The sequence below is a fragment of the Chelmon rostratus genome, chromosome 16 (assembly GCF_017976325.1).
Source record: "Chelmon rostratus isolate fCheRos1 chromosome 16, fCheRos1.pri, whole genome shotgun sequence".
NCBI lineage: Eukaryota > Metazoa > Chordata > Actinopteri > Chaetodontiformes > Chaetodontidae > Chelmon > Chelmon rostratus.
In genome coordinates this window covers 13,866,060-13,967,711 of record NC_055673.1, presented here as the reverse complement: position 1 = coordinate 13,967,711, position 101,652 = coordinate 13,866,060, and the positions used below count along the sequence as shown (strand labels likewise).

At 42.7% G+C, this 101,652-nt stretch overlaps 10 protein-coding genes across 11 annotated transcripts in view; 3 read left to right on the top strand and 7 right to left on the bottom strand.

Annotated features, from left to right (window-relative positions):
* Window positions 1–24,253: 24,253 nt before the first annotated feature.
* On the bottom strand, window positions 24,254–26,173 carry lrrc69 (leucine rich repeat containing 69). The gene is made up of 8 exons (XM_041956073.1): window positions 26,000–26,173; window positions 25,747–25,873; window positions 25,569–25,641; window positions 25,230–25,425; window positions 24,980–25,051; window positions 24,782–24,883; window positions 24,499–24,678; window positions 24,254–24,379 (listed from the first exon to the last, which is right to left on the bottom strand). The coding sequence occupies exons 1-8, from the start codon at window positions 26,171–26,173 to the stop codon at window positions 24,272–24,274; spliced, it is 1,032 nt and encodes a 343-aa protein (XP_041812007.1). The 3' UTR covers window positions 24,254–24,271.
* An 828-nt stretch (window positions 26,174–27,001) lies between these two features.
* On the bottom strand, window positions 27,002–31,072 carry otud6b (OTU deubiquitinase 6B). Its single transcript, XM_041955637.1, has 8 exons — window positions 30,994–31,072; window positions 30,131–30,279; window positions 29,716–29,823; window positions 29,223–29,423; window positions 28,934–29,054; window positions 28,440–28,501; window positions 28,247–28,353; window positions 27,002–27,711 (listed from the first exon to the last, which is right to left on the bottom strand). Exons 1-8 carry the CDS (start codon window positions 31,067–31,069, stop codon window positions 27,627–27,629), a joined length of 909 nt encoding a protein of 302 aa, XP_041811571.1. The 5' UTR covers window positions 31,070–31,072; the 3' UTR covers window positions 27,002–27,626.
* A 955-nt stretch (window positions 31,073–32,027) lies between these two features.
* On the top strand, window positions 32,028–39,942 carry rab5aa (RAB5A, member RAS oncogene family, a). 2 transcript variants are annotated; one of them, XM_041955611.1, is made up of 6 exons: window positions 32,028–32,179; window positions 35,392–35,610; window positions 36,132–36,283; window positions 36,533–36,655; window positions 36,893–36,986; window positions 37,210–39,942. In XM_041955611.1, the coding sequence occupies exons 2-6, from the start codon at window positions 35,445–35,447 to the stop codon at window positions 37,323–37,325; spliced, it is 651 nt and encodes a 216-aa protein (XP_041811545.1). In that variant the 5' UTR covers window positions 32,028–32,179; window positions 35,392–35,444; the 3' UTR covers window positions 37,326–39,942. The 2 variants fall into 2 exon arrangements, with proteins under 2 accessions (XP_041811545.1, XP_041811544.1); XM_041955610.1 differs by having other exon boundaries at window positions 35,389–35,610.
* Window positions 39,943–40,478: 536 nt separating this feature from the next.
* kat2b (K(lysine) acetyltransferase 2B) lies at window positions 40,479–48,307 on the top strand. Its single transcript, XM_041955167.1, has 18 exons — window positions 40,479–40,781; window positions 41,726–41,852; window positions 42,025–42,170; window positions 42,268–42,354; window positions 42,436–42,617; window positions 42,705–42,896; window positions 43,141–43,244; window positions 43,403–43,528; window positions 44,031–44,164; window positions 44,404–44,612; window positions 44,693–44,819; window positions 44,918–45,028; window positions 45,410–45,553; window positions 45,647–45,761; window positions 45,871–45,901; window positions 46,209–46,272; window positions 46,363–46,447; window positions 46,865–48,307. The coding sequence occupies exons 1-18, from the start codon at window positions 40,581–40,583 to the stop codon at window positions 47,056–47,058; spliced, it is 2,379 nt and encodes a 792-aa protein (XP_041811101.1). The 5' UTR covers window positions 40,479–40,580; the 3' UTR covers window positions 47,059–48,307.
* Window positions 48,308–48,700: 393 nt separating this feature from the next.
* On the bottom strand, window positions 48,701–52,941 carry sgo1 (shugoshin 1). The gene is made up of 10 exons (XM_041955694.1): window positions 52,801–52,941; window positions 52,443–52,606; window positions 52,065–52,258; window positions 51,884–51,936; window positions 51,722–51,786; window positions 50,482–51,351; window positions 50,241–50,369; window positions 49,670–49,792; window positions 49,281–49,470; window positions 48,701–49,188 (listed from the first exon to the last, which is right to left on the bottom strand). Exons 2-10 carry the CDS (start codon window positions 52,585–52,587, stop codon window positions 49,029–49,031), a joined length of 1,929 nt encoding a protein of 642 aa, XP_041811628.1. The 5' UTR covers window positions 52,588–52,606; window positions 52,801–52,941; the 3' UTR covers window positions 48,701–49,028.
* Window positions 52,942–58,333: 5,392 nt separating this feature from the next.
* LOC121619646 (zinc finger protein 385D-like) lies at window positions 58,334–75,781 on the bottom strand. The gene is made up of 8 exons (XM_041955486.1): window positions 75,645–75,781; window positions 71,442–71,557; window positions 66,629–66,736; window positions 65,929–66,097; window positions 64,611–64,865; window positions 64,341–64,522; window positions 63,100–63,201; window positions 58,334–60,374 (listed from the first exon to the last, which is right to left on the bottom strand). The coding sequence occupies exons 1-8, from the start codon at window positions 75,652–75,654 to the stop codon at window positions 60,132–60,134; spliced, it is 1,185 nt and encodes a 394-aa protein (XP_041811420.1). The 5' UTR covers window positions 75,655–75,781; the 3' UTR covers window positions 58,334–60,131.
* Window positions 75,782–80,839: 5,058 nt separating this feature from the next.
* LOC121619295 (ras-related protein Rab-25-like) lies at window positions 80,840–83,522 on the bottom strand. Its single transcript, XM_041954889.1, has 5 exons — window positions 83,261–83,522; window positions 82,514–82,709; window positions 82,114–82,307; window positions 81,854–81,934; window positions 80,840–81,771 (listed from the first exon to the last, which is right to left on the bottom strand). The coding sequence occupies exons 1-5, from the start codon at window positions 83,295–83,297 to the stop codon at window positions 81,644–81,646; spliced, it is 636 nt and encodes a 211-aa protein (XP_041810823.1). The 5' UTR covers window positions 83,298–83,522; the 3' UTR covers window positions 80,840–81,643.
* An 898-nt stretch (window positions 83,523–84,420) lies between these two features.
* LOC121619532 (ubiquilin-4-like) lies at window positions 84,421–91,620 on the bottom strand. Its single transcript, XM_041955311.1, has 11 exons — window positions 91,455–91,620; window positions 89,445–89,596; window positions 89,086–89,234; window positions 88,717–88,979; window positions 88,387–88,545; window positions 88,037–88,259; window positions 87,783–87,922; window positions 87,187–87,270; window positions 86,311–86,426; window positions 85,989–86,205; window positions 84,421–85,901 (listed from the first exon to the last, which is right to left on the bottom strand). The coding sequence occupies exons 1-11, from the start codon at window positions 91,596–91,598 to the stop codon at window positions 85,749–85,751; spliced, it is 1,800 nt and encodes a 599-aa protein (XP_041811245.1). The 5' UTR covers window positions 91,599–91,620; the 3' UTR covers window positions 84,421–85,748.
* Window positions 91,621–95,316: 3,696 nt separating this feature from the next.
* LOC121619931 (lens fiber membrane intrinsic protein-like) lies at window positions 95,317–96,796 on the top strand. The gene is made up of 4 exons (XM_041955877.1): window positions 95,317–95,491; window positions 96,036–96,185; window positions 96,275–96,409; window positions 96,735–96,796. The coding sequence occupies exons 1-4, from the start codon at window positions 95,317–95,319 to the stop codon at window positions 96,794–96,796; spliced, it is 522 nt and encodes a 173-aa protein (XP_041811811.1).
* A 3,358-nt stretch (window positions 96,797–100,154) lies between these two features.
* Window positions 100,155–101,652, bottom strand: part of tinagl1 (tubulointerstitial nephritis antigen-like 1) — a 22,210-nt gene continuing 20,712 nt past the window's right edge. Inside the window, exon 12 of the mRNA XM_041955276.1 lies at window positions 100,155–101,652. This exon is cut by the window's right edge and continues 1,716 nt beyond it. The gene's annotated coding sequence lies outside the window, so the exon portion shown is untranslated.

The window sequence follows — 101,652 nt, the reverse complement described above, 5'->3', positions numbered from 1 at the left end:
GTGAGACTGTCAAACCGCCACGACAGCAGCCGCCGGGCCGCTCAGAGCTGAAAACGTACAGAACTCAGTAGGAAGCTCACTCTGCGCCCCAGACGCTCCCCTCCCGTCCCAACCCTGAAAAACATTTTCACCCTTCTTCACGTTCTTATTCTTTTTCTGTAGATGTCATGGTGTTTAAGACTTCTGTCCTGTGGTGTCACCAATGGTTATTTATTGTATGTGTTGGACAATTGTGACAATGCATAGTACTTTAACCAGTCACAACTCAAAGTCCTTCATAAATCTCTCTCTCTCTCTCTCTCTCTCTCTCTCTCTCTCTCTCTCTAGCTGGTGCAAAAAGAGATAAAAAAAAAAAGAAGTGTTATCTTTTTTTTCCAAGCTGCTTTTCTATTCAGTGTGTAAGTGGTAGATCCCTGGTAGTCCTCTAAGTTTTACTTCCCTTCGTCCTCAAGAAAAGACACAAGCTATATCTCAGAGCTGCTACTTGAGTCCGACCCAGATCTTTTCTGAGAACTAGCATGTTGCGCGGAATGCTAACCTAAATGTTTTGTACAAGGGACATACATAAATGTATTTGCACTGTCACAGAGGTTATTTCGGCATGCTTCTTTTCAGCATACTTGTGTTGTCGGTATAGAGCCATAATTCATCAAGCATTTTGTGTGTAGTGATAGTGTTATCCGTTTTCGCATTCTTTGGGATGGGGGCAGTTGGAAAAATGTAAAATCACCAAACCAACCTTTTATTTTTTTGCTCTTCTTTTTCTTCTCGACATGCTAACAAAAGCGGCCATAACATTTTTTCCAATAGTTACAGACAGTGCATGCACATTACTGAACGTTTGTTAAATATTCGTTATTTTTTAGAAAAACCGAAAAACAACAAAAAAAAGTAAAAAACGCATAAAAAAATATTCTAACAAACTAACTTTCCAAATGCAGAGGTGTAGACTCCGATTGACAGCTTTAACACTGCAAAGCACCAGGTAACACACAGTATTAACACAAGAGATAAACAAAAAAAAACACCAAAAACAGCCAAAGACTGACACCAAGGACCAAAATCCTTATTTAAACAATTTTCAAAAGAGGTTTGTTCACGCCAGTATTTGGTTATTTATTTCTGGAGGTTTTGTTCACATGTTCATGGAACCAAAACCAACTTCAGTGTCATGAGAGTCATTTATTTTAATCTTTTCCGGAAACCGACGGCACTCATCTTGCGTTGTGAAATGAGAAGGTGTGAACGGAGCATAATGGACACTTCGCAGCAATGTCACATTTTAACTGGAGCAATAATAACTAATGTGACATGAACACTGACGGCGTCTGTAACCATTTTTGAAGAAGACTTTGGAGACGTTTTCTTTGACCTCGTTTGTGCATTTTCTCATTACACAAACGTCAGATGAAGTAGCCAATTCAGCTTTAAGCAGTTAAGTTCTTTGTTCTTAAAGAGGTGAATGTGAGACTGGGCTTTCACACCAATGCCATTTGCAGTTGTTTTCTATTTATTTAAATCAAAGTATGTCTTTTTTTTTTCTTTTTTTTTTTGCTGTTGGGACAGATAATCAGTCGCAGCTTTGTTGTTGTAAACCTTCAATGTAAATCAAACAAACCTCTCATTCGCAGTAAGAAAGCACTTACCCTGACGCACACAAAGGCTCTTCACCCCAAACACCTTGGTGCTACACAGAAGCGCGTTACAAATTCTGACCTCAAGGAACAAGTGGAGGCCCTCAAAGGTTCTGGGCTGTTTGCTCCCTCTGTACTCCCTCATTTCTCCCTCCTCGTCTAAATAAAATACACACCTGCATCCTTGACTCTAAAGGGTTAAACAATCCAAAAAGGTGTCTGACACCCTACTAGCGACTCCTCAGAAGCTGTGAAGAAACAGCCAAGCTGTTCTAACACTAGTGTATTTGAAAGTATACAACAAATAACGTGTGTTTGTCATTATCAGGGCAAAACCTGGGTTTAAAAAAAAAAAAGCAAGGGAAAAAAAACGAAGACAAACATTATCGCTTGATGATTCTTTAAGAAGCTCTATTTTTTTCTTTCTTCCCTCCTCTATGTGTGTTTTGCTACAAATTCCTCGGTGGCAAACAAGTCTCACTCTACCTCTTACAGCACGATAAGAGCATCAGTCGCGGCGCTGATACTGGTCTAGTCTAAACCAAATGGGCACAAGAGAACAGGAAAAATAAAAAAAACCCAAAGTCGAAGCTCATACAGCTGCAAAACCATATCACTACTTGGTAACAATGCAGACCTCATAAATAAATGAAACATAAATGAATAGAAATGAGAAAAAAAAAACTTTTGTTATGTTCCTTTATGCCTGTGGCGTTTCTAGAGTACATCAAGAGTTTGAATTGTTTGAACAGATTTTAAAAATTGTGCTAATTTTAAAGAAAAGTGTTGTCGATTCCTATTTCGACGATGCGAGCTAAGGTCACAGATAGAAAATGTTGTTTCTCTCTCGCTCTTTTTTCTCTCCTGTTTCCCCTCCACCTTTTTCTCCTCTTCTCTGTTGTGAAGACATGCTAAAGTGCTTGTCGACTTGTCAGCGGGGGTAAATTTAAAAAGGGGGAATACACAAAAGGCAACGCTTGTAAAATCTAAAAAAAAAAAAAAAAAATGAAGGCTATGAATTTAGGCATGCCTGTTTTTCACAATAGGGGGAAATGCTGTTTGAATTTCCTACTTATAAAGAAGCATTGGGGAAATGTGTGGGGCCAGCAGTGAACAGCGAAGCCCGTAGCATTAATCTGGGGGAGTGAGTTGAACTTCAGGGGTGGGAGGGTGTTTTTTTTGTTTGTTTGTTTGTTTTTTTTCTTGCGTTCTCTTGAGAAATTTATTGTGGAAAAAAAAGAGCTCAAATGATTTGAAGTTGTTGTGCAATACTTAATTGAGACATGAAAACCACAGGTTAGTGGTAGGCTGACGCTGGGCGGTCTTTCCATCGCCTAGGGTCAGTGTCCTCTAGAGAGCTTTCCAGTCTACTATGTCAGAACTGTGGTTTCTTGTTGATTTTTTTTCTTTTTGTTTCTTTTTTTAAAAAAAAAACTTTTTTGGGCTGTAAACTATGGTCTGTCAGTCTGTGAAACTTTGCAGTATAATTCTGGTATTGTTGTTCTCTTAACGGTGTAATAAATATGTTAATACCTGCCTCTGAGACTTGTGTTCTTTCATTACAGCAGTATCTGAGACGAGCGCTATCCACATGTGGAAAATTAAAGGGACAATCCACTGATTTTACAGTTGAAGTTCAGTTAATGTGTCACAGGGGGCACTAATGAGCCTGAGAAAGCAGGTTTGTGTCTTCTGAAGGCTTTTGTTTGAAAAAATAACCCTGATGATTTTTACAGAAAGCCTGTTTTACAAACTGGAAGCATTTCAGAGGGCTCTTGTCTAATGAAAGATGCTACTGAGTTGCATTATGGGAAATGTAGGAACATCCAGCATTAGAGCTGTCAGGAAGGTTAGGACTTAAGGGGAAACTAAGGTGAGCTATGGGTAGAACCCAGACCCAGACACAAGGGCGTAGATGTAAATTAACGAATTTATTGAACTTAAGGAAACTAAACCAAAACTCAGGGAACTAAGGAAAAACAATCACACAGGTAAATGGGGTTAACACAGAAAACGATAACAACATAGGGAAACACAGGGCAAAAGCTTACAAAGAATGTGACACGGCTGATTGAGAAAGACAACACAAGAAGACACAAGGAACGAGACTAAAGGGTCTGGGGAAAAACTTAACAAATATTCAAAAACACCTGAAACACACTAGGGACGGTGGAGAAACAAACAAACAGAGACATGGCATGGGATGGGCACAAAGACAACACAAAAAAAAATGGTGAACAAACATTTACATGACACGTGGCATGGTGAAAGACAAAGACAAAACCAGAAAACAAACTTACATGGACTGTGGCATGGCTTGAGACGAGGACAAACCTAGAAAACAAATTTACATGGACTGTGGCATGGCTTGAGACAACGACAATACAAGGAAACACTCACAGGAAACATGGCACGGACATGAACAGAGACAACACAAGGAAAAACACTTACTAAGGGGGCTATAGCTATGACTGTGACTGTGGCTAAGGTTGTGGCTGTGGCTGAGGCGGTGGCAGACGGCAAGGGGACAAGACAACAAGCTAGCGCAGACAACAACCCAACAAAGACAGGGGGGAAAACACGGACTTAAATAAACAAGGTGGAACCAATCAGACCATCACACGGGAGGGAAAACACAGGAAGTAAAGTAAACCAAAGACACATAACATGAACCTTCAAAATAAAACAGGATGTAACAAAAAACAGGCAAAGACAACACACAATGGGAAACTTAACAAAAAAACGGTGTGCATGGCAGAGGTACGGGTCATGACAAGAGCAAAAAGTGAGGATATCTCAGCTTCTGTTGCCTCAATTTTTACCAATGTTTTTTTTTTTTTTTTTATCTGTCTCTGGGAGTCTCCCAACTTCATGGAAGAATACTAAAATCGTGGGAGCACCCCTTTAACATCCTGAATTTCCTTGTGGAATAAGCTTGATATATACTTTAAAATCACAAGGTCAGATGAGACATCCACCACAGTGAAAACACCAGGCTGTACAGGTTGTAATAAAAAAGCTGAAGCCATTGCTTCATAAAGACAAAGACATCAGCACAGACTGCAAATAAAATCGTTTCAGAAAAGCTAGCATATGACCAGATCCAAGTGTGACATAACAGAGTCCTGTATCAGACTCATGCCAACATACAGTAAGTTTAATGAGAATATGTATTATATAATAAGTCAGTCTAGTTTAAATGTATTCAGATGTTAGTGCTGCAGAACAGACATCCAGACAGTAAGAAGCGGAAAATCCCATTGATGGTCGTGAAGGCTGTATAGCTGAAACCCAAAGTATGACTGTTAAGTACATACACAGCCTTCTTTTTTTCCACACTGCTGGCTATTTCTCCTGTTTCCAGACCTTGGACCTCGCTGTCTTTATTAAGGGGCACTTCTTCAGTGAGACGCACACCTGATCTTTCACTGCGATAGGCTGGAATTACGATTTTATGCCACACAAACCCAAAGCAGGTTTCAAATATTGGAACAAATAGATAGGAAATACTGTATATGACTTGCAATGAGAGGGATGTGATGGCGATTTCAAGCTCAAAACGTGACAGTGCTACAGCTTTCACACACACAGGTCATTCTGAAGGCATCCAGACATTACTGAAGAGCTTTTGCAGTAATCACTGACACTGTGGCAGAATAATCCAGGACTTGAAATGTACTTCTCTCTTTCCCATGACTCCTTAATTTCCTGAATCTGACTGCCTGTTACTCTCATCCTTTTGCACTGCCCGCTGTCTGTGTTGCAACAGATACAGTTTGAACCAAACCCACTAAGTCATTATAGCATAATGTATCCATAAGATAAGATCTAGTTTGGAAAATGTCAGTAATCCTGACAAACATATGTAAACATACCGAGTGAAAAGAGAGAAAGACTTGAAATTATTATATTTTTCTCTAATTTTTTTTTAGTACAACTGATTGCAGGGTTGGTCGTGTGAGGAGAAAACATGCTGCAGCACCGCATCCATGAAATTTTGTTTTTTTTAGCTCAAGCGATGAACTTTGACTGAACTGAGCCGCCATTTGCATTTTCAGCAAATATTTCAACGTTTCCGTGTTGCTAAGTTGCATTTACTGGAGCTGTCAGAAAAATCCACTCCCAGGTCCAAAACTGCAAATCCACTCCCAGGTCCAAAACTGCATGTGCAGTAACACAGTTACACATCAGGTGTCTTCAAATTCATGACACCGTCTGAGTGGCTGTAAACCATTTCACTGGCCATTTTAAGTCGGATTAGTCTTAAAACATCAGCTCCAGGAAAACTAAATGATTGAGTTTGAGGGTGCATGGCTGCCCCGGCTGGCCCTCCTGGAGCTTAACAACCGGCTCGAGCCTGTGTGTGACCTTTTAAGCGGTTATCTTTCATTATATGTGTTCTGGGGATGTATGACTAATTGCTTACTAATATAAATCCAAATCAAGGTGCATCTCAGACACTTGAGAGGCTGATAACAGAAGACAACAACCTTAGCCTATACCTCAAAATGTTGCACAGTTTGGCGACAGGGCTTAAGGAAATGTTAGAATTAAGGAGGGTGGTGTACATTAAGATACGAACCTTTGATGGAGCTGTTTATATGCTGCTCTGTCACCAGTACAATTAACCTCCTAACTAACCTCAGGTTTTTGCCTGACTAGATTGTGTTGGACCTCAAAGAGCTGGGATCAGCTGCTCCCTTTCAAAACCAATGACAGTAAAGTCATAAAGCGGCTCGTCAAAGCCCCCCCAATCTTTATCTCTGTGTTGAACCACTTTGGAGTTTATAAAGCAGGGATGAGTTGGACTGCTGTGATATTCCTGCCACATTCTTCTACGTAAAGTTCATTGTGGCCAGGGCTCTTGTCCCCCCCCCTCCCCCGTCTCCCTCTCTCCCTTCCCCTGTCTTCTCTCACTCTCTCTTATCGAGCCAGGCAGAAGCAGACAGCGACTTGAATTAAGCGCTGGTCGGGGGGGAGCTGCTTGGAGCCGATAACAATACAAAATGGATTTTCTCAAACAGAGAAAAACAGCTGTCTCCATTATTTGAATGCTTCACCTTTCCCCGCTCCATTAATTGGCTCTTTGATCACAGGCAGAGGTGCACGGTGACTGATAAGGAATAGGTTATTAGTAAAGTAGCCTGGAGGACCGAGAGGCGGCCGGCCGTGCCGCGCTGCAGGAGATGAGATAAAGGCGTGGTAATGCCGGTGTGAGGGAGTGCCGGTGAGTGATAGGGCCGCGCCGTCTGGCCCTCTGGCTCACGGGCGACGCGGAAAAAGAGCAGCAGCAGGACGAGGTGTGATATTGCAGCTAATGCGGGATTGTGATTCAGCTTGTGGGGGATAGAGCGTGGGATTTGATTCCACAACGGCTTGCTCCTTTAAGTGGTAGATCTCCCTCTCCCCCTTCCAGTCGGGCCCTGCCTCTCTCACCCACTCTTACAGAAATCAAACTGTGTGACAGGAAATTTCCTCTGCGCCTTTCATATTGGCCTGATACGTGGTAAATGTTAGGCCTATGATAGCCCGCGAGGAGAAAAACTAGAGGGAGGGGGAAATGACATTACCCCATCTAGGGCTTGTTAAAAGATGGGCGGCTCCTTTGATGTTGTGCTGAGCTAAATTCACTGCATTAAATCTGATGGAATTTTCACTATAAGCCTGTTTATGTATTTTCTCACATCCATGGACAAGGGGCGATTTGCCACACTTCTCAGTGGAGGAAAGGAATCTTCAAGAAGTCACTATCTTGTAATCCTCTCTCTCTCTCTCTCTCTCTCTCTCTCTCTCTCTCTCTCTCTCTCTCTCACTCTCTCTCTCTCTCTCTCTCTCTCTCGCTCTCTCTTCAAGAAATAGGACCGGAGGGGACAAGCAGGGTATTTGTGTGTTGTAAAGCGTGGTAAGAAAAGAGGGGAAGTGTTGATATTAAATTACCGAACACAAGGTTATCTAGTTCCTGCACATGGCTAGGCTGCCCTGGGCCAAGGGTAATCTGCTAATAGCGTTCACACCGAATGACATTATTAAGGAACTGGGCCCATGTGTCAGCCCTCTTTCTGTCTCTCTCTCTGTGGCCGTCTCTCTCTCTCTCAGACACAAACTGGGAACAGCTGAGAGGAAAAGAAAAACAGCAAAAAGAGACAGGGGGCACAGATGGATGAGGAGAACTAGAGGAAGAGATAAGAGCACAGGAACCAGACTGAGAGAGAATGGGGGGATGAGTGGGGAAGTCAGGGGTAAAGGATATGAGGCTGAAGTGCCTCCTCTTTTATTAGTAGCATTTTTGTTAAAATTGCCCTGCAAAAATCAAAGTTCAAAATGATTTATGATCGAGTTAAAGCATGTGACAAAACACTTGTAAGTAGGGAATTCTGACCCACTAAACCACTTTGATTCTCTCTTGTTCTGAGGGAGGTCGTCCATCAGTTGCATTAGGGGTAGTTAGTTAGAATGAGATGATGGGATACCATGGCATAACAGGCAAAACTCAAATGTTAACTTGCAATTACGCCACAAACGCTCTGCAGTTCACTGTGCGGGGAACGCCCTATAACCTTACATCTCCTCAGCAGGACAGTGCGCTGCATTCAGCTGTGGCGTATACAGGCCAAGGACAAAAGCCCATGCAGCTATCAATGTCAAGTAATGGCCTCCATACACTGCCCAGCAGGTGAGTGGAGAGAAAAATACACTGCGCTTCCTTTTGCCCCTGGGGGATGGTGAAAACTCACCGAGAGGATTCAAAGGGAAAAAAAAAAATCTTTCTCCTTTTCTTTACACTCGTTCCCACCCACCTCCTCCAATCTCAGCCTCAGCCACGGCGGCACATCCCGTAATCCACCGTGCAGTTGTTCTCGTTGAAACAGCCACAGTTGTTTCACACAAATGGAAAGCTCACGTTCGAAGCGGTGCCACCTGTATGTGTAAACTCAAAGCTCAACATTCTAGATGGGAAACGTTCAGTGATACGGTATCAGAGGATCTAACAGACAAAGCAAACAATAAATCCTGCACTCGTAAGAAGGAGCAAGGCGATACGCAGATTTCATCATTAAAAAAAGCTGTGAAATCATTTTTAAACAGAAAATTCTGCCCTTCTGCAGTGCTGATAGCAGTGACTGAAGACTTCCTCTGACATTTTCAAATTCGCATCAAACCGTGCAGGATAAACAAGCTATTTAACTTTGAGAGCTGGTAAAAAAGAAGCACTGCATTCTCACAGCGACCAAACTATCAGTAAGCAAGCATTCCTCTCAACCTCCATATTTGACATTGACTTCACGGGGCGAGCAAGTATATGTTTTTGCAAGTGAGTGTGCGCGTGTCTCTGTGTGTGTGTGGGTGTTTAAGTGCCAAAGTGAACATCTTGCTAGGACGTGAAGTCAGGAGGTCTCTTCCCATGCAGGCAGCCAGTAGAGAGGAGGTGATTGATGGCTAATGAGGGCTGAATGAGGAGACAAGGCCAAACACACTGTATGCTGCCTACTGTGGCTTTACTGCATGATGGATGGCAGGAGATACACTACCCACACGTGCGCAAACTGGTCAAAGCGTGTGTGGATGCGCTTCTGTGTGTGGTCGGTATTAAAGCGTGGATGCAACACCTACCTATTGATAAGGCTTATTTGCAGTCCTGTGATTGCTTTGCATGTGTGTAACAGCGAGTGTCCTTCATTTACCAGGTAATACACTTTACTCCAACTGTGCAAACCACTGACATTAGCTGATTTCCATTTTATCACCACTCTCCACCACATGGTAACTTTGCAGCAGTCACCTCATGTTGTATTTTCTCTCACAAGCCACTCTGTTCCACTCTAAACTCACCGAGCGAAATCACATCCAAAAACAGTTTACCATGACACTCAGTGGGGCATCACACTCCATCAGTCATCTTGAACCCCACTGTTTCCTGCTCAGTGGATCCATCCCATACCATTCAAATACCACGCAGGCTCATCCTATAGACGCTGCGTGAAGCCTCGTATAAACCCTGCGACATATGGATAGCTGGGAAATCGTACTTTATCTTCCAGGTTAGTTTGATCACTGATATATTGGTCCGTACATTGGCGTCTAACCTCAGCTGTGATGTTGGTGCATGCAAGAAAACATGCATTACTTAAAAGATACAAGTGATTAGGGCTGCAACTTTTCATCCTTTTTTTAAGTTTTTTTTATTAATCAGGTAATAGTTTAATCTATCAAAGTTCAGAAAATAAAGAACAATGTCTGTTACACTTGCAACTTGAAATAATCAATCGTTTAGCAAATCTATTTGACAAATCTCACCTCTAAGTGTAACAAACTGTCATTAACATATATGTTTGTGTAGTTAATGTCGAGATTATGAGACAGTATAATGACAGAATTAAATTAGAAGAAATAAAAAGTAATATAAATTGTACATTATGCCTGTCGAATATTTTTTTTTCTCAAGGGGTTGCAAAAAATGGAGAACATTTATTAAATTGTTAATGCCTTAAATATAAACGGATAACATCAGCAGTGTCTGGAAAACTATCAATAAATGTCTATAAAAAAGAAGAAACTTGTTTTCTCTGCCTGTGACCTCAAGCTGTATTTATATAACTCCTTCAGGAGGCACGTACATTTAGACATTAGTTGCATACTTCGGGCTAAATCATGCACTTGAGCAATGCATCAAAACGTGAAAGTGACAGACTGTTGGCCACGGTGAACACTTGGAGAACACAGGACTACGGAGTGCATGTGATGCATCATTCACAATCCTAAATGAAGCACCAAAGCGGGGTCGTAACAGCAGGAACGTCTTTCTTCGCTCAACGCTCTTCTCTCAATCTCTACCTTTTTATTCTTTGTCCTGTTTACTGCTGCCACACTGCTAGATCCACTCCTGCTTGTCAATGGACAGGAGAGAACGCGGACTAGAGCTTATGCTAAAAAAAAAACCAAACTCACGGTGACCAAGTGTGCCTGATGAAACTGGGCTCGCCGCCGCAGCAACACCATAGTATAAAACTGCTGGACAGACAAGGAGACGCCAGAAGCACCCAGAGCGTTCCTGAGGAAATTTATAGCTTACTCCTGAGCATCCTTTACACCCCCTGGCCCCACTTCCATCCACCCATCCCTGGTCGTCTGTCTCTCCCATCCCTCCTTACCCAGCACCCTCCCCCTGGCTTCCCCAGCTGTTGTGCACCTGGATGCTGGCCTAGGAAAGGGATGGGAATACATGCCATCCATCTCTCTGAGGGGGTATCTGAGGTATGTGTATCCGAACCTGTGTGCATGTGTGCAGTTGGAGGTTGCTGGAGCGTTCGGGAAGCAAGGGGAAGTGGGGGGAGTTGGGTTGTGGATACAACTAAATGATATAGCTTTTAATGGTGGTTGTAACCCTACAGAAGTGGCAATGACTATCAAGTGTGAGCTAAGATACAGAACTATGCATAAAGAGGTCAGTGTGGAAGAGATGTGATTGCTGATGTAGAACATATCGATTCAGCACTTTATAAGAACATTTGTATCAGGATTGAACAGATTTAGTCCAAAAATCTGTCCAATCCTTGTGGTCATGTGTCCTGTTGCTCATAGCTGTACAAATATAAGCTCTGTTCAAAACCACAGAACTTTATTTTAAATGGCAGTCAATGCCGCGGTTAACATGTCAGGAAATGTGTGGCCTATAAAATCAAAGATATGCTGCGTGTATCAAAACACCAGGGCAGTCAAAGATCACAAGACCACCTGAACACAACACCAAGACACTTCACCCCTTACACATCTCTGACTCGCTGCACACATTTTCCAATTTTTTCAACCAATCAAAACACTGCATTGAAATGGCAGTTCAGTATAATTACCAGGCTACATCTCTCCAGAACTGGGCAGATCAGAGATGAAGCAGTTGTGGCCTTTTGAGGTTTCAAGTTTTGCCCGGTGTAGTTTTCTACTGGAGGGACATGTTTTCACCATTCACAGGTGTGTTTGTGCACACTGGTCACAAGCCGTTTTCATGCAGTATCAAGAAGACGACACTGTGGAGGTTAACTTGTCTTGTTTGAACCTGTGATTTCTTCTGCCTGCTGTCCTGAAGAGAGATGCATCAACAGTATCTACAGTTCTGACTTCTTAATATTTCTCCAGTGTGCCATTTTACTTCTCATGTTTGGCCTGGTTGTCAGGAAAAAAAAGTTTTTATATTAATGAGCTGATGAAAGTTAAAGAAAGCATGACAGTGCTGATGGAATATTTATAGTGGAGCACTTCATGAGGTCGTCCCTGTGGACAACATAACATGAATTTATTCCAGTGCTATGTATTAATAAAAACGGTAAAATGTGATAGAGGCACTGCAGGCGCATCAAGCCATCATCTTGATTAAATGCTATTTATTGGTGAATGGTTTGTTTGTGAAATCAATTTTTCATTCTAAATGTCACATTTACAGTTTTGCAATGCAGATTGGCTGGGATATTTTGTTGAAATATACATGGGACTTTGGTTGCTTTCCCATGACACACAAATTTGATTGGTGTGAGAAGGAAGGAAGATGGATGAAGATTGTCTAGGGTTGGTTGTCAGGAGACCAGGGGAGGCTGGAACGTTGTTCCATATCTGCGTGAAATGTCTCAGATCGGAAATGGCAGCTCCCATATGGATTCAAATCCAGACACAATCCGCATACTAATACACACACTGCACACGGACAGAGACACGCATAGAAGACATGCATACAGCAGCAACAGACCTTTACAATAACAGAAACCAACTGGTGGCAAACTTTAAGTTGGCCTAATTTTAGATAAAACAATAACCTCTAACCCTTCAGTAAATCTGTATCATGCAGCAATATGGGCTTTTGCAGCCAAAACCAACATGCTACAAGTATATAACTATAATCGTACATTAATAAGAACCTTTTTTGTTATCCTGAAATGTTATAGAGCAATTCTAATGTGTCATTAAGCAATATCTCTAATATACTGCGCACTCTGAATCAAACGACGACTGAGAGTCAGCAGTCAACCACTGCAGCTTTTAGCCACTTGCTGCATTCTTTTGGTTTGTCCGTCTGGTTGAGTTGCTCATAAAAAAATTTCAAAAATTGCCATGTTAGTCTTGTGCAACTTCATGCAGTTAGTGCGTACAGTAAGTGTTAGCTAGTGCTGAAGCTTCACGAGGAATCAGATCGTGGCAAGCTACAGTTTATGCATTAGATGATTTCTGTAGGGAATATGTACAAATGTGTCTGCAGAGACGATAAATTAATGGATGAGTTAATGTCTTCATACATCAAGGCTTGTTGCTGGGTTTGTTTTGGAGCCTACTTTTTGCAATTGGTCTATCTGGTGTCTCTCTGCAGAGTTTTCAGCGACCGCATCGTTAGCATTAGCAGGTCAAACCAACCTACACAGGGAGCTCAATATGAAATAATGATAAGGAAATGAGTGTTATATTTAATCTTTTGTAAGGGAACATCTCTCTTGTTAGCAGTAAACACACAGACATTAGAAAAGGGTTAATATATGAGCCTAATCGTAATAATGAGCCACTCAGCCAGCTCAGAACTGCTAAACTTTGTTAGCCTGCACTTCAAGTTCCTTTTAATCAGACTCACAACGGATCTCTGCCAAGTTAAACTTTTTGAACTTTTGCTCTTCTGTCTCCCACACACACCCACGCAATATACTGCTCTCACGGTTTAATCATCATTTAAGCTCAAATCAGTATACAATTTTAACTTTCCTCCAAATGGTAAGAGCCAGAGAATGAGATAGATTAGACCCCAGCGAGTCCTGGTTCCAGCTCATCTGCCTTCATCAGTGCCGGGCTCTATTGGGTCAAACAGCTGCTGACAGACCATCATCAAACTTCTTCCTCTGTCAGACCTTCCCACTCTGCCTCTCTCTTTCTTTTCTCTGACATCTTGGATTCATCACTCTTCGCTGCTAATCTTTCTTGCCCGTTCTTCTCTCTGCTGCAACATCTCATATTAAACATTTCATCTGCCGATTTCTTCGCTGCTATCGCTCTTTGTCAAATGACATCTTGCATTTATGAGTCCATCCTTTACTATTCTAACATGTTGGACTCATCTGTCCTGTCTCTCTCTCACTCTCAGATCTACAACAAATGTTTGACCAAGCTGTTCCACACTGTATTATTCAGCGCTGTGTGTGAGCCGGCGTCATCAGACATGTATGCCTGACATGATGCATTGGCTCTGTTTAATTATAGAGATGCTGAATAAATATTTACAGATGGCCGATCCGTCTTCTCCCGGTCAGGCCCACAAGTGTGATTTATGAACCGTCAGTTAACGCGGAAGAAACGGCTGTCATTGTTTCTGTATGGAGGCTGGATATTACACCCTACATGTGTGTATTACGGCCTGCTGAAGTCTTAGAGCTGCGTTAATACATGCAAGGGGCTGCTGCTATGAGCCTGGATGAAATTTAAACAGGTTCTTGAGACTGTATTAACCTGTAAAGATATTTCCACGGTTATTAGCTTCAAAAGCTGCCCAGTCTTGCAGATATGGTGGATACCGGCAAGGTTACAAGAGTAAATGAATATATTAAAATTTTAAAACTCCCTCCTGAAATATTCCTGGTGTGGATTCTGTTTTTCCCAACCTGAACTACTATAAGATCCAAAGAGTCACTTTAATCCTCGCTTGCTTTTTAAATTGTTCTAAAATGACCTTGTTATTGAAGAGCCATTTGTTAAATGGAGATTCTGGGCCGGTCCTCAATGGGCCGATAACAGGCAAGAGTTGGGTATTATAAACAAACTTTAACATCAAAACTGACAGCATCAGATGAAGAATGCTGTTACATTCATTCGAGATACACTTCTATGAATTTCAAATTAATACACACAGTTAAATTGGGCTCCAATTTAGGGGGAAATGATGAATAAAATTAAACCTGACCTAATTCCAGCCAGAGGGAATTAGATCCTGAATCAAGCCAAACCCAAAGAGTCAGGCTAATCGCGTTTGGGCTGGGTTTCAAAGCTCTAGATTAACAACCCCTGGATCCAAAGCAGTCTATTACCGGCGTGGGCGGCTGTGTGGAAACAGAGGAGCTGTGAGGCTAGTTGTGATGAACTACTGGTATGCAAATACTATGCCTTTATATTTTAAATGCTCGGAGAACTTTGTATGATGAAAAAACAAGTTTGGGGCTAATGGCTGGCTAAACTCCTGGTTGCTCTTTAGCCACTTTCACTCACTGCTCATGCTCAGCCGCAGCCTGCAGAGACTCAGTTTGCACAGATATCTTTAGGTACAGCAAACAAAACTGAAGAAAACCTCAATCCACATTAGATCACGATTCACACAGTATAGCATCGCTATAAACTAACAGCTTGACTGTTAACAGACCAATATTTTAAGAAAAGCGTAATTTCTTTGTTTGGGTTATCTCTTAAAACTGTAGGAAAAAAGTTTCCATTAGTAGCTTAACTCACCTGCCAAAGTATGTTTTTAAGCACCAAAACTGGAGTCCCACAAACTCTCAAAAATTCATCCTGATCTAGTCCAGCTTCAGACTTTATGAGTGACATTTATGTGAGCTGGGAGGTAGAGAGAGTTGTATATCGCTGTGTTGTGCATGAGTTAGAACTCGTGCCACTGGGAGAGAAGTACAGTAAAAACACATTAAGCATTTCACTTCCAAACTCACCGGAGGGCTGCAATGTTTCCTAATGCTCTTTTTATGGCAAACAGCAGAGTGTCTGCGCAAGCGCACGTGCGTCTAAAGTGCGTGCGTGAAAGTCCACTCGCATGAGTAACTGTGTGTGTTCTCGTGTGTGTGCGCTGGTGTACTTGCCTGCCTGCTGGTGCTCCACAGCCATCTGGTATCTGGTCAGTCTAGCGAGCCTCTGGAGGGCACCTGGCCAGCAGCTTGCTCACCTGGCTCTGCTAGCCCCTGCCAACCACCACACCTGGCCTGGCCAGCGTACAGGGAAAGGGAACAGATTGCAGAGTGCAGCCAAGAGCAGTCCTACATTGCAGCACGAAATAATGCACCGATACTGGATATATTTGCTGCTTGCTGTGTTGCTACAAAGAACGTGATGAGCATGTTAATGTGATATTTTGAAGACACTACATTAGAGGTGACATAACGCCACAAAATGTTTTCAAATACTAGTCACCAGGCAGATCTCTGTGCTTTTGGAAACAATGCTCAACTCCTGATTTGAGACTCAACATACTCATATAAGATTCCATAATGAGCTGTGTTGACTTCTGCTGCATCTGTCCCAACAGTTTGCACCGATCTGTGCCAACTCATCCATTTAGCATACGATGGCACTTCCTTCCTGCAGGTTGTCCTCTGCTATCAATTAAACTCTCCTCTCCCTGCAAGAAAGATGCTCTTTGTCCCCTGTTGCACACACACACACATACACATAAACCACACACACCGTGGACGCAGAGGGACAGACACCTGCAGAGTGTTTGTCACCTCTTCTGTTGGCATCTGCGACCGCGCGGCATTGTGGGAGAGACGGCCATCTGTTGTCGGCGAGGCTGGATTGGAAGGGGGCAAGCCGGCGCGATGCATCATGCTGCTCTTTTCTGTTGGTCTGAGCTGTGTGAAGTGTTGTGTTGTTCAGGTGTTTTGGTTGTCCTCAGTCCTGTTGGTGTTACTCAGCTAAAACAATATAGCTACAAGAAACAGTTAAACCTAGTTTTGCATTTAATAAGCTACAAATGCAACTGTGAAGTTATTGCTACGATGTTAAAAGTAATTGTAGCGTCTCTTGAGGGCACTAACGCTTTTTTTTTTCATTCAACATGTGCTAATTATGCAAAAGCAATGTCCCATACAGAATGTTTTGGATTCATTAAAACCACATGCAAACGGTTGCCTTTTGTCAAATTGAACTCTCTCCTAATTATCTTGGAAATGTTTACCCCTCTTCACAGGGAGACAGCACATGAATGCTTGATTGACATGACAGTGGCTGCAAAGTTTCTTCAATTATCCTGGCAAGGTTACGATTGCTGCCTCTTGATTCACAGCAGGTCCTTGTCATTCTGAACACAGAAATACTAAACTCCTTTCTCTGCCTACGCTGCTGTAACCTATGAATTTTAAGTCTGCTGAGATTGTAAATAAAAGATGGACAGGGAGTTAGAACCATTAAAAATGACTGTGGTATTTAAAACATGTGGAGTGAGCTGAGGATAGCCTTCACTCGGATTTTGTGATCTGTTGGTGGGGACTGCCCACTGTTCCGACGGCCTATTAAAATGTCTGAAGAGACCGCCCAATGTCCCTTTGACTGGCATGTGTTCGTTGGTGGGTTAGGCTTGGGGTTGGATGGGTAGCGTTGGAAAAAAAAAAGTCAGTGACTTGACTTTAGTGATCTCCTGACCTTTCCTACAGCGCCAACATTAGGTTGGTATTTCTGTTATTTAATGAAATATGTCCACATCTGCTGGATATGTTGTCATGAAATTTGGTTAACACATTCATGCCCCCTCAGGATGAATACCGATGAATTTGGCGATCCCTTAACTTTTCATCATGCGCCATCATCAGGTCAACATTTTTATTAGTCCAGTACTTTGCTTTGCAACCAAATACCGGCAAAACCAATGATATTCCCATCGGCCCAAGCTGTACTCTGTGTTATGTGATAATTGGGAAACGTTAAAATGCTAACACGTGAAACTATTGAACAGGGTAAACACAACACCTGCTATCATCAGCATGTTGTCATTGTGAGGATGTTGTTTGCTTGCTGATGTGCTCGCATTTAGCTCAAAGCACTGCGCCTTTGGACAGCCTCAAAAAGCCGCTAGCGTGGCTGTACACTCTTGTTCAATTTTGCATGTAGTACAAAGAAAAGTTAGCCTATACATTCTCAAATATGTATGCATGCAGAGCGTCTGTGTCCACATTAATTCTGCTGAGAAAATTCCTTTTTGTCATGTCTCTGTTTATAAAACCAAGTGTCTTCACATAGCAAATACTTGGCTAGAGGGTTAGAAAATACAGCTGAGCAACAAAAGAACCTTTCTTTTTTTCAGCATTGTGTAAAATGATTGAATGTTACATCTTGAGTGTAACAACAAAGACAAATATATTGTTGAAATATGCCCGACAGATCGTAGTTTCAGTGTTGTCACTGGAGGCAACAGCTACTTTGTGAAGTGTGTGATGCTAGAAGAAAACATTTGCTCCATAAGAAATGAAGCATTAATACACATTGAACTTCAGAGATTGTATGTTTATCGTGAGGAACGGCTGCAGACTGAAGAACAAATAATGGGGGAAAAAAGATATCACAGACAAGAATGAGTCCGATTGAGATATTAAGCCACATATTCCTGAAGGACATTCTCTCGTGCAGGACGTTCATTTGGCTGGTTGGTTGGGTTGTGGGTCTGCTCATCCAGCCGGCCTGCACATCGCAGACAGATGTTCGGCCAGCCAAGCCTGCAGCGCCACAGGCAGCGTGTGTTCTAGAAAAACCCGGAGACCAGATGCTGCTACCTGGTGTCCCACCCGCCTGCCACTCCGCTATACTGGCCGTGCTCTAGTGGCCATCACATGACCTCAAACTGCGATTTGAGATTGTGTGCCATCAATCAAATTGATGATAGAGTAGAGTGGAGCTGGAACTGAAAGCCTACGTAGGGTCTACTCAGCAGGTTCACCACTGTGTGTCTGACAGGCTGAATTCATATGCCAGATTGTTTTGAATAATGAATCGAATAAGGTAGCTATAAGAAAGTCTGAAATACACATGCACGAGAGTTAGAGGATATGCATATTCTTGCTGAGAAGTCAACTGTAGTGTAAGGAGTCATATCAAAGCCTTAGCATAATCGAAATGAATATCACAGGAAAAAGAATAATTTGGGGAAAATGAAAGCATCAAAACACACATCATAAAATACCATATGGTATCCTACTGAGTGAAATGTCTGAAGTAACATCAAAAGATATAATGCGCATCTATATCTCTTTCAGCCTGATTCAAACCCCCCACCCCCCCACCCCCACCAAGTTTTGTTCCCCAAATAAATAAACAGTCACTGTCTCCCGAACAAACAGAAGCACAGATTCTTCATCCCTCTCCACAGTCCCTGTCATTACCAAACCCGAGGAAACTTTTGAAGAGATTCAAAGACACTCAAGATTAAAGATTTATTTGTTCTTTTGAAGATCCAGCAGTGTTTTTGTCTTATTTCTTCGACAAATGCAGCGTGGTAATGGTGTTTTGTGCAGCGTGGTTGAGGCTGACCCAGAACTGCCAGAGAGAGGTTGCTGGCCTGATGGCCAGGCTCTGGTCACAAAACTCCCTTAATGAGGAATGGCTCAGAAATGGCATCGCTTCCTTGTAACCTCAAAGGAAAGACAGTTTACTTGCTTGCATTCAAACTGTTATTTATATATTATATTGTGATGTGAAAAAGAAGAGAAAAGACTAGGAGGAAGCTTGTTAGACTGGCACATCTGGGTGGCTTTGTTTTGAAGCATGTTTTTGTAGTCTAGTTCAATTCATTTATTTTTTTTCCACCTTCTAATCTATATCAGACATAGTCTTTTGTTGAACTGTGTTGATTTTGATGAAGAGATTGCACAGTTATTGTCTTGAACATCTGGCATTTTTGCCATCTCTTTTTCTATTGATACGCATCGATGTGTGGAAGCAAACTTTAGCACTTTCTAGATTTAATAGTCACACATGAGTTACAATGCTCTGATCTGATGCTTAGATTTCAATTAAGCTTTGAATTCCAATAAAAGCTCATTGTTCCTGTTTTTATTAGCTGCTCTCTCTTAGATTCATCAGGCATATCTCAGTGTGTTGTGCATCAGTGCATCTCTCTCCTCATCGGCTAGAGAGCCAGCGGAGAATCATACTGCCCCCTAGTGCCCACTGTCATTAGTAACACAAGAAAATTGATTGTGCAGCCGTCAACCAGACAATACCCTGGTACTTTGCCAGTGGCTCGATACCAAGCTCTGTCATGGGCAGCGATGCACAACAATAGATTCTACTGATTGGAGTGGTGCACACTCCCGGCTATGACACTGGCATATCGCTCGCTATTGAATGGCTGTTTTTTCCTCTCTCTCCAGTCACAAGGCACTTAATTCAGCAATCAATGCTAGTCATTTTAATAGCACCTCTGCTGTTGCCCCGAGGAGAGAAGAGGAGAAATCAGGGTGAACCGGTGTCAAATCATTCTTCTGAGGTGAAGACCACAATCATGGTTTTGATGGATCTCTGAAAATGACTAAACATGCTACATACAGTGTTGCAGTGGGGATGTCATGCTGGACAGTGTTTGTTACTGGAAACTGTTGCACATACTTGTTTAAGTGTAGAGCTATCAAACTTTAAAGTGTGGATTCATATACAACCAAAGACAAGCATGCAAATGAAATATTAAGCCCTAACATGTAATACTGAGCCTTGATGATGAAATCATAGAAACCACAGTCAAACAAAATATAGAAACAAGGCTGCGTTTGACCTTCAGCAGCAAACGCACACATTTTCATCATATCCATTACAATAAAAGCTTGCATCCAGTGTCCTTTATTCTGTTTTTAGCTAACATATCACTTGCCTTTCCAGCCCCAAGATGCAATGTGAGCTCAAGCAGCCATAGGCTCCTCTAAAGACATCCTAAGTAAGTGCTCCAAATGACAAGACAGACTAAATACCCCCTAACAAACGATACGAGACTGCAGAAAGCGCTTTAACAAAGGAGGTATGTAATGAACCCCAGGTGCCTTCTCCCCAATACATCATCCTGAGTGAATTTGCCAACATCACTCTCTTTACCTCCAAGCATGGTAAATGAGAATTTATGCACCCGCTACTTTATCATTCTTTACTTTTTTCACCCCCACGAGGTAGCCATGCCATGCGAGACAGATATTTCCACCAAAGGCAATATCCCCTCGTAGTAATTATATCAGAGCGAGAGAATGGCTCATTAACATATGCTAGGCATGTCAGGAATTTACAAGCGCCTTTTGTAGATGCCTCTCGTCAGTGTGCTGCTCCCATCCGTATGGTGTCTCCTTTGAGGATGCAACCTCCTCATTTCCATACACGTCAATCAAGCTGTGCGTGGTTTTTAGAATTATTCTGTACAAAAGCACAGGGCTCTCTGAATATGGCAATCATAAGGGACAGCTCAGTGATATGGAAAAGTGTGTCTGCGCACATGTTGGGGGGGTGGGGGGGGGGTGTTCCAACTATGTGTTTTGTGACATGATGAAAACAAAGCAATGGAGGCAAAATTATCTTGATGATGTGTCATCAATGCAGAGTGGGTGGAGTGATTGTATTTGCTTTTCTGAAGTGTGTTAAAAAGGCATCTGTGTATGTGTGAATACATGCAGAAAGCTTGACACCAGACACCAGACCAACTAACAGACAAGTCCCGAGGCCACTGAGCTAGTGGCGCTGCTGCTGCTGCTGCTCCACCGCTTCAGGACCCAACATCTGCTGCCTCAAAGAAGGCGCGTACTATTGCCCTTTCACCCATTAGTATGGGGCCAGCAGAATGCAATGACCTAATTATTACCCATGTTCATATACATCTCTTAAAAAAAACACTTTGAATTTCCACTGTGAGCTCATTATGTGTATATAATTTATGACAAAATTCACTACAGAACAAAATGTGGCTGTGCAATATGAGTAATGGTAATTAAGCCTTTAAGAAGTTTGAATGTAAATGTGTGAACATACAGTTCTCTTCCAATGCCAGAGGCAGGGCAGCAAAGTCAGCAGCGATGTAAGTACGCAAAATTTCCCTGTGAAATTCTATTCATTTATAATAAACCAGAGCCGGACTTTATGGGCAATTATTATAACTTTTGGGTGTAAAAATCCTGCGGAATGCAATTAAAGGAATTCTTTAACACTGTGGAAAATACACTTATCCGTTTTCTTGGCAAGCGGTAGGTAAGAAGATCAATACCACCATCATGTCTGTGTGCTAAATATGAAAATATTACCTTCTATTTCCAGTTGTTGTGCTAAGCTAAGATAGCTGGCTGCTCCCTCAGGCATAGGCCTATACAGGAGTGGTATCCATCTTCTAGTGCAATTCTCAACAAGAAATTGAATGAGGGTACTTTCCCTTGAAGTATCTTCAGATGCGAGTTATGATCCCGTATACCTACAGTGTATGTTGGAGACAATGTTTTTTACAGGACATGATTTCTGGTTTTGGGTGGAGCATTCATGTGTGTTGCTAATACATATTATAGTATAGTCATAATTCAATGAATAAAATAAAATACACTCCATACTAAGTAAGACAAATGCACAACCTCAGGTGGTGCTGTGCCCTAGTGGCCCTGACTGCATCTCTTTGTCTGCCTGACCCCCAGGCTCCGTCCACTCCACACCAACGAGGCCAAGACAGACTGGTGTGGTGTTTAGTTCCACCACACTGGCTGACTTGGCCCAGTGCCCTTACGCTCTAACTGACAGTAAACTAACTGAGCTGACTGGAAAAAGAATTAATTTGCCGAAAACACAAACACATCCACTTAAACAGATGGCAGCCTCGCTTTCGTTTTTTCTGTGCTGTAAATGCACAGCAGCTTTGTAATTGACTTTTTAAAAACCAATAAGGCAAGTGAAAATGAACAAAAGAAATGATTTTAAAAGGAAATGGATCCATCGGCTGGGAGCGAAAACGTGACCCCACAGCAGCATAACATGAGTTTGACAGAAAACCTCCAAAGTGAGATGGAGATAGACAGAAAAGTCATTTTGTGTTTGAATGAGTCGAGGCTTTTGCCCCGGCAAATGTCACCGCAATGACTGAAGACCCGATGTCCATTTCCATCACCAACCGCTCTCTCTATCTCTCTTTCTTTCTCATTCTTTGTCATTGCCTTTTCCCTTTAAGTGCACTTTCGCCCACACCACTTGGAAATTGATTGAAACAAAATGTCACAATTATGCCCTGTAGCTCGCCGCTTCAATTATTCATCAATTAGGGGCTAGGCTCCTTTTTTTCTCTCCTCTGAGCTGATTTTTCATTCAGTTTGCGCGAGATGTATGGCTCCCCTGCTGTTAACCAGTCCAAAGTCATTAGTTTCTGGGTTTGCAATTAAACCTGATGCCTTATGCATGAGGCTCCGACTCAGTAGACACACGCAGCAGCGGCCGCAGCAGCTAGTGAACGAGCTAGCAAGCTCTGGAGGCGTGGATGGGAAATTAATTTGCTAGAAATGAAGTTCTCTCTCTCTCTCGCTCGCCCTCCCCCTCTCTCTATCTCTCTCTTGTCTGGCAGGTTGGAACAGATGCCACTGGCTGGAGATGGAGATGGAGATGGGGCAGCTATGAAGTCGCAGTACAGCTTCAACAGCACTAACAGAGGAAGAGGATCTCATCAGATTTGCACAGCAAAAATATGTGTAGGACATATACTTTGGTACATTTTTCACTCAGGTATAACTAGAATTTTGTCAGCAATGTGTGCCCATACACAAGTTTATCAGCTAACCCAGCGATAACTAATACAGTCTAACACAACAATTCCACAACAAATCCTGCTGTTATGCAGTTTATGTTGAAACTGTTTTATTGAGGTGCTGATTAAACTTTCTGATCACTTTTGAGGATGTAGTTTGTGGTGCTGTTAAGTTGTATCTTAATGCAGAGAGGTGATCCTGTTATTCAGCCTACTCTCCTTAACACAAACGAAGTGGACAAAATAATACAAACACCCATCAATGTAATGCAATGCAAAATATAATATTTTAAACTGTAATGGATGAGCCTCTGTGTAGGCCTGAAGTTGAAAACACATGGTGAAAGTATCTATAGGGTTGTCAATTATTGAACGTACCTGCACTGATCAATGTGAAAAAAACAGTCAGTCAAGGTATTTACATGTAAAGGGTTTTTGTAAGCTGACATTATTGGGAATTTCTTGAAAGCTATGGTTGGCACACAGCATAAATATACTCTACAAGCTATCGATTGAAGCCTGTGTTCAGCATTGAAACATTTTTTCTTGTTCATGTGATGCCACCTAGTGACCAAACAGTCAAATGGCATCTGTGAGAGATTTGAAGAACAAAATCCTCATGTACTGGAAATAATAGCACCATATCAGAGGTGAAAGAGGCATTCAGATCCTTTACATAAGTAAAAGTACCATTAGAGCAGTGTGAAAATACTCCATCACAAGTAAAAGCCCTTATTCAACACACTACTCAAGTAACAGTACAGAAGTACTACTAGCAAATTGTACTAAAAGTATCAAAGTAAACATGCTTGTTTTTACTGTGACTGATGTATTATTATATAGGACATTCATAGATTGTGATACTGATGTATCAATGGGTAACAAGCATTTTACTGTCAAGAAGTAGCTATATCTGTCAAAGAAAAGTAAAAACAGTAGTAAATCAAAATGGTATTCAGTACAGTGCTTGAGTAAATGTACTTAGTTATTTTCCACCACTGAACCTAACATACTTAGGTAACTACTGCCAGAAACACATAGTCCTGGTCAGGTCCACTGTTAAATTTCTGTATTAGCACATCTGTGTCCACAGATTTAGTTTTACAAAAAAGGGGATGGGATAGTGAATGACATAATGGATAGTACCTTTTTAATGAACTGGTATTCATCTTGTAGCAACACCATAGTAGGAGTGTCCATCTGTATTAAAGCACTTGTATGAACAAAGGAGAGCGCGCACTGGAATAGTCAAAGCATTCCTCATTTTCATGTTCTGCAAGACACATAAACATGACAAAGCGCTTACTAATGCAGTCATATATGATTTACCGGGTGCCACAGAATCATTCTGTTTCAATCACAAGCTTCAAAAAATAAAAAATCATTGCTCACCTTCTTCAGACTGATAAAATGCACACACTCCAGCCAGGTAGTAAGGAAGGGGCCCAGGCAGAGCGCACAACAGCTGCCATCAGCCAACAGCGCAGTCAGTAATGGGTAGTGGGGAAGCATCCTGTGGACCAGAGAGGACTTCTTCCTGTCCTCTTGCAACACAAATCTGGCAATGAGTTCCTAAGACACAAAAATGAAACAGATATAATGAGGTGCTACCTTACACAATGGATGATAAATATAGTGAGTGTTTTCTGTCTGCTGCACTTCAGTGACTCTTTACCTTTAATGAAAACACCTCTGCATCCTGCACTGACGACATTGGCTCGCGGTGCACAAACCTGTTGCCTTCACAGTAGAGCTCCTTCAGGGGCAGCAGATGAAACTACACAGAGCAATGTCCTGTGTCAGACAGTGAAGTTGTGACTCCACAGTTTTTAGATTTTAGCATTGTGCTGCTGAATTATACCGTATAATGTACCTCAACAGGGAACATGGACAACTTGTTCCCAGCCACATCCAGAACTTGGAGTTTTGCCAGTGCCCCAATTCCCTGTGTGAAATGTAATGTTCGGTCGCGTTACGTTAAGTCACTCAATATCCTGAAAGCTCAGTTAAACATGAACTCAAATTCTTTGTGTTAAATGTGAAAAACCTGTCAAACATGTTGAGAGTTTTCTTTTGCATCAGCTGAGGACATTTATAAATCACATGAGTGACCGAACACCCACCTCTGGTAGGCTGGTCAGCTTGTTTCTGGCCACATACAGCTTGGTTAGAGCTTTACAGCGGTAGAGCTGCTGAGGTAGCCAAGACAAACGATTGGAAGTCAAGTTTATCTCAGACAACATCGTGAGATGACCCAACTCCATGGGGATCTCCTCCAGCTTATTGTCCAGCACACTAAGGTGTTGAAGCCTCCTCAAACTGGTGGGTTTTTAACATAGAAAGACATTATTCTTAATGAGAGAGATGCAAAACAAGTCAACCAGTCAGCCAAGTTAATTTAGCCTACAGAACCTACAACTGCAGGTATGGAGCTCTTGGATACCACAATGGCGTAAATGTACCTTTTAATCTCTGGTGGAAGCCTTTGAATCTGGTTGTGGTTCAAATTGAGCACAACAAGGTTTTGTAAGCCACCTGTAAAACATAAATTACAATAAAGGGGTTCATTTGAGCTTTGAGTGTGTGGTTTTTTTGACAAATCTTCCAAGGTGCTAATCATGCAGAACAGTGAGAACCTACCCATCACCTCAGGTGGCACTACTGTAATTTGGTTCCTGAACAGATACAGTTTCTTCAAGGACTCCAGATGGCCCAGAACAGCGGGAATCTCCTTCAAGGCATTATTTCCCAGATTCAGCTCAGCCAGCTTGCAGGCACCACATAAGGAAAAATATTTAATCACAAATCTGCGTGCTGTGCAACACATTTAAAGAGTTACCTTGGAAATTTTCCAGCAAACAGATGAGCTCGGAGCAAGCTAACGCAGACTGACGTGTTGTAGGCGGAGCAGCTCGTCCGGCAGGGCGGCGATGGCGTTGTTGTTCAGCAGGAGAACTGAGAGGTTTGTTAACCTGGAAACACACTCAGGAACCTCTTTTATACTCTTCGAGGTCAAGTTTAAAGAAGTTCCTTTACCGTACCAAGCTCTAACCACAGACTCGGCCATTTGCAAAACCAACGTCAAGCGCTCGCGTTCATGTTTCCATGGCGACAAGACGCTTGTTGGCTTGTTGATGAGGATTTGCGTTGGATTAGTAGCGGCCTCTAGAGGTGGCAGCTGAGTATGGCAGGATGTTTCCGCGATGTTTCTGCGTAACAATACCTCAAAAAGTCAATGACAAACAAAAGCACAGAGCCTATTATCAGCAGTAAGGACAGTGGGGGTGGCCCAGTGGGCGCAGCCAACCCTAACCCTGAGCCTGTAGTAAAAATGGTTTCTTATTGGTCTGTGGGTGAATGTACAGCAGTACAGATGCTGCTGAATGACCATATAAACATCATACGAACACTTACTTTCATGTCTTTTGTAAGACACTATTAGCATGCTTAATTAAAGTGTACTTTAATTTAACTTAATTTTAAGTACATTTAAGTATATTTCCAACACATTGGAAATCATGAATCATGATTTTCATTGGTGCACTTCAGTACACTCATAAAAGGTTGCAACTACTTACACTTCAAGAACGCTCAAGTATTACTCAAGTGGTACTCAAGGATGAGTTGAGTAGACTTCAGTATACTTGAGGGCGACAAAAAAGGCAAGTGTGCTTAGTGCATTCTTCAACAAGTATAATTTAGGTACAATATTTTTTACACTCAGGTAGCTATTTTCGACTACTGGTATTTGCCAACATTATCTAATGACAAAATGCATGGCAGCGCTTGATTATATGATATATGTGGACAGTCTTCCACTGGCACACATGACGTATATTGTACGTGGTATTTCTCCGTCTTTCTCAACATATCATTGTTGCTAAACACCTGCAAAGAATGAATGGATGCCTCCTAACGATCACCTTAAGTTGAAGAAATAAAATGGCCATCTTTCACAGTCTCATATTGAGAAGAGTGTTTATTTAAAACCAATTAATGCTATTTTCCTCATTGGGCATATTAAAAATCAAGCAGTCGCATACGTCATTAGTATTTTATGTGTTTATGTAACACTGATATGATTTACAAGTTCAACAATTCAGTTCTTTCCAAGAACACTGCACGAGTCCAACAACCCCTCAGTGTTGACATTTGGTTGAGTGATCAACAGCTCTTACATCCACTCCTGCCAAGTGGATTTGGATAAAGATGCTGAAGGGAACCCCGTCAGTTATTGGGATAGACTAAGAGAGTCCAGAGTAAAATGATTAATAAGTTGCTTTCCTTTCTATGCTATTTTTCATAAGCACAAAGATACTGTTCTCAGAAGGGATGAATTAAATTTCGCTCCCCCCACTGATATCTTTTGACTTCTAAACCGAGAAGCTCAGCTTAACAATGCCTTCAGTATGGGGTCTCCCTCCAAATACATTTGTATCTAGGGGCCCTTGGTGTGAGTGGTTTCAACACTCTCTGTATTACACACACTGGTTTATGTCACACCAAGACTGGGCTGCCTCTCAGCTGTCCTCTGCGTTGGCTGGGTCCTTTAGCCGCTCCACAGAATTGTAGTGCTCTCCTAGTCCAAAGGCATGACGCATATAGCTGCAAACAATGACAAAACACATTCAGAACCTGACATTTAACATAGCTTATGAACATATCTGAGTTATGCAAGGTTGTCTGTCGACAGCTGCTTTAGTGAGCAGTGTGATAGCCACGATGTTATCAATTTCTTACCATTTGCATGCTGTTACAAGAGGATCCAGACTTGTCATATTATTGTCCCACGTGAACAAGTACAGCACATGTTTGGAATATCATTTACTCAGACAGACACTGATCTTAACTGGTGAGAGCAGCAGCATGCGGGATGAGAGAAGACATTTGTTCAGCTTCTCATAAGTGCCTTTTTTACATAATTGCAGTTCATATATAACTGGCAGAAGGCACCAACTGTAATAAATGCCTTGGCTTGTTTGCTACAGCATGTTTCAACCGTTGTAAACCCAAACCTAATGACTAATCTAATAATAATGTTTTCAGCTTCATATATCTGCACTTTTTTCTACAAATGCAACTGTAAATATTTTAACAATTCTGCTAACACAACAGACATAACAACATATAGACAACATACACGAGGGTGATGGGCTCACTATCAAATTCCTCCCCGATCTTTATAGCTGAGGAGTTGGCCTGGATCACTTCTATTGGCAAGTGAAGAACTTGGGTCAAAGCTCTCAACTGTTGGAGATGAAAAATAAAACGATTATTCAGAAGTACTCGCAGCAACAGCGCAGTGTGTCTGTGACAAAGCTGTACCAACTCACTTCCAGCTGTCCACCCCAAGCTGCTGTGTGCTCCACCTCACTGCAGTATTTCTCAAACTCATCTGGAAACCAACACACACACACAGAAAACACTTGCAGGAATACTGTGCACACACTGAATTGTTTTCTCTAAATGTCACATGGAATATGACCTACAAAAAGATTGCTTCTGACAGCCAAAACAAAGATGACAGTGTTACCCAGACCTGTCAACTCTCCCGTTATTCCCAGGATTCTCCTGTATTTCACCCTTCTCTCCTGCTCTTCTCCCACTTAAATTTTTTCCCATAAATCTCCCATATGTTTAACCTTTTTGGAAAAAAGAAGGTGACAACAGGCATAATCTCCAGTACAGCATGTGGAAGTATGTGTGTGATGAGAAATCATTCACTCAAATGGCTGTTAAGATTTTAGTGTCACAGAGAGGGAGAGACGAGGCTGACCAGGAAATTTCCCTTCTTTTCAAATTCCAGTGTTGACAGCTATGGTGTTACCTGTTGTGTACATGTCACCAGTGTTGGGGTTGGTGAGGAAAGGCAGGAAGTCATCAGCATGGCTTCTCATGTGCTCAGCAGTGCGGGACCGCAGTTCTTTCACACTCATGATTAATCCAGGCTAGAATAAACAGAATACAATGTGTACTCTCTGTGTATGAACGTTAGCAATAATACACGTATTCACGTTTGTCACAGCAGCGTTGTGCCATTCTGCAGACGGTACACTTTTGCTTATTACATTTCTAATTAGCTATACAGCTACTAATATTCCCTTAACAACATGTACCTTTGATCGTTGTGCCAGCTGATCTTCAACGGCACGGTACATGCAGTGGCCGTCAGAGGAGATCTCCTTGATCTGAAGCTGTTGCTGGGCGAGTTTCTGAGCCAGCATCAAACCCTCCTGGTGCCTCACGCCCTGCAGGTTTTGCACCTCAGCTTCTGCTATCCTGTTCTCCCTCTCCTTCTCCTGGGCAGCCTTCTTGTCCTGGAGAGGTTCATTTAAATAAAACTTATTTAATTAGTACTTGGAAGCATGACTGAGCCTAATATAAAAAAGGAAAGCAAACACAGATGATTGATTAAACCACCCATTACAAATGAAATGTTAAGGAAAAAAACACTAATCAAAGTGATGCAGATTATAGGATGATAGATTATGAGCCTGAAATCTGCGTCTTCCACTGTACACTGATTATGTCAATAAATTACAACTGCCTAATTGTGGAAAATAACAAATTGCACTCAAGATTGTTTGGTTTAAAGAATTAATATCTCACCCTTCTCCTCTGGGCCTTGGTTACACGAGGCTGTTTGGCCTCTTCTTGCTCTCCATCCACCATCTTTATGGTCTGCACTCCATTTAACACCTCCGCCACCTCGTGAGACTGAGTGATGAGAGTTTTGGTTGTGTTGCAAAATGACATTTAAGTAATAAACAGACATCTTGTGTTCATGAATAATGAAATACAAATGTAAAATAAAGTATTATGCATACTTCAGTACGTATTTGCTTCTTTCATAACGTTCCTCTAATTAATTAAATAAAATTAGGTGTGTTTTCAATGTTGATGATTTGCTTCAATTGTTCTGCCCTAAAAAAAATCATACATGGATTGCATTGAAAATGGTACATTTTAAGGCTATTTCATAATTTAAAATCCTAATGCATAGCCATGAGATTTTGGCTTCTACCTTTATGTCAGCTGTAGACTGGAGTTGACTGAATTCCTCCTCATGTTTTTGGTTGAGGTCAGCCTCTAGCTTGGCGATCTCCTCTGTCAACTGTTTCCTCTTTTTCTTGTCATTTTTGGGGACTGCATTTTTCATGCTCTGGATTTTAGCTGAAAAGGAAGCAAAGGAGTAGACTGACTGACCAAAACAATAGTTCAGTAAAGCCTACAAACACTATATACAGAATACAGCTCTCAGATGGTGCTGGATGATGAAGTTCAAAATAAATCAGATGGCCAAGATGACCAATATGAAGGAGAATATATTCACAGATGGTAAAAATGCACCTTAATGTTAGTTATTGTTTAGAATTATCTAAAAAAAAATCTTTCTTTAAAAAATACATCAAATGTGACAGAAAACTGCTGTTGCACTGCTGAATTAACATGACACAACCTACATAACATGGCATAAAGAGTGTATGAGTAAAACTTCTAACCCCACTCCGTGATATCACAGCTTGTATTTTAATTACAAAGACCTTGAACAGTTCAAACACACAGAAAAATGTACAGCAGCATGTTTCTACCCTCTATGATTCTGAATTTTACCTTTAAAACTACAATCCTCGTGAGCTACTAGATGAGAAACACACCGGACAAACAGACAGGCAAAATTTCTGCATGATAACATAATTGTTATAGTTATGGGACCTACATTATGCTCAGAATTGTCTCCTGTGATATATTTTCTCCTTCTTGGCTTGCTAACGGCTAGATTGTGCTCAATTCCAGGTAATTAAACAGCACAATATGTAAATAAACTGATAGCAAGGGTTACATTTTAACTACAAACAACGAGCGAAAACAGAAAATGTTAGCTACCTTGTAAATCTTTCTTTTCCTTGCGGTGCTGCTTAGCCAGCTGCTCCTCTGGTGTCTCCACTATCTCCTCCTCCATGACTGGATGTCTTTGCGAGCTCTATGAAACTGACGACTGTTGGATAAACAAAGTGTTCTGGTGGCCCAGTTATAAAGTGTGGCACATCACTTAAGAAATATAAAAATATATACTCCACAATGAATAAAATGTGCCGATATGGCCTTATCCGGAAGAGACGAAGGAGCAGGGCGGAGCTCTGTTCTTCTTCGCCGCGTTAAACTCCGAGATTGATGTTGTTATACCGCCACCTCTTGGCTTGTTATTATACTGCAGTTCTGTCCTGTCAGTACATTACAATCACCCTTTTCATTTGCTTACATATTTATTAAACCTCTGATACATTTCAAGTAAGATCGTATCATAGACTAGTGAGAGGACACACACACACACACACACACACACACACACAGACATATATTTAATGGACCACCATTAGCTACCTGGTATCTTCTTATGAAATATTGAGATACTTTCACTTCCACAGGCCTCTAAAAGAATTGTCAGATGAAACAGTCTGAAAAAGAGATGGAGAACTACTGCTTTAAAAGTCAGTTGCATGGTTATTATTCATAACAGCAACAGAACTTGCCTTATCTAGATACAGATATTGATCTCTACATATATGGTCACATCTCACATGGTTCTCTTGCCTCCCATCTGCTTAATTTCTGTTCCTTTTTATACAAATGACATAAAGGCACGTACACTGTTCTTTCTAAATACGTAATGCAATATTATCAAACATGTATAACTGGGCAATATATATATCAAAACATAAATGCAAATATTAGACGAATGTACATACAAATATTTTTACGAGTAAATATTGTTACCTAAAATCTACTACCAGTAAATCTTCTTTGGTGTTATTGGTACTGTGGCTACTTGGCTGAGAAACTCGTTTGTGGAGGGCAGACGTGCTGTGTGACGTGGCACGAGGGGCGGAAGAGCTTGTTTGTGTTTTGGTTCTAAGGGGAAGTTGCGAGAAGAAAGAAAGGAGGAGACGTGACGGGATTGTTGAAATTATTTTCTTGGTTCCCCCACACCACCTCACCACAGTGTCCCGGGTTCCGTGTGTAAATACTGCAGCGGTGGTATTTAAAGTTCAAAACATCGTCTGGCACTCAGGTAGAGTACTTGACATGAATCGACAACTTGTGGTTTCCAGCTGGCTGACTGGCTAGCGCTAACGTTTGCTCAGTTGTCATCGGGACTAACGTTAGCTAGCGCTGTCGCTAGCCGACTCCAGCTAATGTCGGTGATGTTTGGTAGCTAAGGGAATGCAGAAATACAGGCCTTTGTCACGTCTTACCGAGTCCAGCTGTTCCTCTTCTGTGGTGTTGTGGTTCCATTAGCAAGCGTTTGATGTAGCAAGCTGACAGGCTTAGCCTACAGTTGACTTTGTGGTAGCGGCTAGCTACCAGCTAAATGGGTGGAATCAGGTCAGTGGGTGGAATGCTAACAGTGCTAGTAAGCTAACGTTAGTGTTTGTTAATTGGGGGTTTGGATGCGTCCCATTAAATAACATTATCCATTCAGCAAAACATTTCAGTTTAATAACGTTATCTGACAATACAGCGATTAACTACAGTCATTTGTTTTATGCAACGTTTGCTGAACCTGTCGCGTTTTGTGCTTTTCTCTAAAGTGGCTGGGAGGCTGTCGTTACTGGTTAGTTAAAAAGCTAAGGTTTGCTAACAGCGAGTAAGCTAACTAGCTGGACAACAAAAACAAGTTGGAAAATGGCGTCCTGTTCTAAAATCAAAACAGATACACGACTCCAACTAACGTGAGAACGTGTTCACCGTCAACTAACGACAGTCAAATCCATAAATTCTGTGAGCATTGCAATGCGCAGCGTTTGTTGACAGTCCCTGTCATAAGTCTGAGTAAACGCACTTACTGTTGCTCTTTCTTATACATCCGTTTTCTTCTTGCTTGTCTGTGTTTAAAAAATACATGTTGGTAAATAAAACGTTAAAGGTAACGTCCCCACTGATCACTTTCATGGGCTTTGTCCATTGAAACAGCTCTGCAGGTGATTGGACCTGTCTTTGCTTTTATATGTCCCCTCTGTACTATACAAAACGTACTGCATCTGTACATTCCAATAAGACAACAGTCTTAGACAATATAATTTAGTACAACGTCATCATAAACTGTGGCCTCAAACTCAAACCATAGAGGCCATCAACACCAGGATCAGCAAAAGTGTGACTAATATGCTTTACAAAAGTAGCCTTTTTGCTGAGCCATGGTACTTTATTACATCAGCAAGCATATGTGAGAGGTATCTCAAAAACACAGATAAGGTATCTGTGTTTTGTCAGCAGGCATAATATTTGTATCTCGTATTAAAGAGATGCTGGGGGGTGCATGGTGAAAGTGATGATAGTGATTTTTGTGATAAGAGATATGATTCCACAAATCATGCTTAGGACAAATTCTGCAGAGTTGGACATAGACTGTGATTTTCTCCTGACAATAGCCACCTGTTGTATACAAATAGTCAGCAGTTCAAACCTAAATAAGTTACTAAGAAATTCATGAATGCATGGCATGTGTCCATACCAAGGGCTTGCCTTACGTTGTAACATGCTCGAGTAATGTGGGTGGGTGAAGCCTCTTGAAACTGTTGTGGTTGTTGACAAGGCTTCGTTTGCTTTCTGGTACTGTATGTGGCTGTGGTGGGCTGTCTTTGCCTCTTTCATGGTGTCATTCATATAGTCACTTTTCCACAACTGGAAAAATGGTGTCAACATTTGCACAATTATATTTAATGTTATGTTTTATGTTAGATTTTATGTTTTGTATGTTTGAAGTGCTGTCAACATGAAGTTAATATGCTGTATTTAAATGACTTGAAAATTGGTTTGCAGATAAATATACAAATTAATGTACTTTTTCATAAATTAAAGACCAAAACAAAGTGAAATTATTTGATACATTGTACATTTAATTAAATTTAATTAAGAATGTAGTTTATTCAATGCATCATTTAAAAGTAAACTCATCGATTGCTTTTACAGGTAAAATTCATAACTTTACACACACATTTTCTTTTTTTGCAGTGGCTAGAGCAACACTGCATAAAGAATATGCAGCGTCGCTGTGGAAGTTCTGTAGAAGCCTGCTGTTTGTCTGCAAAACTTGTCATGTGCACAATGTATAAAGTTGTGACACTACTGGGCTAAAGCTTGAGTGTGACATGTGAAAGTATGGGTGTGAAATGCATCACTTTCAATGCACCGGTTCTGTTTTGAGTGGACTTGATCGACATTGTCAGTCAGGACAGGTGGAACCCAGCAACACCATCAAAATGTATTCACAAGAGACAATAGAGAGCACCTCTAGAGACAGGGAAGGTGCAGGCTAATGTTTCTTATGATGCTTCACTACGTGAATGTAATGGAAATATATTAATTAAAGACGAGATCAGTTATCACTGAGCTGATCTAATAATGTGCATGTAGTAGAGCTTCCATATTAATTATTACTGCATTAATTCAAATCAATCAGTCTTGCTTTGGTTTGTAACATTAGAGTGACTTTTTAAAACTTTTTTATTGATTGATTCATTCTTTTACATAGTTGCTCTTGGCTTTGGAGAGTCTTCTCATTTTGTTTCATGATCTTAAATAAATACTAAATAGGTCAAAAAATCTCCCAATATTCTAAGAATTCTAGAAATGCCCAGTGTCACATGTTCAGTAAGACAAGCCAGTAGAAAGGTTGTGACGTAGACACAGTATGCACAGTTAGGGTAACATAGTTTGCACCCTGTTCACTTAATTGGAAGGAGATTAGGCTGCTCTGTTTTTTCTTTTTTGCAGTGTTAAAAGTTTATTTTTATGCATTTCATACACATCACCTTTTGACTGATCAAGTCCTATAGCTCTGTAATTCCCTGTAAATATTTCCCATTACTGAAAACCACTACAAAAATGACCAAACAAAGTAATTATTGTCACTCAATTTTATTTTTCCATGTTTTGCACATAGTAATACTGTCATTCTTTCAAAAGTGTCGTATCAGAGACCAAATATTATTTTCTATTTTGAGCCCGTAGAGTCCCTCATTGTATCAACACTGAGGAAAAAAAAGCAGCTTATTTTAGTAACTGTTTACAGCTCTAAAATGAAATGTCACCCAGTGTTAGTATTTTGTCACCACACTTGGAATTTTGTGCTTGAGAAACTTGTACTGATTACACAAAATGTTGGAACACTATTCACTCTAAGCAGATAAGGTTTTTTATGTGTATTTTGGGAAAGGTTTACACACATTCATTAACCGTTGATAGTCAGTCAACCTAGTCTTCTTTTACTTCTTGCAGCAGAAGTCCTGATAGTGAGGTTTGGCACACAGGACACTGGGGGATCTGACTAGGTCATGGCCAATCGGGGAGGTGCTACGAGACCCAATGGACCCAATGCAGGGAACAAGATCTGTCAGTTTAAGCTGGTGCTGTTGGGGGAGTCAGCCGTTGGGAAGTCCAGCTTAGTGCTCCGCTTCGTCAAGGGTCAGTTCCATGAATTCCAGGAGAGCACAATAGGAGGTAAGCAGGCTCTTTACAAACCAGGCTATTTCTCATGAGCTGCCAGGTGGTTGTAGATCAAACGGGTGTATTTGTGTCTGCGTTTACTGGATTTTTCCTTTATTCAAGTAGTCACTTAATCATGTGATATTCCCGATAAGTTGCACCTCCTTACAGCAAGGTGGGTGCTTTGTTATGGACACAGCTGCACCTTAGAATCAAATTTTTAAAACTGCAAAATTAAAATGATTTGTAGAAGGTAGCTGTATGTAGGGGGAATCATTGGCACATTTGTCAAGTGGAACGTCAATGAGTTACAAAAACATAAACTTTATAAACATCTGTCTCTCCTCCACTTCAGCTGAAATGTATTTCTACAGTGCTGGGTAAAGTTTGAATCACATAATGGAAAAGTTGCTAATGCTTTGTGTTGATATATTCAAGACCTGTTTTGTTTACATAGCATCATAAAAAGTATTGTGTTGATGTAGATATTGATTATCTAATGCTGACTCACCACTCACCTTATCCTTTCTTTTCAGCTGCCTTTCTCACCCAGACAGTGTGTTTAGATGACACAACAGTGAAGTTTGAAATCTGGGACACTGCAGGTCAGGAGCGTTACCACAGTTTGGCACCCATGTATTACAGAGGAGCACAAGCCGCCATTGTGGTCTACGACATCACAAACGAGGCACGTTCCTTCACCCCTGACTAAGTTGTTCATACATTTTTTTTTTTTATATTTGTTTTACATTACTCTCACTTTAAGTTGCACAGATGATACCTGCCATGTCCTCAAGTCAGATTAATTCAGCAGTGTACAACAAGTTGTAGCTCAAACACAGCTGGTGGCTTATACAAAACTGTCTGACTTTAGTTAGTTACAGTTACCAATCACATGACTGTAATGACAGAAAGAACTGTTTTCTTCTATTTGCAGGAATCCTTTGCACGGGCAAAGAACTGGGTGAAGGAGCTACAAAGACAAGCTAGCCCTAACATAGTCATCGCTCTGTCAGGAAACAAGGCTGACCTAGCCAACAAGAGAGCTGTCGACTTCCAGGTCAGAGCAAACTGTGTCTTGATAGTGTTGTTTTTTTTGTTTTTTTTTGCATTTCTTGCACTTCTTGTGTTTCATGTGATTACATTCAGAACCTAAATTACAAGTGATTATTCCACTAGCCTTTACTGCCAAGACTTGTATTTCTCAGTAACACATCCGATTGTCTTTGCTTGTCCCTGAATGCATGCATGTGTGAGGACATATTGAAAACTCATGGTCATCGCGTTGTGTTGACAGGATGCCCAGTCCTACGCAGATGACAACAGCTTACTTTTCATGGAGACGTCGGCCAAGACATCTATGAATGTGAATGAGATATTTATGGCTATTGGTGGGTAATTCTTGACACTTTATTCATAGATTTTGCCTGTGCATTTGTAAAGTGCTCATATATGCCAAATTGCTTAATCCTACTGCTGTTTGTATGAGTAATTGTAAGTATTTGTTATACTTGGCTCAGAGTTTCTTCATTTGTAATTTCTGCCCCCTGTATTAAAAGCTGCAGCTTCTTTTATTGTTATTTAGTTTGGTTTGGGTTTTTTTTCCCCCTTCAGCAAAGAGATTGCCGAAGAGCGAGCCTCAGGCTGCAGGAACCAGTAGCGGGCGGAACCGGGGAGTGGACCTGACAGAAGCTGCCCAGCCAGCCAAGGCTCCGTGCTGCAGTAACTAACGTGAAGAACGCCCCACTCCCAACCAACCTGTATAGCAGTAACTAATGCGGCTGATTCCCCCGATGCCACTGCAGTTACTAATGCAATGTGTTGTACTCTTGTTTCCAATTCTGTCATTTTGCAAAACGAAACCACCCCCGCCCCCCTTCTTTTTCAGTAACAAAGTCAATGCCATTACACTGATTTCTGCATCTTTTCCTCCATCACAGTTCTGCTGCTACTTGGTTAAGCCCCTGAACCATTCTTTCCTACTTTCTGCCATCCAGCTTGTTGCATCTGTCAATTCTTATTGATAGATTAGTGATAGCAGATATTAGAGATATTATTGCACCCTGCCTTCCATCATCTTCCTTCCAATGTGCAGATATGAGTTTCATGTAGAGGAAGTGGTCTCTTCCCTTTTTCTGGGATAGCTTAAAACTTTACTACTGCATTTCTAATACCAGTCTTGTTTTTGTTCTTTTTTTTTTGATAACTTTGTTAATTGTTGTTTGCTCTAATTTTGTCTAAATTCTGGGTGCACATACTTGTATACTTACATGGCCTAAAATAGAAAAAACAAAAACTGTTTTACCTTTTGTCTGCAGTTGCACAGAAAAATTGTTTGTTAGAGAAGAGGGGTGTATTCTTGTGAATCTGAGAAAGACGGAAGGTGGAGAGAGACGGAGAAAAGGAGAGGAACCCTTAGCTCCACACCTCTCTCCTGTCACTGGGACCCTTTTATCTTAAAGCATTCATGAACTGTAGTCCTTTTAGATTCTCTCTCTCTCTGTTTCCCTCTGTCTTCCTGCCCACCCATGCTGTCCATGTCCTTTCCCCCACTAAACCCAAAGTAGCATTAGTGTACATTCTCTTCTACCAACCTAAGGCTCCATTCTGGGGCCATGCCTGCTTCTAGCTGTCCCTAGTGGCATTGTGCAATGTTTCACAGTATTTACTCTGTGACTTGAGTGTCTGCAAGGACCAGTGCAGTACAGCAAGGCCCCCTGTTCCACCCAGTTTTCTCCACAACAAGGCACAGGGGCCTCAGAGATACACATAAGGGTCACACCTCCCCATCTCCTGATGCAGTGTCCTTTCATAAATCATTTGTAGACCATCCCTTTGTGGTCATACTGTGGTCTCTCGGTTTCTGTCTTTGAATGATTTCGTTGATGCAGATTGCCATTTCCATTGTGTTAATGTCTCTGGACCGCTGCTGGGTTTGCACCTGGTAAAAACGAAGGCGATGGTATTGAGTTGGAAGTTGCAATATGTAAGGCTGCTTCATAATCACCTTCAAATCACAATTATTTGTCATCTTCTTTTGATTAGGAAGTGCTTTAGACACAGTCTTGTGTCAGCGTGTACAAAGCGGGCCTGGGCTGGCTGGCTGGCGACAGATTTCATAAAGACTCACTCACGTGTGTGTGTGTGTGTGTGTGTGTGTGTGTGTGTGTGTGTGTGTGTGTGTGTGTGTGTGTGTGTGTGTGTGTGTGTGTGTGTGTGTGTGTGTGTGTGTGTGTGTGTGTGTGTGTGTGTGTGTGTGTGTGTGAGTGTGTGAGTGAGTGAGTGAGTGAGAGAGACTTCGTTCTTCTGAGCCCTATCAGACGTAAACATTATTCTACATGAGCACACACACACGGTCTGTTACACCTCTCCCTCACCTATGGTGAGCACACCCTTCTCCCCCTGTTCCCAGCCCCCCCTCCCATACACACCCGCACACACACACACACACACATACATACATACATCATATGGTCAATAACTCTTTACAAGTCTGTCTTACTCATGCCTTGCACTAATGATGCTCATGAATATATCCTGTCATAATTACAGCCAGTGTGATATAAATATATATATATAAATATAAATATATAAATAATATACTGTAAATAGGGTGTTGCAGTGTAGTCTACTTTTTTTTTTTTTTTTTGGATTTACCAGTGACAGGACTAATGCTTGCTAGGGAGTTGTCTAGATAATCATAAAAAGAACTGTACAGTTAGCAGAAAAAAACAGCTACAATCTGGTTTGAAGTTTTGTTGCTGTTCCTTTTTTCCACACAAATGGTTAAATTATAATCAGTGGTGGTCTTTATAAATGTATGTAGTGTTATTAACAACGAAAAAATGAAATTGCATTTATTTAGTCGTCTGTCTTGTACCTTTTTTTTTTTTCAAAAGAAAAAAATAACCCAAACATTTTGGTTTGTATTTTTTAACATTAGCTCTTTGTTGCATTTCACTACTTCTTTTTGTAGTGGCACCAGGCTCCCATGCCTTGTCCAGTGCTCCACCCTGTAAGTAGACCTGAACTTCCAGAGACACTGGTGGTGACAGCACCAGAGGAGTCAAACACAACACAGAGCAGTTTTTGATTAACCAACAGTCTGCCCCTCCATAACATCTCAGTAACCCTGTGAAGATATTGTAGGAACAGTGTAACAACTATCAGCTGGCACAATGGTGATTCATGAATAAATGAATTAACACATAAGGATGTAAAATGTATGTTTCTTTTTGCCGTGAACACTTAATTGCAGCTGAAAACATTTAAATGCAAGCATTTTACAGTACTGTTATGTAATGACCAAATAAATACTGAAATAAATTTGATCATTTATTATTTTAATCAGGCTGTGAGTGTGTGTGTATGTATGTATGTGTGTGTGTGTGTGTGGACTTGGTGGTAACACACAGATGGAGATTGTGACAGTTCTTTGGGTTTTTATAGGTTATAATTTAAAAGGTTATCTTCCTTTGCTCATCTCTGACCGTAACCTGGTTATTTTTCTCTAATGTCTACATTTGATTAGGTGCAGTATTTTCTTTAGAATCTTTAGAAATTGTTCTATGTAAAAAAAAAACTATATTTTTAATATTATAAGGTGACATTATTTTTTAATTCAGTCTATAATATATCATTGGTTATTGATATTAACTCCACAATTTCCCTTAAGGTGCATGAAATTGCCATGATTCACCAGACACAGTGGGCTCAGACATGGCTCCGCATAGCAAGCCACATATTCTATTACATATGACCTTGAAATTTTGCTACAAATGGTTGCATTTTGTGACCTCTCCTCTCTGAATTGTAGTGGAATTGGCCTATCCCATTTGAGTCCCCTAGCGGAGGAAAATGGGCCTACAGTGAGAAATTGAAAATAAGGATGAGCGCCATGTCTGATCCCCCGCTTGTGAAATAGAGCGAACGGCAGAGCGAATATTTCCCGGGCCGGGGGTCCCGTCGGGGGTTCGGTGTGAATCATGGCCGACAGCGCTGGGATTCAGCAAGGTTCGCCGGCCATCGGGGCAGCGGGCTTGGTTCCGGCCGCTCCTGGAGCCGGGGGGACGGAGGGCTCCGGCGCCGCTGGAGGATCCGCACGTATCGCCGTGAAGAAGGCGCAACTCCGCTCCTCACCTCGGCCAAAGAAACTGGAAAAACTGGGAGTGTATTCATCCTGCAAAGTACGCTATATTTGCACATAGCTTACTTTTTAAACAGCCGCTTTCAGGGCTTATTCTTTAGAAATTGTATTTCCTGGGCTTGGTTGCAATAGTTTACAAAATGCAAGCGCAGCAAAGGAAGCCATTGCCGCACTTCATTTTTTTTTTTTCATTTTGCATGCACGAGCCAGTTATTGAAAAAGCGATATTAACAGCGTTAATTAAAGCGTTATTATCACTGCAGCACTGTAAGCACTGGCTCTCCAGTTGCAAGCTGTTTGTTCAGTGTTACTGTTTCTGGCTAGATGGGGGGTTGGTGAACGTAAACATTGGCTTGGCGCTGGTACTTGGGAGTAGTTGGCTGTGTGCACCAGGGCTGCATCCCGGTGTGTGTGTGTGCGCGCGCGGTCTGACGCTTTCCACAGGAAATCTAACGATGTCCCCGTGCCGTCTGTCGGCGCACGGCGTTTCATGGAGAGGGTTTTATTGGGTTTATGCAGCGTATGATCCGCAGAGAGGGACGGGGTCTTTGTTTTGACAGGGTGACAGCTGCTGGGGGGGGCGGAGTTTGTTGTTGTTTCAGGGCGCATGCTCAGTGTGGCACCTCCAGCTGACGGTGACAGGCCTCCTCACGTCTCCGCACTGTCCGTCAGTCAACAACAACTCTCCATTAAACTGAGCGGTGTTGTCACGTTTAATATGTATGCATGTTTGCTGCAATGGCCCTTTTTCTGTATGATAAAATAGGACATTGTTAATCAAATGGTTAGTACCAATTGTTTGCTGTGTTTAGGTACTGCTGCGGTTAAAAAGTAGGTAAACTATGCAAGTGACTAATAAATCATGCATCAGTAAACTGCTGCTCACTATGACAAGTATGAATCGACGTTGCCCAGATTAAAACAGAGGACGTGGTCGATTTGATACGAGGTGGCTTTACTCTCTCGTCTTTATTCCCACTTTAGGCTGAGGGAGCCTGCAAGTGCAATGGCTGGAAAAGCCAGAACCCCCCTCCCACACCCCCACGAACTGACCAGCAGTCCGGCACAGTCAACCTGCAGGAGCCGTGCCGGAGCTGCTCTCACACCTTGGGTACGTCAGCACGTTTAGGAAAGCAGCTACGGCTGATAACGACGCTAAACAGTGCGGAGTATGCTGTGTATGTGGTGCCACTGGTGAATGATGAACTTCTGCTTTTAGCATAATGGTTGGAGATTTAACTCCTGTGTTACAGCCATTTTAAGGTCTCTTCTTTTCTTCGCAGGCGATCATGTGACCCATCTAGAAAACGTCTCAGAGGAGGAAATGAACAGGCTTCTGGGTATCGTCCTGGATGTGGAGTACCTCTACACGTGTGTGCACAAAGAGGAGGATGCTGACACGAAACAGGTTTACTTTTCCCTCTTCAAAGTAAGCCTCTGCTCTTACAGCCAAAATATGCAAACACAGGATTTTGCAACCCACGTTGTGTACACGTGAACGCACCTCTCCTCTGTTCGTTTTTCAGCTGTTGAGGAAATCCATCCTGCAGATGGGTAAACCGATGTTAGAAGCACAGGAGAGTCCTCCGTTTGAAAAACCCAGCATCGAGCAGGTGATCGCACGTGCATCAGCTGCAATAAGAAAAGCAGTGTTTTAGTGTGTCTCCTTTATTTACTTCCTCTTTCCCAAATAGGGGGTGAACAATTTTGTCCAGTACAAATTCAGCCACCTGCCATCAAAGGAACGTCAAACCATTATGGAGCTGGCCAAGATGTTTCTCAACCAGATCAACTACTGGCAGCTGGAGACGCCCTCCCAGAGACGCCAGAGGGTTCCCAACGATGATGCAGCTGGCTACAAAGCCAACTACACCAGGTAGCGGCGCTGCCAGATGTCCTGTTAACATGCATCACACCTGTTCACAGGCGCAGGTGTTTAAACCGAGTGATTTCTGTGCTATAGATGGCTTTGCTACTGCAACGTGCCTCAGTTCTGCGATAGCCTGCCCCGGTACGAGACCACTCAGATCTTCGGCCGGACGCTGCTGCGTTCGGTGTTCACTGTGATGAGGAAGCAACTGCTGGAGCAGGCCAGACAGGAAAAGGACAAGCTGCCGCCTGAGAAACGCACACTCATCCTCACACACTTTCCCAAGTAAGAGAAGCAGATTGCACGCTGAAAACTGTACCCCAACATTAAGTGCATGCTCAGACTGACATATAATTAGCTGCACGGCAGGGGTGCCCACTCCTACGCTGCAACATGCACGCACACTTTCAGTATCAAACTGCACAGTGGCCACATAGTACTATGCATGGACGCAAGTTTGACATAGTTTTTAAAACAGAGTTAAGTTGCGTTGTTTTTTTGTAAGTTGTTTTTTTTTTCTGCGGTTCAGGTTCTTGTCTATGCTGGAGGAGGAGGTATACAGCCACAGTTCTCCGATCTGGAGCCAAGACTTCTTGGCAGGAGTATCAGGAGGGCAGATCCCTATCCACACAGGTAGCACACACCCTCACAGGATTAACAGAAGCACACACGCCCTCACAGACACACCCTACCCGAGCCCATATTCAGATCATATGAGAAATATCACTTTTGAGCCAAATAGGATAAAAACACGTTTTTCCAGTATAACTGTCCTCTCTGTTGCTATGTAGTTATCAGCGCGCCCCCTGTGGCCAGGCCGCTGTACTACAGCACCAGTCCACTGTCAGTGGACCCGTCCACCTGTGGGAGCGTCAGTCCTGCCAGGAAAACAGCTTCTGCGCTGGAGCCAAACCCAGGTATTAAAGTCAAACCCGCAATTACTCAAACAGTTACAATGATTCCACATTATTGCATAACCTCTCACATCTAACAGTAAACAGTGAGCACCAGGGTAAAGTTAGCAACGTCTTACAACATTTAAACCATGCTTATGTGTTATTGTGGCACTTACATCTGATCCACAGTAGCTAACGTAGGTTCATATCCTCCATCCGACCACTGAAAGTCTACCCGGTGCCTCAAAGAGATCCTGTTTTGAAACTGAGTGTCCAAACACTATAACTAATCCATTTCCTCAAATACGCATTTGAATTTTGGCCTCGAAACATATGTGAAATACACTTCAGGACTGCTCCTAACACACTGAAAGTAAGTCAGTTCTGCCATCATGCATGGCCACCAACTGGAGATGAGCTCCAGAGGAAGCTGACCTTAAATGCAGAGTAACCTCCTGTCTGCTCAGCTGGTGAGAAGGTGTAAAAGAGGATGAGTACCGTCCTCTGTGTCCCTGCATCCTAGTTGGAGAAAAGCGCAAACCGTCAGAGCCTCTCCCCCACGAGGAGAACAAGAGACCCAGGGTGATGGGTGACATCCCCATGGACCTCATCAATGAAGTCATGGCAACCATCGCCGACCCTGCCGCCATTCCAGAGGTAACCAGTGTTTCTTTGTAGGGATCCCCATTAGCTTGAAGGGAAATAGCTGTAAATACGAAAAGGCAGACAGCAGAAACAACATAAGCTTTGTCCCGCTGATTTACAGTTAAGAGTCAGGTATAGAAAACATTATATTTATTGACATCAGACAGATGAAACGTGCATTTGAATATCTGACTCCTGCTGATGCTTCATACTGTTAATGAGCTACTTCTAATGAGCTCCTTCCTGTGCAGACCAGCCTGCTGTCCGCTCACTCTGCACGCGACGAAGCCGCCCGCCTGGAGGAGCGCAGGGGGGTGATTGAATTCCACGTGATCGGTAACTCCCTGAACCAGAAGCCCAACAAGAGGATCTTGATGTGGCTCGTCGGCCTCCAGAATGTGTTCTCTCACCAGCTGCCCCGCATGCCCAAGGAGTACATCACACGGCTGGTCTTCGACCCGTGAGTGTTAACCATGCTTCATCGTCACGTTCAGAGGTGGAGCGGACGCACACCCTGACCACAAGGCTTTTGTTTGGCAGGAAGCACAAGACGCTGTCACTGATCAAGGATGGCCGTGTGATCGGGGGAATCTGCTTCCGGATGTTTCCATCGCAGGGCTTTACAGAGATCGTCTTTTGCGCTGTCACTTCAAACGAACAGGTCAAGGTGAGAGCACTTCTGTTTCTCAGCCTGGAGTGGAGTTCATGCTGTCTGATTGGTCAGTTTTGACATGTGCCTTTTCTTTTTGGGCTGCGTGGTTGTAGGGTTATGGGACCCATTTAATGAACCACCTGAAGGAATATCACATAAAGCATGAAATCCTCAACTTCCTCACTTACGCTGATGAGTACGCCATTGGCTACTTCAAGAAGCAGGTAACGTGTTAAAGTGCAAGCTAAATCCTCGTAACATTATAGTTGCATTGGTCACTTGATGCGATATTCTTCCTCTTTACCGTGTAATGAAGATGATTTCACTTGTTTCAAGTGTAAATCAAGTTGTTTTCAGAATTGTATTGCACTTCAGCATACCTTGTTTTACACATTTCTTCAAAAGAAGCAGAATTTCTGTTACTTTGCAGCATTTGTCCTATTTTGTTTTTTACTTACTGTACATCTTTACATGCTCTTGAAAGTCTCATAATGAGAATGAATAGGATAATGACACGGTGGTGTGTTTGTGTAAATGGGCTCATTCATGTAGCGATGGCCTTGTATATACAGCTGCAAGAAAAGAGGACTCTCTTCCCTCTTCAGGGTTTTTCAAAGGACATCAAGGTTCCCAAGGCCAAATATGTGGGCTACATCAAGGACTACGAGGGAGCAACGCTCATGGGCTGTGAGCTCAATCCCAGCATTCCCTACACAGAGTTCTCTGTCATTATCAAGAAGCAGAAGGAGGTGTGCGCTTTTGCATTCAAATCAAATGTTTAACGTCTGTTCTTGTCCTCGCTCCTCGCTAACCTTTAATCCACTCTCATTTGCCGGCCGCAGATTATCAAGAAGCTGATAGAGAGGAAGCAGGCTCAGATCAGAAAAGTCTATCCAGGGCTTTCCTGTTTTAAGGAAGGAGTTCGGCAGATTCCCATCGAGAACATTCCTGGCATACGTACGTTACTCATTGCCTATTGACTTTACAGTGCGCAGTATATCTTTCTCTTACAATATCTGGGTGTCTTCAGTCCAGCTGAATGATTTTATTTTCTTTATATCAATAGGTGAAACTGGCTGGAAGCCTGTGGGCAAAGGGTAAGTGTGACTCTACTGTAAGAGACAGGATTTTTAACCTAAGTTAGGGTCAGCAGTGATACAAACTTCATACAACCCTGATTCTAAAAGAAGTTGGGACGCTGTGTGAAACATGAATAAAACAAAATGTGTTGAATCGAGGTGTAGAAGACTGAGAGCCTTGACATTGACAAATATGATGACGATTAGCAGTAACAGGATGGGAAATCATGTCAAACTAGCTGACAGCACCCCACCGTCACTGCTGCCATCTTATCTGTAACACACGTGTTGGTCTCACCCTGTTATGTTGCTTGTCACACTTTAGGAAGGAACTGAAGGACCCAGATCAACTGTACAGCACTCTGAAGACCATCCTCCAACATGTGAAGGTGAGGCACAGACACACACACACATGCACTGTAAATGTCACACACACACACACCTGCTTCATTTTTACCAGACGGGTCTTTATGTCTTAGAGTCACCCGAATGCCTGGCCTTTCATGGAGCCAGTGAAGAAAACAGAGGCGCCTGGGTACTACCAAGTCATTCGCTTCCCCATGGGTACGTACACATTGATCGGCAGACCAAATTATTTACAACATGGGTAGTTAAAAAATTTCACTGAAGAGGGAGGAAGTGAGGTGTAAGACATTGCAGGTGAGGTTCAAGGACACATGCATGCTGTCAGATGGCTGGAGGATGGGCTTCATAAGAGGAAGTGCTACATCTCTCTGCGCTCACAATGTTGAGTGAGGTCTCTTGCACTTGTATTTTGAGTGTTTAGATTTAGCAGTGACAGTGCAGATGTTTTGGAATAAGCACTCTCTTCCGAACGTTTAGCACACTCCAGTGGTTTTTAATTCATAAATGCAAGTGGTGTCATATCAACAATGAAGTGTGTCCTTTGTGCATCAAGAGTCTGAAGGTTCAAAAGCAGAATAAATGATGGAGCTCTTTTTATTTCCTTCTCTCTCAAAGATCTGAAGACAATGAGCGAGCGACTGAAGAGCAGGTACTACACCACGCGCAAGTTGTTCATGGCCGACATGCAGCGCATCTTCACCAACTGTCGCGAATACAACCCTCCAGAGAGCGAGTACTACAAGTGTGCCAACCTACTGGAGAAATTCTTCTACACCAAGATCAAAGAAGCAGGCCTCATCGAGAAGTAGCTGAGAGGAAGAGGAAGTGTCTCGCCCCCGTAACGAAGGACGTCCTCAGACTAGAAATGGTGAAGGTTAGGTCACGGGCGATATGCGTGGAGACATTAGGAGTAGGACTACTGATTCTGGAGCGGATAGGTCTCAGAAACACATATCTTAATGTAGAAGGAGCGAAGGGATGTCAGATGAGCACTCTTTTAATGTTTGATGCATGTTGGCCCAGATCCTGAATCAGTAGCTTAGACTGATATTTACACTGAAAGACGGGCGGCAAGGGGAAGGCCTCATGGCAGGCCTGTGGGAATGATGCTGACAGGAAGCAAAAGAAGCGTTGTGTCTTCATATTTCATCACATATCCCAGAGGTTTGGTGTTCGACGCCAAGCAGCAACACAGAATGACAGCTGATTGGAGATTCACCACACACCTTACTTTGTCTCTCCTCTCCTTGCCTCTCATGCCCCCCCCCCCCCACCTTTTCGAGTGTCTGCCTCATCCTCTTAGTTGACTCAGGTAGAGTTTTCATGAGCAGTAACCATAGTCATTACAGTCATTACACGAGTGTTACCTGTGAGGAGCGGGACTAAGAGTTCAGGTTTTTCCCCGTCTGTTTGTGTGTCCATATGAGCGTGCACGGCGTTAATGAGGTCAGAGTCTGTCTGCGATGAGTTCATCCTGCCAAAAGAGGAAAACATACTTTAAATTTGTACAGATTTGAATTATTTTAAAGCACTTATACCCATTGTATATTTTAAATGTGTATATAACATATATTTTCTGTTTCAGAACTAAAAAAATTATCCTTTTTTTCCAGTGAGCCACATAGGGCTGTTTGACTATCGAAATGCACTTTTATTTTTCCACATATTAGTTAACATGAATAAGAGCGTCTTCTTTTGTTTTACATATAAATTACCGCTGTTGACTAAGGACTAATTCAATCACCTAGAGTTTATTCTTATTTATGTGCTGTAATTTAAAAGAATTATGCTAAAGACAAGGTCTTAATTTATTCTTTCTTATTTTTGTCCTGCAGATGGGAGATTGATAACTTTATACTTTGGAGATAAATGAAAAGATTGTGCAATACTATGTAGTTTTGCTGTTTTGTAAAAAGGTGTTTGTACTTTTCAAACTTTAGGGGAAAAAAATACATTTTGTAATGTCTGAAAAAATTATTTCATGATCTTTGTACAATTGGTTTTAATGACATAGTATTAGCCTATTTTATAGACTGAATAAAACAGAAGTGAGGTTGATTTAGTGTCTGTATTTTCTCATCTCAGTGAGTTTCACATTTTTTTCAGTTGCAAACATGACAGGACACAACTTTTAATGTGCCTTTTAAGCAGTGTTTCAGTTCTGATGAGGGAAACTGTTAGACCACAAGATTATAACCATGGTATATTATTGCACGTCTCTTTGTTAGCATTATCTTAGCTTTATTTTAATTGATTATTCACGACTGATAATAACATCCTGACACAAGCCGAGTTCATCCCCACTCTGATGTGCTCAGATATTATCCTGTCGGGATAAACAGACTCCTCCACTAAAGCTCATCATAATATAAATAAGAATATAAATGTATATGACACAATAGGGCAAATGAAGAAATCATGTTGGTCACATCAAACAGTAGATGATATGATTAAAAGATACAACTTGAGTTTATTAGATGACAATAATATGCACTCATATTCACTATCTCATAATAAAAACACACAGAATTTAAGAGAAATAATGACATAACTACTTTTACCGAGAGATAAGCAGGACAAATGGAGGAGAAAGACTAGACCTCTGCAAAATAAGCAGCAAAGTCACAAAAAAGATTTCAAAACTGATCACAGTTTATCACACAAAGAAAACAATACTGAGTGAAAAACAAAATGATAACTTGTCAGATCTCTAAGAAATCACATTACAACTGACAATGTCAGCAGTCAGGGTTCAGAGAGACAAACAAGGTAGCTGTTTTCAGCGACATCCAACAAATGACTCATTGTATTTTACAAACGGTTGCTGGCTGCTCATGGAATTCCTTGATTTCTTCAAAGACTTCCTGCCAGACTTCTGCTTGAAAATAGGAGAGCGGAGGAACTGCAAGTCTGTGAACTTGTCTCCACGCCGAAGTTTCCTGTCAAGAGGAGAATGTGACTGTTCAGCATTCACACTGCAAAAAAGCTGAACTTATGTCATTTGTCATTTTGCGTCAATATGTGAACTTACGCATTCAGCGTGGGTTCCTTGTAGTCCACCGCCATGGTGCAGCGCCGCTTGCGAGCAGGAACGGGGGTAGAGCATCGTGCATCAGAGGGGCGTGAGCCACCACAGGAGAACTTGCGACAGGCTGCAGGGGACAGATTGGTCACATCACACAGACTCAAGCCCCGCCCTGTTGTCCTTACACCAAGCCCACCTGTAGAAACGTGAAGAAAGATGTGATCTAAAAGCAAACAGGAGTCGTGTGCATACACCGGTGAGCAGCAAAAACACAGTGCAATGAAGTGAAGTGACGATACAATGCAAATACGGCCTGGCCAAGCCTCCCACGTGCTCACTGATGTTGTGATGAAGCTCTTGTCTTTCAGCAGTCCTACTGCGACAAATAAACTCACGTTTCTTGCACGTCCTGACCCTCTGGACATTAGACAAGACGTTGTCTATTCTCATCATCTCAGCTTCAACCAGAGGGCTGACAGGGGGCAAACAATCCTTCTCAATAACCTCTCCGTGAGGCTCTGAAAGACCAGGACAAAAACACCATCTTTAATTCACAAATCATGAGCAGCACAAACAGGCACTCAAGCCCCAAAACAACAGTTTTCTAAACAAACGTCTTTGTTCATTGTGGGTGAAGAAAACACAAGGTCAGCTTTCTAGGTGGCACTGAAGATCAACAGTGTTTGAAGAGGTTTTTGAAGGTGTTTGAAGATTCCTTGATTCAGCAGGATTATGACAGACAAACTAAAACCTTGTCTGACATGTCTAATGAACAGATGGATGTCTATGAAGTATTACAGTGACTGACGGCAAGCACTTCATTCTATCACCTCTTATATGTCCTACTATTTTTACCATAATGGTTAGTGATTAATATTTTCATCGTGCAGCTTTGAGAAACCTAGCACTATAAATAAAAATGTTATAAAAGACACAAAGTGGACATGTTCTCGAACATTTACTCACCTTGGTGATTTACCTGTCCCAACCGGGCTGGGTCAGGGCTATTTGAGAAGCTAGGATCAGGGGAGTGATCAAGACCAGCTTCTTCCTTTTCACGCTCTACACCCTTAGGACTTGACTCCTCTCTAAAGACTACAAAACCATGAAAAAAACATTTAACTACAACAATCTCCACTCTCATTAAGACAATAACCACAAATTAAACATTAGGCTGAAGTTAGGAGTGATGAACCTAAAAGCTCACCAGAGATCTCCGGCTTTGGAGGGACGTTTTCTTTCCGTCTGACGACTTTAGAGGGCCGGCCTCTGCGTGTGTTGATCACTTTGGTTTTATCAGGGGAAGCCTGTCTCCACCTGGTCTTCTGAGGGACATAAAGGCTGTCCTCTGATTCAGAAGATGGCGATGACGAGCTGGATTCATTCTGTTTGGAAAACGGGGGTGTGGCTTCAGTTTGGGCCTGTCCTCCTTGTGGAGTCTCTTCGCTGATGGGCGTAGCCGGCTGATTGTCCTCTGCCTTGGCCTTGAACGGTGTGACGTGAACCGTCCCCTCACAGTCAAAGTCAAACGTGTCATTAAATCCCAGTGATGTGTTGAGCTTATTCACCTGTGAGTTAGGTGCTGTTTTGGCCCGTGTGACTGAGCGGTCCCGACTTTTGGAGCGGGCTCTGGGTTTGGGATTCTCCCAAGGTTTCTTTAATGGGGCACGCTCTGGCTTGCGGCCTCTCTCTGGTTTCCGTGCAGCCGGTTCTGGTTTGGTGTGGGGCTGCTGCTGGGCTTGTTTCCTGCTGGGTCGCTGCTGGTTGGTTTTTTTGGGTGGGACGGGTTCAGGTGTAGAATGCTGAAACTCCTCAGTGTCACCAGGACCTGCAAAATCTGGTTCTATCCCTTGCTGCGGCTGATTCGGATTTCTATCGCCACTGCTAATAGGACTTGCTATCAAAGCACCCAAGCCTGCGCTGGGGTCCCCCTCGCTCAACAACCTCTTTTCTTGCACTCGCTCAGACACCCTTCTGCTTTTTCTGTCTGCATGGCGACGCCTCACACCCACTGTAGAAGGCAAAGCAACCTGCTTGTTACATTCAGATGGTGCATTCTTTTCAGAGGGCTGAGGATCTGTGACAAACAAAACAACATTATAATTACAACAACTGCATTTTTAGGATAAATGCAAGTTTAAAAAAATGTGAAACTAGTATGCAACAGCTGCCATAAAGTAATGTGCAAGAGTCATTGTTTTCCTGCTTCTTTAAAATTTGAAGAACAACCCATACTCAATTTTGTCCTGTGAGTCCTGTGAGAAAAGCTTCCTTGGCAGAATGATTATCTATTACTAAAATTAATTGACAAAATGACATGAGAATACTTATCTGAAAATAGGTTAAGGTTTTAATAAAATATTATTATTATTTATAATTTAAATATTATGGCTGATGGTAAAATTGACCTGAAAAATCAAAGAAAGAGAGTGAGTGTGCATGTATACCTGCACAAATTGGTGAGGATGTGCACACCCTAGGCTCATCGAGGTTCTGGCTGGTCCGCTTCCTCCTGTCAATTGAGAGGTAACAGATCCTTAATAATGTTAAAAGTAAAGGATTAAAAACCGTCATAAAATGTTACCTTATGCTGTTTTGAAAAATGTTACCTTGCTGGATCCACGCGATGATGGGGTTCAACAAGGATGTTTGGAAGTTTAGTCTAAAACAACACACAAAGAAATCAAATATGTTTCCTATGAAATGGCACGCATTACTTCACAATCATTTACACGTCAGCCAGGAAAATTCAAGCATCAAGCATCCTATGTGTAAATCCAAAGCACTCACTGCCAGGGCTTCCTGCTCTTTGAGCTTCTTCTTGAGCAGGAGCAGGTGAAGGAACAGGGCCTGTTGCTCCCTCTTCAGCTGCAGGATCACTGCATTGGCTTGCCTTACTTTTTCCTTTTCGGCTTGCAAGGCTACAGCCAGCGTCTTGTTGTTCAGCTGCACACCCTTCAGGATGGTGTGGGTGGAGTTAGCAGCTGGGAAAAACATGGCTGGGATGTTCATTGTTTGTTTATGGCTGAACTTCATCTTCATATCAACATCTCTATAAGTCTACATTATATTATACTTTGAGTAAAGTAGCGATGGTTGTGAGGAAAGTCTTAAACAGAAGTGAAAGTTGTGACTGGTGTCGTGCAAGATAAATTGTCACTTCCATACCGTTGCTTTTGTTTATCATCCTGGACCGTCCTCTGCTGGGAGCTGAGGCACTGGCCAGCCGTTTGTTCCTCTTCTCCTTCATTTTCTCCTTGATGTCCTCCAGACTCTGCTGAAAGGACTTCTTCTGGACCCGTTCTTTCCCCATGGCTCAGGATCTTTGATTACTACAAATCATGTTTTTACGTTATCCAACTTATAAACAGCGTACCCTGATGAACCACGACAAAATAAACTAGTAAGCTAACATGCTAGCTAGGTTAGCACGCTGTTTAACGTTAGTTTGAGTCAGTCCGACACGCTATCCTCAGTAACGGCAGTCTGGCGTGTTATTTAAAAGGAAAAGTAAAACTCAACTTACCAGCATGTGTATATCGCCAAGCTATTCAGAATGTGAATTATCGCTTCAACAAATTACGTAAGTGACTTAAGTTAGGCATCAAAATAATCAATTTTATCGCAGCTTCCACATCTCTCTTCCCAAGTTGGCGTTCGAATTTTGAGCCGCGACTGTTGATTGGCAGGATTTTGACACGACGTCACTTCCTTCAAGTGAAACGACTGTTCGCTAGATGGCGCTAATGTATAGGAGTGAAAAGTACATTTCCCTGCCGAGGAGAGGTAATTGATTTGGTATTCATTATCCGTTTGCATACTCTGATCGTTTGAGACTAGACAGTGGACCAGCACACAGCACACCAAATATCTAATTATCATTTTTGGCGTTTCAATCAGCCTCTTTTCACCGTTTTCCTGTCTGTCTGCTTGTCTGTAGGAAACAAACAAAGCGAAGTGGAGCAGTGCACCACTGAGGAATGGAGCGATAGTAAATTTCTTTCAAAATGGAAATTAGATGAATGCTCATCAAGGGTCAGGCACATTCAGCTCCTCCAAAATGACTAACTGTTTTACTGAGTTTTTATGACTGACTGCTGAAGATAAGAGCTTGCTTTGCTGCATGTGAAGAGAGCTGATAATTGTGTTAATCTTACATTTCTTGAGGTTTTTCAGAAACTCTTGTGGCTCTTTCAAAATGAGATAACACAGTAGCTCAAAAAGCAAGTCAGTCATTAGATTAATTCAGATTTTAATTTGGGCTAAAACGTTTTAAATGACACTATACTATACACTATAACATATCTTGTTTTTTGTTGTTACTGTTTAGTTTTGTTTTTTTTTTTGCACAGGGCCTAAACACACAACTTTCTCAAAGCAAACCAGCAGCTTCTATGTCATAAGTACCCATTTCTACCTTTTTTAGGTTGTGCTTAATGAATGTTCTGTTCATATTGAATTACACTGAATCACTGAGTCATGATCTCATTTACTTTCCCAACTGAAAGTCAAATAGGCATGTCTTACTTGGCAGGGTGCAGGGAAGAAACTTGCACCTTTCCTGCATGGTGCTGCAGCTAATGTAACGTCCATTTGGACCTACTGTCAGCCAGGATCCAACAAAGTGTCCACAACAGCCTACTGAATGGCATATTGAGGCTACAGAGGCCGCTTGGTAAATCTTGGGTGTTGTCAGTGTCACCCACTGAAAACAGATGACTTCAGCAGGGCGCCTCAGCTGTGAAACAGCCTGGTACTTTCGGGCGAGACCCCTTGAGTAAAGCATACAGACAGTTCTTGATTTGGCTGAATTTTCTCACAGTTATTTGGCACTTTGTATGCTGTCTGTGGGATTATTTCTGCAATGTGTATGCAAGGATATGTAGCTATTGCTTTATTACAAGCAAAATTAACAACATTTTGTTACAGTTTTTATTACAGAGAATCCCACCTTAACTGCAGCTAACATCACTATATTTTTAACTGTGCACTTTTAGTATGGATAGGGGTCTGAGTATGTGTCTTAGGTATGAGTGCTGTTACTAAGTGAGCCATACAGACCTGTAGTGACTCACTGTTTTAATAATAAGATCACTTTTGTTTACCTAAAAGGTGTATTATTCTTGCTAAAAGCAAGTAAATGTTACAGCTGTTGCCTCACAGCAGGGAAATAGTGAGTGGTGCGCTTTGCCTGTAAGAGTGTTTTTGTGAGGCTGTGTGTATTAAAAAGAAAGGGAGAGAGAGAGACAGAGGGAGGGAGGGAGAGAAACAGATAGACAGCCAGAGGGACTCCACAGGTTTTAGCTCAGCTTGCCTTAATGGACAAATCCATCACAGCGTCATTTTATGCCACCCCTGAATATCCACGTGTCAGATGCAGAGAGAGAAAAACTTAGTACCACAGGTGCAGGGAAAGGGCAGAATAGGAGGGACAGATTAAAGTAAAAAATGGGGCGTTGTTGCAGCCAGAGACATTAGAGCACACGTAGATCCAAGGAGCAGATGATTCGGACAGCGACACAGATGCCTCCGTCGCCTTTTTTGGTGCAACAGTAGCCAGTGCATGTCTATTTATCTACTGATCTGATGGACTGATATCATTATTAAGAGATCACAAACTCATCTGTGTCCAGTCAGATCTCCAGCTCACCCGTCGCTGTCCAGACGGTCTGACTGGCCAATGAAAAGATCATCTGCTTCTCTACCAGATGAAAAGTATTACCTCTAATCTGTGCACTCGCCTCAGCTGGGGCCAAGAATACACAGCCCTACTTTTTAATATGGAAAATGTGCGTACGGTGCCATACTCGGAATTTATGGTAATGAAATCATAACACAGGTTGTGTAATCAACCCCAAAGGCAGCCTTTAAGGGGGAAAGAGCTGAGGAAATCAGATTATGACTTGTTTTATGGATGTTGCATTGATGGGAAACTGTAGGACAGATAACTACCACCAACATCCTTATCATGTTTCTTTACTTTTGTTTATTTGACATCACAAGACAGAGGACATCAAATCATACATATTGATGAAAAATGGCATGGATAACAGTTCAGTCCAACTTGGACTTGTTTCCCAGCATTATGCTGCATTGAAATTGCATTAAATAGATGCCATTATATAAAGATAAATATATAAGATTGTATTTAAAAATGCAATTTATTCTTCCAAATGTCCTGTGCGAAGTAATTAAAACTGTTTTGTAAACTTGCAGTGGTTGATTATGATTCCAATGTGCAAAGGTAGCTTATTACGAACTAAAAGAACAGGTACCCATGTTTGTTTTAAACCTCAGCAAACACAACACAATCTGCTGCCTGGCTCAGTCTTCAATCAGTGTTAGATTTAAGAGTCTGCCGTCCAAAAAAAGCCTCAAACGCCCCCTAAAACACACATTATACCAAAAATAATTATCTAATTAAGAAGTTGACAATATTTAAAGGGGATAACTGGTCCATTGGTGCAATGATTACTATAATTGTAGAGCTATTACTATAACCCACAATGTATTTCATTCTTGCAGAGGAGTGCTAACATGGAAATTTTTCCCCGTATGGGTGTGAGAAAGAGCAACATGACATGTGACCGCATTGCTAACAAATCAAACTGGAGGAGCACTCCTTTTCCATCACTTCCCTTTGAAACCAGACAACAGCAGCACTGAACCCCAGCAACACAATCAGCTCTCTGTGGGAAGCAACTTGGTCATTATGCCTTACAGCCTGCTCTTGAACACCCCGCTGAGCCATTTATTTCACAGCCAGCAGCCCCTCCGTTTACTGATCTGTTGCTCCGTGCCATACTGCTGCACTGCCTCCACAGCAGGACCGGAAAGCTTCACAGGAGCTAAACAAATTTTGTCTGGAGCTGCAAGGGCAACAGTTGCTACTTAGGAGAAAACTGGAATTGGCGGCTGTGTCTGAACTTGCAACTTTTGCTCCCCGAACAACTGTGGAAGCGTGTTGACCCAGACAGATGGTGTCTGTGCCACAGCTCCTCTCTGCCCATCACCTTTTGTCTACCCACTAGAGCCTGAGAAACACAGCTCTTAAGGGCAGCTTTTACAGGTCTTGCGGTGTAGTAGTGCCAACCTTTAGATACATAATACTTGTTATAGATTTTCACAGCGAAGGACTGCTGATGGCTCAGTCATAATGAGGAAAATACTAGCCAACTATGTTTTTAGTGGATTATTCAGTGCATTATTTGTCATCACTTTTCATCCCATTCCTGTAAATGAATGCAATATTAATGCAGACTGTGCCACACAAACACATTTTTAGCTTGGCCTTTAAAAGAATAGTTTGACCTTTTGGGAAATCCATTCATTCACCTTCTTGCTGAGGGTTAGATGAGAAGAGCAATACCACGTCACAGCTGTACAGTATTGTTAAATGCCAATGCCAGCTGCTGGTTAGCTTAGCTTAGCCTCCCCTCTGGAAAACATACATTTTTCTAGAAAACTTATAATGTGTTGTGACCATCTTTGTTTTATGATTTGAATTTAAAGTGCAACTTGCAGAAGTCAAAATGCTGCATCCTCACGCCAAGAGTTTATTACAGTCTGTTTCTATGTGAACAGCAAGCACTCATACGGCAGGCACGGCTCTGCCTCGTACCTTTTGTACTCTCTCCAGGTAGCAGAGAATGAAAAACTCCCCAGATGCCAAGTAAGGCTTTTGTTTTTCTGACATATGTTTGTGTGTGCGTGTGCGCATGCCCGCCATGAGTTTGATAGAACAGTGAGAGACAGAGAAGCAGTGGAGAGGGAGCAGCCGTGAACGTGTTGTGAGATAACGAAAGAAAGATGACAAAAAGTGAAGAAGAAAAGGCAGTGAAGGCTGGCGGGCGAATGAGCCAGGGAGTTAAGGGGCCAGAGGAGGTCTGGATTCCGACTGCCTGTGGAGAACTGAGCATCCCACACACAGATGTTCACAATCATCACCCCAGACAATTAATAATAATAATCATGACTGCTGTGACAACTGGGAGAATCAGGAGACAGTGACTGATTGGAGGATAATTCTCTGAATTTGCCTGTGGAATTATTTACTTTGGAGCGGCCGCGGGAGGCAGAAGCAAAAAATTTTAAACTAATTAATCCAGTTTGGTGTCAGATGTCTGATGAAAGACCAAAAGAAGAAGATAGCTTGAGAGGTCGCAGAGAGTTGAATAATCAGCACTCACACAGCCTGATGATCTGATGGAGTGACTCAATGCTTCAATCTCTGAGAAAGGTTAAAACAACAATCATACACATAACATCAATGTGCAATCCCATCAGATTTAGTCACAATTCAAGTTGTTTCATTTTCAAATATGTCAAAAAACAAGAGAAAAAAAACAACCCATAGACAAATTTTGAAAGTCATCTTGAGGTCAGTCAACCATAAACCTACCACAGATCCTCATTTCAGTGCACATACCAAAGCGGCAGCTCACACTCTCCCTATACCTTTAGAATAAAAATTAACTTCTGTTAAAACATAATCTGACCAAAATGAGCTGTACCCCGCTTGAGGCTGCAGTGCAGTAAACCTCATCAGCAAGACAGACAATAAAGTCAGACAGAACATTCCTGCTTTGATTTATCTCAGCGAGTGAAGCTGGAGGGGAAGCAGGCAAAGGTTTATCTGTACTCTTAAGTAATAAATAGTTGGAAAACGGTCTTCTGAAGGTATGGATGTGTCTTTTTCACTTTGTTTTTTAGGGAAAAAGCCAACTTGAAAGGTTGTTTTTGCGTACTGCTAAGTAGCAAAGGAGGATGAAAAGGGCTAGGGTCGGTGACTGAATGCAGAGAGTTATGGGTTTTGGGAGGAGGTGATGGCTGTCTGCATCTCAGCACATCTCCATTTCTGGCAGCGTCTGGGTGCACGCGCACACAAGCAGCTGAAAAGACTTTTGTTGCACCTAAACCCCCTATTTGTTGAAACAAAGACGTATCTGATAAACATCATATTACGCTGGAAGGATGTTCCACTAATTTATTGAATTAGTGTCAAGTCCTTTTCACTAATGACCCTGTGAAGATATATTCATACAGAAAGGAGTCAGAAATGAGTATCCACAGCTATTGTTTATTGGAAAATAATAAACACCTTCAGTCAAACATGCTCTGATTCATACTTAACAGACACAGTTATAGTCATCATGGAAGGTGCCTCTCCTTTATACCTGTACTGAATTAAAGAGGCCATTTTTAACTGGGACTTCCTTGATTGTCATATAGATTATCAGCATCTATAAAACTTGTTTCTTGCTGGAGGAATGAAGTAGTAGTGCAGCCAACACATAAATAGTTACTAAATAGTACTTCTGGGATGGCTATATCTGTGCATGCACTCACACATTCACACACGCTCATATCAGAAAACACACTGCTTTGTACTTCCTCCATCGCAACCTTGCTCATGAGCCGCGTTTCCACCGCAAGACCTTTCCCCAGGGACAAGGAACCTTTGGAGGGTGCAGCGCGTTTCCACTGCAGGGACCAGGATCTAAATCAGGGGCAGGGAACTTCTGGTTTCCGCGCTGTATGCAGCCTGTGAAACGGTTTGATCTGGTCTGAGAGGCAATTCACGAGTACAAAAAAGCAACTCACAAATACAAAAAAAAAAAAAATCCTCTAGACAGCAATGACTTTTTTTCTAAGACATAAAAGAAAATTACATAAAATAATCGACTAACACGTCCTTCCCTGAACGCAACACACAGGTAGCAGTTGTGCTGATGTAACATTGGTGAATTGTGGCGACTGGCAAGAAAACAAAAGATGCAAAGAGTCAGTGCTTTCCAAGAAAAATGGACAGACCATTACTTTTTGTTGAAGTAAAAGGAAAGCCAGTGTGCCTTAGTTAGTTTGTGGGGACGCGCTTGCAGTGATGAGAGCGGCAAACCTTGTGCGTCCTCACAGCAACAAACGTGCTAAACTGGATGACTTGCAAGGACAAATGCTCGTGAGCAGGGTTTGGGTGCCCAACAAGCAGCTTTCACAAGACCACATCCTGACATAGACGGTGTTATGCAGGCGAGTCAGCTAATGGGTCAAAAGCTGAAAGGAGAGCCATGTTGTTACTGCGGAGCTGCTAGCACCAGACCAAGTAAAATTGCTCCAGAGTGTCAGTTGCCAAGCCTCTCGGTAAGACGCGGTTCTGCTCAAGACTGACTGACCTAAACCTGGAAAACCATCTGACATCAGGCGCATCACCAAAGAGAAGCAGTTCCATCCATCGCATTAGAGATTAATACGATATTTAATATGGTCTGAATGGATGTTTGAAAAAGTTGAGTTGAATCGTTTCCCACACCTGGTCTAAATTAAGCTCAAGGGACATTATTTTACCCCCCATGTCCCTGTACAGGATCTTTGGCGATGGGCTTGCACCAAATATTTCTGATTGGTCGAGTTCGTGCAGCATTTTAAAAAATCTGCAGGCACAAGCTACTTTGTTTTTTGTGCCTCAACACATCAACATGGAAATAAAGAAGAAAGCATATGAAAGATGGACTGACGACAAAGCTCATGCCTTATTGAGTCACACTCAAAAATGTTGTGTAAAGACAGTTGTCATACATCAGCGGACTAATTTGGCTAATCTTCACAGGTCTTCGGGCTGCGATGGAAACGCAGCGATCTGAGGGAGCATTTTAGTTCTTTTAAAAGTTGTTCCTAGGACTAAAAGTTCTGGGTACGTTGGGTGGAAACGTGACTGCGATTAGTTTTCAGTCCTGGTCCATGAAACCCAGAGCATCTGTTGTTACGTGGAGTACAGTAAGTGCTGGCTTACATCACATCTTGTTCAGATCTCAAGTCTGCTTTCAGCTGCAGTTCAGAGCTGACTGAGACGTCAATGGGTCAGTAGGGGGAAAACAGAACCGGCGTATGTGTTGAACAGATGGGTCCAGGGGCCGGATGCAGCAGCGCCTGGGGGAGGGTCTGACTCTGAAACAGGCTGGGGCTCGAGTTTGAGGCAGGGCGGAGAGGGAAGGATGGCAGCGTTGCCATAGCAGCGGCAGCGGCAACGGAGAGTTGACGCTGTAGGAGACACGAGGCCAGAGGTTTGGTCATGTCCTGGTTCTTCCGTAGAGCCAGATGAATCTGAGGAGGAAAACACAGACAAGCTGCAATTAGGGCTGAAGCCCAGCTACTCTTCCACTATATTGAGGAACAGAGGTGTGAAAATGCGCCACAGAGGTCACTGTTACATAATCCATTACTCCCAAGACACAGACCCCGCTGCAAATGATGCCAGGTTTGGACAAGACCTGGTCGGATTTAGACTGTCACAACCCGATTCTAAATCCTGCCTGATGTAGAGTGCTGCTTGTGTGCGTAGGTCAGGTCCTAACACCGACCCCAATTGTTAGGAATTCATATTTTATCTAAAAATCAGACATTTTTCTATCCCGGGATCAGAAGCAAACAATTTCAGGACTGCCGTGAACTGTGTTTGTCTTTAAGGTGAAACTTCAGCTACAGTCAGAACGCATTGGTCATATTTCAAGCAACACTAGATGCAACAAGGAGAGAAAATAGACCAATGCAATTTATCTTGATCAGCATTAATGAACTAAATATAAGCTTGCATGCAGCTTGAACTTCGCTTTAGCTGTGAGGAATATGAAAGTTCATTCCCTGTGATCTGTCTGCTGAGAACAGCCTCACAGAAGAGATATTGACTAGTCTTTATTGAAACAACAACAAAGCAGTCATTCTATGAAGCTGAGGTGGACTTCATGAAGAGTTTCAGTTTGAAAAAAATGGAGCTGGTCCACATGTCCTGGAAGATTTCAGTGTCCCAGACAAGAATCATCTGTGTTTATGGGCCCTATTTTCCAATGTTTTTGTGTCTAAGTGACTAATGGGGACAACAATTTTTAAAATTGGTCCAGTATTGAGTAAGAGCGCTGCAGAAGGCAGATGATTCCTCCAGGCGTTTGCACACCGTCAAAGTACATCCACTGAAAGTGTTTGTTTTTGCCACAGCCAGACTCGGCTTGTTATTCTAAGTGTCTGACAACATTATGGAAAGGATCCCCACAGAGAAAGACCTGTAGCGCTCTTGCCAAAGCCACCAGACAGAGACATTAACTGAAACAGTCATTTTATCAGAAACAGAAATCTTTCCAACTCGACAGAAACAGAATAAAACTCATCTTTTCACTGTTCAGACAGTCGCCAACAACTCGGCTTTGGTCAAAATAAACCCTGAATTCATCTCTTTCAAAGCAAAGATACCCGAAGAGGAGTGAGAGGGCGGATGGACAGAGAAGCAACTAACTCTGGAATTAATTTCACCGGACATTCTGACATCATGTTAGACTTAAATAAAATCCCAGATAAATGAAACCCCGATCAGTCCTGCAAGCCTTCTGTAATGGCCGAGCAATGCTAGATATTGTAATAAAGTCGATGATCACTCAAAGTTTAAAAGCATAAAAACAGGTCACATAGCAAAAAAAACTTTTTCATGTGTGTCCCCTTTATGTCTAAAAAACCCCAAAATATGAAAAAAGACCATCCTCTCTCTTTTTTGCTTGCTCCACCTTTCAGAAACTGCTCCAAAACACCAGTCAGATTAGCCTCCACGCCTGACATCCCACCTCCTTCAAGACAGCTGACCGTCGCGCCCACTGAATACCTAATGAGTCTTCTCTGCAGTCGCCATTGTTATTTCCTTGCTAGTGTCATCTCCGGTAGCAGGAACATGTGGACGTTATGAGAAAAACCCGCCGATTTCTCTGTTGCTGGGTGTAAATTCCTCTACTCCTAGACCCAGTGGAGGGACAGTATTTGATGGAGATGTGATGGAAATGTTCCCACTGAACCGAAAAAATGTGTGTGTGTATTTTTCTTACGGGCTTCTTTGTAAACCAGGGCCAGTAACGATACAAACTCAAGGATCTCCGTGACCCCACGTCACACTTGAACGCTGTAAGTTTTGCCATGTTTTATGTTGTTTTACTGTTTATGTTGAAGCCTTGTTCAGCTTGGCATTAGCATGTTGCTCGGCTAATGTGGCTACTCACACAGTCTGGGGTGTGAGTTGGGCTAATGTTGTAATATTGAGGGACAGTGAACAGAATAATTCCAGTATTTTTAAACCTGGGCCTCATTTGGTTGTCTAAATGACTAACAGATACAAAAACCTTTGGAACTGGTCCAGTATATCGACTCAGCTGACAACAACAAAATGGGCTGCAAAGCTGCAAAATAAGCCTTGTGGGCAACTGTGCCCATCAAAGTGCGTCCACTACAGGTTTTTGCCACTAACAGCCTCAAATTGATAGTTGTCTGACAAGATTATGGAACGGATCCCTGCAGAGACAGGCCTTTTTGTTTAAGAGTAGCTCATTTTTGTTTAACCAGAAACAGACATTATTTTACTCTCCTCAAAGCCGCCGGACTTCATTTACAAAACCACTAATCACCAGACAAATCATCATGAAAAGGCACTCAATTCTAACGTGACAGAAACAAAATAAAACTCATTTGTTGGTCTTTCCACCGTTTTCAACAATCACCAGCTCTGGTTTGATCGAAATGAACTTTAATTCACCGAGTTAGTCTAAGTGCTGTTTTCCACCCGCTGCCACTCTGATGCCAGATCCTCCCTCTCGCTCCTCTCCTGATACCTTCACATCTAACTCGCTGAATTAAGGGTTCATTAAATTTACTGGATTAAAACATTTCAGCCATAAGATTCTGCTGACAATTTGTCTCTTTGGAAGCTGTCTGGAAGAAAGCCTCCCCACAGTCAACTTGTGTGCACAAACACAGTGATGAGGGATGAAAGTAAATGAAGCAACAGCAGAGTACTCACCGCCTGGAAACCCTGGTGACGCGGGGTGGGAGTGTAGGGGCTGAATTTAGGCTTGGCTGGTTTACCTGCTGCTCTATCCTTGTGTCTCCTACTGCTGATGTGCTGCAGAGGAGGAGAGAGAAAAACAGATAAACGCACAGGAAACTAAAGCCAGACAGACGCAGGCAGCAGCACAAGGACGGAGCGGGCAAAGACAGAAAGACGCCTTTGTTTGGAAATTAGAATTATCAGTGAGGAGGAAATTAAAGGAGGCCGAATCAAAGTTTATCATTTTTGTAGATTCAAGCAGAATGTTGATATTTTGTTGGCTCTGACATAAAGATCCGAAATATTCATGAGGGGCGGGTTTGGAAGTCTTTTCAATTTGATTGACAAGCATAAACAGATGGCTACAGCCAGCAGTCAGCAGTGAGCTGCTAAATATTCATGAGCACCTGGCCAAAGTTAACTTTTAAACAGTCAGTAATGGAGACCAGCACTGTGCATGCATATCACGAACAGAGATGCTCACACCACACTCAGATGCTGGCTGAAATAGATGAGGCTTTACTAGCTTTGCGCTCATTATCTCGAGGGACCTGTGATTTTTAACTCACCTGCAGCGACAGGTGTGAGATGTTCACACTGTGGTTTGGAATAGAATATGCGCTGCGCCGAATGGCTCTTTCTGTACTGCACGATGAAGAGAGTGACGATGGCTCTGTCGACACCTTTGACCTTTTCTTAGCTTTATATTCATGAGAGGAACTAACCAGCAAGCGCCATGAGCCAGTGTCTCGCACCACGTGACCTCTTATAAAAACAGTGTGTACTAGTTCCTGTTTCAGGTAGGAGTTGTTAATTAATTTAACCCTATAAATAATTTTCCCTATAAACGCGTAACATGGTTTCATTTAAGTGATTGTTTGAGGCCCAAAGAGGTAAAGTCATCCAGTGAATAAAGATTAATACAAATCTGTGTAGTAAATCTCTCAGAGTGCTTTTACTTTTGATACTTTAAGTATATTTAGCTGATCATACTTCTGCACTCTGAATGAATAAAGTTATTTTGCTTATAATGAAGTCTTTTAAACTGTTGCACTGGTACTTTTTTGAGAGTACTTTTTAGGTTGCAGTGGTTGCAGTGATTTGTCGGACAAGAGCCTCTTTAAATATAGCACTGCAATGCTGGCAAAGAATTCTGTCTTTTTTTTCTGTTAATCGGTGTAATGAACCAGTCTGAGTCATTTTCAGTAACTGACCTGTTTGAGCTGAGTCTCAGAGTTGACGTGCACGTCGCAGATCTCACAATGGAAAGTTTTATTCTGGAGTCCAGTTGCCAACTCAGACGGCGCAGCCAACTTGGCCTTGACCCCGGTCCTTGGGAAGGACTTGATGGCTCCATCGCCGCTCCGTGCCTCCAGCATTGTCTTGTGCTTTGTGCCTGAGCGGATACAAAGTCAAGTCAGCAGAGTATCAAACACAGCATGAGCAGGCCAAGCTTGGTGGCGGCAGTGCCTATGGCCTCTCACCACTGTTGTGGGCCTGCAGCTGGGAGGCGGAGTTGACGGCCACCTTGCAGAGCGAGCAGTAGAGAAGGCGTTTGGCTTTCTCTTCTTCCGTTTCCCCCTCTGGAGCCACCTCCACCTCGCCATCTCTTTGTGTCTCTTTCTCCGGCGTTCTCGAGCCGGGCGACAGGGAGGGGTCGGACGGTGCTTTCACAGTTTCGGAGGGGCTGCAGCTCGATGGCGCTGCCTCTGAGGCAGCGGTGTTTGGATCTGAGGGTTCTGAAGAAAAAGAAAGGTGCCACATTAACAAGAGAATAAGCAGCATGAGAGAGTCAGGTGATAAGGAGACAAACTGGAGCATTTTTTGCATTTCTATGAAAATCATGACCTCTTGCTAACAACTGATACTAAGAAGCACCAATTATGTGGCACGCTCAGACAGAGATAAAAACTCACCAGGCTACAGGTGATTATGAGCTCTATCAACCTCTCTAATCGCACTAATAATCAATGATTTCCCCTAGGAGCTGCCTCCTGGCACTTAAACGAACAGTTTTGTATGGAGATGATTTGGCTCTATTATCTTTTGTGCGACTGACTTGAAGAGGTGCCCCAGAGGAGCGCGTGCTGATTTAAGGATTCACTCTTTGCTAATAACAATGATTAGCTCTGCCTAGCTGAGTGGGTGTCTGTTTGTTACCATTGATTCCCCACTCTTAGAGGCCAATGAGGCTGTTTGCTGGAGTAATCTTCCGAGAGCTCTCCCGTCGTCTCATCCACTTTGCTGAAACGAACTCCACACTGGAAATGATCGCTCCTCCTTCCTCTCTCACAAACAAACTCTCATATCGGCAAAGTACGATTCTTTTTGCTCTTCGGCTTGCAGTAAAATCTATTATTTTCATCCCTCAACGCCCACACGCATGCAAAAGTAGCACGTCAGGACTGGCACACATACTGTACATATACGTATCGCAAGGCAATCTGACTGCAGGCGCTTGCACAAACACATGCTACAGTTACCCACGGTTCACACTCAAAGCATTTTCACTGTGTGTTTGATCTCAGGAGGCTCCTGAACGGGTCAGTAGATGTAGACAATGCTAAACCTTTAATCTTTTCACTGTGAAACCCAAAGCAGCAGGAGGTTTATCACATCAAAGAGTTAAAGTCGTGACTGGGAAAAGAAGGTTTGAGTGGTACACTTACATATCTAACACTGCCATACATTTGATGTCTGTGCACTCTCTCTCTCTCTCTCACACACACACACACACACACACACACACACACACACACACACACACACAGGGGAAGTATGCGTGTCTGCAGCAACACACACCTCCTGATGTTGTGTCAGAGCTGGAGGGCTGCAAGCAGGGCGACGAGAGCATTTGCGATGTGGTTTCCTTGGCTACCGGTTCACAGGTCCTGATCTTTGGATCAGGGGCGTCCAGAGCTTTCAGCCTTTTTGCATGTTTGGTTCCACTATAATGGGAAGAAGCCTGCACCTGTGTACACAACAGCAAACAAGAAAGTATGAACCATGTGAATAAAAATGTAGCTCCAGCGCAAAGTTTTAGAGGCTGCTATCACTCCCTGCACATTGATTGACAGATGTTTTAATATACAGAATCACACCTGAGTAAATCAAAGTTTGTATGGCTCCCGGTGGAAACGCTTGCGTACATCAATTGCAAGCAGCCGTCGCTTTACAATTACATATTCTTTCTGTTTTTGCACATATTTTTTCTGACAGTGATTCCCACGCTGTGCATTGCAGTTCAGCACAAATTAGTGCTTGTTTATGAGTCACTCTGTAATAACCACAATAAAAAAAATCTATGCTCTACAAAGGCCAAATATCAGAGGTGTGCACATTTCACCTAATTATTAAAGAAGGCAGCTGTAACCCCTCAGAACCAGTAAAACAGATAAATAACAAGCCCGCTCAACTGTCATGCAAGGGTGTGTGTGAGAAATAGAAGCACCCTGAAAGAAAAACAATTCACGGTGTATGCTTCCCACAGGACAACACCCACCTCAGAGTTGAACCTCAGTCGACAGACTCCACAGGAGCTGGCCTTCCTCTTCAGCGGCGAGGTTAGGCCGAAGCCTGGGCCAATCAGAGCTTTATGGACGTGATCCATCTGCAACAAAGGAGAGGCTTGACGTTAAGGTCACGACCGGATTAGGGCTGTGAGAGACAAGACTGTGAGGGCAGTGAAAGTGATCACCTGTGGTGTGAATGACATGCTGTCTGCAAGCTATGCGCCTCTCAAGACAACAGATTTATAACGTCTCAGATTAGAGGTGGGGGTAGTTTGTCTGGCACCCGGTCATGCGTGAACACAGCAGCACATACACATGTTCATACATCCTTCAACAGAGACAACAGGGCAACATAATGTGTAGAGGCATGCCCTGTCCTCCAGAGGCTAAACCTAGGCTAACCCCAACGGGTTTAAAGTGGCGCTCCACCTAAAATCTTTTGACTATGAAGCATCCAACCACTGCATGTTTGAGAGGTGGCTGGCAAAAGCAGAACAGGGGCTGTGGTCGGCTTGGATTCACAAAAGATTTACTCAATTTACTGTAACAGTGACATGTTTTTATGCAGAAACATTTTTACACAAACCACTCTTGCAGCACAATCCACTTCTCCTCTGTCCATCACCATGTTCCAAACACCTAAAACCACTGCATGCATTTCAATTTTCTGTCAGGCTTGCATGCAAGCTTTATCTTGTTCACTGGTTAGTTATTCCTGCTCTTCCACTCTTAATCCCAGCTCACTAATTGGCTAGCCTGATGCTGTAGTTCCTAAACAAAATAATGACAGAGAAGCAGTACGTGGACACTGATGGGCGGCAGGGAAGATTTGAAAAGCTCCTATGATGCTCTGATCATTTGATTTTCCACACAGAAAACATGCAACTGTGTGAATCCAGTGTGACCACCATGAATCCCACCTGATGGAGTTGACAACATTTTACAGCCACCTTTCAAAACTACAAAACCCAGCCTCACCCAGACTCCCTGACACACACACACACACACACACACACACACACACACACACACACACACACACTAGGTTTATTCATGAGTATAACAAACAGGCAGTAAACCTCCCCATGCCTTTGCATGCATGTGTGTCTGTGTGTGCAATAACGGCACCAGTATCTGACCACACAGCGCCATGCACCTCTGGACACTGCCTACTGGAATGTTTAATGAGCACATATACTCAGTGCAATAAAACCCAACTGGCCTTCATGGAGCAAAACAAACCTATTACCTGTGATGAAATGTAGGCAGCCATATAAACGGCCACAAACAGGAAGGCTTTATGGAAATCTGGCTGCAGGTGACGTAAAACTTTATGGATTATTATGGGTCAGCCAGCTAGTTCTGCAAGCCCTGGGAACATATAGCACCATGCTGGAGAGCTAGCTTGTTTCTTTAGCGCCAAAGATGAATTATTTGCTCTTCAAATGCTACTAACACGACGGAATCTGAGAAGTGTGTGTGTGTGTGTGTGTGTGTGTGTGTGTGTGTGTGTGTGTGTCTCATTTTCTTTGATCATCACTCCAGGCAGCTGCACTGGAATGCATCTCTGCAGTCATTGGTCTCTTATCTCTCCCAGTTTCCCTGCAGCTGTTTGTGTATGTAAAACTCAAGCAAACACATAAAAACAAATACAGATCTTTCATGTATCATATTAAAAAAGATACAAATCATGCAATTATAAAAATGAAGAAATCACTAAATGCATAGATGTCTGTTTGCTCATGACCATGATCTGGAAATATGTGGTGAAAGTGCATCATGTAACATCAATAACATCATGGCCACATTAAGGTAAAGCACTTATGAGAACGTGAACGTAGTTTTATGTTTCTCCAAATGAACACTTTAACATCAGTACAAGCCCTTCTCCCTCCCTCCTCGGCCCCGAGGCTCCTGTGTCAGCATCCGACCTCCCATCACACATTCCGCACTTCACCCCTCCATCTGCTCCCCTCTGAACCCTCTGCCTCTCCCTCCGTCTCCTGCGTTTGATCAAAGTCACCTTCCTGCCTCCCACTGGCCTCCCTCTCTTACCCTGCACTTCACTGCAGGCTCTGGGGCGGACCAGCACCTGTGGCAAAGTCATTTTGCCCTTCTCACTCATTGTCTCGCCTGTCTTTCCTCTGAACGACACACCGCCTACCTGCTGAATCAAATCTCCTTCCTCTTACCCACTGCTACCTCTGCACGTGCAGCTTTTTGTAACAGAGCAAGCAGTAAAGCCAGTAGGTTCAGTGAATGGTGCAGTAAATAAAGACATCCACCACATGTAGCTTCAATATTAATGAGTCCATTCTCTCGCACGTCCTCCCTCACAGCAGTGGTAGCGTGTCAGACGTACTCAGCTCCATGGAGTGAGTTATAGCTGAAACATATGGCCAAGTGAAGTAAAGCAGACTTTTACCTGGAGCGCAGTCAAAAGCCTCAAAATTTATAATGATGAATGTTCCTGGATTTACATCGTGTACCAGCGTGACAGCTTTGTGTGAGCACATGACGCAAAGCACCTCAAAAAAGGGGTGGCTTATGATGAATGAGCTGCTGCTTTTGGATCTTTGTCATGTAAATTGCTATTTGCTTGGAAACAAAAACGCTGTTTTGTTTCCATTAAAAAAAAAACTGTCAAACTACAAGCCAAACTAGCCAGTGAAGTCCCAGTTTGCAGCGCTGGATCCCTGGCTCACGACAAACACACACACGCGAGCAACCCCGTAACCTTGACAACCCACATGTGGGCACCAAACAAACGCTTTCACAGAGGCCAAAAGACGTAGCATAGCAAAAAATGCAGGCTTATACACACTTACAGACAAAAAAACCCCCCACACACAAAAAACACACATTCCAGGAGAAAAGGTAGGCAGCTAGAGTTCAGCCGTGTGCCCACTTACTGAACGCCCACGGGCTCAGATCAGAGGAGGGAGACGACTCACCTGCCATAATGGAGAGAGCTCCAGTTCGCAGACAAAGTACACTTGAGACAAAACTTCATTTTGGTTCTTTATGGTGATTTTTAAGGCTTCTGCTAAACAGAACATTCAGAAGCAAACGTGTTATCCTGCCCTCAAGCGTGTCACCACAGCAGAGCTGAAGAGATCAGCCGATTGATTCATTACTTAACTGATCGAGAATAAATCAGAAACTATTTTGATGATTTCAGATTGCAAAAAAATTCTCTGGGTCCACTTCTTGCTTTTTTTTGTCCTATATGACAGCAAACTGAATATTTTGGGGACTGTTAGGATAAAACAAGACATTGAAGGTTACTGTGGGAAAACAGTAACTGTTTTATGGATTTTAAACGATTCAACGATGGCTCGAGAAAATAATCAGCAGATCAATTGATGGCAGAGGTAGTCGTCAGTTGTGAGAGGTGTCAGAAGGGGCTTTAAGTGTGCGCTTTTATTTCAGACATGTAACCAATGCACCCTTTCCAGCATAAATGCATTGGAAAAAAGATAAAAAGCCATGAATCTCCAAAATTGCACCCAAGCCACAGTAAGCATTGAAAAGGTCAGCGACTTTTTACAGGGCTGCAGAGCGGGAGAAGTGGATAAAATGAAGAAAAGGATTGACTTATAAATAGATGAGAAAGGATGTGACTCAGCTGTGAGAAGGTTGGAGAAGGATGGGAGATATTTGAAGAAATCTTTCGACCTGTGGTAAATTAAGAGTGAGACATCTTTCGTGAGAAAGCACGTCATCCAAGGGAACTTCTGAAGAATTAGATTTTGTGATTTGGGACGTCTGTGGCAAAGAAGGAAGAGAGGAAAAGGAAGAGAGGGAGACATGAGGAGATGAGAACTGTGAAAGCAAGGAAAAGTGGACGAGCGGGTGAGGGATGGACAAGATGACAGCAGGAGACAAAGTGGAAAATACGAGAGAGGAGAGCTGAAGTGGGGAGAGGGTGATGGAGTAGGAGCGAGGCGGGAAAGTGGAAGAGATGGATGAGAGGGCAGGAGAGAGGTGGCCCAGACCGATGTCTGATTTCTCCTCAGGTGACAGAATGGCTTTTTGACAAAGAGGGAGAGGTCACACACACACACACACACACACACACACACTCTGACAGTACAGCAAATGCAGCCACATTCACACAATCCTCTTATTTCATCCTCTAAACCCTCAATCTGCCTCTTTATATCTCTCTTCTAAAGACCATTTAGAGATGGCTTCTTCATTTCAAGCTCAGGTTTTCTAATGCCTCTTGGAATTAGCGAAAGTGTGAGCACAAAGAAAAATTGAGGCACTTTTGGTGTGGAGGTGTGAAAAATTGTTTTGGATTGTCGGTAATGCATCTTAACTACGTGGTCGATGACTTATAGTACATTGATTCAAGCAGGAAAAATGACTTCATTCATCAAATAGCCGGAGAGTATCAAGACATACAGCCCGATTCCCCTGTGAACCAGACGTCAGGCCTCACACACCAGCCCAGACACAGCGCCTCTCTTCTGGGCTCAGAGCGTTAGCTCTCTCCACCTTCACCCTTCACAATCACAGGGGGCAGACGAAAGCTGTGTGCGAGGAATACCAAGGAAGCAGCTCCACCCCCCCAGGTTGTGTGGAAATGTCACAGCTCTCTGCATCAGAGGTGATATATTTGGAAAGGTGTGGGCAGCCTGCTCATGCATCTGTGTATTGAAAAATAAACTCGGCCCAGGCCGTGAAATAAACTCCTCCACTTGCAGCAGGAGAGTGCAGCACAATAAAAGTGAACAGTTTGGGGTTTCTTGAATAATAAAAGACAGATGAGTTGAGTTGGTGACTGGCAGTACTCACGTCAGTGAATCCGGGCAGCAGGTGGAAGGGGAGAAGGGGCTTTGCGTCCGGGGAGGGCTGGGTCCTGCCCAGAGTGGGACGAGCCAGCGGCGGCAGAACGCTGTGACACACATTACCTAGGAGACAGCACAGCGGGGAGGAGACAGGTAAATGGAGGAGGGACTCAGTGGGGATCAGCTGACTCCTCAGCTCAGTTGTTTATCTTATTTTCATTGCAACTTGACTATGAGGATGCTGGTTATCATTCAACTCCTTAAATCATGTTTAATTTGAGTGGACCTCTGTTTTATCGGCAGGGATTGAAATAAGTTTAACTCGGATGAAGCATCACTTTATCTCATGTAAGTTTGAAACACCCACTCGTCCACATGGTCAGTAAAATGTTGAACTTGAACAAGCAAAGATGTAAGTTAATACATACATTTACTCAATACTGCTGTTCAGCACAGCTCTGAGGTATTTGAGTATGTCTCACCTGTGTCCTCTCTCCACCTCACTGCATTTGAGAGTGTAATAATCTTTGCAGATTAAGATCGTACACACAAAACATTATGACCATTACATATGTAATATTATAACACTGATAGTGGCCATTCCGCATAATCTGTTCTTTTGCTTTTTTTTAAATATACTTTGCTGTTAATAATTCTGTATAAATCAAGTTCTCAAGTCGAGTCCGTCTTCCACCACAGATGATAATGGCATCTATGTGATTACACTGTGATTCTTAGACCACCAGTAATGCTGCAACTAATAATTGTTTTCGTTCGGAAATAATATGATGAGCATTTAATCATTTGACTACAAAATGTCACAAAACAGTGAAAAATATTCCCAGTTTCCAAGGCGATGTCGTCAAACGTCTTGCTTTGTCTGACCGGTTCAAAACCCGAAGGGCCCATCAAAATATTCCCATCTGAGAAGCTGGAATCAATAAATCTTTGGCATGTTTGCTTTAAAAATGTCTTAAGTCATTCATCAGCTATTAAAACTGTTGCCTGATGTTTGCATCTGTTTTCCTGAAAGAGGGTCACTTGATAAAAAAAGAGCGTAGCATGCTTTGTATGAGCTGTCTTCCAGTATAAGACCAGCATGGTATGTAAACGTGCTTGTACACACACAAACACACACACACACACGCACACACACACACACAGAGGGACACTGGAGGTTAATCAAATAGTCTCCACAGGTGCAGAACTACAGCTACAGTTATAGGCAGGGTGCACACACACACGCAGAGCCAAACAATCAAAAATACATCATACACTTGCAGCCTGACACACATACGTATTGCTGCTTCGATGAGGCCATTACTAAAAGTGCTCTGCGATAAGCGTCTTGTTTGTATTACTGACTCGTGATTATGGAAGCTTGTTTTCTAGTTTGCATGTTCTCTGTGCTTGATTACAGTTTGATTCGGGACCAACCCGCGTGTGTAATCATCATAATCAAAATCACAACACACCCATCCGCTCTGCCATTACCCTGATTGCCTTTAAGCGTCTAAAGTCGTGCGCGTACGTGTGTGAGCGCACGTAGGCTTAATGTTGCGTGCGCTTGGCCTGGGTGTTTGCTTTTTTGCACGCGGGGCCGCCCTGGATGCGTGCACACGTTTCTGCACGCTGAACATCAGTCAAGGTGGACTGAACTGTGGATCGTTCTTCACCGCTTTGACACAAAACACACTCCGCTCATTTTCTACATTTTCTTAGATCTACATCTAAAACGTAAAAATATAGAAGACCAACCACAGGTTCCCACTTTAGCAGCGCACATACCCAGGTGATTACGCTTTTCTGTTCCGTGCCATGTGTACACTGTAAAAGGGCAAATCTTTGGAATGAGCTTTCCCTCAGTAAACATGGACCCGGGCAGACACTCCATAGAGGGTCCTCAGCCCGACAGAGGAACTGTTCTCCTCACGGAGGTGGAAAGTTTCTGACCGCCGTTCACATGATCAAATGTCCCTCTTGGAGGCAGTGACTGTTGGATGTCTGGACGTATCTGCAGGAGGCTGCCAGCGATGAATCAGGCACGGGAAAACATTCTTTCCACGGTGGATTGCAAGAGAGGATGAAAGGTGTGATGCGGATGAGAACCTGTGGTCAAATGCCATCTTATAGTTGTGTAGTGCATCACTAGAATTAAGTTACATTCATTTTGTTCACTTGGAAATACACCATGCAAAACTGGAAAGAAAATAAGCCTGTATTGATTAAACCAGTCAGCTTAGTAATGTTGCAGCGGGTTGAACATAATGATCCATGCGATGCAGGATATTTAAAAGCTGCAACAAGCCCAGCTGCTGCTGAAAGGGGGAGAAAAAAACTTCTACAGGCTGCACACATATAATTAACGCTCACTTTGAGGTGTTCTGTTCAACGCGATATTAACGATGCGTCATGTTCCAGCTGTCCATCATGTCTGTCTCATCTGTCAGCAGCTGTCTGTACTGTCTCTCGGTCGACAGGGGGTCACTTGCTGCTCTGTGGGCACAAGAGGACAGCGAGGACTTTCGTGCACCCAGCGCAGACTGTCGGCAGGGCGCGTCGGGAGCGTAAACGCTCTACTGGTCATTTCGTGGCCAGACTCGCCTGGATACAGGGGTGGGAACAGAAAAGCTTATCATGTATTATATATTTGTGTGTCACAGGCTGTGAAAATCAGGGCCAGTCCCATTCACTAAGCTCCTTTCCTTTAAATGCAGATGACGCACCGACAGGTTGGGAGAGTTTTCCTCAGTAGAAACTTGTTGTCCGGGATCTGCAGAGATTTACTGCGAGGAGCAAATAACGTCTCTTTTTAAGTTTAATTCCATTTTGTGGACATGTTTCCTGTGTGTAACACTTTATTTGTCATCACAGTGATTCATACAATGAAACTAACGACTCAGGGAGCTCTCGCAAAGACCTGAGGGGGTCAACAGCGGATAGAGAACTTGAAAGTGATCCGCAATTTTTCATGGATCTGTTTCGTACGCGTGAGTACCCAGCAGGCCTGTTGATTGGCAGCTGACTCTGTGGAATAATTAACCATTAATCGCCAGTTTGATGGGCACATAATCACGTGGTTTCTGTGGTTGTTTCGCAACACCCGGTGCGTAATTGTGGTTTGACAATGCGCAACCTCACTCCAAAGACTGGAGGTAGAACAGCCTACCTGCTGCCTTCAAATGAGTGCCAACGACTTCAGAGCTGGTCGCAATCACTCCTCAATCTTTATTCTGTCTGTCTGGCAGTAAAGCGCGCGCGCGCGCGCGCGAGTGTGTGTGTGTGTGTGTGCCTGGGGACTATAAAGTGAGAGTGGAAAGACGAACACTGTCACTCTGGCACCCGGCTTGCCGGAGCTATGCCGCTGGACCGGCATCGCCCCCCCTCCCGCGGAAAGGTGCCAGCCTAGCAGCACGAGGTGGAGCAATGATGTTCGGTTTCAACAATGTAAGAGAAACACGGGAATGGCAGGAGAAAGCCCACCAGGCAGCAGTATAATCGCTGTAAATGCATCGTAAATGCGCCTGTGGATGTACAAAGTGTCCCAGTTTCCCTCCAGGCCTGCTGCGCGCCGTTCACTTGCTGCAGCCAGTTGCAACTCCTCTAAACTTTTAACTTCAGTGGAAACCCGGATACGTTTATCCTTCAAATTCTCCATATAGTTCACACCTGAACCACAACATGACAACGCGTCTGCGAGCACGTGGACAGAAAGCTGTCATTTTTATCCGATCGCTTAAAAAGGTTTAAAAAATAATCAATAATTTCACTCTGGCCAGCAGGGGGGCTGCACCCGTCACCCCTCTGACGTGTTCACGCGCTTTTGTGAGAAATGACTCCAAAGAATTTACACAATAAACACGTGGACGAGATGACATAATCCATAATTTATAATAATCTAAAGAAATAACTGCATGTACAGTTTTTTTAGATTTAACACATCTGAAAGACATTTAGAGTGTAACTATGCTGCAATTCTACCTGTATGTTATCTCTGTCGTTACTGAAGCGTTCGCCCTGTGTGCTGTTGTTATTTTCCTGACCGTGATCTGAGCTTTTCATTCAGAGAGCTGCAGCAGGTGACTGACTTCACAGAGCTCTAATCCATTTCAACACAGCAACAAGTGACTCCGCTGCCTCATTATCAACAACAGAAACACACATACACACAAACTCCTGGGGTGACAAGCAGAATGCGGCGTTTACGTACCGAAATACATGGCGGCCGAGTGAAATCCGATTGTTCAGTGTGAGATGAAAGTATCTGTCATCTCCAGGCAGAGATGAGGCTTTGCGTCTTCTCCTCCACAGCCTGCCTCTCCTCTCTATCTCTCTCCTGCGGCTCCGATGCTGCTCCTTCCCATCTGGATTCCCTCCTCCTCCTCCTCCCAACTACCCGCCCCCTCCTCCTCCTCCTCCTCATCTCCTCATGATTCGTGTACAAGTCAGCCCCCGTAGCTGCATCTCCCAGAAACCTGTTTTTAATTCAGTAAATAGGCGGAAATGATCTTAATGAGTGTACAGTACCACCCTGGATAAGAGCAACCCTCCTCCCATATACACAGAGCAAGAGGCACATTTGGGTTTTTATACAGTGCAATTCAATATGGCACCACAAAACAGCAAGAAGGGGATCCTCCTCTTTGGCAAAGTTACTTATTCAGCGTTTCAGGCAATATCACAAACAATATGATTAAAAAAAGAGAAAAGAATGAGGGGAAATCCTTCCCCTGCAGGCCACAGTGTGACTCCTGTCTGCAGGCTTCCCTCCCCGGCTGCAGTCTTTGGAAGGAGCCCCGTGTTCCTCTTACACTTCTCTAACTGGTTTCCCATCTTCACTTTCCTCTCAGGCCTGTGGTATTTTTAGATGCATCCTGGAGCTTTTTGCTGCACAGGGAGGAAACTACACAGGACGCACAACTCACAGTCCAGCTAAAAACATCCCAGGCTGTCACGCATTCATGCAGGCTTATGCATGTATGCATTGCACTCACTCACACTGACAAGGACTCTGGCATGTTCATGTCTGTCTGTCTGTCTGTCTTGCGTGCACAAACACACACACATCTGTGGAGAGTTCAGATGTCCTCTATCTCTCTTCAGCGACCTTGGTTCAACTTTCTTGTCTTGAGCCCAAACATGTTCCCCCACCCTCTGCGTCAGGAAAGTGGACAACAACATGTGTTTTCCCACAATCTCAAACTCCGGGGAGATTTAGCGCAGGAATTAATTCAGCAACTGCTGTTCACAAAATGTGCACACACTGCCTCTGTGTGCTTGAACTAACAAGTGCTCTAATTAGTGGTGCATATAAAATGGGAACATATTCCTGAATAGAGAAATTGCAGCACTCACTACAAGGACCTACACAACAAAAGCATTAAGTGAAATGAATGAGGCCCCACTCAGGGTGGTTCACTGACATGATTCAGTGGATCAAAATAATATGTGAAGTGCATCGATATGAATAACCATCTTCATGCTCCAGACATAGCTCCCGGTTACTGAGCCATTTCATCTGGACCTCCATCAACGGGCAACACGGAACAACAGCTGAGGAGGAGAGAAATGCACATATGGAAATATCGACTCATAAACTCAATTTAACGCCCCTTTTGTCACTTTCTGTATTGCCAGACGTTTTGTTTTCCTCTGAGAAAGAGCAGAGTACTTTCAGAGGCCGGGTGGTATTATTGCCATTTTTCCCCTCCCTTGGAAGGAGTAACTGAAAAGTTTCTCTCAGTCCCACATTTTGGAAGGTTTCGCTTTCTAGTTTTAGCCAGGTGTCTTGTGCCAAGGTGAGAAATCAGCATCGGAGCGATGGTGGTGCGGCTGTCAGAAATTTCTGGGTCAGTGGATTCGTGACCACCGCGGCAACATGAAACCAGGCAAAAGCCAGGTGAATAAAAGACTTTATTAAGCTAATGTGGCTGGAAAAGGTGCCACCCCCTCCTCCTCTCCAGATGTCATCACTTAAGCACAAATATCCACTCAGCAGAAAGCTCACCTGGGATAATATGTTAATGACAATCCTATTTGACACTGTTTCTGGCATCAGGTTTCAGCTGAAAGCAGCACTCAAATAATGGCTCGGCTGCTGCATCGCTTTACACCTGCAGCCGTTTAGCACCACAGACTCAGACAAACACCGCGGCTGTCATGGCAACTGAGGTGTGTAATATTATGTTGAGTGGACCAATGCTGAGGCTCTTGGCTCGTTTGTCGCTGGCAAACTGTCCAGTTGCACCCCGGAACGGGATCTTGTGACCCAAACTGGGTCTTGAGTGTGGAGGGCCACAACACAACACAACAGGCTCCGCTATTAAGTATGACTGGAGTATACTGGGACACACACACACACACACAACACACACACAGTGCTTCCATCACTTTAGGGGACATTACATTGACTTACCTTAAGAATTACCATAACCACTACTTGCCTACCCCCAACCCAAGTCCTCACCCTAATATTTAATGATGACATGTTTTAGGGAAGTCCCCGCAATGTACGATGTGAACAACTGTATGTATTTACAGACAGACAGACACACATACACACACAGAGAGAGAGAGAGAGAGAGAGAGAGAGAGAGAGAGAGAGAGAGAGAGAGAGAGAGAGAGAGAGAGAGAAACTGCTTTCTAGCACATTTTAATCTCATAATAAGCCAATCTGACACTAAACAGCTCAAGTCTTCAAGCAGGAGCGATAAACACACTCTTAACATTTTCTCTACAATCACCTCCAGGAAATAATCCACCTCGCAGCTCGTTGTCAGCTCTCTCTGCCGACTGTGCACTGAGCACACAGCCATGCGCCCATCGGTTCACCTCTCCTTTTGATTGGTCGCCATAACAACATCACCATGGTAGTCATCGTACATTGACTTTGATTCTATTTATGTGTTGATGTCTGCTGACGTGGCAATCGCAAATTTGTGCTCTCTGCTGACTTGTGCTGACGGATGAAGGGAGACGGAGGCGCGTCAGCTGTCACCACTGGTGCTTGGACTTTGGGTTTGTTTTTTGTGTTTGGCATAGACAGGTGCAGGCAGGCGTATATACACACACACACGCACTCAAAGATGCACGCTTACATACTCCCACAGACGGCACATCAGCCAATTTGGCAAAATGGTAGCAAATCACAAATCCAGCTGTCAATGACAGGTGTATGCTTTATAATCTTGTAATATATCCCACGTATCATTGCTGTCCAGTTAACATCCTGTATCTCCCCATTTGGCTGGGATTATGGGTTGAAAAAATTCTCCTCATCCTTAAACTAAACAAACTACTTAAAAAGTCGCGGATGAGCTGAAAAATGCATTGTCGCAAAGCTGCAAAAAATTCTGTGTCTCTTAGCTCATGAAAAGGTGACGTTTGGAGGTACTTGTTTTTCACAGGACGGCAATAATATGCAAAAACACCACAAAGACATCTGTGTGTGTGTGCCATGAATATTCTGAGAGATTTGAGTTAATTTAGAAACAGATAGACAAAAGACAAGAGAGCTTGCATGTGTTGTGAGAGTTTCGGCTGTTTTTTGAGCTCTTGGGTGTATGTGAGTGCATGTTTATAGGGTCTTATGTTGGTCCCTGGGAACCACACGTATAAAAAAAAACAAACAAACAGAGGAGGAAGAAATAAACAGCAGGAAAACAGCTCTGTAAAGCCCGAAACCAAGCTGAAAAAAGTTAGTGAAATGAGGACTGGTGAGAGTAGAAACAGCAAGGGAACAGAAACAATGGATCCTGTGAGCACAGGTTTTTAGAAAAGATGCATGCTTCATGGGGTCAAAGGTCACAGTTATCCCCACACAGATGTGATGCTGCAACTGTAAATTCTCTGGAGGTCAAGATTCCCTACAAAGACCTGGAGGAAGAGGTCTCGTAAATGGGAGATGAACAGCTCCATGTTGGGGTCAGAGGTTCCATACCACTCATCACTTTAGCATGAGTCCTTCTTTCAGAGACATTTTTTACAGCCTACACATGTCTAGTAGCATGTGGGTAATAGCCACCACATGTACATATGTGCTAAATCCAAATCTTTCCAACCACTGTGAGCGCTTTACCGTCAAGGTGAGGTCAGAGTGGTCTACGCGCTGCTCCAGGGGGAAGTTTGCCAAAATCTGTAAAGTGGTAAAAGAGAATCTAACTGTCCTCATTGTAATTTTTTAATTTCATCATTTTCGCAAACATAACCCTTACCTCTAGGCTCAGGACAGAGGGAGATTTATGGACATCATGACCAGGCTTTCAACCTGCGCAGCCCGTTCAGCCGGCGTGGATTATTACACCAGATGCTTTTACTCGGCCCATAAAAATATCGTCGTTCACAGGAAATAATTAAACATTTACTGCGCGGTGCAGAGCCTTCCCTATCGTATTTTCATAAAGGAAACTTAATAAAAGCATTTGTGGTCATTTCGCTGTAGTAGAATGATCTCCGGCATGAGAAATTTTGCTTGGGGACACCACACACACACACATGCACACACACACTCACACCCACAGTAAAGGCTCCTTATGCACATCTGTGAGCCAGAGATATCTGTCCAGAATGTCATTAACTACCACTGCTGTAGATTTATATTCTCTCAGTCGTGCCATATGAGCCTGTCTAATTACATCCATAGTCTGGAGATCATCTGCATACACACACACACACTGACATAAAACCATGACGTCTGTGGATGAATTTACTATTTGGGACAAAAAAGTGCAAGTGAATTCCCCACTTCATGGACATGCTGCTTAGCTTAGAGGGCATCAGAGGTCGCTGCCATGGCGACAACAAAGCAGCACCACACAAGCTTAATATAGTGATCATTAATGGGATGAACATGGGACGAGACGATAGTTTGAGTCGGACTGGGGTTAATATGGAAATGAGAGAGGGAACAAATGCATCACACTGCTCAGCGCTGGTGCTTTAAAGTCAACTTGCAACATCAGCACTGCCATCTACAGGCCGAGAAGAGACAGAACACCTTCATATTGCTTCAATATTAAGATGAGTCCCCAAAAGGGTCCACAAGATGTGATTAAAGAGTGATTTGTTTCATCTGCAGATATAAAACTGTATTTCACAAGAACAAACAAAAGAAAGAAAGCTGTCCATAATAGTTTCTTATTTTCTACATCTGTAATAATTTCCTGATCACCAGGTTCAGAAGCACTGCTGTCCGCTGTTTCATTTATTTGCTTTCACTCAGCAGTGTATTCTGTAAATGAATGAATGACAATACACAAGCTTGACTTGACTTGAACTTGTACTTTTAGTTTACTTCAGGATGACTTTTTACACCATGGCATTTATTTGACACCTCTAGTTTGTGGTTATTTTGCAAAAAAAAAAAAAAAAAAAAAAAAAAAAAAACTATATATATATATATAGTGTCTTTGTATAAATTAAACTACCCAACAGCATATAAATTAGTTAAAATGTGCCTAATCTCAATCAACTCCAACAGTGTATGCTGCTCACATGTGAATGCATCAATAATAACATTCCAGTAATATACAGTCATATATACAAAAGTATAACACTTGGAGAGAGGACATTCTACATACTCAGGACTGAGATGATGAAATTTAACATTTTGCTAAAAAAAACTTCTGCACTTTAACAACAGCAGTAAAATGTTGCAGGATTTTCTGTGGTAACAGGCTAGTTTTGCACACTGGGATATCACTTCTTTCGCAAAGGTTTTTAAGTTCTCCTTCCTCCACTGCCTTTATTTCACATCAGCTCTCTCTCTTATTCCCTCGTCTAATTTAGATAACGTGTCTAATGCAGATAATAAATTCATGTCTTTGTGGACATGCAGACAGAATAACATAAATAATTTATTCCAAATGAATCCCAGTGCATTCCTTTATAAAAGCAATACAACTTCACAACGCCTCTTTAAAAACATGAAGATAAGATAAAGGGGGGGAAAAAGCACAGCTATCTCATAAAAAGCTCCCATCAGCCACCACAAGAAAATAGACTTTCTCAATGTTTGCATCCCCATATTTTTATTTTTTTTTTTTTGAGTTATGTTTAAAGAGGTTTGTATGTTGACTGCTCAAGTGTCAGGCAGGTACCTCGCTCTTCAAACTGTGTGCATGATGTCGTGTTTAAGCTTAAACGACAGTCAGGCCTGATGCTGGTTCGGCGAGGAGGTAGCGGATCATCGCAGGGCACCAGGAGCTGCTGTTAGGAGCTCTTGCAGCAGGTCCTGCCCTTCTCCTGTGTCTCACTGGTGGGTCCGATGGGGCTGGACAGGGTTACAGCACTGATGGAGCCACGGGTCACCTCTCTGCTGGCCACCTTCTTATGGATCGCTGGAGAAAATGGAGACACATCGGCAGGTGATTCAAAGAACTTGGATGAACTGAGGATGTTTGGACACGCTGAGCGAACTACCTGTGAGGACTTCATTGAAAGCAGCTTCGACGTTCGTGGAGTCCAACGCTGATGTCTCCATGAACATGAGACCCTTCTTCTCTGGGTTGGTTTGAAGGGCGAGAGCAAGGACAGCAAAGATCACCAATCAACAAATGCAGACGCATTCAAGGTACAACATGTGCAATACTGACTGTTAAATACACCTTTCATGATCAAAAGAAAAACTCAGACATGGACTGGAAAACCTTCAAAAACAAAGACAACACAACTTAACCGACCTGCAAAGTCCCTGGCCTCATCCGAGGGCACGGTCCTGAGGGTCTCCAGGTCTCTCTTGTTCCCTACCAGCATGACCACGATGTGAGGGTCTGCGTGGTCGTACAGCTCTTTCAGCCACCTCTCTGCACTCTCATAGGTCAGGTGCTTGCTAATGTCGTAGACCAACAGTGCTCCAACTGCTCCCCTGTAGTAGCTGTAAGTCCACACCCAGTGAGACGCATCAAACATACATGAGCTGGATCTTACATTCAGACTGGAGGCTGTTGTTGTTGTAAAATGTGCAACAGAGGTATGGCTGTTAACTGCATGCACTGATATTCAACTGGAGCACATCACTGCTTTATTATGTGTCTATTACTCATATTGTATAAATGTGTGTGTGCGTGTGTGTGTACCCACGCTGAGGTGATAGCCCTGTAGCGCTCCAGCCCTGCTGTGTCCCAGATTTGGGCTTTGATGGTGAAGTTGTCCAGCTGAATGGTCCGTGTGCTGAACTCGACGCCGATGGTGGTGCGACTGTCGTGATTGAACTCATTCTTAGTGAATCGAGACAGCAGGTTGCTCTTTCCAACGCCAGACTCCCCTATCAGAACCACTTAACAGACGGACGAGAGGAGTCAGACTTCATTCTTTATAAGCACAATAACCATAGAGCCTTCTATTGACTGTGTAATGGCACATTGAGTCCAACAATATAAGAGCCAAATGGTGAGAACTAGAACTTTCTGTGATGAATCAGATATCTCCTCTAACACGTGTAGACTTCCTGTCACCACTCACGAGACACTGTGACATCACATAAATGAGGCAGACCAACCCTGTGACTGACTTCATCTTGGAATGAGTGGAATGGAAAATCTTAGCCGGTTTATCTTAGTCAGAGAAAAGAGACATGCAAGCCTCTTTAGTGAGGCAGGATAAAATCATATGTTTCTCTAACAGGTCAAAGGTCAAATGGTTTATAGCCATAGCGACAGAAAAACACCACTACCTGCTTTACTTCCGTCCCTCTCTTACTCTTGCGAAAATAGAAGCAGGAAGTTAGGACCAGTTGCACCTGACAGGTCTAACATCAACTGAAGTAACACACGCTGTATATCTTTTATCTCTTCTTACACAATTACAGCTTAAGTAAGCATGACTCACCTTTGAAGACAAAATTGTACGACTCGTCAGACCCCATGCTGGACCGAGTGGTGAAATATTCCTGTTTCACTTGGGAAATATTCTGAAGCCACTTTCAGTATTGGTTAAAAAAAAAAAAAGACGAGAGAGCAAAACAAATACAGCTTCACTCCTCTTCCTCTCCCTCCGGTGTGGAGAGAGAGAGAAAGAGTAAAGGTGAAAATGGACAAGAAAAAGAGAACAGGTTCAGCTGCACCCACCCGCTTCCTTCTCAGGCAGGTTAACTCCTGATTGAGGACAGGCAGGGCAGGAGTCCTGCAGGAGACACCTGTGGGACGGCCAGAGGGGGGGTGGAGAGCAGGTGGAACAGGTAGAACCACTTGCAGCTAGTCATCAGGAACAGGCTCCACCCTCTCCTACACTCGCCTTTCACTCAGTGACTCAGATCATTTGTTTGACAGTAAACCTCACCTAACTGGTGGGTCTGTGTACCAGAGCACGACGCCATTTTGCCACTGATGCCATGAGGGATGTGGTCAGAGACCGTGATTTCACCTGCTGTGCTAATACTCATATTTTGATCATACATGTGGTCATATTAATGCTTTATGGAACACAGCCCAAACACATTGATTTGAATACAGCTGCAACTATCAGAGTTTCACACAATAACGGCAGTGATTATACTGACTAATCCATCCTATGACAACACTGTTTAATATAAAATTGGGAAACACTTTATTTTACAAATCCATATATAATTAAAGGACTTTAAGGAAATAGTCTACCAAAGTAAATCTAAGTTCTCAAGTTATTTATTATTCAAAACTCTCTTGAATTATATCATTCCTTGTAGAAAATTTTTGCATGTTCTGTAAAATTACCCATAATTAATTAGACGTTTGGCAAAAACCTGCTTATGAATAAAAGATTACAAGGCACAGATCTTCTCTATGTAATTTCTGGTACAAATGGTAACGGTAAAATTGTTGGCCATAGTTGTACCAAACAAACGGTGGCTCACGTCAATATGCTACATTTTGATGTTAAACAACAAAAAGAAGCAGAGCAGAAATTTAATTTACTTTAATTGAACTTCAAGGCCAGAAAAAGTTCACAGAATGCTGCAGGCGCCACCTTGCACCGTCCCGAGGCTGTAATCAACTGACACAGAGTGTAGACCGTTTTTGACCATGTTTTATTTTTTTTAGTACAGTACTGTTAAAAGTTAGTTTCGACATGTTCAATTGGGAGATGGATTTTTTTTTTCAGCTGAGGTCAACAGACAAAGCAGCTATAGAAGCAGTTGCCAAGGTTACCACAACTACAATGCTGAGATTTTCAAAAGGAAAAAAAAATAAGACAACCTAGAACTTGATTTTAGAAACATATGGTGCCACCATACCATTACTGTTTGTAAAGCCTTTCCATTATTTATTTACTTTTTTGCTCACTTGATTTCCACGTTTATTTTATGCGAGACAAATCATGATTATCTCTAGGTACTAACTGCACCTCAAAAGAAGAAAAATAGAATAAAAAGAGGAATCAGATTAAAATGAAAGGAAAGCTTGTTTGTTTCATTCATGTTCATTTCTAACAGCGTCCCGTGCTCCGGAGCTGTTACAATGTGATATCTGATCATGGTTACAGTTCTGGAAGATGCTGTGTGGAATTTATTGAGGGGGGGGGTTCTAATTTACCGACTGAATTGGGGTGTAATTTGCCCGACAATGCTCTTCTAGGGCAGGGGAGGACAGAAGGCACAGCAGTGGTGCCTCAGAAGGAGAAGACACTGTGCACCCGTGAGTGGGCACTTTTATTTGGAATGACAAATTACAAGTTTAGGGAAGTGTGGAGGGCGTCATTTTCTTAAGCGTTTGCAATAAATAGTAAAAGTTGTTGGGCAGAAACAGCTATTTGTGTAGAATGTCAAGAACGGGGGAAAGAGGGAGGAATGAGGTTGAATGTCTGTATAGATGAGATATCTTTCTGTTCTTGCTCAGGATTACTATCTGTTTACCAGAATTTTTTCATGTATTGATTTGCTAGTTAAATGCTAACAAACTGCCTCACACTGGCCATGTATGAAACAGAGCCGACAGCCAATCACATAGCACGGGTTTAATCTGAATTATGTCAATGTCTGTCTGCACACTTGACTCCAGTTTTATTTGAAGAAAACAATGAATGAAGAAATGGTTGGGAATCCCTTTTCAGGAGAGGTTTTCGTTCCTTCTCTCTGCACCAGAACACCCCCTCAAGTTGAGAGTGGTTCAGTCCGGCTCTACAGCAGCACTCTGAGACAGAGATCTGGTTGATTGACGCCAAAAAGAGAAAGTATGGGGTTTAGGGAATGAGGGTCTTACGGATCCTGCCCACATTTCTTCTGTAAAGTTTGGGACAATACACTTAAAATTTCTCTTGGTTCTCTGTAGATGCTGGGTGTGTTGATGAGTCAGGTATGTATGTATGCATGTGTCTGTGTGTCAGTATGTACTGTATGTCTTTAGGAGGGCTGTGAGCCCAGCAGTCTCTCGATAGCGGCGTTGATGTCTCCTCCAGTAGCGATGAGGGCCTGCAGGTTGGCCTCGCGGTTGATGAAGCCCATGGCGCTCAGCTGGTCCAGCTGGGACTGGAACCGCACCTCTGGGGTCTGGGTCTACAGGGGGAAGATGAATGGAACTTCAAAAAAAAAATCTTACAGATGTGAAGGATGTAATATCAGTGCATGTGTGTGTGTGTGTACCGTTGCACTTCCTCCACCAGCTCCTCCAGCAAACATCTGGAGCATCTGTTGCATCAGCTGCTGCTGGGCGGCGTTCGTTCCTGCGCTGCTGGGTGAGGAGGCTGGGTTCTCTGTGGGCATGCCAGGAACTCCACCTGTGGGCATGCCAGGAACTCCACCCGTGGGCATGCCAGGAACGCCACCTGTGGGCATGCCAGGAACTCCACCTGACATCAAACTACGTCAAAAGAGAAGAAAAGGAAAAAAAAAAAAGAGTTGGAAAAAAACAAACCTTCAACAAAAAAAAATGCACCACGTGTTATGTCTGTCTGTGAGAGCATACCTGGGCATGAGGCCTGGTGCTTCTGTCTGCAGTGTCTGTAGACCCTGTTGGATCTGCATTAGAGCTTGCATAGCCCGGGGATTGGTCATCACTGACAGGGCTTCTGGGTTCTGCATCTGCAACCAAACAGAGAGTGTAGCAATGAATTAACCAACTGATCAATGATCGATTTGCAGTCCATTTACATTTACTTAACTTTAAAAAATCAATAGGTAAATAAAAGCACGCTTAAGCCACGCACTTGCCAAATGTCTGGAACTATGAATTAGGAAAAATTCAAAATGTCAAAACTGGTGGCCAAAACTGTACGGGAGACATCTCCTCATTTCCAGACAAAAATGTTGAGCATGTGCAGATAAACATCTCTGCTAAGTTTCACAATACCAGGATCCAGGCTTGTTACAGTATATTGCCCCCTATGGGCCGTTATGTCACTAAGACAGTCTGTGTCTTTGAAACACAGACTGTATAAAACATGGATGTAGTCTCTATCACATCACCAATAGGTTTCTGAAGAAAGTGGTCATGCCCATAATTATGCAAACTTGAAGCCTTAATATAATTTAAACGAGTCAGTTATATAAAAATTCACACCTGCACAGTTGCCATGAATTAAGGAAATTAGCTATAGCTATAAAAACATTTTTGTACCAGGCTTTAAACATGTTTATTTCTGTTGTAAGGTTGAGCATTTTAACATGAAGGTCTATGGGGATTGACTCGCTTTTGAAACCCCCCTCAAGTTGCCATTTAAGGAAGTGCAATTTTGTCACTTGTGCGCTGGCTCTATTTCTCAGCCTTGGAGGTTGATGCTTGCTTTGACAGAAAAGCGTAAAAATCCAGGGCTGAGCTATCAGGCTGGAACGTGTGTGCTACCTGCTGCAGAAAGATGGGCAACTGAGATCTGAACTGTTCCTGCAGCTGTGGGTTCCCAGCAAACAAGGGGTTATTCATCAAAACCTAGTAGAGAGAGAGAAAAAGAAAGACCGTGAAGCCAATGTGCCACTCGCACGCATCTGGTTATGCTGCTTACTCAACATGGTTGATATTTGAATTATATATGCTTTAGAACCAGCAGAAAGAACCAACACTCCACTGTGAGGTCGTTCTGGTGATCAGTACAGTCAGCATTGTTTATTAGAAGCAATTAATTCAGAGCAGTGTTATTTATTTCTTCTTACAATTCGCTGAAATGCAAGTGAGCTTAGCAGACAATCCCCTCTGGTGAGTATGCACTAAATACTGGTCTTATTGGCCTAATGCACAACAGGCCAAGCTAGATCCTACTATTTACACTTCATTGCAAACTGCAGAGTCCAATATAACCAATCGATTCCATTTGTGGTACACAATCTGAACAAGAAAGAGCAAGCTCTGAATCTAAAGAAGCAAGATTTGCTTTGTAATACGACTACATCTGTGGGTGTCTTCTATATGGTGGGTGTGTTCGCCCACGTCCTTCCGTTCCATACCTGGGAGGCCAACTCTGGATTTTGAGCCAGTGACTGCATCATACTGCGCATGTAGGGAGCAGACAGCATGTTCTGCATCAGCTGGGGGTTTTCTGAGATCTGCTGCAGTAGACTCTGCATGCCCGGGCTGTTGAACATCCCTACAACACACAGAAAAGAAAGGGGGTTAGTTATATACAGTATATGCATATACAGATAAGTAAATAAAAGACTAGTGTGCAGGGTGTACTGAGAATCATAGCCTGCTGTCTTACCATTGCCCAGACTGCCAGGATTGATGCCCAAAGGGTTAGACACGCTGGGGTTGGTGCCCCCAGTGGTGCTAGCGCTTCCTGTGGTGCCCCCTCCACTCTCAGAAGGGTTAGAGGAATTCGGTGGCCCCCATGGATTAGGCAGGGGCTCACGGTTCTCTGTCCGTGATGGCTGGGCACCAGACTCAGAGGTCCCACCTAGAGCTGAGAATGGGTTGCTGCCAAACTACAGGGGAAGAGATTAGACAATAAAACCATGACAAAGGTTATAGCACATGTGAAAACGATTCCTAAAGGGATTAAAGGAGCACAAACAAATCAAGACTTGATCAGTAAACATCCCTCCCAGATACCTGTTCCCTGGCAGCGCTGAACATGGGTTCCTGGATGTCTGTGTACATCCTCCGCAAGGCATTGTAACCTCCTGGGATGCTCTCCAAGTTGCTCAGAGCCCGATCCTGGTTTCGCATCATTTCCTGCATCATGGCCGGGTTCCTGGCCAGCTCCATAGTCTGGGAGGAGAGATAAAAGGGGAGAGGAGGTAAGTCAGTCAAAGTTTCTTTTCAACAGAACAAGTAGAATCCTGGATAAACAGACAAAAATGCAATGGAAATCCAATGTTGTCGTGCCTATGCTACAACTAAGTAACTAAGCGCAATTCAGTGCCTCTCCATTTCATCTACCTGTCTCATGAGCTCAGGGTTGTTGAGCATGTGGGAGATCTCAGGGTTGCGTTCCATCAGCTGTTGCATCTGAGGGTTAGCCATGATCATCTGTCTCATCAGGTCCGGGTTGGACATCATGTTCTGCACCAGCGGATTCTCCATGATCTGAGAAAGCATCTCTGGGTTGGACATGAGCTGCCTCTGCATCTGCTGCTGCAGTTCCATGAAGTTAGCTGAGCCCATGCCCAGTCCAGCCAGACCAGCCAGGTCACCGAAGCCAGCTGAGGGAGGCCAGATGGGTGCGTGATGGTTACACACATTATCTTTGTGGTGCTGAACAAATAAAAAGGTGTTTGAATGTGAATGGTTAGACACAGGTGGACTCACTCAGTATGTTGGGCGTCTGTGTGGGTGGTGCGGTAGTGCCAGTAGAGCCTGCTGTGGAGGAGGGGTTGGTGCCCGGACTAGAGGTGGAGGTATTGCCTGCTTGAGTGGAGGTTGAGCTAGAGGCCGAGGTGCTACCGCCATCTCCTGCCCTACAGGGATAATTTGTAAGTGTGTGAGAAATTCAGTACTTACGTAAGCTGATAGTTAGTCTGGAACTCAATGAAGTTAAACATAAATACGGCGGCAGTTAACTGAATTCTGCATCAAGATTGTTCTCCAAGGAGAATGAATCTTTCTTACTGTCCTGCTACAAAATGATCTCTTGAGCCAACATGCTGTGTATAATAAAACAGCCTTACTTGTGTGCTGTCTTTATGACTAGGTGAACTGTCAGGCCATCCTTGATGCCATGCTGGCTGAGGCTGTCGCCGTCCTTCAAGATCTTCCCTGCAAAAATCAGAACCAACTGGTCCTGTTTGGCTTTGAATCGCCTCGAGATCTCTTCTTTAAACTGAAATATAGCAAGAAATAAAGAGAGATGAGAGAGGAAATAGGACAAGAGGGAGAGGTGAGAAAGAAACAGGAAATGAAAAGGATAATATTAACAATAAGATGGTTTTTATGTGAGTGGTACTGCTCAAACGTGTTTCTGTTCTGTTGCAACCTTCAGTCCCTAAATTCTAGTTTCCAGCAAAGTCCTCTGTGCTTATCCTATTAGCAGAGGTCTAAACACTCCAAATTTGCCAAATAACCGTTACTCTTCGACTACTGTGGGAAGCATAATTAGTACAGTAAAACGGTCTCATCCTGAAGAAAACTGCTCTACAATTACTATAATTGTACATAAGAGGTATTTTATCTTAACATTGCACTCAAATCAGCTACTTGTAGTGCCGATATGGCCACACAACAAAATATTAAGTTATACAGGTTATGAATTTTGATAACTGAAACAGATGAGACAGGGGACAGAGGATGATCCCCATCATACAAAATTCAATAAAAGCATGTTATTTATATGCCCAGTCACCTGGTTGTATTATGGCCACAAACAAATTATGATGAGAACTGCTTTTCGTAGAGTTTCTTCTGCCTGACATATGCGGACCACAAACACAAGATAGATCAAAAGTAGCTGAAAAAAGTGAATTAACCACAAACAGATGTTCTTATTTTTGTTTCAATTGTTTAGGATATATTTGTTGACGTTTACTCTGACAGTTTGTTCTCGTATTTAATTTTTATTGTCTTCCTGTTTCATGTGCAAGATCATTTCACTTACTTTCTGATGTTTAAGCTTGCTTTGTTTCGCCTTTCTTGTTCTATTAATACTGTATAATTTCAAACAGCTGTTTGCTTATATTATAGTCATGTGTGCACCCCTGCAAGACTAGCAACCACCTTGTTGTAGCTGATAGGCATCAAAATAGCGGATAGAGAACAATGAATGCTGTTATTCACTTTAGCTCTCAGCTTTAACTATTTCACACCACTGTATGTGCATCTCAAAGAATGACAAATGTTTGCATGATGCAAATCATAGAGCCTAAGGTGGCTAGGGATGACTCACTTGGACATGAGAGATCTAAATCCAATGTCTGAACATGAAACACGTGAATATATACCCATGGAACATACAACCAGACAAAAACGGCCACTCAAGACCACACAGTAATCACAATAGCTTGACCAGATGGCAAACAAAGCTAAAGAAACTACGATTTGTGTCTGGCTTCATGGGTTGCATTATAGTTTCACAGTAACACGTCGCCAAGCCAACAGTAGCTGAGAATACTGTATATTCCCTAGAAAGCTGAATGACTCAGTGGCAGCAGTGAGAATGTTCTAGAGTGATGGTAGCATTAGCATTTTGAAAGCTGTTTAGCCGAAATGGGAAATGAAAGACATTCGGCAATTTCATCCCCCCAAAACCACTTCTGTGGTTCTGTCAGGCCATTGTTGCTTGTTGCAACGAGCACAGCAAGAGCGCAACCCGTCAGCTGACACTTGTTTGGCTACATACTTAGCTAACGTTGGCTCAGCTCGCAAGCTAAGTTAGCTCGATAGCTAACTGTTACCGTTAGCTGGCTAGCCGGTTAGCCATCTGAAATATAAACGTGGTTACATCGCTCTTTGGGGTGTCAACGACGTTGATAACACTGAACAACGGTTGATACAAGCAGTAATACTTTCATTAGACACAACCTCTTTGATTTCACACACTATCAGTTAGCCGGTAAGAGAGACGATGCTATGCTAATGTTCACACGGCTAACTAGCTTCCTAACTGAAGTTGTGGGCAGGGGCATGACGTTAGAGCACGGCGCTGAACCGCACCAGCCAGCTCCCCACCTGCGAAATCAACAAACCTGAGTGACAGAGGCATCTTCTGCGATGGCGATTTCTTCTTTGTCTTTAGGGGTTTTTACTGTGACCTTAATAATAGTTCCCTCCGATGCTTCAGGTTTATTATTGTTGTTATTACCAGGATCTGCGGCGCCTTGGTCAGCCATCTTTACTCCGCCGATGGAACAGCTCGGGTCTGGCGTCAGCTTCCGGGTCATGAGAGGTCAAACCTCTTTCCAGAACGAATGCTTGCGCGTTGATCTCCAATACAAGTCTGAAAATAAATAAATAAATAGAAAAAAATATGTTTCCCCTGAAATTTCTCTTGTTGACACAGTTTTATGTTAGGATTGCTAAAGAAGCTGAATGTCATGTCTCTTAGAAGAGGAGTTATATTGCTTCAATAAAAACAGGAAATCATTTGACTTGATAGATGCCCTGTGTCAGGGAAGTTGGGATATTCAAGACTTTTGAAGACATCACTTTGGACTAGGGCTTATTGTGATGGAAAATTTTCAGGACTTATTAACATATAAAATGATAAATGGGTCACTAATTTAAAAAAAAAATACTTGCAACTTCAGAGTGAAACGGTTTAGTTGATTTTATTAACTTAGCTCAACATCCCAAATCACAAATTTTTCAACAGGCTTTACTATGTGTGTTGCATCTGACACCCTCTGCCCTCATTTCAGATAAGGACATTTTTTCCCAAAAAATGGGAAAAACAATGGAAGAAGACTCAGGAAGAGCAACAGATCTGAATGGTAAAACATAACAAATTAAACACATTGCATGCTTCGGCCGTTACAAATTAAAGCACTTCTTCCAACGAAATTTGCTCACATGCAAGTTTAAACTCACAACAAACATATGGTCGTGCCCACACTGTCCACATAACCCAGGAGCGTCTGTCGTGAAGTATGAAATAACATGTTTATCTAGATTGCATATGATTAATTGCCATTGTTGATTGTTGCTATTTCCACACTTGCATCTGTTACTCAGTCTGAGGAGTCAAACTGTCATCACATCACAACATCATCAACTGCTCTGTTGCAAATATGAAGCCATTCTTTCTCTGCATCTGTTATGTGCATGCTAACAGTGACTGTCTAGTTCATATGAAATGTCAGGTTTAATTACTAGTTTTGGTCAACCGATTAATTATAATAGCACAATGTGGTAACCACGAGATAAAATAAATGGCTTTTTTTGTTACCTAAATAGATGACTCTCATCCCAGGAGGGCTGTGTTTTGTTGTGAATATACATGAATACCTGCCTGATGTTGAGAGTACTTCCTGTGGGTTTGTGGCCATTTCTGAAAGGGATAAAACCTGCAACTCTTGGACGAGCCCAAAGCTGGTCTAATATTCAGAGAGAAGAGTGACTTTACTGTCATCTATAAGTAAATTGTGTTCCCTCTGGTCCCTGGTGCTAAACATAAAGAATGAATAATGCAACATTCAGTGGGAGTGAGGCAAATGTTCAGCCGACACATTATAGGTGCAAGGTATAAAAAAAGCTATAAAATAAGGTGCAAACATATAGTGCAATACGGAAAACTATAAAACAGTGGTGTAAAAAAATAGAAAAGTATAAATATAAAGTAGAGTATAAAAAGTGTAAGTAGTTGGAGTAGCAGCTTGCAGGTAGTCAGACAGGCTATGATGGCCAGTAAAGTGAGGCAGGGTATGAAGTGACTACTGCAGGCAAACATGCTAGACGTGTTCTTCTCCTGTACAATACAGTAAAACATGGAAATAATAATGTTAATCCAGCCTGTCTGAGTGATGCTGCCCGGTTCAGGAGTCATCCGGTGTCACACCGGCTCCTCTGTTGCCCTGGATTTGGGCCAGAGGTGCCAGCAACAGCAGTTTATGGACTGGCTCAGCCTGGCATTGGCCTCTCTTACAGTGATAAATTTTGAGCCAAATTTACATAAGGAGGCTTCGCTGAAAACAAGGTCGTCTTGGAAAATTCACATATACACACCTGGAAGTTGCCCAGCACACAGTCTAATCTGCTGGCCACAAGTAGCTCCACTGGAGTGGTTGGCCCTTGCCCGAAGGCACCTCAGTGGGGGTCACTCTAACCTCTAGACCCCCACCACTGCATTCAGTATCTGTCTTTTCTTATTCATTTTTTTTCTCATGCATACACCAAACACACACAGACAAATTCATACCCTCACACACAACCCCTGTTGTTAGTGTATGCTCTGATTTAAACTCTCCTAACTGTCTCCAGTGTACAAACACTGAATGTATATACCATGCCATGTTTTGTATGTTAATCTTTTGTGTATTTAATACAAGATTTGAAAAGGTCACATTTTGTTATTACGTGTGTGGCAGAGAGCTCTGGAGAGAGAGAGCATTCTTATGTGTTTTTTGCATGTGTTTTTGTCAGTCATATTAGTTCTATACTTCTTTACTAAATATTCATCTCAGTATAATCTGTAAGATAGCGCTCAAGTTATAAAACATACATTATATTGGATACTAGTAAAAACAAGGCTATAGTAGAGGGAGAGAGACAGTGCATGTATAGAGCGCTCCCTCTATATGTGTCCCTCCACACCGCCACAGTGTGACAGCAGTGAAAGAAAAATGTGTGTTTCAGCATGTCGCATTGACACAGACAGTCCTGCATACCTATGCATATCCCCAGTTCTAGAGCACACCATTTACAAACAAACAAAACCGCCCAAAAAAGAAACCTGGACCACCACCCCTCGTCTAAGGCCCCACGAACGCCACACACACACACACACACTCATATGTCACATGTGTTGTGGCCCCTACGGTGTCTCATTCAAGTGCATCCCACACAGGGACACTGATTGCTGCAAAGGATTTTGCTTTCATCAACAGAAAAAGCGAGGGGACAACGTTTGTGGTTGTAGTATTGTCCATGACTCTCTCTCTTTCCCCCACGAGTGAGAACCAGCTCTCTCTCTTTTCCCCTCCACCTGTTCCTATCTTTACCTCAAAGAGGTAGGCAGAAGAGAGGGTGCATTTCCAGAAACAAGGTAAGGGATCAAATTTCAGGCTGTTTTTTTTTCTTGTGTGTGTGTGTGTCTGCATCCTAGAGGAATACATTTTCATTTATGACGACTGTGATCGGACAAAGGCTTGCAGAATCAGATAAAACCTCATTACTGCTGAACAAGCACTGCTGTGACACGAGGACTGGGAAGGGGAACAACAACAAACTGCAACATTATAGCTTTCGCTGTGGTTTTGCTTGCATCATCAGCTAGTGATGTTTCTACTAAAGAAAAGGTAAATGTGTTTGACAAAAAGTTTGTGGGGATCCACGCTGCTTCAGTTAAGAAATCAAGGGGTTAAAGCAGCTAAGAATGTGCGCTGAATGTGGGTTTGTTAGTTTCATATTTCTGTGGTTTTTCTCATTGTGGAATGAGTTATGATTGGCCAGCTTCATATCAAACAGAGCTTCAAATGCAGTGTTGAATTTGACTGATTAGATTTCAGTCGTCCTTTTTCATGGATCCTTCTTTTTTTGTGTGTGTTAAAGAGTTTGTATGAACACGTTGAGTCTTGAGACATTTTTAAACATATGCTGTGTCACACATAGCACCGCATCAAGAATGCATTTCATTTGTTTATTTTAGCAATTATATTTTCAACCTTATAAGCTGCAGGTCTTGAGATAGTATGTATGTATATACTGTAGTGCAAACATGTTAACTTGATGTTGACTTGACACGCTGTCTGTGTGTGTGTGTGTGTGTGTGTGTGCATGTAGTACATGAGTAGTGAAACATGATTTTCCAGGATCTGCAGTACCCTTAACTTCCATGGTTTTTCCTCACTACGTTCCAGTTGCTCTGCAGAGGCCCCGTTATCTCAGCTCAAGATGTACAGCTTCATGGGAGGGGGCCTGTTCTGTGCTATTGTTGGTAACATCCTGTTGGTGGTCTCCACTGCAACGGACTACTGGATGCAGTACCGTCTCTCTGGGAACTACGCACACCAGGGTCTGTGGAGGTACTGCATGTCCAACAAGTGCTACATGCAGACTGACAGCATAGGTAAGACGCTTGGGGTGTCTTTCAGACCAAGATAACAGTCAGGACAAATCAAGACTGTGTTTCTCTGAGGGGGGTGGGTTGCTCACAAATTTTCACACAGGTTTTGACGTTTGCAGTGTGCCGTGAGCCAGGCCTTGAGCCCCAGCCTGAAGTTTATACAGCGTATATTTGAGCACCAGCTAACACAAGAGACAGACATTTTTAAAACAATGTGAGAAATGCTTTCTGATGCCGTATTCTTACCTATAGCTGGATTGTGTCAAGTATGCAAAGAGCTGAAGGGTTTTATTGACAGGCAAAATGATGAGCTGGTTAGAGTGAGTGTCCCTGAGCTAAAAACTACAGTCATATCTGGAGAGAAGATAAAATTTCTGTCCACAGAACAATAAATGGACACTTTAAAGGTGAAAATCACTGAATCAACTGTTATCTTTCTGCATCGGAAAAAGATCCTGTGTATAATCCCCATGTGTAATAAATACGAAGTAATTAAGGACGTTTATTAGGAAGACATGTTTGATGATTTCTACCTGTTTCCCTGCAGCTTACTGGAATGCCACCAGGGCCTTCATGATCCTTTCAGGGATGTCGTGCTTCGCAGGCATCATCGCTGGCATCATGTCCTTCTCTCACTTCTCCTCCTTTGAAAGGTTCAACCACTCCTTTGCTGCAGGGATCATGTTTTTTGTCTCCAGTGAGTCTCGTTTCCTCTGAATGGACACACATGTACACTTACTGTTACCTTAACCACAACTGACATGCACCTTCCTCTCTCCCTCTCAGCTTTCTTTGTTCTGCTGGGTATGGCCATTTATACTGGAGTGACAGTCAACTTCCTGGGGAGGCGTTTCGGTGACTGGCGTTTCTCCTGGTCCTACATACTGGGCTGGGTGGCCATGCTCATGACCTTCTTTGCAGGTGAGAAAGGACAAAGGATGAGGACAATGGGCAAACCTGATTATCATACAGCAAAAACAAAAACCACAGAAGTTCCTGTCAAATATTCAAGAAAATAATACGTTTGCTGCACAATCTGAGATCATATTTAGTCTTATTGAAACAGCATGAATACAAGCTTAAAATAATTTCAAGCAGAGTTCTGACTGTAAAACAAATTCCTTATCAAAATCATCTTTGGACACATAATACTCTCCAAAGCCAGTTTGTTTAGCTATTTCTAGCAGACCTATTGAATGTAATTTTGCACATTACCAAATACATCTCGTCTGTCGTCTGTCTGCAGGTATTTTCTACATATGTGCCTACAGAATGTGTGAATGCAGGAGAGGAAACGGCCCACGCTAGAGGGAGACAGACAGTTTGTCTAAAAAAAAAAAAAAAGAGGACAATGCCAGTTTGAATTGAGGACAAACAGAAGGCAGTCTGGACTGATCTACTGAAGAGATGACGTCTGATGCTGCTCCTGGAGGCCTCTGCTGCTCTGCTGAACATGCTTTCTTAAAGTCCCATTCTTGCAAGATGGATTTTTTTTAGGAATAGTCATGACGATAGCACAGCGGGAAAACAAACAAAATAAAATGAATCACATGTCTGAAAAATGTCACACGACATCTGTGTTATTTAACTTCCTTTAGCACATTATTTTGGCACATTCAACGAAATTGGTACTCAGATTTTAGTGTGATTTTTGCAGCTGTTCTGAGAAGCCACCAGGAGATGGCAGCACTAAAGCACACCGCCACTATAGCAGAATGAGGGATGAGGGCATTGCGTTACAGAATGAATCAGGATCAAATATTTGATAAGGTTGCAGACTGTTAAGAAACATCATTCAATTATCTACTAATCCTCCTAATCCTCCAACTTTTTACTTTGGTGCAAATTCATGATCACAGATATCTGAAATAATTTTTCCCCTCAGGAGACACTTTATAATGGTAGGCGAAACATAATGTGAGGAAGTATAGAGTGCAGAAATATTAGTCCAGCAGCAGAGAACAATACATGAAAGGTATATAGTATATATGTTTGTCGCAGGATTCCTCCTTAAGCTATTTGATTTGGCCCTGCTTCAGTACTTCTGACAAGGAATCCCTTAAACACACGGTTAAATGTAGGTTTTCTAAGTAAGTAAGTTCTTGTTCATGGGAAAGAGTTTTGCCTCTGGCAGCCAGCGTGATCTTCCACAACATGTTTGTTGACGTCCCCCTGAGTGCACTCAAGCACAGACAGCACATGGAAAAGCGGTGGGAGGCTGTTTGTGTTTGGTTGCACAACAGGCCACACAGAACCTGAGAAGAAGATCAAGTTCCTGGACCGGGGTACGAGGGTGGGGTCTGCAGCCACTGATTGTTCCTCTGCCCATGACTTTAATAACTGCTTCCTCCTTCATGGTGCTCCTTCATTACTCGCCATCAGCTGGGAGGAGAAGCGCAGTAGCCGCTGAGGTAATGAATGCTTTGGCTACTTGGTGACGCAGAAACAATGAGAGAAATGTAAACAGTTGCTGGACAGATCCCTTGATCCAAGTTTCCATACTTGGTCCCCGTGGCTGCTGTGAAGAGATAAGCTCTGTAATATCGTGTGCTTTTTCTCCAGATGCTTTCATAACCTGCTGGAAGGTTTTCACTGAGGCCAGGTCTTAATAGCCAGTGGGATGACTTGGCAAATTTTCACATTTTAGAAAATCAGCTAAAGGCTGAGTAATATCTATTTACTGCAGAAGAGAAATTGCGAATTTCACAGCACCAGGGTTGTAAAAATTGAGGAGGTGAGGCTGGTGGTCATATTCTTATTCATTCATCCTCTCACATGTGAATTATTAAATTTTGAGCAACTATCACAGGATTTTTGAACACAATAAGTAGTTTGAGTGAATCTTGAGAAGGATTATAGTTAAAGATTGAAAAGCATGAATTGTTCTCCAGGTCGAAGTCCTGGTCTTTTCTTCAACTCAGAAAATCACATTGCAAAAAAATATATGTTCAAAAGGTATGGCTGCCAGGGGTGGATTTTCAGTGAATGACCCCATCTCAACAGCAGGAAATTCTCTAAGAAAAAAGATCGACTATGAGCTTGTGAAATAGCAACAAGACCAAATGTGTACTTAGAGTTGATGTGTAACTTAACGTGAGCAATGCATTCACTCGCATCCCATTAAAGAGTTTCACAGGTGAGTAATTGCATGCAGGAATGCAAGTTGAAGTCACTTCTCCAAGGCGTCTGCGCTGGACGCAGCAGGTCTGCTCACCCTTCTATTAGTGTTTGTTGAACGTGGTGTCAGTGAAGTGAGAACACCTGGTCGTTTTCACTGACACAGCCTGTTGATATACAGTATGTGACGATTCGCTCAACATGGCTAATTCAGCAGACCTGCAATTTCTCCCACTTCAAACAGGAGGGCGTCCTCTCTCCGGGGTGGAACGCTCGCCCTCTCTGAGGCAGATGTTCACCCAGGTGTTTACACTGAGGCACAGACATGCAAAACACACAAACACATTTACACGCCAAAATTAACTCGAGGAGAGGGAATGGTATATTTATGTGCTGTGCTGTGGAGTGGAGATGACAATTATTATAATGATCAAGGGAAAGTTAATGTTTGTCGTGTTTTTGACAGGAATGCTGAAAGCTGAAAGGAAAGCACACATGACAAGAGAGACTGTAACTCAGGGCTGCCCAAAGCGGGGCCTGTGGGATAAGGCTAGGCCATCATAAAGCTTGATTTCAAAAACTACTTTATAAGACTAATATAAATCACTCATCAAAAGTTTGGGCACCCGTGCTGTAAGTGCACATGCGTTTGTATGGGTCTGTGCCATGTGTTTATATCTATGAATACTTAAATATAGCTTTTACTATTGTATCTCATGAGACATCACAAATTCAAAAAGCTAGATCCAGAGTGCTGCATATATATTTTTCAATCTACCAAAAACAAAACTCCATGAATATAGAAAATCAACAACTTTCACAATCATATCGTCATTGTCTGATTTGTTAAATTAATGGCAAAAGCATATAATAAATAATTAATAGACAAATAACACACTTAAAGGCATCCAGATTCGTTTTTGATCATCTGCTCACCAGAATATTTTGTTTTGTTTTTTTTTGATGTGCCATTTCATTAAAAAAAAAAAAGCTGATGCTCCTAAATCGGTAAAGTATGTGGAGTCCAAAAGAAATGAGACTTCCTTTTAGTTTCCCCCAAATCACACATCTCATTCAGTCTGTTTCCTCGTCAATACTTTTGAATCTGCTTCCCTCTATGAAAGAATATGTGCAACTAAGTACTTTCATAAACATCTTTCCTTAATTTTTCATTGGCTTCAATATGGCACACAGTATATCCTGCATGTGTAAATATCTATACTTGATTATGCATACTCTTTGGTCTGGTGTTCTTCTGACTGATGTTCAGAGTTATTGCTCTCAGTGATGGAAGAGTACGCTGACATAGCAGGACCTTGTAAAAACTGTCCTCATCCCACCCGGCCTAGTCCCATGGAGCTTCCCCCTGAACACCCTGCACCCAGACCCTCCCATTGTGCCTCACTGATCCCTAACGTTCCCAGCAATCACACACCTTCTGTACCATCTAACTTACATACACTACATGCACACATTTTTTTTTCCCCGGATCATCTCGCCTCGTTCCAGCGTTTCAGGTGCAAGTGTTCACAATGAGCCCGCGTGGTTTTGGAAAGACTTTATTGTGCCGCACATGTGAACACGAATGTGGTATTGCAATTTAGTGCACACAATACAAGAGACAGAGAGATAATAAAACATTGCACAGGAAAAAACAAAGAATAAAAGTATATAATTTACACATCTTGTCATAAATAAGATCTACACATCAGTGAATATGGAGTGGTTCATTTTACATAAAATACACAACTTCTGAGTGGATGTCTGCTGCAGCTCCTGGGGGGAGTTTGGAGGAGAGGTCGTGTAATTAAGTTAAGATCAATCTCTATGGAATAGCTTCAGGTTTTGCAGAGAATAATTGGCAATTATTATTTTTGGTCCCATCTGAACCTTTATCTAAAAATACTCAGAATTAAGGCGGCATGTGTTGTTTGCGAACATTTCCTTGGAAATGCTACAGCATAAGAGCTTTTCCATGTGTGCGGTGTCATGTGCATCATTTAGGTCCAGGCTAACAATGAGCCTGAATGAACATTTATCCAACATACTGCAAGCAAAAGAAATGGGCATTGACAACAAGATGTCTCTGCTCTGCGGAAACGAAATGGTTCCATCTTTGGTCAGATTTCAATATTCAAATGACTTGTTTGCTTTTTTCACCAGTCTGTAACCTGTTTGTAACACACACACAGAACTCATGCATCTCACACTGATGCTGCTCTTGAGGTGGGAGGTTCTGAAATATGCATTAATTAATATTAAGGCTTCCCAACTCCACTGGGGAAAATATGCGTAAATTGTAATGAAACAAGCAAGACCAAATCTGTGCACTTTGAGCGAAGGCTGCAGCACAGTAACACAAACCAAACTCGCAGCTGAAGTTTTGTCCATTGATCTTTTTCTCTCTTGTAAAGGAGCTATAGCAACATGCCCACAGAGGAAAATATACTGTATGAGAAGAATCTCCTTCTTTCAGCCAACAGAAGATTAATCACTCTTCAGACCAAAGAGCTGTTTCACATTGTCATTGGTGTCATTTATTGTAAACCTGTTGTGTATCTCATGTTGTCGGGCTGCTCTTCATCACCCCCCGCCCTCGCTCACTTTAGAATGAAAGCAAAGATTGAGTACACTGCATGAGAAACATGTTGTAATTGCTTATCTATCTACATCCCCTCCACCACATTGCACATTGCCTGTCCATCCAGACATTGCTGTCTGCTTTTATGTCTATCTGCCTATCCAAGCCTGAAGGAGATGATACGGGGACCCTAAAGATCACAAGACATGATGATATAGAAATAGAAAAGCCTTTTGAAGTCACAGCTGAAGCACAACAGGATGTAATTTAAGGTAAGTGGCAAGAATGCACCGTGCTTTCCTTTTCAAGTGAGGCCGTGCTCCTAAAAGATCTGAAAATCCCTCAATCAGCCCGCAACCAGGTGAAATGAAGACATAAAGCACTGTGGTACTGCAGCAAAGATAGGCACATGGCTGATAAGTTGACACATGTTAAGCTTTCCAGCAGAAAACCACGAAAACAAGAA

Coding starts and splice junctions, on each gene's coding strand:
- sgo1 (XM_041955694.1), bottom strand. CDS start 52,587: ATGGGGAAAGAACGGGTCCAGAAGAAGTCCTTTCAGCAGAGTCTGGAG. Junction 51,787..51,883: donor CATCGCGTGGATCCAGCAAG/GTAACATTTTTC, acceptor CTCAATTGACAG/GAGGAAGCGGACCAGCCAGA. Junction 49,189..49,280: donor AAGGAACCCACGCTGAATGC/GTAAGTTCACAT, acceptor TCCTCTTGACAG/GAAACTTCGGCGTGGAGACA.
- otud6b (XM_041955637.1), bottom strand. CDS start 31,069: ATGGAGGAGGAGATAGTGGAGACACCAGAGGAGCAGCTGGCTAAGCAG. Junction 29,424..29,715: donor CCAAGGCCCAGAGGAGAAGG/GTGAGATATTAA, acceptor GAACCTCTCCAG/GACAAGAAGGCTGCCCAGGA. Junction 28,502..28,933: donor TGGTGACATGTACACAACAG/GTAACACCATAG, acceptor GTTGGTTTCCAG/ATGAGTTTGAGAAATACTGC.
- LOC121619295 (XM_041954889.1), bottom strand. CDS start 83,297: ATGGGGTCTGACGAGTCGTACAATTTTGTCTTCAAAG. Junction 82,308..82,513: donor TACAGGGCTATCACCTCAGC/GTGGGTACACAC, acceptor GTGGACTTACAG/CTACTACAGGGGAGCAGTTG. Junction 81,935..82,113: donor TGAGGCCAGGGACTTTGCAG/GTCGGTTAAGTT, acceptor AAACCAACCCAG/AGAAGAAGGGTCTCATGTTC.
- LOC121619532 (XM_041955311.1), bottom strand. CDS start 91,598: ATGGCTGACCAAGGCGCCGCAGATCCTGGTAATAACAACAATAATAAA. Junction 88,980..89,085: donor ACAGACGCCCAACATACTGA/GTGAGTCCACCT, acceptor GGCCTCCCTCAG/CTGGCTTCGGTGACCTGGCT. Junction 85,902..85,988: donor CTGGTGGAGGAAGTGCAACG/GTACACACACAC, acceptor TTCCCCCTGTAG/ACCCAGACCCCAGAGGTGCG.
- lrrc69 (XM_041956073.1), bottom strand. CDS start 26,173: ATGGCCGAGTCTGTGGTTAGAGCTTGGTACGGTAAAGGAACTTCTTTA. Junction 25,426..25,568: donor CTTCCACCAGAGATTAAAAG/GTACATTTACGC, acceptor AAAACCCACCAG/TTTGAGGAGGCTTCAACACC. Junction 25,052..25,229: donor AGCTGACCAGCCTACCAGAG/GTGGGTGTTCGG, acceptor CATTTCACACAG/GGAATTGGGGCACTGGCAAA.
- kat2b (XM_041955167.1), top strand. CDS start 40,581: ATGGCCGACAGCGCTGGGATTCAGCAAGGTTCGCCGGCCATCGGGGCA. Junction 45,762..45,870: donor CGAGAACATTCCTGGCATAC/GTACGTTACTCA, acceptor TTATATCAATAG/GTGAAACTGGCTGGAAGCCT. Junction 46,448..46,864: donor AGTCATTCGCTTCCCCATGG/GTACGTACACAT, acceptor TCTCTCTCAAAG/ATCTGAAGACAATGAGCGAG.
- LOC121619646 (XM_041955486.1), bottom strand. Junction 64,523..64,610: donor GCTGCAGGCCCACAACAGTG/GTGAGAGGCCAT, acceptor GTATCCGCTCAG/GCACAAAGCACAAGACAATG. Junction 60,375..63,099: donor GTCACCAGGGTTTCCAGGCG/GTGAGTACTCTG, acceptor TTTCCTCCTCAG/ATTCATCTGGCTCTACGGAA.
- LOC121619931 (XM_041955877.1), top strand. CDS start 95,317: ATGTACAGCTTCATGGGAGGGGGCCTGTTCTGTGCTATTGTTGGTAAC. Junction 95,492..96,035: donor CATGCAGACTGACAGCATAG/GTAAGACGCTTG, acceptor GTTTCCCTGCAG/CTTACTGGAATGCCACCAGG. Junction 96,186..96,274: donor GATCATGTTTTTTGTCTCCA/GTGAGTCTCGTT, acceptor TCTCCCTCTCAG/CTTTCTTTGTTCTGCTGGGT.
- rab5aa (XM_041955611.1), top strand. CDS start 35,445: ATGGCCAATCGGGGAGGTGCTACGAGACCCAATGGACCCAATGCAGGG. Junction 36,656..36,892: donor AGAGAGCTGTCGACTTCCAG/GTCAGAGCAAAC, acceptor TTGTGTTGACAG/GATGCCCAGTCCTACGCAGA. Junction 36,987..37,209: donor TGAGATATTTATGGCTATTG/GTGGGTAATTCT, acceptor TTCCCCCTTCAG/CAAAGAGATTGCCGAAGAGC.